The sequence below is a fragment of the Ursus maritimus genome, unplaced genomic scaffold (assembly GCF_017311325.1).
Source record: "Ursus maritimus isolate PB19 unplaced genomic scaffold, ASM1731132v1 scaffold_11, whole genome shotgun sequence".
NCBI lineage: Eukaryota > Metazoa > Chordata > Mammalia > Carnivora > Ursidae > Ursus > Ursus maritimus.
This window is the reverse complement of record NW_024423453.1, coordinates 33,704,833-33,849,011: the sequence shown is the minus strand read 5'-3', so window position 1 is coordinate 33,849,011 and position 144,179 is coordinate 33,704,833. Positions and strand designations below refer to the sequence as shown.

The window sequence follows — 144,179 nt, the reverse complement described above, 5'->3', positions numbered from 1 at the left end:
ACAACATCCTATGGCCAAAAGAGCTTGCATTTTGCATGTTGGGGACCCGAAAGGAGACTTTTAGTACAAGATAAGATTAGAGAGATTTGTAGGAACCAACTAATGACAAAGGATTTGGATATTAGAATATGTGTGACAGGAAACCATCAGATGCTATGAAGCAGGGAAGTGTTATGATCTGATCAATGTTTTCAAAAGATCATACTGGCTAATGTATGGAGAACTAATTAGACAGGGAGAAACAGGCACATCTCCAAAGAGGCTACTTTGGGAATTCATGCAAGAGTTGGTGATGTTTTAGACTAGGATCATAGTAGCCAAAAAAAATTCAGGGTGGTAAAAAGGACATACTGAAGACATATTTTGGAGGGAGAACTGATAAGAGTTGCTGAATAGATTGTATGGGAGTATAAAAAAACATGTTAAGTTTGGTAAACCTATAGACTCTGTATCAGTTATTTTTATTGTGTAAAAAGTCACTCTAAAAAACACTGGCCTAAAACAACAGCAATGTATCATTTCTCACAATTCCGAGGGCTGGCTGGCTGGCTGGCTCTCCTGCTAGTCTCACTTGACCTAATCATGTGGCTGCACTCAGCTGGATAATTTTATGGTCTAGGAGTTCTGAGATGACTGAAGATTTCATGCATATATCTCAAAGTTGGTACTTGCTGCTGCCTGGGAAACCTGTTGTCCTCCTGGTTGCTCATCCTCCAGTAGGCTAGACTGGCTTCCTTACATGGCAATCTCTCAGGCTAGCGTTCTAAGAAAATAAAAGTGGAGGCTGAAGGGCCTCTTGAGACTGATGCCTGGGCCTTACACTTTTACCAAATTTTGTTGGTCAAAGCAAGTCAGAGCCCAGCCCAGATTCAAAGGATGGAGAAGCAGACTCCAGGTCTTATTGGGAAGAGCACCACAGTCATGAGGCAAAGAATCATGGGAGAAATTGTTGCTGCCATCTTTAGGGGCAATCTTCCAGAAACATCTTAGTGGAAATATCATGTAGACAATTAGATATGAGTCTGAAACTAAAAGGAGAGTCTCAGTTTGCCTATATGACTTTATTGCTAAGTAGTTATCCAAGAATTGAGTACAAACTCAGTTATTGGTCTTTTTATGTTAAATGTTACTATTTGCAGACTATTTGTTCTTCCTAACATGACTAATTTTTCTGCATTTCATAGGAAAGTGAGATGATATAAATACTCTATTATCTATTATTTTATTACAAATTATCCCCAAACTTAACTGTTTAGAAAAACAAACATTTATTACCTCATAGTTTTAAAGAGTCAATAATTTGGGGAGTTCCTTCTCATGATCGCTCTGAGGCTGCAGTCGAATTGTTGCCCAGGCCCGCAGTCTCTTGAAGGCTTGACTGAGGCTAGAGGTCCCACTTAAAAATACCTTATTCACACGGCAAGTGGTAGGAATTCTTACTTCTTTTCCAAATGGACCTCTCCAGAGGGCCCCTTGTGTGATTTTACAACACGTTAACTACTTTCCGAGAGCAAGTGATTCAAGAGAGAAGGTAAGGAGGAGGCGGTAGTGCTTTTTATGACCAAGTCCAAAGTGACACACTGTCAATTCCACCATATTGTGTGTTAGAAGCAGTCAAAGTCCAGCCCACATCGAAGGAATAGCAAATTAAGGTTTACCTCTTAAAGAGAGGAATCAAAAAACTTTTGGGAATTTTTAAATCCACCAAAAGTATAGATGGAGGTGTACAGATTTGGTTGGGAGAAAGTAAAGAAGTTCCTTTCTGATCGCTTATTTGCAGGACTTCTTAGTGCAATGCAAGAGAAAATCCAAATTAGCTAGAAAATTTCTCTTATACTTTAACCTCCTTCTGAGATGTCACTTGCCATGGAGGACAAACGTTTATGTTTTGCAGCTCAGAATATTATGCTGGTAGAAGTAGAAAGGACTGAGAGGCAAGAGCAGCGGGTGATATAAAGAATTAGTAGGAGGAGTTTTAACCCCATCTCTCTACTATCTCTGAAAGTTCCTACAAGCCACTCCAAAAGAAACACACCCAATAAAAATATTGTTCCTGCCTTGCAAATGTTACTTCAGGACACATTCTCTAGGTCCCCTCCTTATTCCATTTTCTTTCTTCTTCCTTTCTTTCTCTTTCTTTCTTTCTTTCTTTCTTAAGATTTTATTTATTTATTTGATAGAGAGAGTGAGAGAGAGAGAGAGAGCAGGAGCAGAGGTGGGGGTGGGGAGGGACAAGGGGAGAAGCAGACCCCTCCCCGCTCAGCGGAGAGCCCAATGCTGGACCCTTATTCCCCTTTTTCTTAGTAGATTTCTACTTCTTTGTTTTTTGTTTTTTGTGTTTTTTTTAGTTTTTTATTTTATTTTATTTATTTGACAGAGAGAGAGACAGCGAGAGAGGGAACACAAGCAGGGGGAGTGGGAGAGAGAGAAGCAGGTCTCCAGGTGAACAAGGAGCCCGATGCAGAGCTCGATCCCAGGACCCTGGGATCATGACCTGAGCGGAAGGCAAACGCTTAACTACTGAGCCACCCAGGCGACCTAGCTTTCTACTTCTAAGCTTCTTCAGTGTGACTTTCTGGAGTTGCCTGTGAGTTAGGAGGAAAGGGCATGTGCTCCATGCTCTTCTGGGCTCCAGCAGGGAAAGGGGCTTTGGCTCTCAGGAGGGCCTGACACCAAGTCACAGGTAGTGATTAGCCTCAGTAGAGACACCTTCTTGTAGATATCCGAAATAATATGAGAGAGAGCCAATAAACCCAACCTTCTGATTGCCCTCTAAGTTATCAAGAACACCCTAAATATTTAACATTGCTCTACAATGACACCCAGCTTTTGGCTGGGTGCTGAAGATACAAAACTTCTGCCCTCAAAGAGCTTATAGCACAATATGGTGTAAATGCATGAAATGGTATAAGCACTACCATATGGTAATGACCACTACGGTGTAAGAAAGTAGGGCGGGCGCCCAAAATATTTCTTAGAGGAGATTTATATTTGGGTTACTTTTGAACAATAAGAGAGAAGGGCCTTCAGGCAGGAAGAACAGCAGAATGAAACATGAAAGGAATTGACAGAGCTTCAAAGGGTATATCGGCATCGGAAACCTTGGAATCAGATAGTACTGGCTTCCAAAACCTGCTACTTTCAAGATTCAGCTGAGGGGAAGGAGAGGAAGGAGGGATGCTCAATAGATGGTTACTTATTTAGGGAAGGATTACTCTCACTTATTCTAATGGTTCCTTTTGGGGCAAGTCCTTAGAGATCAAAGGAGTACTTCTACAAGTGGTTGTCGTTGAGATGAATATTCAGGACTTTTTTTTCTTTTAAAGAGAAGAAAGGGAATGGCTAATATGTGAAACCCTTTTCTTGAACCCTTAGATACTTTTACATTTTAGGACTTCCGTACCAGATTTAGGTAAACTAAATATATTCACTGAATTTCCTCTTATTCCAAATAAGGAGCAACACTGACACTTAAGTAAAACGGATTTAGGAACAAATTTACTACTATTTCCAACAATAATACTATTTATTAATTATAGTAGATGTACTGTGAACAAACCCTCGAGAACATAATGCATTAAAAAAATAAGGGGGAAAGACTTTAAAGTATCCAGAGAATGTTCCCAATTGTATTTCTCTGGTTATTTTCCAAGCCATCATCATTACCATCAAAAAATTGAACTGTCAAAGAATTTAAACCTTCTTAAACATTTTTTCTTTTAATGAAAGAGTGTGATAGATTTACTGCAATAACTTCATTCAAAAAATCAAATTATTTTTACTACTGAATTGGAATGCTTTGTTATTATTAGAATAATTTATTTAAAATATCTTTAAGCTAAAGAAGAAAAATTGAAGTAGGTCTTCTATTTTTCCCATAATCATCTTTCTTCTGCTTGGTGTTATATTTTATGTTTTTCTTTACACACAGGCATGTCTCTTAGATCAGGGGTGAGTAAACTGTGGCTTGTGGGCCAATTCCAACCCATTGCCTGTTTTGTGGCCCATGAACTGAGAATGGTTTTTCTATTTTTAAAAAGATTGAAAAAAGGAAAAAAGAATAATATTTTATGACACATGAAAATTATATGAAATTCAAATTTCAGAGTCCACAAATAAGTCATGAGCACAGGTGTATTCCCTTATTTACATTTTGTCTAGGACTGTTTTCATGCTGCAAGAGCAGTCACAAAAGAGCCGTCAGGGTCCACAAAGCCAGATATTTGCCATTTGGCCCTTTGCCGAAAGCTTGCTGACACTGACCGTGTATAATAGGTCGAAATGCATCCCACAATATTGCGTTGTTTATCCCTTACACTTTATATTTTTAGCTACTTAAGTGTTCAAAGTGTTACCCTTCTTCTGAGTTTCCAGAGAAGGGAGAACTAGACATAAAATTTTTGGATCAAGATTTTGAACTTATGTTTTACTATCTGATGGCACATTTTCCACTGGGGTTGAATAAAAAAAAATTTTGATCTGAGCCTATGGAGAGTTTTTGATGATTTTAACACAAGTGTTGAAAGTGTGTGCCTACATAGGATTTGCCATGAGGCCACTCCTAAGCCCACTTGAATATAAATATAGAGGGTTACAGTGTTTTGCACACTTCTGTTGTCTGAAATCTTATAGGGTAGTAGATGAAGTATAATATGAATTGTTTTGGCATCACCGGCTTCACTGAAAGCCTCCATGCATCTACACGTCTGTGTTAGCAACAAGAAGGGATAATTGTTCTGCTCTGCTATTGCTGTTTATGAATCAGAAGAACAAAAAGGCAACAGAATAAACAAAATGTCATGTTCATACAAATCCTGATTAGGGTAAAATCATCTGGCTGGCATTGCTTGTGCACAACATCATCAACGGGGCTGCCAGCTAGTGAGGGGAGCTGCGCAGTTCCCCTGTCTCGGCTCTTCAAAGCTTGGAACAGCTTGTTTGAGAGTTTCATAAAAGCTAGATCTACCCCAAATAGTCAAGATCTAGTCTCTGAATCTTTACCAATATTAATCAACTTGTCTTTAAGAATTCCTGAAGTCCTAGGATATTTCCAAACAACTGCAGCATCATGATAGGGTGCTTGCAAAAAGGTACCCGATTAATAGCCTAGAGCAGGGGTTCTCAACCACAGCGCTATTGACATTTGGGGCCAGATAATTTTGTTTGTGACTCTTGTGCACTGTAAGATGTTTAGCAGCATCCCTGGCCTCTTCCCACTAGATGCCAGTAGCACTCTCCCAGTTGAGACAACATAAACTGTCTCCGGACATTGCCAAAGACAACCTGGGGGGCGGGGGGGCAAAATCATCCCAGAGTAACAACCAGTGTTTCAGAAGATGGTTCCACAGTGTAATCCAAGGAGCTCTGAAGAGCATCCGGCCCTGAGAACAGAACTACAGGCAGACCTCAGACATACTGTAGGTTTGGTTCCAGACCACCACAATAAAATGAAGATTGCAAAAAAAAGTGAGTCAAATGAATTTTTTGGTTTCCCAGTGCATACAAAAGTTAAATTTACACTCTACTATAGTCTATTAAGGGTGGAATAGCAGTACATCTAAAAAGAAAAAGAAGGTGCAAACCTTAATTTAAAAATATTGCTAAAAACTGTTAACTATCATCTGAGCTTTTAGTGAGTCATAATCTTCTTGCTGGTGGAAGGTCTTGCCTCGATGCTCACAGCTGCTGACTGATCAGGGTGGAGGCTGCTGAAGGTCAAGGTAGCTGTGGTGACTTCTTAAAACAGTCAACAATGAAATTTGCTGCATTGATTAACTCTTCTTTTCCATGAATGTTTTCACTGCAGCATGTGATACTGTTGGATTGCGTCTTACCCACAGTAGAACTTCCTTCAATCCTCTCAAACCCTGTTGCTGCTGTATCAGCTAAGTTTATGGAATATTCTAAATCCTCTGTTGTCATCTCAACAATCTTCACATCATCTTCACCAGGAGTAGAGTCCACCTCAAGAAATCACTTTCTTTGCTCATCCATCAGAAGTAACTCTTCATTCATTCAAGTTTTATCATGAGATTGCAGCAAGTCAGTCACAGCTTCAAGCTCCACTCCTTATTCTAGTTCTCTTGCTATTCCCACCATATCCTTGATTACTTCCTCCTCTGAAGTCTGGAACTTCTCAAAATCATGCATGAGGTTGGAATAAAATTCTTCCAAACTGCTGTTAAAATTGATATTTTGATCTCTTCCCATGAATCACAAATGTTCTTAATGGCATCTAGAATTGTGAATCCTTTCCAGAAGGGTTTCAATTTACTTTGCCCAGATCCATCAGAAAAATCACTATGTATGGCAGCTATAGTCTTATGAAATGTATTTTTTAAATAATAAGACTTGAAAGTCAAAGTGACTCTTTGATCCATGAGCTGCAGAATGGATGCTGTGTCAGCAGGCATGAAAATAACATTCCTCTTGTTGCCCATCTCTATCAGGGCTCTTGAGTGACCAGACACATTGTCAATGAGCAGTCATATTTTGGAAGGAATCCTTTTTCTGGCCAGTAGGTCTCAACAGTGGGCTTATAATATTCAGTAAACCATGTAAACAGATGCACTGTCATCCTGGCTTTGTTGTTCCATTGACAGAACACAGGCAGAGTAGAGTTAGCATAATGTTTAAGGGTCCTAGGATTTTCAGCATGGTAGGTGAGCACCAGCTTCACTCAAAAGTCACTAACTACATTAGCCCCTAAGAAGAAAGTCAGCCTGTCTTTGAACTTTGAAGCTTCAAAACCAAGCCTTGACTTCTCCTTTCTAGCTGGAAAGTCCTAGATGGCATCTTCTTCCAATTTAAGGTTATATTGTCTACACTGAAAATCTGTTCAGTGTAGCCACCTTCATGAATGATCTGAGCTGGACCTTCTGGATCACTTGCTGTAGCTTCTCCATCTGCACTTACTGCTTCACCTTGCACTTGGATGTTTTGGAAATGGGTTCTCTCCTTAAACCTCATGAACCAACCTCTGCTAGCTCCAGACTCTTCTTCTGCAGCTTCCTCACCTCTCTCGGCCCTCACAGAATTGAGGAGTGTTAGGGCCTTGGTATGGATTAGGCTTTGGCTTAAGGGAATGTTGTGGCTGATTTGATCTTCTATCCAGACCACTCAAGCTTCCTCCATACCAGCAATTTCACTGTTTCACTTTCTTAGCATTCACATTCACTAGAGTAGCACTTTTTATTTCCTTCAAGAACTTTTCCTTCACACTTTCAATTTGGCTGTTTGGCACAATAGGCCTAACTTTTGGCTTATCTTAACTTTTGATGTGCCTTCCTCACTAAGCTTAATCATTTCTAGTTTTTGATCTGAAGTGAGGGATGTGCAACTAGTCCTCTCACTTAAACACTTAGAGGCCATCATAAGGTTATTAACTGGCCTAACTTCAAGACTGTCATGTCTCAGGGAATAGGAAGGCCTGAGGAGAAGGAAAAAGATGGAGGAATGGCTGTTCACTGGAGCAGTCAGAACACACACAACATTTATTGATTAAGATCACTGTCTTATAGAAGTGTGGGTCATGGCACCCCAAAACAATTATAACAGCAACAATAAATTGATCACAGATGATCCTAACAAACATAATAATAATGAAAATGTTTGAAATATTTTGAAAATTACTGAAATGTGACCCAGAGACATGAAGTAAGCAGATGTCATTGGAAAAATGGCACTGATAGCCTCACTTAATACAAGGTCGCCAGAAACCTTCAATTTGTAAAATATACAATATATGCAAAGCATAATAAAATGAGGTATGCCAGTAGCTCAAAAAGACTCAGAATCTGCATTTAAGTACATAAAATAATTATCTAAAAAGTGAAATATCTAATTATGTATCCAAATTTCCAAAATAAATGGTCCCTGTTTGCTTATAATGAACAGGAAAACAGAATATTTGGTGGATCTTTCACCTGTTCTGTCTCACATGCTCTGTGGATGCAAGGGCTGCACCTTCAAACCAGTGTCCTTGTCTCCATCATTCTCCATCCATTCATTCATCCAACAGATGTTTATTGAATACCTCCGGAGGGCTCAGACAAGCTCATTGGTAGGCCCAGAGCTCACAACATTAACTTTTGATTACACAGCCCCAGTCTCTGGCTAGAAACCATTCATGGCTTCCCTCAGCCTAGAAAATAAGGTAAAAATTCAAATTAAAACAAGGCATTCATAGTGTTCTCTGTCACTTACTTCCCAACACCTATTCCAACTCTATCCATCTAAGTTAGCATGTCTCAATTCTGGCTGCACATTAGAATAACTTAGGGAGATTTTCTTAAATACCAAGGCTGAAGCCAGACCAAACCTCTGTTGTTGAGCATCAGCTTTTTAGGAGAGTTCTCTAGGAGGGTCCAACATGTAAACAGGATTGAGACCTTGTGATCTACGCCACATACAGTGAACTCATTTCCCCTTGCCAATAATTGTTTAGAAATGGGCATATGGCAGGGCATCCTAATGAGATATGAGGAGAAGTCTATGTATGTGGGAACATGATTCTAGGAAAATGTCCCTCACTCAAAATACTGGTCATGGAGGAAATGATCTTTTTGGCTCCTGGATGCTGTTAGATCTGGATATCTTACCCAGAACTGCTATAGGCCTCTTATTTCAAACCTGAGGATGAAGTCAACACATGGAAGAAGAAAGAGACAAGAGATTTCCTACACAAAGGCTTAGTAAATATACCCAGAGCCTGATTCTTCAGAATTCCTTGATTTATTAGATAATAAACAGTCTTTAAAAAAATCCAATTTCAGTTCTCTGTCACTTGCAACCAAAGCATCCTAACTTATATAGCATTCCAGGATCTGCTCAATCCTCCCTGTCCCATCATCTAAAACCAGTCATTTTGTCCACATAGGCCCTACTGATGTTATCTATAGTCACTCCTAACTATATGCCATCCCTGATGATATCTCCATAATTTTACTAATACTCTCTCTCTCAGTGGAAGAACATTTTTTTTCCACTTCTGGTATTGTACTATAATCCTACCTATTAGTGTAGACTAAGCTTTTATATTAAATAGACTCAAAATATATAATTGCTAAAACTCCTTAGAGGTTTACTTCTTATAAACTTAATAGTCCAAAGATGTAATAAATCAAGAAATCAGCTTTCTTCTACATTGAGAATCCACCATTCTTAGAGTCTTGACATTTTCACTTGTTTGCAGCCTACAGAAAGATAAAGAGAGAGCTCATAGACGGAAAACACCCACTTCTGAAAAGCTGTGGCTCAGAAACAGCACATATTACTTATGCTCATATTACACTGAGAAAAATTGATCTTTTGGCTATATGTAACAGTGAAGGAAAGTGGGAATATGGCCTTGCTATGTGCCAAGGAAGAAAGGAAACAGGGTTTTTGTGAACAGCTAGTAGTCTCAGCCACAAAAACCCATGTCAAATCTCAACTTTCCCATCACCCAGCCAGACAGAATCTCTATCTATGGTCCTGTGCAGACTGGGAGGTAGTATTTAGCTGTGCTGGAATCATGAATGATCTTTCCACCCAGTTGGCATTTTTCTCCAACCAGATGGTAAGTTCTTTGAGAATAGCAGTTATTTTTACATTCTTGCCTGTCTACAGCATCTAGCTTGGAAACTTTATTCCGGAACAACAATCTTCAAACTTAAGGTGCGTCAGAAGCCCCTGTGTGGTTGTTACAGCACAGGTTGCTAAGCCCCACCCTTAGAGTTTCTGTTCCAATTGGTCAAGGATGGGGCCTACAAATCTGCATTTCTAACAAGTTCCTGGGTACGTCTGGTGATGTTGAAAAACTCTTGACCTAGGCTATACTTGTTATTGTTTTACAATTAACAAACAGTAAGGGACACACTTCTGAATTTGTAGGATAGGATGAAGGCCCAAAAGTTAGACTTAATGCCACCTTTTAAAGAGTACCAACTCCTGGGGCGCCCGGGTGGCACAGCGGTTAAGCGTCTGCCTTCAGCTCAGGGCGTGATCCCGGCGATCTGGGACCGAGCCCCACATCAGGCTCTTCCACTATGAGCCTGCTTCTTCCTCTCCCACTCCCCCTGCTTGTGTTCCCTCTCTCGCTGGCTGTCTCTATCTCTGTCGAATAAATAAATAAAATCTTAAAAAAAAAAAAAAGAGTACCAACTCCTCTCTCTCCTGTGTGTCCCTCTTGTTTGCACTTGTCTCTGAACCATCTTTTTGGAGCAGAGAAACCTGAGTAGATAACTCTTTGCCTTGTTTCTTTATTTAAAAAAAGCATAGATGGCTTTAAAAAAAAAAAAACAGAAGAAATTTTAAAGTCCATTTTGAAAAGTGACTTCAGTTGTTAATTTAATTTTAAAAATCCTCAAATTTGTCTTAGGGAAAGGAAGAGAAAATACTAGCAAATTTATGATAAAAAGAATTCTTTGAATCACTGTTATTTGTCATAATAACTGTAAGAGTCCCAATAAGGAAAACAATATGTCTTTTGAAGTGACAGAGAAATTTGGCTATATTTTAAAAATTAATTTTTTAAGTATAAATTCATTACAGTTTTATTCCATGCAACAATTAATTCCCTTTTGAAAACTAATTGTACCACTGGATGCATAATTTTCTCTTAAAAATAATAAAGGCATTTTTATTTTGACAAAAAATTTTTAAGATTCTAACAAATTAACTGTCGTACTTAGATTTTCTGGAAACCACTGAGTAAAATAACAGAAGATTTATGGGTCAAATGAGTTGCTATGTCACAAGAAATTGTGATAGAATATTGTTCATTTGAGTCACTTAAAATTGAACCGAACTCTGGAAGAAAAGAGTACAATATAGCATCAGTGGGAAAAAGGAGACATTCTGATCTGACATGTCCTTCTAGAATTAGGGTAACACTTTACCCTAAGCCGGGTTTACCAAGACTCAACCTATATTTGCTTATGGCATTTAGAAGATTATGGAAAGCCTAAAATGAATGGAGCTCCAAAGAAGTGACCATATTGGAAGATAGAAAATATAGCTCTTTTCCCTAATAGTGAAAACTACTTATGAAGCTTTAGTATTAGGTGCAGAAAACCCACAATTGCTGAGCATTGGAGACAAGTTCAAAGCAGCTTCCATGTTAGAGTAAATTAATTAAGGCAGCCATTATAACATAGTATAATTAGAAGTGCTAACTTACTTTTTTTTCTTTTTTTTAATCTGTGTATCTAAGAAGCTCTATTTAGGTTATACTGGTGTTCCCTATGCGGGGTGGAAATGGAGATCATGACCTGAGCTGAAGGCAGATGCTTAACCATCTGAACCACCCAGGTGCCCCATTGATGTGTTAGATTTTTAAGTCAACATTATTATTTCTCTCATATTATTAAAAGTTTCAGGCACCTCTTAATCAAACAATGTATGGGAGACCAGACTGCATTAAGGTCAGCATGGTCTCAGTACTAGTATTTTCTAGCTGTGTGATTTATCCCAACCCGTTTCCCTGTCTATAAAATAGGGACAAGAATAACTACTTGTTCAGTTGTTGTAGTGATTGAATTAGATGGTGTATGCAAGTATGCGGCATGGTGCTTGACATGTGCTCAATAACTCTAATAGTTCCCATGCTTCAGAATCTTTTTTTTTTTTAATTAAAGTATGGTCGACACATAATGTTACATTAGTTTCAGGTGTACAGCATAGTGACTCAATAACTTTCTACATTATGCTCCGTTCTTCACAAGTGTAGCCACCATCTGCCACCATGCTATGCTGTTACAATATCATTGGCCATAGTCCCCATGCTGTATCTTTCATTCCCCTGTGGAATCTTTTAAACCTAAATAAGACAAAAAATATTTTATCAGTTTCTTTGTCCTAATGATTCATTTATTCAATAGATATTTATTAAGCCCCTGGTACATGATAGATACTCTACTTGGCACCAACCTTAAGAAAACAAAACCATCCTGGCCTCAAATGCACAGATTTCAGAATAAGATGAACAGTGAGGAAACAGAATATCAAATAAGGAAACAATCACATGTAAAATTTCAAATGCGATTTCCATTACCTATCCTGTACCTTTGAGTGGAGGATTTGACTGAGTCTTGGAGAATGAGGCAGATTTCCCAGTTCCTGGGAAAACTTCTGTGTTGAAAAGATCACTGTGACTGAAGTTTCAGAACACAATGGAGGGGTGTCATCAGAGTGGCTGTGTGTGAGTCGTCCATTTAATAGTGTGTTGCATTTCCTTAAGAAAGAGATGATTCTGCTTTTTCCTCCAGAAAATAAGGTGATCACACCACCAAACTTACAGCCTGCTCGTGAGACAGCAGCTTGCTTGGGGTTCATTGGACAAAAGAAGCAGATTTGTGTCTTTGATATTTGTTAGGTAGACGCTCAAATAGATCTTTTCCTGCACATTCACGTTTAAAGCAAATTTTCCACTTAGGACACCATTACTTTATCATCATGCACTATTTATTCAAAGGTAAAAGTTGGAACAGAAGAGGAAAAAATTTAGGCATAGAAGTTTAAAAGCAATATTTTTTTTTAGTCAATAAATATATTGCCCTGCTGTATGCAGAATATATGAACATTGCATGGGCTAGCTTTTCAGAGAATCTTCATGTCTCAGACTTGCCTTCTGAACAAGTTCTCATGAAATCGTTTTGAATGTAGATTCTCCTTAACAACTCTCTCCAGTAAACTCTCAATGATTTCATCATTTTGACAATGGTTTACTAGAACTCCATATTCAGAAACAGGGAACAGGGGATTGTGGTCTTCAACCTCATTTGCACTTCAGCTCTTAACATTTAAACATGAATGAAGACCCTTTGTGGCCAGTGTTGAGACTGTGGAGTGTGGGGATCTTAGGCAGGCCCAGGAGCTGGGGAAGAGGGCAGGGCAGAGCGTGTGGCAGTGCCCAACAGGGACGCACATGGCAGTGTGACATCCACTTACATGCATTCTGCTAATCATCTCCTTTGCACACCACCCATCAGCAAAATATTCAAAAAAGAAATGGACCCCAAAGTCATTGATGTTTTATCAAATACTTCCGAAAAGAAAGTGCGTACCATGGTGCCATGTGTCTCTTCCCGCTCTGCCTGGTGTCAGACCCTGATAGTCAAGGAAGATTCTGAGAAACGATTCTTTTCCTGTACTTCCTGGTCTTGCTCAGTTACAGTAAGATTCTGGATATCATGTGACTTGAAAGTCTTGCAAATTATGCTTCTTATTTTAAAGACCTTTATAGCTTATAGTTTTTTAAACATCAGAGTGAAGCAGACCTGGGTTTGAACTCTCCACTCACTAACTGATCCTGGGCAAGATACATAACCTTCAAATCTTCTACCTGTCTCTCAAGCAGGTAAAAGTGAAGAAAAACAGCTATTTCATGGTGTAGTTGAAAGAATTAAATAAGATAATGTTAGGAAGATTCTTTGCCATAAGGTGCACTAGAAGTGAACAATAATAAAAATAATAAATTGGACCTTAATAATTCAAGTGTTAGATAACAGATTTTTATCACTAAAAATTGCCACAGCGTAACTTCTGAACCAGAATGTAGCCACTAATTGACTTCATTCAAGGAGACAGACTACAAACTACACTTCTTTGTTCACTGTTGAATCCCGAGTGACTATTGCCATGTTCAGAATATATTATATGCTTAATAAATTATTGTTGAAGAATTAACAAATTAATTTCCCAAGCTGGAAGAAACCTTCTTGTTTTATAACTAAGCAACGTTAGTCCATGTAACACACTACTGATCAATAAGCAGAGCAAGCGAATTAATTAGAAAGATATTCTAGTAGTCAGAGGCTATAACGTTTCCTCAAAGGACATGTCATAATATTTAGTTGTATGGATATTTAGTTTGGACATGGATAGATGGGATGATAGATAATTTATAGCTATAAACCACTGTTCTAACGTGTATCATCTATCTGTTAGCTTAAATATGAATACGAGTCCTCTGATTTCTTTCTACATCCAAGTCAACTGTTTAGTGATATTACACTCATAAGAGAAACAAAAAAGTCTGCTTCTCATATTTGGATCATTGGACTTACCTACAGCACCCGATTGTGTTTGTGATATATTGCCCTTTAGGCCTCTGCTGCATGCAGAGCTCTCTGGACAGTGATTAGAATGTGTCTGGTGACAGAAGTTATCACAAGCTCTTTGGTAGACTCCACTTTGTACCCTCATCTCACTTCAAGATGGAGGGCTCCAATTAACTTCAAAGACCATTCCATGTGTAGAAAAACTCTGATGAAGTGGAACAAAATCTCAGTGTATGTTTGAAGTTTGTAGGAATATTAATGAGAAGAGGTCATGATTATTACTAAGTTAAAAAGGGGGGGGAAGAAATTAGTGTCTTGTTGTAGTCACATATTTTTTTTCATTATCTGTCACAGACAAATTCACCCAAGATATACAAGGACAAATAAACACAACTCAGTAAGTATCTTTTAGATTTATTTATGGTGAAAAATACCACATGTTTGATAACCATTCTTTAATTAGGGCAATAAGTTTGTAACTTTCCCTTTGTTTCACATTTAAAGCACATTTGTTTTCCATTATGAAATAGTTTGTAAAAAGCACTGAACCAGAAATTTAACTGTAAACAAAATATGCTTTCACCTTAGTCCAGCACTGTTTGCTAAAGCATGTTTCACAGGAAATTGTACCTATTATTTCCAAAGAGTATAAAGGAGTGCCACCTCCCCTCTAATGTCACCTAAGCCTTCTGGGGAGGAAGTATAGAGAGTAATATAAGATCTACAAGAACCTGTGATAAACTGGGAACACAGGCATCACCAAACAGATCCTTGAAGTAACAAATAATGGTAAGGAGAACATATATATTGGACACACTTCTTGACCTCATATGTTGGTGCACTGTTTGGAAAAACTAATAGCACAAAATATAGCCCAATCATTTTTTAGCAAAAAGAGGGTGGATATGAATAATGGTGTGGGAAAATCAGTTTCTTATTTCAAAATGGGTTTTTACCTCAGGGCTCTGAGGTGGTTCAGAGAAGACAGATCAGTGTGCTCAACATGAGCCTTTGGAGCAAGCCCACGGGGCACAGCGACGATGGTGCACCGAAACGCACTTGGAACTGGGATGAAAGGAGGAAGACCTGAGGTCCACTCTCGGCTCTACTGCTTCCTACTCAGTGCTCCTGGACAGGTTATTCAACCCCTCTGAGTATTACACAGTTTGGTTTAAGAGACAGAATATAAATGAAAGTGCATTGGAAACAATATGAATATTATGCCTAACCAAGAAACTTTGTCCTTTAAGAGCAAATCGTAAGTTTTCTCATAGATGTGTAATTTTATCCTAGATAGTTAAATCTTATCCTTTAAAGAATTAGAAAGATAATCTAGGGCATAACTTGAACTTTTGTTAGCATGGTTGTTAGCAAAAGTGTTTAATTTGAAATTTTGTGAGATATACCTATGTTTTTTGGAATTAAATTTGTCAGGAAGAAAGCACACAATTGAAACTTATATTACCATGATAACAGACATTTAGAATAAAAATGGAACTTACGTGATAAAGAAGGAAAAAATGAGAACTAAAAAGAAACCTAAACATTGGTTATGTGCAAGGCAATGGAGTAAAAGAGATTCAGGTTCAAATCATTTTCTGTCATTTTTATCTTTATAAATTTAGACAAGTCTATATAAGCCTAGCCTTAGTATCTACCTTTGCGAGAATTCAATCAGATTTACATAAGTGCTTAGTACAGTAGCTATTACACAGTAAACATTCAATACATAATATTGCTATTATTATCATCCTTCTCACTGTTAGTCTGTGCAGTTTTAAACAATAAATGCTCAATGAGTATTGGCTGTCCATGATGATTACCAAAAGTAATATAATAGAATCTACATAAAAATAGAATTGAGTAATGGTTTTACCAAAATGGCAAGCTGACCTAGCAGAAAGGAAAGAATTAAAAGATAAGATAATAGGGGTCTGTTGAGTAGAAGGCAGAAAAGAAAACATTAGGAAAAAACTGAAAGTAGATTGGGTACCAATCAGCTAAGATGAAGTAAGAACTTTCAAAAATGTCTGTAGTTAAACCTTTCAAAATTTTGTTCTATTTATTCTTCATGAAAATAGGAGCTAAAATTCCCAATACCATTTATATCAAAAATCTTTAAATTTAGAATTTTTACTCTATAAAATGTTTTTATTCATTATCTCTTGGAAATAAATGATTAATTCATGTTCATTAATGCGATATTATATAATATTTATATATACATAAATATAAAGCAATTTTTATATGCCATTTATTATAATATCCTGATTTCCTCCAAGTTATATTATACTTCAATCAATTTACATTCATATGTTAGAAGTGTGCATGGAACTAAATTATTGTTTGTTAAATTTTTTGCCACAAAAATATAAAGGCTTTTGTTTTTGTTTTTTTGGATGACCTCTAAGTCTCTGACTTAGGTACAATTTAAAGAGTTCAGAGGTGGTCTTTTGGTTTCAAGATGATAAAAAGAACACAGTGCCATCTCCCTCCTTATACAAAACTCAAGATACGATAGAAAACATTTCTCAAGTGACTACATAGTCACCCTAAAGAAAAAGGATAAATCTTAAAGAACTGGGAACATTGAGGAGACCACAGGCCAAGTCTCTACTACAGAATGGTAACATCAAGGGAAATTTGTCCTGAACGTGGCAGAAGAAGAGAGAAAAAGAGGCTGAGGAGCAATTAGAAAAGGATGAGTTGGAGAACCACAGTGGTATCAGCCAAGCCATTTTGCTCCTATATGTACTGACATCCCTGCAGCTGAGAAGCTGCAACAGGAATAATTGTCTTGCATGGTCAAAGTGCATAAGGCAAGTTGCAGAGCCATGGCCTGGCGGTTGATAACACTACAAAAGAACCGTTGCAGTTCAGCAGGAAAAACACCTGCAAAGGCTCTTCATTATGCAGCGTATCTCTCATCAGTTCCTCTCTTGCAACAAAAAATGTCAAATAACCAAAGCTCTGGCAGACAGTTTCTTTTACCACTCCCCCCAGACAGGCTGGTTAAGGAGAGGGAGCTGACTGTGTAGCAGAAAATTTCAGTCACAAAGTTGAGGAGTTAAGAATAAACATATACTTTTCACTTATTTTAGGGAGAAAGCCATTTTTAATGTATATGTGGTTTACTATTTATGATCAATACTATAAAAGAAAGAAACAAACAGGAGAATTGGCACCTCAATTAATAAAGAATCCAAAATTGGACTTCAAATAAATATAAGTCATAGCTTTGGGTAGGAAAAGGAAGATATTATCTTGATCTGAGAAGGAAGAATGAACACTTACAAAAGTGAAAATGTAATTGTTAAATTTGTCATTTAAAAACATGATAGACCAGAATAGCATCATGGATATATCTGAATAGCAAATTGTCAACTAGAATATCAAGCTGAAGAAGAAAAATAAATCAAGAAGCAATGATAATCAAATAAATTACTTGAACTAAGTGTTGTCTAAATAAGAATTGATAGCATAAAAAAGGGAAACCAAAGAGGTTTGAAGAAGGGAGTAGAAAATAAAGGGAAAAAATAAACATTCTAGGAATGTTTAAATAGATTTATTGTCTCATGGTCCTGGAGGCTAGAAGTCCATAATCAAAGCACCTGCAGGGCCATGCTTCCCTTGAAATCTGCAGGGGAGAATCTTTTCTTGCCTCTTCCTAACTTCTGATGGTTTGCCAACAATCATGGGCATTCTTTGACTTGCAACGGCAGCACTTTAATTTTTGCCTGTTGTCACAAAGAGCCTCATGTGTCTGTTTCCTTTTCTTAAAGGACATCAGTTACAGCGTGGATTAAGGGATCTCTCTACTCCAGTGTGATCTCATCTTAAGTGTTTACACTTGCAATGACCCTATTTCCAAATAAGGTTATATTCTAAAGTATTGTAGTTAGGAGTTCAACATCTTTTGGGGGGACACAATTTAATCCATAACATATACCATGTTCATGGAATGGAAGAGTCAATATTATTAAGATCAATTTTCCCTAAATTGATCTATAGATCTAATGCAATCCCAATCAAAATAATTTTTAAAGAAAGTGACAATTTGAATCTATTGTATAAATGCAAAGGAACTAGAATTTACAATCAATAGTGAAAAAGAATAGTCAGAGGACCTATTCTACATGGTTTCTAGACCTAGGATAAAGCTGCAGTAATCAAGACAGTGTGATATTGGTGAAAAGACAGATAAGAAGACTAATAGAACAGAATACAGAACACAGAAATGTATCCAAAAAATACTGGGTGAAATTATTTTTCACAAGGCTACCAAAGCAATTCAACGAAAAAGGTAAATTTCAACAATGGTACTGGAACTCCTGAATATTTACATGGAAAAGTAACTTTATCCTTTCCTCATACCATACACAGAATTAATTCAAAAGGAATCACAAACTTATATGTAAGAGCTAGAACTGTAATGGCCTTGGGAATCAGTGAAAATTTCTTAAAAGGAATACAGAAAGCACTAAATATACAAGATAAAATTGTTAAATTTTAGTTCATCAAAATTTAAAACTTTTGGTTATTAAAAGAAACCACAAAAACCACTGCATGGGAGAAAATATTTACAACACATGTCTGACAGAAGACTTGTATCCCGAATATATAAAGAATTAAACTCAACAACAAAAAGACAAAACAAAACAAAACACTTTTTTTTTTAAATGGGAAAAAATAAAGTCTTTTATTTATTTATTTATTAAATTTATTTTTTATTTGAGTATAGTTGATACACAATATTACATTACTTTCAGGTATATAGCATAGTAGTTCTACAAGTTTAAACATTATGCTATGCTTACCACGGGTGCAGCTACCATCTGTCACCATACAACACTATTACAATGTCATTGACCTTATCCTAAGCATAAGTGCTGTGTCTTTTATTCCCATGACTTATTCATTCCATAATTGGAAGCCTGTATATCTGCCATCTCCCTTCACCCATAATAAAGTCTTTTTTTAAAACTAAAAAAAGGGCAAAAGGAGAGACAAAAAAAGATACATAAATACCTAATAAGTGTATGAAAATGGGATCAACATCATTACTTGTCAGAAAACTAAATTCAAACGACGAGATAACATTTTACACCGAGTAACAGCGAGTTGAGAAAGACTGGCAATACTAAATTTTCCTGAATATGCAGACCATCTGGAACTATTATATATTGCTGGTTTGGGGATAAAATGTTAAAACTGCTTTGTAAAACTGCCAGTTTCTTGAGCAGTGAAACACATCTATCCTATGACCCAGCATTCTACTTCCAGTTTTTATCAAGAAAAATGAAGGGGCACCGGGGTGGCTCAATCAGTTAAGTGTCTGCCTTCAGCTCGGGTCATGATCTCAGGGTCCTGGGATGGAGTTCTGCATCAGGCTCCCTGCTCAGTGGGGAGTCTTCTTCTCCCTCTCCTTCTGCCTGTGCTTCCAGCTTGTGCTCTCATTCTTTCTCAAATAAATAAATAAGTAAAATCTTAAAAGAAAGAAAGAAAAATCAAAACATATGTCCATAGAAACCCTTCTAAATAAATTTTCACACCTGCTTTATTCATAACTGAAAAACTGTATGCCCAGGTGTCTCTCAACAGGAGAATTAATAAACTGTGGAATGTTCATATTATGGAATATTACTTAGCAACAAAAGGAATGAACTACTTAGTATTCAATAAATCTTAAATCTCAAAACACAAAATACTGAGTAAAAGAAGCCAGGCACAAAAAATATTATGTGGTGTATGATTCTGTTTATATGAAGTTCTAAAATAGGTAATAGAGAACAATTGATGATGATAAAAACCAGAACCATGGTTGCTTCTGCAAGGGAGATTGACCTAGAGGGGCACAATGGAGCTTTCTGAAATGATAAGAACCATTCTATATCTTGATAGGATATAGGTTACCTTTGTACATGTCAAATTTGATCCAACTCTTAAGTTCTGTACACTTCACTGTAGGTAAATTATACCTTAGTTTAAAAAAATAAAGTAGGGCTGGAAAAAATAACATAAAATGATTTTGCTATTGAGAAAGATCTCGGTGACCTTAGGCAGAATCATTTCTGGAACACATTAGCAAACCATTCTTTACTAGACTGTAGGCTTAAGTGAAAGTTGAGACTACAAAGAGCTCTGAGATAACAAGATGGATATTGTTCAAATGCTGATAAGCAGGAGAGAAGATAAGGAGATTCTTTGGCATGAGATCTTGCCAAATTTGTCAAACAGCAGCATGGTATGGAATTGGAAGAGGCTGACATTCCCTCCAAAATTAACTGCCAGACAAACTGTTTTATTCTGGAGGAGAATTTACTGGCAGCAGAAGCTTCATGTTGGTCACCATCACCATCATAGCATTTCTTATCATCTCAGGGTCAATCTTACGTGTCTTGAGTACATCTGGTTTTTTCAAAGCCCAGAGTCCAGGGACAACAGGATTTCTCTGGACAAGTGAGATCATAACTCCAACGGAGGACTTCAGGGACAACCCACACTCACAGCAATCCTATAGTATGGTCTGGCACTCTTGGTAGGCAGGTAAAGTAAGCACTTAGGTACTTCAAGTCTTGGTTCATTCATCTTGTTTGTTCACTTATTCAACAAGCTTTCATGTGCCAGGCACTCTGTCTGGATACAGCAATATATGAGTATCTAGGAACACGTCATTCAGAAGAAGCTAGAGCAGGGTAGCTGGTTTGCAAGCTGTGAGCAAAGGACTGGTGATCTCTGTAGGCCTAGAGAAGAATAAAGGTTGGGTCTGAAGGGAATGAGATGGAATACATACATTTAAAAGAATTCCAGGAGTTGAAGAAAGAAGTAGCTTTCCCTTCTATTTATTTTCCTTTCTTGTCTCCATCAGTTCCTAATTTCTATCGCTAGTCCAAGTCAGCATTATCCACCACTGCCCATTCCACTGACAACCAATGTTACGTTGTAATAAGACTCAGCTTTGGGGCTCTGATGGGAACAGTGGGGTGAAGAGTCAGGTTAGATATTCTGATAGGGAAGAGGACTGCTACAGGGTAAAAGTCATACACTGAGAAATTGAGAAAGGGTAGGAGAGGAAATTATGATAAAACAGGTAGTAGCTTGAGATTTTTCCTTTCCACCCCTTCTCTTTTTCTACAGTTATTTCCCATATGATTCTATTACTTCTCCAAAGCTTTCTAGAGTGAGGCACAACAGGAGCAAGAACTGGACAAAAAGGAGCAGGAGTCTGAGTCTGGGGCAGAAACCTGAGAGTAACATTAGTGGGGCCAACCCTGGTCATGGGTCTATATCAGGGGCAGGGCTGGCGATCACAAAGGTTGGTGGCAGGATTGATAAGCCAAGAGAAAGACATGAGGCAAAAGAATAGCAGATCGAAAAGAGGTGTCCCAGAAGCCACCACTGGGATACCATTGGAAAAGTGAGCCCTTAGCTGGGGTATGGACATGACAGTACATACATGTGTATGTCATGGATGGACATGGCGATGCTGACATAATGTTCATCAGATGTGGTTTTCTCGTACAGGCAGGCAGCAGTAAAGGTTTTGATTATTTTTCCTTTTTCTTTTTACACACAATAGAACAGCTCTCAGAGACTGATTGGCATTAGGTCACAAGCTTGGATGTGGCTTGATATCTTTTAAAATCGATCTATTTTGGGGGGCTTAAGACTAAGCCAATTTTAATGGTTGAGGTTTCATATTCAATAGTTTTACCTAAAACTATGTGCAAATAATTTTTAATTTAATGAAAATATAGTTTCTAAGTGCTTTCTAAACTTATGCAAGCTCACACACTCTCTCTCTCCCTCTCCTTCTGTCTCTGCTTCTCCTCATGACTCCTTCTTTCTTTACCATCTGTAAACAATAATAATTATATGTATGTGTGTTAATGGACAGCAAAGAGAAGGATCAATATTTTTTTAACTCTATAGGAAAAATCTTACAATTAGTTATCTTTTCATAATTTTGTTCTTAATTTACATTGTGTACAAAACTGTGGTATCATGATCAGGATTGGTACTTTCCACCACATTGTGAGTTTCCTGGGGGCAGGAACCCAGCCTTTAACCCTAACTCATCCCCCTATGCCCAGCACCTCACTCATTCTTGAGTGGTATTCCTGAAATGGACAATGCGAGATTTGCAAGGAAAGATATATTCAAAAGAATAAAAGAATGATATCTGTAGCCACTAGGGAAATGATGCAAATTAAAATGGTGATGAGATACCACTAATATACCCCTAGCTATATTATTAGATAGGTTAGATACCTCTTAGAGGTGCTAACAGGAAGAATACTGATGGTACCTAGAGCTAACAAGGGGAGTATGGAACTCTCAGACAATGCTGGTGGGACTGCACAGTGTACAGCCATTTTGGAAAACAATTTGGCGGTTTCCCATAAATTTTAACATACACTTCCCATATCATCCTGCAATACAACTCCTATATATTTACTTAAAAAAATGAAAATTTGTATTCAAACAAAAACCTGTGGATGGATATTTATGCAGCTCTATTCATAATTCATAGTTAAAATGTGGAAATGACTCAAATGTCCTTCACAAATGGTATGTCCACACAATGGAATATTATTTAACAGTGAAAAAGCGAGTCAGTGGTACATGCAAAAACTTGAATGAATCTCAAGGCATTTTCTGTATGAAAGAACCAGTCTCAAAAGAGTACATACTACATCATTCCATTTGTGTGATATTCTCAAAAGGACAAAATTATATGACAGAGAATATATCCATGACAGCCAGGGGTTGGGTGAGGAGGAGGGTGTGACTACAAAGACATAGCATGAGGAGGATTTGGGGGTAATGGAACTGGTCTGGGTCCTGTTGTGTTGATGGTTACACAATCCATACATGTGTTAAAATTCATAGAACTTTAAACCAAAAATAAAGGTCAATTTTACTGTATGTTCATGTAAAAAATAATGTTGAAAAAACAAAAATAATAAATCTAAAACACTAAAGACATGTAAAGTGTTTGTAACTAAAACTGGAAATATAAGCTAAATAGCCCCAACCAGACTTCAACCCCTGAGAGACTGCTCTGTACAGGAAGGTGACAAATCATCTGCTCACAGCAAACCTAGAAATGTGCCCTGACGTGTAGTTTGAAAGTTTCCACTGCATCTGTATGTTAGTCCCTGTGAAGAGACAGCTGGGGAATGAGCACCAATTCTTATATACTTGTAATGCTCCTCATAAAGCCTCATCAAAGAAAGCACTGACATTACCCGACTGGCAACACCCACATTTTATTTTCACTGTAGGTGGCCATCTTGTGCAGGTCATATTGCTCACAGGATCTTGTCTGCTTTCTTCCTATGGATCTGGAGTCTAGACTGCAATGTCTGTGTGAATTAATGTGTTTATTTTGGGGAGCTGTGTGTGCCTGAGCCTGTGAGGTATCTGTGGTGTGTATGCATGCTCCAAATGACTAGATACATTCATCATTCTGCACCTATAACTGCTTTGGGATATTTTTAAGGAGCCAAGACCTGAAGTGTCAAGGCTGACGCTGTACCCCTCTGCTGTAGGAAGTCACTATGCCTCCTCATCCATACCCTGAGGCTAAACTGCTGTAGTCCAATTTCAGAAACTCAGGATGTTCTTCTGGGGACACCGTGTCTCTGGAAGTGCTAGATAAAGGGAGAGGAATGAGTCATCAGACAACAATATCCTTGTGGGAGAGGTGTGGATGTGCCCTTAAGAAGAGTCCAGGGACTTCTGGGGGAAGTCTGAAGGACTGGCACTGGGAACCAGGGTCTGTCTACAAGGGCACATTTGAGAGAGGGTTAATTTTGATCTGCATTCTCTTCTCTTGGAAAAGAGCTACCAGTCAGCTTATGAACTAGGTAGCTTTGTGTTTACAACCCGTGTATTTGTTTCCCTTCAGCCCTTCATTGAAGTCTGAGATCCCCTTCCACATTAGCATTGTGTGGCAAGTGAAAACACACGAGAGTGGGCAGGAAGAGAATACGTGTGAGGCTGCACACATTCCCTTGCACCAACGCTATGAAGAGAGGGGGTGCAGCATGGCAGGTGGCCCGTGATCGTGAGGTAAGTGGTGGCCCTCAGCAGAGCCAGAAGCATAGACAGCTGTCACTGGCTGACTCCAGGAGTGGACTTGAGACAGGACTCTTTGGTTTTCTAAAATTGCAGAGCCGCATTTCTCAAGGGGCCGTCTACAGACCTGGGCACTTAAATTTTAAGTGTAGTTTCCTAGGTCCCACTTCAGACAAGCTGTATCAGAATATCTGGGGGACGAATCATGGAACTTTACATCAAAAACTAGGGATGTACTGTATGGTGACTAACATAATATAATAAAAAAATATTATTATTTAAAAAAAAAAGAATATCTGGGGGACGAGCAGGAACATCTCCATTTTAAAAGATAGCTCTCAGGCAATTCTTCCGCCACATAAATTCTGAGATTTTTATCCTCAAGGTGAAAGTGAGTGGGTAGGCCAACCCTTGGCCACCTCTTCCCCCTTTTCCACTTCCTATTCTTTCTCTTCTACCTCTTCCCCTTTCTTCTCTTCCCCGCCTCCCTTTTTCTTCCCCGCCTTCCTTTTTCTCTCCGTCCTCATTCTTAGCATGATTATTATTACTATCATTGTCTTTACCAGAGGAATGCTAGCATGGGGATTTTTCTACAACAGGCTAATTTACTTCTGAGCCAAAGATTCAAAAAAACTATGAAAAGTGGTATTACCTAAGTCCCTCCCTTTACCCTAATTAGGGATGAAAAGTTGCTGTATCACACGCTCCCAAAAGAGAATCCCATTTCTATAATTAGGGACGTTGGCTCCAGCGAGCTGTCATCGTGGAAGAATCATTTTATATGAAGTCTTATAGAAAATTTCTTGCCTGGTGAAGTTCTGCATTCGTTATGTGAACTCGGTAAATATATCTGTCAGCAAAAAGAGCGGTAAGAATGCTGTTGACATGTACTTTTATGTGTAGTCATTTTCAAAAATTAAGTTTTGTGCCCTAAGTATATTGTCATAATACATGAATATTTCACGATCTGGAATATTTCCCAAATATTTTGGATTGGTGATACCACTTTTTTCTTTTTTTTCAACATTGTAAGACCCATCTTCATTCTTCTCTGAGTGACTCAGGTTATAAACGTCAACAGAATTCAGGGTAGTTTTACTACATTCTTAAGTTTAATGTTTTATACTTTTTAATGGTTAAAATGTACCCTTGGTCTTGATAGAGAAGAAGTAATAAAAATATGGAACAGTTGAACTCAGGGAGGAAAAGTGCGTCTCTTCTAAATGTGCAGGAGTTCCCTAAGTCAAGTTCAAAATTGCTCATTATTAGATGCTTCATCTGTAAGAACATGATTCATCCATTGTGTTCAGTTCTCTTAGAAACCTCGTGCATTAGAGAAAGCTTTTCAAAATCACTTTGGGAGAAATTTCTTTTGCTTTAAAATAATATCTTTATAGGTTTAAAACCTATTGGGTTAGAGAATATTAGTTTAGAGACATTTGTTTTATTTTAAAATTATATCTGGACATCTTGTAATTTTGACATATTTATTTACCGCCTCCTGTGGGCTCCACAAAAAATATTCAGTGAATGGATGATATTTTTTAGACAATTAAAAACACCTGCATATATTGAATGCCAGGCACTTGACATAAAATAACTCTTTATCATTACATCCTAACATTCTATTTATTCCCAGATGGAAATACTGACAGTCAAAGAAGTTAAAAAACTTGCCCAAGCTCCCATACCCAGGGTGGGAAGCAACTGGGTGTCAGACTCATGTCTGCACGACCCCAAAGCCTTAACCCAAGTTTGTCCAACTGCAAAGCCTGTGCATTTTAAGGCTTGTCTGATTTTGTGATTACTCCCAGACCTTGTACGCTATGATTTTACTAAGCCCAGGGCATATTTTGAATTTGTGTTTTTTTCCTAATAAATTCTTGACATCAGCTTGTTGTCTTTGACTTGCCTCTTTCTCTGAAATACCAAGTAATGAGGAATGATCAGTTAATTAAAAGTTCCAGACTCATTAATCCACTTTTTAAGCATACTAAATAATAAAATAATTCCCATGGGTTGGGGATAGGGAGTGGGGAAAAGCAGAAACAAATAAAATTTGTTTAAACACCGCTTGCTTTTATTTCTACCCAGCGATGTTGGATTTTAAACCATGGTATAGCTCTTTTGTCAATTTAGGCGTTTCTTGGTTAGTTGGTTTTTTTTCTTCAAAATTTTTATTCTATTGTTTTTTGTTTTGTTTTGTTTTATGTTTTTTTGTTTTATAAAACATAGGATTGATTAGTTCTTCTAGAGGTAGGCTTTTGCCATAAGACTATGTGAAAATAATTTACTTATTGTTATTTTTTAAATTGGTTTATGTCTGTTCAGGCCTTTAGATGGTAAGGTTTAGGAGATCTAAAAAAGTTACTTATTTTTGCACGAAGGATGAATTCTTGCAATAGGAAAAAGAATGTATTCCATTAAGATAAGGAATATAGGAAAGATAGAGGCTCTGGGGAAAGCTCAGACTGAATCAGTAAGGGGCTCCAAGATGGTAAACAGCTTCAAAATGGTGTCAGCAAACCAGGTTGTTCCTGGCTGAGGCCATTTAGCATTTCTTTTTAACTAGAAAAGTCTAGTAATCCCAGACAATATGTCTCAATAGATCTATGAATGTCACCAGTTTCATAATTTTTTTTTAAAAAAAACAATGTGTTCTGGTGTTCATTTCTTTTTTTACTATCTGTGTTTATGTCTCATTAGGCCATACAGGAAATCCGTTTCTTGTTTATGTTGCTGTGCCTTGGGAAAAGACAAAGAGAGAACATTTTTTTCTAAAGCTATTTCACATTTTTCAGCCTCTTATTATAACTCCCCCAAAATTATCTTTGGGAAGATTTTTTAAAAGTCCTGTCACTTCAAAAGAGCAGTCATTGACTCAATTTGAATCTCTTGTTAAGAATTGAATGGAAGGAACCAGACCCATATTGGAGAGTTTCACTTAATTTTGTAATAATATTGGAAAATATTTTCCTTCTACACTTTATTCAGGAGAAAACCTACAGCTGGATCTCAGCAGAAACAAAGTAAAAGCAAGAACAAATAACTTTTGTGATTAATTAGATGCTTATTAAGCCTCTTTCATCTAAGACATTGCCTTTCTCTTTCTGTTGTGCAGACTTCTCTTTTTTCTCGTTCCTTGAAAACTACCACTTCCTGTCTCCTCCTTAATTTGCCTCTACTTTGCTGACGTCATGTTAGCCTTTCACCAAACATAATACACAGCCATAATCGGCACATGTATGCGTGTTTTTATGTTTCTGCATTTGCGCCTTTTTTCAATTTTTCTTTGTTTACTTTTGCATTTGACCCCCTTTAATGTATTTTAAACTTGGTGAAGAGAGAAACTTTGTCTTTTCTTGACCTTAAAAACTTGTCTATATATGGTAGTTTCTTCATCCATTACCGATTGATTAAAAAAGAAAAAACATACTCCATATTCCTCAATTAACAGAAGTCTAGCAAGGAAAAGAACACCCACTTTATCACAAAAGACTTTATAGTCGCCTTTAATCATTTGATTGAATTCTTATTTTTTCTCATGTTCAGTAAGTGTTAGGATAGTCTTCCAAGCGAGAAGTTATATTTAACTATTAATGGCCCATGTCATTTAGAGCAAATATAAAATTAAAATATAGAATTACATTAGAAATCTAACTTCACACACACACACACACAAACACAATGTGTAGTCAGTCATGGGAGCTTCTGTAATATAAATCCTGCTAAAGCTTAGCTAGTTTGTTCATTTCAAGATGGATAATGTGTTAGCAATATAATAGAGGGATTTTGTGCCACGTAAACCAAGAATTCAGAATGCAAACCATTGCACCCACAAGACAGGTTTGTTTTATCTGAGCTTGGAAAAAAAGGACCTATGAAAACAAACCAATTTGCTTCCAATCCAAATTATCAACTGGAGATATTCTTCAACAAATACCAGAAACAGATGTGAATGCCTTTTCTCCATGACTGCAAGCCAGTAAATGATTTCTTGCCATTTTATCCCTTTATGATAAAACCTCAACCTCCCATCCACACCAGGAGAGAGGAAAACCCCAGAAGAAACATAATACTATTTGGTTCAATTTTTTTTTTCATCTTCCCTGTAGATACTGGATGTGTTACTAGGTCTCCCCACTGTGGATTCTATACTGACGATGTTTTTAGGGTGTTTCCTCATTAGAACATATTTACTTCAATCTGCAAAAGGAGCTTGCTTTCTGAGGTTTGGGGAGATGACATTAAGTATCTTTGCACTTTTAAAAGGGAGTGGGCGCCTGTAGATTTGATGTTTCAAAATGACTGAATTTTCTTTTGAGAATGATTTATTGTTCTGGAATTTGTATTTTCGAAGAGAAGCTAGTGTACTAGCTTTTGAACCTTTGGAAGCATGAGTTCAAATTTGGCCCATAGTAAACAACGAGCAATGACGTTTGGCCTGGTCTCAAACTATTCTCCGGTGTCTACATCATCATACCCCACGCACAACTCAACACCGTTAACACAACTGAAACCATCTGCTGGACAAAGATCCCAGATTTGGGAAGAAAGGGTAGCCAAATACTCTTAATACCTCACTATTAGAAAACCAAAACTTACCACTGATGTTCAAAAGCAAAGTCAGGAAACTATCTGAGATTCACATAGAGTATAGGACCCTGGTCAAGGGGTTCTAGAATTCTTTACAGAAATAGGATTTTTTTATGGTACTACTCACTTATGCTTACAACTATTTACCCACTTGGGTGGGCCCTCTCTGAAGCTAAATTTATGGAGCCGTATCTCCTCAAAAGGCACATAGGTGGTAGGTTTCAAATTGGTGCAAAATGTCTTAGGTCCTTATGAACGTGAACACAACCACAGATGTTCTGGAATGTGGAAAAGAGTTGTGTTTGAAAACACCAGAGGATACAGTTCAAAACTACATGAAATCATTTTCAACAACTTTCTTGTCTTGTTTTTAGAACCCATTTCCCCCCCACATCCCCCATCCTTAAAAAAAAAAAAAGAAAAAGATGAAAATCTTTGGGCACTTAATTTAAATATCAAACCTAAAGTCATTTCCTGAGAGAGTGTATTTTTGAAATTTGACATTTGCCTTAAGGGTGCAGTCCATTATCTTATGGCAGCCTATGAGGGCACCTGAACTCTCAGCTAAGCTGCTCATAATTATGCCCATTTTACAGGCTATTTCACTTTATACTGTCTTGAAATTGTATAACAGAGATATATTCTAGTTTCTGTGAAAGAAAACAATGGTCATCTTTCCTAAGAAAACGTTCTTACATGAATGCATTAGAACAATTGTACACGGATATGTGTTTAGGACCAAGGGTAAAGCAGAAAAGAGGAGAGTTCAAATTGTCAAGCAGTTTCACCTGAAGGAATATATCCAAAATCCATTTGTGTTGGGACATCAAAGTGGTGGGCTGTCATGTTTGAGGAACAAGTGGTGAGCAGAGGTCAGAGGTCGTATCGCCGGAAATGGTGGGAAGATGACTCATACCACACCTGTGTGCCAAGTTCCTCCTTGTTGGGGGAACTGCAGAGTCCGACAACCATACCTTCTTTTTCACAAACACAATTCAGTCAGGAATCTGATCGGGAGCACGGGGCAAAAGTCATGCTGTATCAGCACCTGTCCCTTGGTGCAAACAAAGTAGAGAGAAGCAGAGATATGGAGCAACTGCAGCAATTTCATCCATCAAAAGGCCTCCTGACAAATTCCCACAGCTCCCGGGAAAGCCCATGGATGACACTGAGACAGACCCCAAATTGACTATTGCTGAGTCTTGGGATGCCAGAGGAAGGGCAAAGCAGGCAGGTGATCACAGACTAAAATCAAATAGTGGGCACATCCCAGCATCCTGGCAAAACTCTAATCATAAAATCCAAGGAATTTTAGAGCCAAGGGAATAGAAATTACCTGTCTCGTCATCTTACTTTTTACTCAAGGACACACAGTGGAGAAGGGACAGAGCCAGATGTTGAATCTGGTCCCCAACTCCCAGTTCAGTGCTATTTGCCCTGTGTTACTGTGTTTATGTGACTTAGTGGATACTGAATGGGTCAAGCCAATAGCAGGCCTGGTGAAGCCAATGGCTAGTTCAGGGTTGGCCCGACATGGCTCTGTGCCCTGAGGTTTCAAGTAAACGAAGGGCCCACGGCCCTAAATGTCCCATCTGCTTATTTCGGTTTCCTTTGTGTGGTATTGGAATGTGCCTGATTTCCATAGCTTTAGGGAACTGATAAAAACTGTAGTTAAAAAAAGAAAAATATATAATGAATGCTGAGTAAAGAAAAAGCCATTTTACAAAAATGGCTTCTCAGAAATTAGTTTGCCGATTATGAGTTTTCTAAATAATCTTTAAACACTTTAAGTTGGGCCCGAGTCAGCTTCAGACAGTTTTCAGCTCCTTGTTATAAAGTAATGATGTCATGTAATAACATTTCTCGGAGTACTCTCTAATAGTTCCTATTTATTCCACACTGGTGGTCAGGGCAACAACCAGGAGAGGTGTACCCCCCAAGATGCAAGAAAAGTGGAAAGAAGTCTTACATTTATCTGTTTCCTTGATTAGATAAGTCACAGAATAACTGGAGGGATTTAAAAAATTTTCCCTAGTCTATAATGATATTTTCACTAGAATGAGGCAAAAGTAAGAAATGTAAGAAAATGAGTTTTTGCAAAAAGCTCAATTTTCCCTGATTGTCAGCATCTTAACTCCCAGACAGCAAAATCTCATTTCATCTAAGAAATGTAGAAAGTAGTAGACAGTAGACTTATTTTTAATATTAAATGATACTTGGCAAAATTAAATACTAATATTTCCATTTATTAGTAATTCCACTTACCTGATCTTCAATATGTGCAATAATAATAATTTCCCTGTCAATCTCATAGAGGTGTTGTGAGGTTCAATTAAAAGAATGAATATGAGAATAATGTAAATGAATTTAAGTTTTTAATATATAGTTGTCAATTATGGCAACCAATTAACTGTGTGCTATTAGGGGAAGGGGGGACAATGGAAATGTTCTAGTTGAGATTAATAGAAATCTATTCTAGGCAGTAGAATAGATTTAACTCCATGGGTAAGATAAATGCTGTTGGAATTTTTAATGGGGGGACGCATTTCAGTTAAAGTTCATCTGGAAAAGCTTCATGGAGGCTATGCAATCTGGGAATGTTTTGGCTTTGTCTCTAGAGGGAGGAAGGGTGTGCTTCTTCATTAAACAGAAACTCAAGTGTAACGACAAAGAGATAGAAAGAAGCAAACTTACCCGGAAGGATGGTGAGGTACTGCCCAGCTGAAGGAGGAAATTCCATATCGGGAGAAGCGGGAGATAAATTTCTGTACATTAGGTGAAACCCGTTGATGATGGGCAGTGAAAGCCAAACTCGGGCATTGGCATTCTCCCTGAAAAACATAAGTCATTGACAATTGCTCTGTCGGAGGGGAAAGGAATGGCATGTGGAAGTAATGCTTATACATATGATCATCACATAACGCGTAGGGGAGGTCTCGGACAATGTGAGTGTAAGTGAAGAAACTGTGGAGGTCTGGGGGGTCTCACCTTTAGGAGACTGGATGAGACACGCATACAGCCAAAGCGTGAGAGGGCAGATCTAAGAATTAACGGACTCAGGGGTATAAAGGGAGGAGAGAATTTCAAAAAGAGCTTAGAACCATAGTTTAATGTGTGAGGATTTCTTAAAAGGTCACTAGAACACCTATAGCCTTTTCAATATACAAATTCTCTGTCACATACAAGTCAAACTAACCAGCTCTTGATATTCAACAACTTCTGTGTATTTTGGCAATAAACATATTCTCCAAAATACCATGTATTTACTCATGGTAAATGAGTAACTGAACTAACACAAAAACATTGCTAGTATCTTTCTTCCCAGAACAGCATTTAGAAAAGGTACATAAATGAAAGACTAAATTATAATTATTCCAAGTCTTTTCAACTTATTTAATCCTTTTTCTTTCAAGTAACGAGAAATAGCAGGTGCACCACAGAAACACTAAGTTGGGAAGCCGAAGACCTGAGTTCCTGCCCTCGTTCTGCCACTAATTAGCTGAGAGGGAAAATCATTTAATCTTTCCATGTTAGCTTCCTCCTTTTTAAAATTATGAGGTTAAAATATGTTAATCTCTAAGGTTTGTTTTTAAATTATGGGGTTAAAAAAGTTAACCTTCAAGATTTTTTTTTTTAGCCTTACCATTTCTCAGTCCTGTAACACTGTATGAGTTTTTGTCTGCCTGGTCGAGGCAGTCAAAGATAAATGTATTTTGGGAAAAAAGAAATGAAGCTGTCTATAAAACTTTGAAAAACAGGGACTTTTTTTTTTCCAGTTTTGTATAAAGCTATTTTTACAGATTGGTTTCAACATTATTCAGATGAAACCCATGGCATTCACTCTTCTAAATAAAATAAGGTGCTAAATCTCATTTGAATCTGTGGAGACAGATGATAAAGGGAATAAAGAATATTAAAAATAAAATAAAGTACAACTTGTAAAGCCTAACTGTTGTGAAAGCTATCGAGTTTCTTGCTGCCACAAATTCTGTTTGCAGAATATCTTTCCATTAGTGATATATACGTATAAGCATGTGTGTACGCACATATATACACACAGATGTGCAGAAACTGAACAGAATAAAAGTGTCTGTGTGTGTGAGAGAAAGAGAGAGAGACAGAGAAAGAGAGAGAGAGAGAGAGAAAAAGAAAGAGAAAGAGAAAGACAGTGATGTGGGTGTATCACAGAAAATAAAGTCAAGCAAGTTACCCTTCATCCCTGGGGATATGAAACCTATCAAACTTCTGGGTAAAGAAAGAATTAGGTTCACTAAAGGTTTCGTTCTACTCAGAAAAATAAAGTCAGTTGTTTGCATATTGAAGGTATTCGAGTTTGGGAGTCCCATTTCAAATTGATGGTTTACCTTGTTTTTAAAGAGAACTTAATATATTTCCCAAATTTACACTCTTAGTGATGTATTGAATGTTTCTTAGCCTGTGGGAAATTGTTCTAGGAGTAAGAACTAATCAAAAGATCAGAGAATATAGTTGATAATAAACTAAATTAGAAGACTTATTTCTGTTGTTATTTGATTGTGGTGGTTATTCAAAGAAAGAAGAGCACCTTGAAATGCTTAACCTCGAGCCACAGTTCGTGGGAGCTAAGCGGTAAATATCTAAATAAATTTACCACATTATTTCATGACATCAGATGCAGTTCTGGGCTGTGCAATTTAAACTGATGGAGGTGACTTCGATTGGATTCAGAGGAAATGGCTGCAGGTGCCTGTGAGAAATATAGAAAAACAGATTTTTTTTTTAGCCAAAGCCTTGCAGTCTTCAGCTCTGACACGGTGAGCGCCACAGGTCGTAGATGTCCCAGGATACTGATGACCCCTCTGCTCCCGGCTGTGGGGTGGGCCTGGGGCCTTCAGTAGGCAGGATGCAGCCGCAAACAAACCTATCCACCCATCCCAGTGTGTGCTACAAATATTATCATTTTCTATGTGTTCTATCCACACATAGGACTGGGAGGTATGGGTTTAGCCTCTACTTGAGAAATACACAGGACACCCTATAGGCCCATATTCAGAAGATAAGCACAAAATATCAGTCAAATAAACATTTGTTCTACCTCTTTCTTAACACCTAAACATCCTGAACATCTACTGACATCTAGTCAATGTACATTTGGATTAGCTCCAAGGTCCCTACAGACCCTAAGTGTCACCTAGGCATGGGACCAGCTGCTTTCATCACGTCACAGTACAGAAACAATAAACCTCTCTCCCGAATGCCTTTTGCAAATCTACGCAAAGACATCACATTAAGCAGGGTCTTGTAGAATCGAGCATAAGGTCTCCTACGAAATAGGAGTTGTTGAGATGTGCACGAAATCTTGCCTCACGTGCCGCACGTGCTCCACGAAAGCCATGACTCAGAATCCATCCACACTTGCACTTTAAGAAGGCCGCACGCCTCGTCGGCTAATAACTGGAACTCTGATAGGGACTTGCTGGAGTAGCAACTAGAAGGGTGAAGATCTGAGTGCTTTTCTTGTCGCGAGCTAGTATCCTGAGCATGTAGAACACTTATTAATAATGATTACATTACAAGAGCACATTTTCCATTTCTACATCAGAAAGATTTATGAAGCTGTGTGGTCATGCCTCGTAGCTGATGTTTCCAATACAGAATAATCTAATTTCCTAGTGCAAATCACACTGATGTGACCTAGAGACGTTTCTGTTGTGTCACAAGAGCATTTAATTTGAACTGAAATTAGCCAGAATTACACCATGTTCCTGGCAAACAGTCTGATCCAAAAATATCACCATAGTAACATGTGTATTCTATCAACAAGTCCCCTTTCATAATGTTTAAGGTCTCGTTCTATCAATAATTCTGAAATGCATGAAAAAAGTCATCTTGGAACACCAACCTGTTGCTAGAAGGTATTTGTAACTCAATTTAAATGACATATAGGGTTTTAAAAAAATATATTTCCCTTTACTTAAAGAAACATTTACGTGCTCATTAGGCCAGATCAACTTTGCAGATGTAGTGAGAGCTTCCAGAGATGTTTTATACGACCAAGTGCTGAAATTCATTTTCTTTTTACTGTTTCTTTCATCACCTTCTAAGAAATTATATGTTCATTCCAAGGAGTTAGGTCTCAACTGACCATGGAAAGGTAATTTTTAAAAGTTTGCTTCTTTAAGCTAAGAGAAATCATAGAGGAAACACTGGAAGTTCATATTCTCAAAGAGACTTAATTCTCACTTCAGCAATTGAAAGAGAAATCCCTTTTGATTATGTATCTATGAAACCGTTAGAATTGGCCTTCCTAGGTTTACAGCAGTTCATTTCCACCCTTCATCGGCTAGGTTTGTTAAATTTTTATAGAAGTAACAATTTGTACAGGGACACATTTGGAAAATGGTAATTAAATTTATTACAGTGTCCCAGGTTGATGTGTGGGTGGTTTTAGAGGGACACAAGGGGTGAAGAGACAAGGGAGCAGATAGAAAAAGAGAGAGGGAAAAACATTTCAACGTCATTGATTGCTACCAATGGGCATTGTATAATAACAATTGAATTTTAAAGAAAAGAAAGGTCGATTTTCCTGAAAAAAAGGAGTAAGAGTTATATAATGCCGAACACCAGTGTTTGTGCATAAAAGATAAGTAATGATGCTATAGGATGGGAGAGCATTTCAAAAAAAGTTTCAAAAATGATTTCAAGAGGCTGGGAAAGGAACGGTTGCAAACAACCTTGGTAAAAGTTTGAAAGGCTCTCATCTGCCGTAGTGGCCTATCGTGTGCAGATCATGTGCGAACACTTCGGTTTTTCTGTGTATAATAAGCTTCAGCTTGATACCATTAAGAATGAAAAAAGGATTGTTCTGTATAAAAAGATTGCATTTGATTAATCATGCTCAGGGTGCAGCATAGGACCAATGAACTTTCCCAGGATGTTGGCTTGATCTTTATGTCTTGTCACTGTCAGGAGATTAATGATCTAGAAAGCAAAGCATTACATGTAAAGTCATTTATTTTTCAGTTTGACTTGAACTCCTTGACTGTATTGCAACTCTGTGTTGGCATTTTCACTTATAACAACATACTTTGTGAGCTCAATGGCCTCATTTGAAATAACTTTTTGTTTGTTTCTCCCTGTGTTTGTTATCTTTCTGGTTGCTTGTATCTCATTCCATTAAGTTTATAGCAATGAGGACAGTGACCCATATTTTATTTCCTTTAGTAGAATTCTTCTTTATTCTATGATAAACAGTCATTCATAACTTGTGGGAAATTTTGACATAGAGAGACAGGACCATTTTCTGTTTAAACTATGACAACAGAAAGACTTTCTTGGGTATAATATTTTATTAATAACTATGCTGTGCTAAGTATTAGGCACGTCAGTGGATAGACATGTGTGAGCAAAATAGACATGGTCCCTGCCCACCAAGACAGATGCCAGATAAACGCACAACAACACTTCTAATGATAAATATCAGTAAGTGTCATAAACAGGGGGTGGGGAGCAAGGATAAAAGGATGGGACGTAAGTGGGGAGCTGGGAAAGATTCCCCTAACACTTAATCTGATCATTGAAGATTAGTCAAAGGTAGTCAAAGAAAGACAGTGAGTACAATGGTAGCTGGTGAAGAGAGTGTGTGCAGAGGGGGAAATGGGGATCTGTACCGTAAAGACTTAGAGGAGAGCAGTGAGAGATGAGATCAAACGGACAGGCAGGAGGCAGAACCAGTAGGGCCCTGCAGGCATTGATAAGAGGTTTGAATTTTATTCTAAGAGGGCATGGCTTATTGGAGAATAGTGAGAGTGACATCATGTGATATAGTTTCAAAAAACTCATACTGGCTACCCTGAAAAATCGATTAGAAAGAAGCATGAGTAAAGACAAGAAACCCAGAGAGAAGACTTCAGTCCAAGCAGGATATTATGGTGGCCTTGTTTGGAGACACAGCAGTGAAGATAGGGTGAAGTAAACATACTTGAAATATATTTTGAGGTAAATCAACAGGACTTGATGAGACAATGAATCTTGAAAGAAAGAAGATCAAAGATTATCTGAGATTGCTTGTAGTGGGAGGCAACCTCCATGATGGCAGTAATGTTCCCTACTTCCTGGTACCCACACTCTTGTGTGATTCCTCCCACATTGTAAGGGTCGGTCTGTGTGATCAGTAGAATAAGGCAGAAGTGATGGCATGTGGCTTCCAAGGCAAGGTCATAAAAGACATTGGATATTCTGCTTTCTCTCAGATCACCTGATCTAGTGGGAGCAACCCCATGAAGAGGTCCATGTGGCAGGAAACTGAGGCTTCCTGCCAACAGCCATCAAGGGATTAAGGCTTCTCGCTAAAATCCATGTGAGGGGAACGGCTCAGGAGGGAGTCTTCCAGGTCTAGTAGAATCGTCAAATGACCGTAGCCCCAGCCAACATCTTAACTGCAGTTCCATGACAGACCCAGAGCCAGAACCACCCATCTGAGCTGCTTCTATACTCCTTACCAACAGAAACCACGAGGTAACAAATTGGTTTTCTAAACCACTAAATGTTGTGGTAATTGATTACACAGAAAAAGATGAATAATACATTTGTTTAAGTAATGGGTGCTCCTATTTACTAAGCTGCTAAAGATTAGGGAAGGAATAGATTTGCAGGGAAGAATGAAGAGTTAGTTTTACACATGTAGAACTGTGTATGCCTTGAAATAGTCTATAGTTAATGCTATGTAGAGAACAGAAAAATGAATATGGAATTCAGCAATGTGATCTGAGAGAATGACATAAATTTGGGAATAATAAGCTTATAGATGATAATTATAACCATAAGAATAGATGTGATCACCTAGGAAGAGTAAGACTTATTAAGAGAGAAGAGGATCCAGGAACCCCAATATTCAGATGTCTGTATATTTGCAACTCTTTTGTACCACTGTCATCCATTTGACCTCCCTCTTATTCTGGCCACTGTCATGGTGGACTGGTTCCATGTGCTCTTCCATAATCTTTTCATGGGTCCAAACAGACAAGGCCTCTCATGAGCACACTGGAGCTTCTCTGCTGTGTTGCTGAAGGAGTGTCTCAGGAATCCTTCAGTACTTACGCATGTGTATTCTGGAAGTCAAAGCAGTTATTGCCCATGGGATCGCCAATGGGAGATCAAGAGATGATAGACAAATGCTTCTCCTTCTCGTCCCCAGGTAGACAGTTCTGAGATGCATTTCATAAGGCTCCTCAAAAGTCCTTATAGGATTTCACACTAATTTCCCAAAGTCGTGGCCAACTCACCTTCGCATTGGTTTTCCTTATCTGTTGTCCTCTCCTGTCTCTCAATCTTGTTTCCTGGGATCACTGCCCAAATGTTCTGCCTGCAAGCTTTTTTCTCCTTTCTGGGAGACCCAGTCTGGTCTGGGAGAAAAGGACCAAGTGAGCCATTTCAGTAGATGTTAAAGAAGAAGTCCAAATGGCAGAGGAAAAGCAGAAGATGAGTGGCATGGACACCAAGAGAAAACGAGGGGTCCGCTGTATTGAATGGTACTTGGAGGACTAGTCAAATGAAGAGAATTGCACACCACTCTAATTTCATCAGATTTTCACATCTTCTGACCTTTGTGGCAGTCTCATGAGGTAGGCAAGATGCATGTTATTTTTCTCAAGGTCAGAGTGAGATGAAAAGCTCAGTGATATATCCAAGCTCCTGTGTTAAAGGCCCACATGTTCTGACTCTAGGACGTTTACTTCACAAACCATTGCTTATACCATGGTTGCTGGAAACCAACTTCACTGAGTATTGAGTAAACTCCATCATTTATAAGAATTTAATTGCAGACACATGTTGGCAATCTATAAATAGTTCAAATTCTAGAAGTTCTCTGAGAAATTTTATATCGTAGAAAATTGGAGACTGTTTTAAAGGACTTAATTCTGACAAAATAATCATAAGGTGTTATAAACTGCAACTATTTTACAGCTATTAAAAAGTCACCTATAAAAATTGTAGGAAAGCAAAAGGAAACACTTTTCAGATTCTTACTGAAGACTGAGGCACATCGACCTGAGATTTACTTCAATACTCCATTATTTGAGAAAATCTTTAAGTTAAGTAAATGAGTGGGATAATTTGAAAATATGGATTATGGTTGCTCACATAATTGTTGGGATTTGAAGATGCACAGTAAAGGACACCCCTTTTCCCTGTCTGAGTTCTGATCAATTGCCTGAATTCTGAATATTTGAAAGAATAGTCAGAGATGAAAACACCGACTTTATGTAATAGCTAGATTAGAGGACATGGCTTAGATATGCAGCCCTGGGTGTTTTTTGCTATTCAAAACTCCCACCACCTTGAATGTTGGTCTTGTGAAAATATGTTAACACAATATCCAGATTTGCTACATTGGATTGTTTAGGTAGGGAAGAAAAGAGGAAATCCCATGTATGTATAGGCTTTTAGTAGATTTCCCTTCCCCATGAAGAAATGTTGGCTAATATATGTCATACACGAATCAGAGGGAAGAATGGCCAAGGAAGAATAGTGTGTACGGGGTGTGGCTAGGAACTAGGCATTTTGCCCTATTGAATAGCATTCCCTCCAGATTAACCTAATGACATTTAAGTATCCCAGGCTGGTCCTGGTCCCCTAGAGCTCCATCCTGCCATGACATGATTGGGTTAAAAGGGAACATGGGGCAGGATAGAGATAAGGTGGCATGAAGCATACCATCTGGCCTCTAAAGGAAGTACAATTTGGATGCACACAATTACAGATGTAGAAACACATACAAGATGATCCAGGAGCCTCCTGGGAGCACATATTTCATCTCCTACCAACTGGCTAACCAGCAAGCCGAGTGTCCCAGGCTTTGCTTCCTTCATGTCAATAAACGTTGCCTGAACGTACTTACATCCAATCCTTTTTGATACCACAAAACACATCAGCTTTAAAAAAAAAAAAAAACTGTGTTTGTAAAACTCATCTTTCAGGCAATCATTTCTGATATTCCAAAATAGGCACTGATTGAATCCCTGCTTAACTTTTGATTTTCAGTACAAGAACTTTTGTTTTTTAAAAAGAAGTTAGGTCTTTCACCTGATTGTGGGATCTACACAGTGTTCCTTGCAACAGATGCAATGTAAAATTACATTAAAGGGGGTTGGAGATAAATACAAATACCTGGGAAGTATTAGAACACATAGTTGAAATAAAAAAAAAATCATGGGAAAAAAAATCCAGTCTTCACTTTTTATAATTACCAGTAAAGCCCATGATGATTGAAGATAGTGTTGTTTTATCCATGCAATAAAGCACAAGCAAGCAAAATATTTCTTCCTATAGAATTTACAGGGTTGTCCCTTAAATATCATGAGCAAAATTCCAATGTAATAGTGATTGTCATCTTTGAGGCTAACTATATTCAAGCTCCCCCGAATAACAGTTAGTATATGCATCATAGTTTTACCTTTCCTTTCTCTGGCTACATTCCAAGGCAACCGATGTAGACTGTGAAGATGACTTCAGTTAAAAGACTAGAAGGAAATACACACTTGGGTGCCTAAAGGCGATTGAAGAAAAATGTCAGGATAAATCTCTAAACCAGTAAAAATTGTGGTTATTGTTGAGAATCTGTTTCTGAGACTTTTTCCTGCCTTTTGAATTTCAGTACTCTGAAATATAACCCATTTATCTCAAGTCTGCCATTGCTCATCGATGAAAGAAAGGATTTCATAAATCTGTGTTAATGTTATTGAAACAAAAAACTTTCCATACACGTAAACACCCAAAGAGTTGTTTTTTAACTAGTGGTGGCTGAGGTGTGCTGCTCTCACTGCCCCTTTATATCCATTTTTATCCCCCCCCCCTTTTTTTCATCAGGGTTACACCCTGATAGCTGTTTTCTTGTGAGAATCTGACAGAGCAAAGCTATACCTATTGGCGGTCTTAAAATTGCTAGATAGTCTAATTAATAATTAGGAGTCAACAATCATGAGCAAGAATGTTTTATTTACACCAGTTTGAAGAATACTTTGTGTATAAACTAAGCAATTCTTTCTGAATGCTTTACTGACAACTTGCATATGATTTCAATGCAGGGTCCTGCAGTGTTTAGTGACAGGACCAGCTGAAGACCTAGCCCTGTCCTTCATGGTTGGCATACCCTTGGATCAAGACATGATGTATGTAACAGTGTTCTGCATTGTGTGGGCTTGCAATACCTGCTTTCCAAAACCGACTTATCCTTTATTTTCTCAGCATGCATGTACAAGATTCCAATCTGAGCCCTAGTAATAAGGTATAATATTTTATACCTTGCTCTGGTTTGCAAGTCAATCAAGAACTCTATTCATTCTTACTAGGTACCCTACATTTGGCTTAGTTCTGAAGGAGATTGGAAAACCCTTCCAAACATAACCCCTGACTTTAAAAAAAATCTACAATACAGTTTGGGGCAAAGACCCTTATATGTAAATAGAATCGCTATATTTTGCATATATTTTATTGATATTAGTACTAATTGCTTAAAATTATTGAGCAGTTTTTATGGACTCTGTGTTAAGTGCTCTATATCTTCATACTGACCTCTGAGATAGGTTTCAAGATTATCCCCATTTTACAGGTGAGCAACCAAGACCTTAAGAACAAAACTGCTTGAAGTCATTCCACTAATAAACACAAAGCAAAGGCCAGAACTAAGCATTTCTGACTCCTCTGTCCATACCCAGACACTGTCAGGAACAAGACAGAAGGTGCTGAAAGAAAGATTTCAAGTCCAATACTCAAGGTCAAAACCCATCACTCAGCTAGAAGAGGCAAGGCCAGGGCCAGCGAAGTGGGCCACAGTGATGAGCTGTTTTGGTTAAAAAGACTTAACTCTTGAGGAGGCAGTACTGAGCCTGTCAGGGGGTCAGTTGGCCCTTGAATGTGTGGAGAGAAGGGAGAAAGAGGCCAGGGGCGGGGGCAGGGCCTGACACACCAAGCCTGTCTTCTCAGGATTTCCAGGTGTGGCCAGTGCTATCCTGATTGGGTATCTCACGAGAACCTAGTAGGCTGGATGTTCGCTCAACCAATGAAATAGAGAATTGTCATAATCCTAGATGGAAACCATTTAAGATCATGACAATATTTCCCTCAACTCTGCAGGTTTTTCAAGACAGAAGATAGGCTTTTCCAGGCCCTGATAAGTGGGCCATTTTCATAAAATGTTCTGGAGGAAATTGCGATGGAGAATCATAGGGCTGTGAGCCAGTTTCTTCTTTCTTTATCATCACTGACCTGAGTACTTCAAATACTTGCTTATGTTCTCTTACAGTGCATTAGTGGCGCCCCAAAAGGTTTAAATGCCTTTTATGTTGCATAATCTTCTCTTACCTCTAAACTTTCCTTTAGAAAACTATAGCTGGCTTTACAAAGGAACATTCCCATCACTCTGAGGTTTTCGTTTATTATATAATGCAAAATTAGTGAGATCACTTAGACTAATGTATTTAATCCACTAATCCCAATGATGCTCCTTTGAGCATGTTCAGGGTTTGAGAAGATATTTGTTCACTGCAAGGGATTATTCGTTATGTCCTGTGCTTGTTTGTAGACTGTGTTTCAGAGATGCCAAGGCAGGTGGGGTTCGTGGGGTAAGCCTACTACAATGTTAGAGATTCCTGGTAGGAGCTCCAGAGTCAAAGGTGCTTCTCTATGGGTGGCACTGGCGTGGGAGATTTTTCATCAAACATAGCCAGATTTACTGCCAAACTCTGGAAAGCACTAGAGGAGAGAGAGAGAGTCCCAGTCTAAGGAGTCATGGGGTATGCAGGCCATTCCTAGCCTACTGACTCAGTATTTGACTGGGGACAAGTGGCTTAACTGTACTCAGACTCTTCAACCTTAAAGTCAGATGAAAATAGCAATTAATATGTCTTAGTGCCTTAGGCATCCCATCTAATGAGGTAGTTTCTTTCCCACCTAGAGAAGTAAAGTGACTTGTTCGAGGTCAAGAGTTCCTTAATGCCCAGGATTCCTGTCTTGCAGCCCGGTGCCCTCTGTCCTGTACTGTCACCAGCGCACCACAGCCAGCCCCTGTTGAGGGAAATGTTTTGAAGCAGTGGAAGTTTGATTTTGCTGAGTGTCTGACTCAGCATTTTACAGAGTTATAGACCAATGTTTCTTTTCAAGGCAAATGTTAAAAATATATAAATAAGCTGTTTCAGGCTTGCGAGTAAGCTTTGTAAACTTGAATTTCATTCTTTAGAAGTTGGCTTGGGCTGGATTTTATGCAAACTCTTGTTCTAACTCAAAAGAAAAATGGCTTGCAAATGTTATTCTCCTAACACTCGTGCTCCACACTGGCCAGAAGGTCCTGGGATTTCAAAGATCCATTCAGCTCTGAAGCAGAGAACAGTGCCCTACGTATAAAAAACTCACATTAGGTTCTGAAAGACCATTTGTCCATTTATCTATAAATCTCTTTGTAAGTCAAGGTTGTCTTAATAGGTTTAGACATGTAGCTATCAGTGAATTTCCACGAAGTAGGAGTATGAATCTATCTTTTATATCTTTGAAACACTTTTCTCTTCTTTCTTCGTATAGGATCTAGCAGCCATCATTTTCCAAGAGTCTGGTATCATCTACAGTAATAATTTGTGGAGGAGGTTCACTCTCCTCTTGGTAATTTCCACAAGCTGGGGAGCAACTTCTTGGCCACTTTGCTGTCTACACTGGATGCCTTGCATCTGACTTGATATAGAATCCAGTCAGCAGCACTCTCAACACGCTTAGTCTTTCAGTCCTCAAAACAATGGCGGCCACTTCTTCAATTAATATTAGGCTCATGGGCACTTGCCATTGATACCAATCTTTGGCTACAGGCTTTGAATTTTCCATCTTTTTCTCTGTAGTGAATATGATCAGTTGCATCTACTCCCTGCTTCTTCTTTCAGACAGAATCTTAATCGTCCCCCAGTCATCACCTCTATATCTTCCAGGACGCTGATTTTTTGCCTCACCCTTGCCACCCCAGTTTCAAGAATGGGACTGAATAATATATTCAAACTTTCCAACTGATATGACTGATTCAGAACTAGGGGTGGACATAAAGCACAGAAGTATGAGCCAAGTAACTACATGACGGGGTAGCTCAAAACTCAAGTTGAACATCCGCATGGCTACTGGCAACATCTACAATGATCAAAATTAACTTAACATCATCTTTGTCTAGAGAGGCTTTTGATTGAAAGGTCCTGAGAGGAGGCTGCTATATATAGTTTTCAGCCTGTCTGTGAGCTTTCGTGGGGAATTCAAAGGATTTTTTACCCTCAGGTAACTCTCTTTGCTCAAATAGGTTTATATGTCTTATCTGTAGGGTAAAGAAGATGAAAAGTAAACTATTTGATTGTATGTGGTGTGAGGTTAGCAGGAGGGATTGCACTATAGATTCCGATATACCTTAAAGGGTAGGGGTTCCTATTTCTTAAAATTGCTGGAATATTCCCAGATACTGTGTCCATTAGATTGAAGAAGATGTAAAAAAAAAATTAATTGTAGAAAACAAAATAATAATAAGAGAGAAAAATTGTATATATACAGCAAAATTATTAGTAGTAAAATTAACAGAGAAGAGCAATATTATTTTTGTTTATTTGTTTTGTTTTGTTGCATGTTTGCTGGAATAGCATTTAAATGTTAAATACACGGACTAAAAACTAAATATATAGGATAAAATTTGATAATATTAATTGGCTTCCCCCGCCCCCCGCCCCTTCACACACAGTACTTCCCTCAACCCTTTGGTCCTTCATCCCTTCAGGTAGTTAGGTTTATCTGTAGACTCTTTTACCTCAGGGGAGGAATGTGAAAACAAAAGGCAGTGTTCTTTCTGCCTCTTTCTGGTTTTTGAGTTTCAAAACACTCAAGAGCTCAATGAATGGAAAGGACTCATGGTGTGGATAAAATATTTTAGACAAGACCTCATGAGTCAGAGCAAATATTCCTCATCCTTTATTTTCCACCCCACCCTGGGCCTCAGACTAATGACAAACAAAATCCTCAGGTTGAAAAGGGAAATGAACATCAGAGATAAGCTATGAGACAAGTTGGGTGCTTTTAAAATGTAGCTCCAAAATTCTTTGACACTCTCCTCCCATTGAGAAGTAGGGGTCTAGGTCCCCTTGCCTTGAATCTGCATGGGCTTTTGATTTCTACAACCAAGAGAGTATGGCAGAAGTAACTTATGTGACTTCTAACGGTGGGACATAAAAAGTAATGCAGCTTTTACCTTATGAATCATGGCTACCCTGAGGCCACCTCATGCTCTGAGGAAGCCAAGCAACATAGAAAGGCCATAGTAGGAGCTCCAGTCAGCAATCCTACTCTTCAAACTCTCCCCACCCAGGCTCTAGGCAAATGAGTGAATACACCTTCAGATGATTCCAGCCCCCAGCCACTGAATCTCCCCTGCTGAGGACCAGACATGGCAGAGCAGAGCCAGCATACCTGCTGTGCCCTGTCTAAATTCTCAACCCATCGAATTCTATGAGAGAATCAGAAGTTATTGAAGCTGCTAAATTTTAAGTTGATTTATTATGAAGCAATAGTAGCTGGAAGAGAGGAGACTGTTTCTCTATCTCTGAGCAATTTCTCATGAAACATAAAGCTCTCAGATGTATCTGTAGAATCTGGGAGCAAAAAAGACTTGTGTCCATCTCTAGGGTATGGCCCCAGGAAGACAAAAGTCTCCAGTGAAGAAACACTGCCGTATGTCCAGGCACAAAAGGCCAGAGATAGGCTCACAGAGTTGCCCTGGTCTCTGTGGCACAGGTTCCCTAGAGGGATGTCTATATATCCCCAAATAGCATGGAGGTAAGAGAGAGAACTGCTAGACCTTTCAGAGCCTGAGGATGTGCCCCAGAGGGGCCTGGGTTCCTTTGTATTGGGTTAGCCCTGCAAAGCCTATTCACAATTCTGAAGTAAAGAGGTAGCCCTTAAGTGATTGACCAACTTTTTGTCACCCTGTAGGATGGAGGTATAAGACAGAAATTATGTTGAATTATAATAAAATTAAGGAAATACTCTTTCTTCTACTCTCAAGTGTGTGTATTGAGATACATTCTCTCTCCTTGTGTCTGCTGGTATCACCTGATTGTTCCACCAAATTCTACTTCAGGTTCATCTTCCAATGTCACCCATGGCTTGACCACCTATATCATGAGTACCCTGATCAAGTCTATTCAATGATCCAATATTGTCAATTTATTCTGAACTCCTTCATATAAACTTCTATTACCACCTGGCCCACTTACACATGCAGCCTGTTTCATAATACTGTCTACTAAAACCTCAGTACCATGAAACTCTTCTGAACTTCCACACAGGCTATATTCTTTCTGACTTCCATGCTTTTTCCTGTACTATTACTCTCCCTTTCTAGGCTATCCTTTCTCCTTTTCCACAACCAGATCATGTACTCCTGATACTCCTAACAAAATCCTCTCATCTATCAAGACCCAGCACCAAAATTACCTTACTTGAGTAAGCTTTGCCATTACGCCCAAGCTAAGCAGAGTTAGCCATTTCCTTTTTTAGTGCCCCCGTAGCATTTTTTTCATGCTTTGGTTCTAACACTCCTCCTAAGACTATTGTAATTATTTATATCCCTCTCTCGGAATCCTGAGCTTCCTAAGAGCAATGTCTTCATGAAGTGTGGTGTAGTGATTGCTAAGCTACTAGCCCCCAGGGAAACACACCTCTCCATATCCATCATCTTATGCAGTTCTTTCACATTGACTCTAGACTTGGCTATAGGATTTGCTTAGGGCAATGGAACACTGGTAAATGTGATTCATGCAGAGGCTTTAAAGATGCTTAGAAAGTGAAGCTTGCCTTTCCTCTCAAAGATGTCCAGGCTAGCATGCTTGAAACGTGGCTCAACAAACAGCCACCACCAACTGCCAGACTCACGAGAGAGGCCCTTTGGTACTGACCAGCTTCCACCTGACTTGCAAACTGACCATGAACCTGTGAGGGAGCCTAGCAGTACCTTGAGGAGAAGAGATAGGCCATCCCAGCTGACTCTGTTCAAATTGCTAACACACAGAATGCTTTTGTCCTAAGCCACTAAATTTGGAGGGTGTTTGTTATATAACAAATCTCACAGTTGACTAACTGCTCTAATAAACAGTTAGAGCATCTTAGCGGCCTAATGCAATGAAATTTATTTCTTGTTTAATCACATTTCAATGTCAATTGACAGGAATGGGAAAAATCTCTGTACTACACAGCCATACAGGAACCCAGGCTCCTATCTTCCTGTGATTCCTCTCTCTCTATTCCAGGTCCTTTGTGTCCTCTTCATTTACGTGGCAGATGGAAAGAGAGAGGTGAGAATCACACATGTATTTATGGGGAAGGCCTAAAAGAGGCACATGACACTTCTACTTGCATTCTGTTGGCATGAACATGGTAAAGGAGACTGGAAAATGCAGTCTGTGTACCCCAAAAGAAGAGGAGAGCACAAATACAGGTAAGGATTAATAGTACTGCTATAGGCAGAAATGTCTGATTCTACTTTGTGTGTTCCTCAGTGCCTAGCACAACACCTGGTTAATAATAAATGCTTCATAAATACTTATGGAATGAATGAATGAAATATTCAGTGATGCTGTAGTGCCTTATTTAGGATAAGATCTGAGAATTATGCATGAAGGAACATCTGTCTCATCCAGGCTCCTAAATCTTTGAAGCGCTAATTTTATGATCGAGCACTCACCAATTTAAAAACTAAGCCAAGAAATAGATATTGATGTTGTACTGTAGCTGGGTTCCTAATACTGAGATGACGATATAATAGTATTTTCTTGTCCTGGAGTTTGTAAGGATATCAAATCTAAAAGAACACATTGAAAGTATATTTAAAGTTAAGTCTCTGATTCCCCAAGTTTGTGTGTGTGTGTGTGTGTGTGTGTGTGTGTATAACATTAGTGTACTATTCAACCAAGCTACCAGTAACTTAAGCACTTTTAATGAAATATGTTACAAGCAATATGGTTAGAAAATCCATGCAATATAACTTTCACTGCAATGGATGATACCACGTAAGCACAATGAACTGAAAAGCCAAAGGTCTTGAGTTCTAGTCTTCATTCTGTTAATATGTCTTAAGTTCCTTTAGTTTCCTGCCAGCTATAAAATTCTAGAATTCTTTAATTCTTCATTTTACACTATATGTTGGAGGGGTCCTTCATTTATCTCTACCCACAAGTGAAAACAAATATAGACCAAGCTTCTTCAAACTCTAAAGAATAGTCTCTTTCTTGTTTTATTTTACTTGATAAATTAGAATATGAGTAAACAAACTGTTAGGTGTAATCTCTGAACACCAAGCATTCAGGTAAAGAAGATTAAATGGGCTCCAGGCAGTATTTAACAGAGAGTCAGGGCAGCTTCTCAGCCATGACATGAGGGGTAACGGGTAATCTTTCTTTTCTCCTTAATATCATCTTCAATGCTTGTCAATTATGCTTGGTTAATGTGTTTTAAGGCCTGATCTTTCCAAGCATTCTATTTTGAAATACACAAAAGATGATTTGAGTTAACGATTATCATGTTAGTCTGACAGCATTTTTAGATTATCAAGTCCTCTAGTAAAAGCTTTAGGGAAAGAGATAGCAAATAGGAAAGTTTTAGTGAGGAAGAGTGGTAGGGGTCTGCCTGGCAAGTCAGGGCCCTGAAGGGCCACCAGAGAGCAGAAGGAAGATGCTGGGCCCCAGACGATGGCACCAGAAGCCCCATGCTCCTGGCTATGCCATCCCCCGGAGGAAATTAACAATAAGGACCATGGCGTCAAGTAGAAGGACCACACAGATCACAGGTAACCTAACTGGGCAAATGGAAGGCAGAATAGTGCAGTGATGCTCTCGGTTGTGAAGAAGGCGCTGTGGAACAGAAACCAGAAAAGACACAAAGAGTGGAACAAGGATGAGGGTGAGTGGCTAGACTTAGTCCTTGATTCCCTTGTTCATTAGTGCATATCCCCAAATTTTTCTTCAATATTGCCATTCAGCTGTTGTAAGGTACACTCTCTCAGCTTAATTTCGGCCCGTACCTATGACATCAACTTGTCAGTTCAGTAAACTTGTCATTATTCAGTAAGAATAATGTACAGCGTGGATATGCAGTTTGTATAAAGTGTTTACCTTTAATTGGCTACTTTGATGCTGTTAGGGACAGTGATAATCCACTCCTAGAAACATTTGATATTAGGAACTGTTTTGATAATACTGGTATCACTCTGAAATTAGAGTCCATCCCTCATTTCCTCACTACTCAATTCCCTTTCAAAAGAACTCTACAGAACAGATTAACGGTACATTGTTCTTCTCTAATTCTCTGGTTACTCTCACGGAGTCAGGGTAAATTGGAAGAGAAGAAATGCAAACCAGCTTGAGGCAACACTGCCCAATTTGATCAAAATGAAATGCAACCATCGTGGGTTCGAGTTTGGTGGTCCAAAACATTGGAATGTTTCAAAGACATCTAAAATGCAATGCCACTGTTGTTTTATTTGGTTTGGGGTTTGCTATCCCTTTATGTTAAACAGGAGTTTGGAAAAATTGCACAAAAGACTCACTGTCTATTTTCGTGGATGTCTACATACTAAGTAGCCAGTGTTACTGATAAAGGAAAACATCAAATAGACATGGACAAAGTCTCCACTCACCTACCTCCTGAGCTTAGAGGAGGCTGACGGTGAATCGCATCTGATCTCTATTTAGCACACTACCTCACAGTAGCAATTCTGTCTGAGAACCTAGATTCCGACTCTTCGAACTGCACTTCAAACAGACACTCACCTGGATCCCCCTGCAGCCACCCATGTGATACCTGTGTTGAGTGCTTTGTGTATCACGTGGCTCTCTTTGAGGCTGGCCCAAGGGATGAATTGAACACCACCCAGATCTTCTTCAGGAAGGTACAGGTACTAGCCGCTGTCTTTGAACCCTGGAGACATATTATACTCTAAACCGAGTTTGGAGGGGGGGGAGGTTAAGTTCAGAATGCAGAATGGCAAATTATACCTTTGTGATTCACCAAAACATATTCTTCCAATATACTCGTTTAAAATGTTTTATTTTGTTTGTTTAGCCCAGATCGCAAAATACAGTCTTGTCAGTCAAGACCGACTTCAAACTGCCTGCGCCCGTTAGAAACGTTTCATTAATAACATGTGTTTACCATTGAGAGAAGTAGACTTCGTGTGCTAAGATTTTGTTTGTCAGTCATTCATTGGAACCCCACTGTTAATAGCATACAATGGTTTGTGGTTATGCCACAATTTAACCCAGGTTTAAAAATACAAACTAGAGCCCCGGTGGTCTAGAAAGAACAGGGAATGAGTGAAGGTATTGGCTCAACCTGCTTTGTGGGCTGGTGGCTTGGAATGCTTTACAAACTAATCAAATTTATTGACTATGATCCTGAGGAAAAAAATATCACATACTGGGGTGTGCATCCTGGTTTGACGGCAGTTTGGTGAGGCTCTGAATGTCTGAAGGGGGAGACAAGGCAACTATTTGGCATTGCTTTCCCCAAAGACAAATGAGAAACAGAGATCACAAACCAGGAGATTCTTTTTTCAACAGTCTAATAAGAAAAAGAGATTTTCTTTTCGAGTTTTAATTCCACTGTATGTTGAGGATAAGCAAACAGAATTAATATTGCACTAGGCTGAATGGGCAGCGAAAATTCTATTAATTCAGTAGTTTGAACAGCAAGCGCGCTGAACGCAACGCATGAAAAAGAGTCCATTTTGCCTGTAATATCAGTTTACCTTCATAGAGCTGACTAAAAGGTAGCTGGGATTACACACTGCTAAGTACACATGCCCTTAAAGCAGATATAGCACCAGAGAGAGAGAAAATTATATTTTGTGCAGACCCGTGTGCAAAACGTTCATTTAGAATACAATGAAACGTAGCTGTCTCCATCCCGGATAGAAAATGTCTTCGTAGTTCATAAACCACCTCGGTTCCGTGGAAGCGAGCTGAACAATAAGTAGTTGCTCTAAGATGTTTATGAAATCTCATAGTCGTGGAAATAACACCATGATCCTAAACATTTGCGAAATCTTATATGTGCTTAAAACCAATTTTCCAGTTGCTTACAGTGTATGCTTTAAAAAATATTTGTATTTCAACATAAAACAAGATCACATTTAGAGAAAATGGAACCCATAAAAAAGTTGCCTCAGCCTGTCCTTAAGTTATCTCTTTACACATTCCTAGAGGAGAGATTTGATACTTTAAAGCTTTTTAATGGTTTGAGGGGTTTTTTTCCCCCCTTTCTTTTCATCATTTCTTTTTAAGCAGAAGAACATACCTAGACAGAAAAGTTTACTAGTAGAAGAGCCTTCCTTCGAGTTCTGAGTACTTAGAAAATGAGGACTAAGAGACGACCTCTGCTAAACGCACACTTTACGTTTTCAAGAGTTAAAGCTGACATTCACTTAGTCCACAAGGATAAATTGTGCATGTGGTCCCCGCGCGGCAATATGCCAGGGACCATGAAGGACATAAAGATGAATAAAACTGGTTCGACCTCTGAGGAGCTGGTGTTCTGGCAAAGTACGCAAACACCCAGTGGTTCTTAAATCCTTCGGTATCTGAAAGAGCTGCGTTTCGATCTCATTTTTACTCATATATGATTATTGGAGGTATTTCCTGTGACATTTTTGTGTGTGTGTTTGTTTTTACCAGGACTTTGTGTATAACAAAATTTCGCTGTAATTGGTTTGATGGAAATATAAAAAGGGCACAAATAGTGTTTAGGGTAAACGGCCCTTTCTCTGGGGAATGGGGGCAGGCAGCACACGTAGACAGTAAACCTGAGGCTTGCCGACTGATCCTTGATATCCAGACTGAAGGAAACAATTCTAGAAACTATGTCCTCTGCTTAAACTCTGACCAGACTGTAATACGGTCGGCTTTCATTCTCAGTTCTAGCTGGTCCGCTATAAAACAGCATTTTGAGGTTGTAAAATGCTTAATAATATGACAAGAATTTATTTTGTCTTATGAGGAAAATAATCATTCCACCAAATCACTTTACAGCCAGGATTTTTTTAAAAAATATGCCTTATTTACAAGATTTCACATAGTAAATTCCATTTTTCCAGGGAATATGTCCATTAATTTATGTTATTGCATGGAGAGCTATAATTTACCTTGTTTATTTGTTTTTTCCAACATAATCTTATGTTGTATTTGAACCAATTCTAGACATTAAAATAATACTATAATACTATTCCACATACTGATTTTCCTTAACTAAAAATATCGCTGATTACAGAATCCTCCAACTCAGGTCCTAGGAAGAGTCTTAGAGGTAAATTTTGGACTTAAACTGGTACCTTTCACTGCCATCCTCACTGTGCTGTCAAAAATTGAAATTGATTTTCTGATTTATTATTTTCCAAAGACTGACACAGAGTGGTGGCTAGTATCAAGTTGACTGGAAACCGTACAGTACCCTTACTGTTCCAATCATCTTTGCTACGATTTTCATTCTTCGCATCTTCAGATGGGAATCCTTGGATAGTAGTATGATTTCGAAAACCTCCCCTTTATTCTCATGACCACTAGGAATAGCTACTGCTTTTCCAACATAATGATTGGAAAGAGCACGTTGCAAAAAGATATTAAGTGATTTTTGGGAGTCTGATACGCAACCTACACAGCCTTGGGTGTCTGATACACAGTGCTGCGAGTCCAAACCCCAATTCTCTGCATGGGATCAAACAGCCTCTTTTCAAGGCTTAGTATCATTCCCGCTTTATAGTTTTGTCTACTTAAAATTAAGCACTTCTGTTCATCGAAAGATAACATTAAGAGACTAAGAGGGCAACTCACAGAGTGGATAAAGATATTTACAATTTCTCTATCACAGGGACTATTATCTAGAGCAGATAAAGAACTATGAATCAATAAGAATGCAGACAACTTAATAGAGAAATGGACTAAAGGACTTAAAGAGGTGCTGCATAAAAGAGGATATCTAAATGGCCAATAAACATACGGAAAAATGCTCAAGTTCAATAGTTGTCTAGAAAATGCTGATTCAACCACAATATAATGCCATTAAACACCCACCAGACTGGCTAAAATAATAAAGATTTAAAAATTCCAAGTATTGGCAAAGATATGAAGCAACTCGAATCTTTATCCACTGCTGGTAGTAGAGTGAATTGGTGTAACCACTTCATAAACCTGTTTAGCGGTGTCAGTTAATTCTTTTAGGAATATATATATAGGGATACATATTTATAGGAATATATATATATATATTCTTTTAGGAATATATATATAGGGATACATATTTATAGGAATATGTATATATATATATATATATATATATTCCTCAAAAATACATACTTGGATTTACCAAAAGACTAAACTGGAATATTCATAGCAGCACTATTCATAATAATCCCAAATCAAACTGGACACTATCCAGATGTGTACGAGCAGTAGACTACACAAATAAATAGTGGCATCTTTACTCAATGGAATTTTATACAGCTGTGAGAATGAATGGTCTGCAAGTCTATGCAACAATAGGATAAATCTTGCAAAAAAAAAATATTCAGCAAAAGAAGCAGACAAAAAAAGAGGACCTACTGTATGATTCCATTTGTATAAATTACAGAAAGGCAAAACTAAGCTATGCTGTTAGAAGTCAGGATAGTGGTTAATCCTATGACTGGAAAGGAATGTCTGAGGGGTTCCATAGTGTTGGTTCTGTTGGCTTGTTTTTGATTTAGGTTCTGGTTTCAGAAGTCTTTTCAGTTTGTGAAAAATTCATCAAGGATACACTTAAGGTAAACACACATTTTGATATATGTATTTTATATCAATAAGAAGTTTTAAAAATAGCTTTGTCTCTTCAGTTTACATTGTTTAAGAAAAGAGTTGTGATATATATTCTGTACTATCAAAGTAATAATCATGAAAGATGAGCTTGCTAGCTGACAAAATTAAACACACAGACTCCTAGTTCATTTATTCTTTAAACATCTTCCTTCTTTCCCTCCTCCCCTCCTTCCTCCCCTACTTCCTCCCCTCCTTCCTTCCTTCTTTCCTCCCTCCCTCCCTTCCTTCTTTCCTTCCTTCCTTCCTTCCTTCCTTCCTTCCTTCCTTCCTTCCTCTCCTCCTTCCTCCCCTTCTTCCTTCCTTCTTTCCTCCTTTCCTTCCCTCCTCCCTTCCTTCCTTCCTTCTTTTTTAAATTTATTTACTTAGTAAAAGAACTACATTAAACAGATTTTGTCTAATTCTGGGAAGGAGTATTGTGTCAACTTACCCACCTAGATTAGTATAATAATAAGTCATTCATAGACTAGCTGCCCTTTCAAACCAGGGAGGAAGTGACAGTTAATGCTTGTGGTGAGGAATATGACAAAGAAGAAGCAGAGCTGGTACGAATATTTTCTGCCTGTCTTTACAATGTTATAAGGAGACAAGGAGAACATCCTTGTTCCATTAAGAGCCCTTAACACATTAACACAGGGAATCTACCAAATTAATGCTTTCTTTCTCAAAGGACCTACTTAATCTGCACAAAGATGAGTAATAATTCATTTTATTGAAAGGCAAGCCATGAATATTAGAAAATTAATAGACGTCAAGTTTTATAACAGAAGTAACCACAAAACAAATTAAGTAGAGTATCTACTACACTATCTTTATTTAACTGACAACTGGGGGGTATCGCAAACAGCTGAGTCCAGTGGCCTCAACCACTGCCTTCAGGGAAAGGCATTCATACATCCTTAATCCGGGAAAGCATGAGACATAACATCAAGACAAGAGTCGGTTTGACCTGATTAGAGAATTCCAACTACCTATAAAAGTCTTTATCCATAAATTCTTCTCACTTAGCTCTTTTCTGGATAAATAGCAACCTGTCTGTACATCAAAAAATAAAAAAAAAAGAAAAGAAAAAGAAAAAAAAAGAAAAAGAGTTGTATTGATTGCTTTTGCAAGATTACATTGAAAATTAGAGAAATGCAAAGTATCTCTGACATTTCTTCTAGTCCAAAACATCTGCAAAACTATTTCAAAATTTCCACCAAATCCTTGTCACCTAAAATTTTACTGAGCTATTTCTAAATATAGGTAACAGATAATTAAGCTAACTCTGAATTTGCAGTGACTTAATCTAATGGAAGTTTATTTGCAATTATTTGAAATGTCAGTGTTACCCCTAAGGGTAGCAGGTGATTTCCCTCCATATGGTGAGTCAGAGACCCAGATGCCTTCCATCGTTTGGGTCTACCACCCCTGGGATCTTGTCACCATCATCTGCACTGAGTTGGAGGAAAAGAAAAAATGCAGAAGGCATGCTTGCTACTTAAAAAGCCAACTCTGAAACAACTTCTTTTCATATCCCATCATTGGAAACTAATTGTGTGGCTGCCTCAAGATCCAAGGAGCAGGTCTGGGGAAATGTAGCCTTGGCTGAGCAGTCCCCTCTGAGCCATATGTCTCTGTGTGGAAGGAGAAATGTGGGTTCTGCTCAACATGCGGTCATCTGTGCCACAATTGTCTTCACCTCCATTGATAGTAACCTTTACAACTAAACAAGGTGATGAGTAAATTGAGGCTTGACATTTCAGTTAAATATGGAAGGGGAAGTGGATTAGGGAAGAGTAGGAGTTAGAACGGGAGATTTGAGGCTCATCATGATTTTTTCCCTCTCCTTAGGAAATATTCTTAGCAACACACTCATTATTCATTGACCAAACAAGTACATATAGAAGACCTCTTAAATTTTAGACCTAGGCTCCATAGATGTAGCAGTGAACAAAACAAAGTTCCTGACTCCATGAAGCATACATACATTTTAATGTAAGAGTCAAAAAACAAGCAAATATGCAGATAGATACATAATATCACATAGAAACAAGTGCTGTGAAGGAAAGGAGGCAGGAAAAGGTGATTGTAAATAAAAGAAGTCATATATTCAATGGTGAGGTCAAGGAAGATCTCTCTAAGGAGGCGACAGCTGATTCGAGAAGAGAATGAAGTGAAGGAGTGACTCATTAGGATACCTGGGGGAAAAATAAGGTCCTCAGGCAAAAGCAAGCTTTACCTTTCCAAGAAGGGCAGAGTCGCAGATTCCATCTTGACTGCCACACCGGCCAACTCATGCGATTGATGCATGGCTGCTGAGGAAAGAAGCATCGGGGAGTGGAAAGAGATAGCACTTTCCAGAAAAGTCATGGAAAAAGACATGATTCAAAACTGAAGTCTGCCGCTCACAGCTGGTATTAGTTTTAGCAAATCATTAACATATTTGACCTTTGATTTTCTCATTTGCAGAATGAAGAGACCTCTCTCTTTGAATGGTTATGAGGTTTACATGAGGTAATATATATAAATCACTACTGCTACATAGTACATTGCAAACATTCAATAAATATTAATTACTCCTCCTTTATACCAAGTCCTGGGGGTGGTAAATGGGAAATGATCTCTTTCCTTTTTCCATTCCTCCTCAAACTGTGCAATTTTCATGCCTTGCCCATCTCATGAGTTCTGACATCTTTTTCTCATCTCAGAGAACTGGCTTTGCTTCATAATGATGAGGAGGAGCAGGAGAGAGTGACCAGTAATTCTAAAAGGAGGTGGACATTGACAGAGTTACCCACCCATCTGTGGCCCCTTCCTTAATCATCCATGCCATGTCAAACATTCAAGGATTTGGTTGGGAGAAGCCAGGAATTCATGGCTATGCAGCACAGTTTGAAGGTCCAAGTTCTAAGTAGGTCTCTTCCCTATCTTAGTCTGTCTGTGCTTATTATTCATTCATTTAATTTAAGCTCTGGGGCAAGCTGTTGTCTTTTGGAAAAGTGTTGAGGAAAGATGAGATCAGTGGTTTCGTTGGTTTTTTTCTTCTCAGACTCACCTTTATGGATTCTCTATCTGCCTTGTGACTTGACCATGGCCGAGACATTTCTGCATTCCTTGGTGTACCAATTTGGTTTGGTTTAGCACAAATACATATTTAAAAGCCCTACTGTGCTTCCATTGAAACAGGTCTATATTAGCGCACAAACTACAATCTGAATTACTTTGTGTGCATTGCTTTATGTGCCATTTGGAGAATGTGGTCCCCATTCTTTCAGAATGTATTTATCATCCCAGCATATACATGTACTTCTGAATTTCTCCCTTTGACTTAGTTACTTGCCAGTACTATCCTCAAAGCATTCCTCCCTGTCTAGTAAGTTCTCAGCTCCCTGGGCAAAAACTCAATGCTTCCCATCTTCAGAGAAGCACCTAGTCACTCTCAAGAGTGCAATGCACCACAGTAAGTTATTATTAAATATTTACTTATGTGTACTTGTAGTCACCTACACCCTAGAGTCCTGGCTGCAACCCCTTTTTCAGAGTAGTGGTTGCTTTATCATATGAGTAGCACTTTGAGAACTGTGTACAGAGCTCTTTTGACTAGAGTTTATGATCACTCATTTATTTTACTTCCTTGGCGTCAAATCAGGTCTTCCTTTTTCCTTGGACCTACCTGTCCTATCTCCAGGTCTAGTGTATCTCAGACACTGAGACATGTTTTATTAATTACATTTTTTTAAAACACCCACCCAATGAAACACCAAATTGCAATCTCATGATTGTCTCTGTGAGACAAACAATACCCAAGAGTGTCATCATAATTGGGTTATTTGGTTTTGAAAATTGGAAAGAGTGTTAGAACATCTCTGACCTCTGTAATAGCAAGAGCTCATTCTCATAAAAAAAAGTGAAGCTGTTTCCTAGACAACAGGTTATGCTCTCATAGCCTGGAAACTCTGCCCCGCTGCCTTCCTCTCTCTCACCCTGACAGCTCCCTTCAACTTTTGCTGCTTCTTTCAGCATCTTGCTTCAAGTAAATCCTGCAAAGATGCTTTCAGGAACATCTGCACTCTCTCATGCGGGAAGACAAGCAGAGCGGATATCCTGCAGAAGGAAATACCAGTAAACATTAAAACACCAGGAAAGACATTTGTTGGGGTATCTGCAGACACTTTTCAGGTCTAAATAAGTCCACAAATATGTCCTACTTCATGTAGCAAGCTATTGAAACTTTATAAATGCTGCAGAAAACTTCTGTATTGCTTTTTATATCTCCAAATGCCAGCCTCTGATGTGTTCGGGCAGGGCCTAGATTTCATGGTGCAAATAAAAAATAAACATTTGCACCAACTTTTCTTTCCAAAAACACCTTCAGATTCCTCATGAATCTTGGACTGTAGTACAGTTGACTAAGAAAGCACTGTGCCTTGTACTTACAAGGTATTTAATAAATATCTGCTAAAATCAATCAATTTTAGAATTAGAAGTTTCCTTAGAGACTGTCTAGCCTAGTCATAGTACCTTTGATAAAGTGGGCCACCCGGATCTTAATAGTCGTCAACTAAGAAGCCTAGCTATTACATTTGAATTTCTACAAAATACTCCAGGAGATACATGGAGCTGTTAAAAAAGAAATCAAAGTATAATCTCTTGATCCTAAGCTTAACTGATTGAACTAACATTGGAATACTTTGGTATATTTTTTGGTAAATGACTTGAGCTTTATCAGAACATCTTCAAATCAATGTAAAAATAATATTAAAAGTTCAATGTATTTTCTGAGTTTTTGGCATTTGTAAAGAATATAATGAATGAAATATAAAAATTGTGTGAAATATCAAAAATATAAAAAGGACAATAAAACAAACTTGTAGTCCTGAGGCAGAGACATACATAGTTAATATTCTGATACCTTCGCATTGTCTTCTTTCTCTGCATTTTTTTAAATAATTGAGGTCTCTTTATATTCTTTATTTTGCTTGGTTAATATTTTAGCATCAGCCCTGTCCTACTGTGGTAGTCAGCCTCCAGTGTCCCTCAACGATCTCTATCGACTGGTATCCACATTTTTGATTAGCCGCCTCTCATATTGTACTAAGATTGGTCTCTGTGATCAATAGCATATGACGGAAGTGACAGATTAAGTTATAGATGATTCAGTTTTCATATTGGCTGTGATCGAGTGTTCTTTCCCCCTCTCGCTCTCTTTCTCTCCCTCCACCCCAGGGAAGCAGCTGCCATATTGTGAGCAGTCTTATGACAGAGCCCATTGAAGCCTCTAGCCAACAGCCAGAAAGCCTCTAATAGCCATGTGCATGAGCTTGGAAATGGCTTCTCCAGCTCCAGTCAAGCCTTAAGAAGACTACAGGTCTGGCCAGGAGCCCAACTTAAATCTTGAGCCAGAACCAACAGATAAGCCACTCCGGGATTCCCAGTCCTGAGAAACTGGGTGAGATAACACATGTTTGTTGTTTTAAGATAATAATATGTTTTGGTGTAATTTGTTGTATAGCAAGAGAAAACTAATGCATCCACATTTTGAAAGATTCTTCCAGAAAACTATTTTTAGTGGTTGCCTAAGATTCTGTCTCACAGATTTATCATGATTTATTTTAGTTTCCTTTTATTGAGTTTTCAGGTTGATCTCGGTTTTTTTGCACATTTATGATTGCAGTATATATCTTTTTGCACATTGTCTATATCTGTGATTAGTTCCTTAGCACAGACTCTTAGAGGTAAAATTATTAAATAAAAATATTAATACTTTCAAGGCTTTTGATATTTATATATTGTTCTCCAAATTTATTGTACTTGTGAATAGCCCCATCAAGTTTTTTTTAAAGATTTTATTTATTTATGTGACAGAGAGAAACAGCCAGCAAGAGAGAGGGAACACAAGCAGGGGGAGTGGGAGAGGAAGAAGCAGGCTCATAGCGGAGGAGCCTGATGTGGGGCTCGATCCCATAACGCCGGGATCACGCCCTGAGCCGAAGGCAGACGCTTAACCGCTGTGCCACCCAGGCGCCCCTCAATTTAAATTTTGACTCACAAAAGGCAGGTCTGTGACATGATTGAACTGTACCTGTTACAGCACTAAATGTTCTTGATGTACGCTGCTTTCTATTTGATTGCCTTTTATTTTAAGTCCTATTCCAGAGAATTAGATCTTAATATCCATTTGCTTATTGGTTATGTCTGGTGATTCAACCATCCAGTGCAAACACATTAGCTTTCCCTCCATACTTGTTCTCTTTCTGTTTTTTTTTTTTTTTCCTCTCATTCCAGAGAATAGCTCCACCACCCTCACAGTCTACCAATCCAGAAACACAAGAGTCGTCTTAGGACTCTTCCATCTCACCTCTCACATGCACTCTACCTCTTATCTTTAAGGGCTACATTCCTTTCCCCTTTCTAGCTCCACTGCTACTGCCTTAGCACAAATCTTGTTCAGTCTCCCAGACTGTCTCCTTGTCTTGATTTTCCGTCTTTTCTTGCCCATGGCTCTCTGTTGCCATAATGGTTCTCTTGGACAAGTGTACTCTTGGAAACACTAATGATAATTTGATTTTATTCGGCTGCAATCGCTTACTTTTATCTTCTACTTCTGTGACCATATTACTGAACACTGTAATGCTAATATTTTTTGAACGAAGACTATTGCTGTTTTCTTGAGAAAACAAACAAACAAACATGTGGACAAATTATACCCACCCATCGTGGCAAGGCATGGCTTTCAGTGACTACGTCAATGAACCATCCAAGAGGATTTGGGTATTGCGGATGCAAATCTTGGCTGCGTCATGAGAAAACTCTGCCCTGAGTGAAAACCATTCCTTCTTCTACCCCTCTCAGGACATTCACTCTAGTTGGGATCTTGTTTGGCCTTAGGAAATCCCCTCACCCCTCCAGGTAGATTTCACAATAGACTCGGCACGGGCTGCAGGACTAGAGGCAAAGTCAGGCAGCTCCAGAGTAGAGTGTAGACAATGAGGAAAGATAACAGAGTGAAGACGATTCATCATTTGCTCCATGACTTTCACCAGTTACCTACTTTGGAGCATTTTGGTATTAGGAGGGAAAAAAATGGTAGTTGTTCCAAATAATAACGTGAATTCTTTGCTAATTATTATAAAATTTTTCTTGGGAAAAAAATGGATGCCCTCTTAAATCTGTCTTTGGATTATCCCATATCAATTCTGGGCCATCAATTTTGTCAGCTGAAGTAACCAAAAAGAACTAAATGTAGATCAAGTATGAGTTTGAATGTATTTTAGATATTTACAGGAATATAGCATTTTTAACGTAGCTGCTCTAGCTGACTAGTATATAATAAAATAAAAAATATTTTTAAGTGATGTCTTATTTTAGCCAAAGCTAAAAATTAACTATATGTTTTAGGTTCTCTGGGCACAAACACGATTTCCACAGTTCAAGGGATAGATCTTCTAGATTGAGGCTGTTTCTACTTAGTCTAATGGCACTAATATTTGAAGAGACATTGAAAGAACATATTAGAATATGATTCCCATTTTGTTTGGTTCTTGTTATCTAAGCAGTCATTTTTCACTCTCAGTTAAAATTAGCACAGAACATTCTTCAGGACAGCCCCTGCATTCCTAACATATTTCCACAAAGGGCCCTTGTTTGGAGGCCCCTATCCTCATGATGGAGTATTTTTGTGAGTATTTTATTAATAATATTATTCACGGTCATAGCTACATATTATTTGCTGGACACGGTGCTAAAATTTTTACATACACTTTCTCATTTAATCTGCAAGCCAATACTGCAATATACCATTATTATCTCCATCTTCTGGATGAAGAAATTGAAGTCTGTAGTTTGAGCCAGTTGACCAAAGTCACAAAGTAAGGGGCAGGAACAGGCTAGTTTAACACCAGAGCAAGTTCTCTCAGCCTTGATGCTGTTTCTTCTCTGTGACTCATTGCCTAGTAATTCCATATCAGATTGACTTATGACCTTGATTTTTCTAAGATATCTTCTGAGACTTTGACCAAGTCACTGTACATTAACACCCTGATTTATGAAGAAACATCCCCACAGAGAATTAACCTGGATTTAACGAATTCCAATTGTCTCCTGCTCAGAGGAGAGAAGCCTGTCTATAGTCTGTGCTCTAGTGACTTACACACTCAGTTTCTATTTTTAACGTCTCCTCAGGGGTGATAATATTTCTCTGAGGGCACTAAATTCTCAGGGTCTAACCCTCAAATGGCATGAGCTTTTGCCGGGATGGACTTAGGACTTCGTCTGCACAATTTAAATTTTTCCTATACACAGGTGGGAACTTCCAGAATAACCTCCTACTCCTCAAAAGTATATTTTCAGCCTTTTCCAGACCTATTCGGTGAGATGTATTTACTTGTAGGTGTCAAATGGATGTTTCTTTCAAAATAAACTGGATTTTAGAATGGTTTTCCGATCTTTAAAGTCATTAGGAGCACAGGCCACGTTCAATCATCCACAGGGTAGATTGTCCCCCTGCTCCTGTTTCCCTTCTTTCCTTTCTTTCTTTTGCCCTCCCCACCCCCACCCTATGTATTTTCTTTTTTCCCTTTGGAGCATTTGGGTGTTCAGAAGGAAGATGATAGTTATTCCAAATACTGGAGTTCGTTCTTTGTTGCATCATTTATGATTTTTATTGGGAGTAAATGTAAACTCCCTAAGATTTGGTTTTGGATTATCTGTTAGAATTCCGATGTCAGTTCCAGGCCATATAGTTACTGTCTGAAGTTGTCCAAAAGTACCAAGTGCCTATCAAATACAGCTTAAAAAATAACATTAATCATGATTGACATTTGATTGGCATTTTGTAGGTGACAAAGCTCTTTTACAAATATGAAGTTATTCAATCCTACAACTTTCTGCGGAAAGAAACAAATTTTTATTAAACATTTACTACAAGCTAGACATTATGTTAACGCTTTACATTTAGATTCTCCTTGTCTTCACAGCAGTCTTCCAAGAGATGTATTATTTCCAGTTTACACATGACAAATTGGTATTGAAACAAGTTAAATAACTTGTCTAGCGTCACAGAGCTTTAGGATTCAAGCTGAGAGTACCGAGACCCAAACTCCGGTTCCTGGCCCTCTGCTGTTTCCGACATCCTGGCCTACTAAGGTGGTTTCCAGTGTCATCCCAAAGAACATAGTCAAAGCCATGGGAGCCTTAGCATCTGCCACGTATCTCATTTTCTAGCAACAGTTTTCATCTAAGAGAATGAGTGGAGAGGCTTACACATTTTTATCTACATCACCATTATATCTATAAATTCTCTTCTTCAAGGTTTCTTCCCTCAACTTCCCAATTATAGACAAGTGAATAAATTCCTTTCTGGTTTTCCTCCAGATGTCCATGGGAAGGTAAAGAGTTGATATAGGAATGAGAGCTCTTGTCTCCAGATAAATGAAGAGCTTATCCACTCCAAAATGTTCCTCTAGCCCATGGGTAACTCAATTATACCAAGTTCTTACGTGTATCACTGTTCAGAATACATGTCCAATAACCATACTGGGTTTGTATTTTGACAGGATCAGACTTACTCAAAAGAGAATTTAGCTCTTCTAGATGGCCCGAAGGATAACTCACACTCTTTGCTACTTGCAGGAACAGCACCAAAATAGTAACATGACCTACCCCCAGGACACTGCTAATGACCTGGGTTAACAGAAGTGTGCTGGTTCTCTTTAATAGAGGAAAGTTCCACTTTGCAGATTTAGGCAAAGGAGAATGACTAGGTGAGTGAGGTATCACAGAAGAGATAAACAGTCCCTGGGTGGGCTAAATTTCAATATCTCTCAAAAGAGAAATTTTCTCTCTTAATACCTTCTAAGACAAATTTTATAAACAATGTATAACTGATTCTACTTTTGTGCCAAATGATAACTTCACACACACACACACACACACACACACATTCATGTATAATCATGTGATTGTATACATGTGCTTCATTATTAAATAAAATTCCCTTTATCATAATAAGAAAAAATAGCCCCATAAATCTGAAGCCTAATAAGAGTAAAGTAAAATTAATGAGTGTTTGATAGATGGGTCTGAATCACTTTATAAATACAAATGCAAACCTGAGCGTCTAGTAGACTTTGGATGACGTAGTCTGTGAAATTCCATAAAGCAGCCAGCTTTCAGATATAAGATCGGCAATATTGGAATTCCTATATAAATATTTCCTTTAAGTTAACAGCTATTTCTTGGTAATGGCTTTTAGGCCAATCATTAACTACTATCTATAGTTTTGCATTTAGCTAAATTTTTCACTCGAATCCTACGACAGGTTTCCAAAAACATGTTTTCCAATGTGTCTCCGACGACACAACAGAAAATGTGACTTTTATTTACAGCTGAATAAATAGTGCAATGATGTGAAGTGTTTTAAGTACAGCGATGTGCTACTTTAAACAAAGTGGTTAAAATATATAACTGACTGTATCTAGTTGTTTTCACTTCTTTTAAGGTTTAGATTTCCCATGCGTGCTTGCCTGATTTAACTTAAAAAAAAAAAAACTTATGGAAAGTGGGAACCTTGGACACTTCAAAGTTAACCAAGATCAAAGGCACATGAAGCCCACTGAATAAGGAGCAAGCCTGGATGCAAAATGTATCACGTTGATATTGGCTTGAATTCTCTTAGTTTATGGTTGTACCAAAGCCTTGACCTTGAATTTGTCAGGTATCTGAACACTGGGTGTTCTTATAGAATAGAATGGTTTGCTTAGTTTCTCTGGGAGGCTGATTCAAACATAGACTCACCAACATGACCAGGTAACCAACTTATCTGTTGGTAAGTGAAACACTGAAAACGTGAGAGGCATCTCAGCTACTGCATTTCTGTCCACTGTTTGTAACTCTGACAAACATGACATCTTCCACACGCCACATCTTGTCTAATTACAGAAACCTCATTTTTAAAAATGAATTAGGGGAGCATGCTAAGAACCTTGAAATTAGTTGCTATATCTTCAGCTGCTTGATGCACCCTTTGGAATGAGACCCTTTTCTTTGAATGTTTGCAAGATTCCAATCTAGCTTTTAAATCTTCACCGGTTCTCCGTAATTTTAGGGTCTGGGGATTTGGGCTTATGTTGAATTCAAAAAATGCAGAATTAGTAACATGCAAAAAGGTAGTGTGGTCTGTAATTCAAAAGATGCAATGGGTGTTCTTGAATGTTCTGCTTCATTGAAGCCCTCATACACCACACATGTTACCAGTAAAGGTACAACGTTTTTTCCTTGAAATGGTCCATGCTGTTTCATTTGAAACGATGTGTGCTGCTGCTGGGTGTTCTGTGGTTCTGTCTCAACAACATTGCTCAGAACTCACATTCAGCAGGTATCAGCCAATAGGCCCTTTGGTATCAGAGGAGGAAATAAATCACATTCTACAGAAACACCCATCTGTTTTGAATAGTCCCATAGATAGATGACTCTCTGTTTCAGGGAATATTTAATGTTAGAAAAAAACTAGTCCAAACAGTTTACTCTCCTTAAGACTAAGCAGCAAGAGGTCTTCCAGTAAATGCTTCAAAAACTGCATAACAGGAGAGGCCAGAAACATCCTTCTGTGACTCAAAATAAAAATGGAAAGGAAAAAAAAAATTACTAATAATCTTTATGACTTTGGTGACCTCTAGTGATCAAAAGGGGGAAGAAACATACCAGGGTTTTTTTTTCTTTATTCTAGAAAAGGAGAGATCTTCCAAAGTCAGAAATCATATATTTGTTTTGTGATTTTTCTAGCCATTCTTTAAATAAATTAACTGTAACTAATTTGTCTTATTAGTAAACAGCAGTGTATTCTCATAGTAGAATATTTCACAAGCAAAAGGAGAAAAAAATCCCATTATTTAAGAGCATACTCTTTTCAGTCCCGTTTCTGTGCATTTACACACAGGTTCCCAGCAACATACAAAAACAGGTAATTCTCCACAAAGGATCACATGGGACATTTACTTTGCGACTTACATTTTTAACAGTATATTGTGAATATCTTTCCATGCCATTAAATACCCTCTTATGACATTTTTTTACTGCCCATTTAATATTTCATAATAATTTATTTAAACATGTCTCTACTATTGGTTATTTAGATTGTTTTCCATTTTTCTCCTTCCTTAAAGCTAATTCTTCGAACTCTACCAGCATTATAGCATCAAAATAAAGTCTCAGAAATGATAATTTCTTGTTCAAAAAATACGCAACACGGCATTGTTTCCAATACATGTTGTCAAATCGTCAGATAATTCTAAGAAATGGTTCCCTAGACAAGAGTCAAGTGTCATCCACAGGGAACATATGGTAAACTGGGAACTCTCTGGAGGCTACGTGCAGACCTACCACACAAGATTCCTTGAAGGACTTGTGGCTGAAGAGGGAACCAAGAGTGACCCAAAATGCTGTATGCAAGCTGCATAATAGCCCTTCGTCGTTAATGCAAGCTTACGCCGCTTGAGAAAAGGACTATGCCAAGAGTTTTCAGGTTCTGAGGAATGTTGCTTTGTAAACACACGCAGACCTATGGTTCCCACAGCAGCAAAACCCTCCAATCTCACATAAGGTATTGATGCACTAGCTATCAACTAAAGGCTATACATGGAAAGCTGTTGCTAAAGGCTTAATTTTTTTTTTGAATGGTTTTTGCATTCACAGGGTAGATACACAGTTCTCCTCTTTTTTCTCTTTAAATGAAAAATAATGCCCAGGTAAAGTTTGCAATCTAAGGGAAAGCAGGAAAAAGAGAAATTCTGGACATCTGTTTTTGCAATTATCCAAGTAAGGGTAGCACATTCTGCAATACGTTCTGAACGTATAAATTAAATTTCCTGGCTATACTGCTTTATGAGTTTACACGGTCAAAGAGATGTGCTGTATCCAGCAACCACTCTACACACGTCCGCTCCCTCCCAGGAGGATGTCTTAGAATCTCGCAGGCCTGTGCCATTTTTAAAAACCATGTTCATATACTCTTTGTTTCTCAAGACCAATTACAGAAAGTGAAAATCAATACAATCTCCTGGGTTGATTAAAACTGAGGAAGGATGGAAGGGATGAATGACACGACCTGAAAAGATGGAGAGGCGCTGCCTCAGAGCAACATCTGTAAAGTGGTGTTGGCGGTAGAAGCCTCCTCTGGTTGAGTTGAAGGCCGGGTGACAAGGTCCAACCACCTAGCCCTGCTTTCACGCCGTGCTCTCCAGGCGCTGCTGGCCTGCCAACAGCTAGGACTCGCCATGCTGGCTTTTTCCCAAGACTGAATGACAGAAGCAGAAACACCACCTCCCCAGGCCTTGGGGCCTCCTGGGCTGTCTCCTCAGTCCTCAACCTTCTCCCCACACGAAGATACAGATGCCACAAAGATGCCAAGGCTTTGATTAGAAGACCCCAGCTGGATCTGGACGTCCTGGTCCCCCGGATGCAGCATTGCCTCAGAGCCCGAATTTCTGTGAGCGCTTCCACTGCAAATCAATGCTGGCAAGTAACGGAAGCCAGAACTTAACATTTAAAATAAATAAATAAATACAAAATAAAAAAACCCATAAATAAAAAGAGTAGCTCAGGGGATCCAGGAGAAAGGTATTAAAGGACAGTTTCTTCTGGGCCTCACTGGGAAGGACCAGCTCAAGCAATGTTCTGTGTTCGACCCCCTCTACTCAAAATACCATGTGGAATATACAGTTACCTCCTCGGCCCCGCTCACCCAAGGCAAAGACGAGCCCAAGTAATTGTTCTTTACTGGATGGTACATATCGTCAAAGCGAGACATTTCTTTTGTACTATCACTATGGAAGCTACTGCCGGAGCCCATTACTGCAACCTGTTTTCTCTCTTATGACAGTATTTTCTCGGGTATTCTTTTAAACTATGTCGGGCATCAGTCACAATGTTGTATTGAAGGCATTAGAAACACTCCCATATGACTCATTTATTAATCATAGCAGCTAATAGAATGTGAGTCTAGTAGCACAGCAATTAAGTATGTATTTGAAAATGACTTCTCCTATCGTTTCTTGTTCCGAGAGAGTTTTTGTCCATAAAGATAGACATCGAAATTTTCCAGTAATTTCTTCTCCTTCCCTCCTATGTCCAGGATCTGAACAGAATGTCTGAATAAAAAGGATGCCGACCTTCTGTACTGTCACATTCTATGAGGGAAACAAACAGCCCTGGCTCTTGGGCTGAACCACATAAATGAGAAACAGATTTGTGCAATATGAGTTTGCTCCAAGCCACAGAAGGCCAGCACCATCGTTTGGCATATTTTTAAGGCTACAGGATAATTGAATCCCTCTACACTAGACAGATAGTAAAAAGAGGGGGGAAACAGCCATCAGGGTTTGTCTGGAAGAGACGGTGCAGGCTCACATCTCACTTACAGGAGTGTCAAGGCGGGACTAGGGGCCTATCTGTGTTGTGCTCACCATCCCACCTGATAAGCCATGCATGCAACGGCCCTGCAGTCCTTGGCAGCCAGGTGATCTGCAGTGACTTGAGGAAGCTCCGTCACCGCAGTCTTCGCTCCTGTCGTGGGCACTGGGGAAGCTGCCTCTCTTGGTCCCCTGCCAGTTTAGCCCAGCCTCGGCTTTGCCTCATTCTGGTAATGATTCCCTAATTAGACACATCAAGGCCTGTCCTCATTAAGATTGTCTTGGTTACAAGTATTCCAAACCCACTTCAAAATAGCGTCCTAGAATGAGAGAATTTATTGCAAGGACGCTGGGCTACCTCACAGACTCCAGGCATCAGTAAGGGGGGAAAGCCCCGCAGTTCCATGGAACTCGGGACGTTTTTGATGTTCACCCGAGAACGCCATCATTAATAGAGCTAAACCTCTTACTTCCACTCTTCTGTGTTTCTCAATAAATTATTCTCCAGAGGGGAAGCAGATGGTTGGATCAGGTGTCCACGTGTGAGCTACTCAGCTATGGTCAAAATCAAAATCAATGGTCACATAATAAAATATATGTTATCTGTGGGCCCACTTCTGAAGGGCAGAAAGGTACCCCAAGAATTCTGGGCAAAAAAAAAAATGTCTTTTATAAGGTTTCAGCTGGATGTTACAGGAACCTGGAACTTATTTGAGACGATATGGCTTAGACCACCTCCATGTCTACAGTTCCCGAGGGGAAAGCTTAGCGACATTCTGGGACCTGTCCACTCAGCCTAGAGACAGTACAAACTCTCCCTTGTCTCCTGTCCAGTAGTAGCAACCTTCTCTCCGTGTATAGGCTGACAACTCTGTGGATAGGCTGACAACTTCTGTCTCCAGTCCAGATTCCTCTTCTGAGTGCCAAATGTGACCATCCATGTCCTACTTGACCTCGCCACTGGGATCTTCTGGAGAAATCCCAAACTCAACATATCCAAATTAAATTCATGATCTTCCTTCACAAAGCTGGTTTGCCTGCAGAATCCCCGATCTCTGCAAGTGGGACCCCAGCCATGCACACTGGAAAGCTTGGAAGCAACATGTGGCCTGCCTCCCATTACCCTTATCCTGTTAAACACAAGACCGTTCAATATTGAGCTCTAAATAGTTGTTGAATCAGCTCAACTAACCCATCAACAGCTGCCTTATTCAAACACCTGCCTTTTCTGTTCATTTCTGCTAAGGTCTTCTTACTCTTCTTGTCAGAAGAGTTACCTCCCCAGCAGCTGTTCTCTATCCTGGGGACAGAATGGCTATGGCTTACCAATTGTCCATGGTATGAAACCCCCAGTCCTAACATGGTTTATGATCTCACTGACCACAGTCTTTAGCCTTGTATCTTGCCATTCTCACCTCTCTCTCTCTATTCCCCAGCCATAATGAGTCAAGTTCACTCCTCTGAACAGTATACACCTGTCTCAGGGCACAGAGAAGTCTCTATTTAAAGGCTCTTTTCCTACCCCTGTGTGCAACTAGGAACAATGTCCTAATTTTAGTGTTTGATCTGTTCCTGTCCTTCCAGACCATGCTAATTGACCTTTCATTGTATGGTCTAGTATAACAGGAGGGAATATAGTTTACAGAATATAAACTTGGGCCCTGGTGACAGATTGTTTGAAATCAAATCCTGACTTTACCACACATTAGGGAATGGTAGTTAATTCATAGAATCATGATGAGGATTAATATATTATCCACAAGACGTAATTAGTACAATGCCTGATCCTTGGTTAGTATTCAATAGCTTTTCATTAATGTCATGGATTTGTTAGACAAAGCCAACAGAGTAACAGTGTACTAGGTATCCTATGGTTTTATAACCTGAAAATAAATGTACTTTTTTGGGTTTGGCTGGCTCTGAGGGCCTACAGAAGCTCACCTATATTTATTACTACAGCAAGCCCCATAGTTTCTGTCCTCTGACCCTGAGAGTGCAGCCCAGAAAGACAAAATACGAGGGATATTGGGATGAATAATCCCAGACTTTTATAAAATGCCACCAGTTTCTTTGGGTTAGTTTTTAAGTTTTTCAAACATTGGAAGTCTAGCACTAAAAATGACTCTTGGCTATTTGCTCATTGACATTTGAAACACATGATCCAACTATGCCTCCAAATTTGGCATATTGGGGGAAAAGGTGAGAACATCATCAGGAACATTCTGCTATTGGCATCATAATGCTCTGCAGATATGAGAGGTAAGAGGGAGTTACACAGTCACATCGAGGGAATCTTTTCTTTCCCTGGGGGAATTTGCCTATCTGCTGATTTCTTCCAAGGGAACATTAGTAGGTTGCAAGCAGAAAGACACTATAGGGGGGAAAACTGTCAAAGCTTTTGGTGGTTAATCAGGAGGAGCCCCAACCACAAAGCCTGCTTCTCCTGTGGGATTCTAGAATGGCCCAGTAGTCTGGGGAGCTAAACTGGAAAACAGAACAAACGCCTGCCAGAGGGCAGAGCCTCCAACAAACCATAATGAATCTCTTCCTCAGGACATCTTCATTGAACCTGTATGGATGGGAAGCTAGAAAGCTAAGGTCAATGTCCTACAGAAAAAGAATATATATATACATATATATATATGCAAAGAGCTAGGAAAATGTAGCCTAAAATTATTATTTTTAAAAGCAAAAGCCGATGGTTGTGCAACAGTGTGAATGCACTTAAGTATGCCATTCAAATGTAAGCTTAAAAATTGTTAAAATGATAAAATTTATGTTACACGTATTTTGCCATAATAAAAATAAGATAAAAGCTGAACTGCTGTCCAGGTTTTAGAGTCAGCAGACAAGAACATTAGAATAACTATGATTAGTTATGTTCAAGAAATCAAAGCAAAAGGTATACAGAATAAATGAAAATAGGTAGAATGTTAACTGTGAATTGGAACCTATAAAAATAATCAAATGTGCATTCTGAATTAAAAATGCAATATCAGAATCAAAGAACTCATGATATAGGTTATTTTTTTAAAAGATTTTATTTATTTATTTATTTTAGAGAGATGGAAAGAAAGCCAAGTGGGGAGAAGAGCAGGGGGGAGAGAGAAAATCCCAAGCAGACTCCCTGCTGGGCATGGAGCTGGTCTTGGGGCTCGATCTCACAACCCCGAGACCATGACCTGAGCCAAAACCATGAGTCAACTGACTCTTTCACTGACTGAGCCACCCAGGCACCTCTCATGATATAGGTTTAACAGCAGACTAGACATAGCAGATGACAGGTTTATTAGAGGTCTTTAGATAACATCCAAACTAAAGCACAGTAAGGAAAAAAAGAATGGAAAAAATATGTAAAATGAGTAATAGTTAAAAAATCGGATGTATACATAACCGAAATCCCAGCGAAGAAAGCGAGAGACAATATTTGAAAATATTTCAAGGGATAATGGCCAAGATGTTCCAAAACTGCTAAAAATATCAATTCACAAATTTAAGAAGCTCAGATTCCCCTTCCCCCAATCACACACAGACATATCATAACCGAAATCCTAAAAATCGAAGACAAAGGGAAAATCTTCAAAGACGACAAAAGCACACGTTACCCTCAATGAAGGAACGATAAGTTGGGAATAGATGATCTTTTCAATAAGGTGTGCGGAGTCAGCTGGGTAAAAGAAAGATCTCTGCAACGTGAGTGAATCTCTTGGGCTTTATGTTAAGCAGGGAAAAATCCAGACATGAAAGAGTTCATAATATGTCATTCGATTTACATGAAATTCAAGAATTGACAAAAGTCATCAATGGTGTTAGAAGTCAGAGTAGTGGTTACCTCAGTGCAGCAGGATAGAGACTGAGAAGGAGAAAGAGAGAAATCACTGGGAATGTTCTATATCCTCATCTGAGAGGTGGTTTCACACACACACACACACACACTCACACACACACTCACACACACACACACAAGTGTATGTATGTACGTGTGTGTATATATAACTGATCCATCAAATCACACACTTAAAATTCGTGTGTGTTACATATCAATAAAAAATAAATAAGAAATTACTATATATTTGTCTTTTATCTTTTGCTGATACACTTCCGCCAGTATTTCTTTATGTAGAGAACGAGGGCCAAATTCACTTACCCAAAGGTAAAGAGCAGAGTGAATTGACATCCTAGACGTTGAAAAGCGTAAACACAATTATGTGTGTGTCCTTAGAATTTCAGTATTGCAAACCATTACAATGCTGTCTCTCAATTCCAGATCATTATTTATGCTGCATTCTCTGCCTAAAATGTGCTTTCTTCCCCTTGACCTGGTTATTCAACCTCTATGTCTATTTGCTTGCTCTGGAAAGTCTTTCCAGGACCCAATGTTTGAGTTAGGAGCTTCCCTTTTAAAAAAAATTTATTATTGAAGTATAATTTACATGCAGTGCTATATTAGTTTCAGGTGTACAACATATTGATTAGACAATTCTATACATTACCCAGTGCTCACCACAGTGAGTGTAGTCATCATCTGTCACCATACATTATTACAATATTGTTTTTAGATCTTATTTATTTGAGAGAGAGAGAAAGAGCGTGTGTGAGCATGATTTGGGGAGGGGCAGAGGGACAAGCTGACTCCCTGCTGAGCGCTCAGCCCCACTCCACTCCTCAACTCTGGGCTTGATCCCACAACCCTGAGATCATGACCTGAGCTGAAATCAAGAGTCAGATGCTTAACTAACTGAGCCACCCAGACGCCCCTGTTATCACAATATTATTGACTCTATTTCCTATGCTGTACTTTTCATCTCTGTGACCTACTTTTTCTATAACTGGATGTTTGCCCATCGTAATGCCTTCATTTTGAGTTTGGAGCCTCTTTTTGTGCTCCCATAGTGCCCTTAGCTCACAACTACATATCTCTGGCACTCCAGAATGCAAGTGCCTTCTTACCTGCTTGTCCCCCAGGTAAGCTGCAAGTTCCTGAAGGGGACCCTGAGTTACTGAAGGTCGGCTCTCTGGCACTTGATACAGTGCCTGGTAGGCGCTCGCTAATCCTTTGTTCAATGATTGAATGGATGCAGAACAAACGACTTGTTAAGCTTCCATGGAAAGATCATGCCTGACACCAGATTCCAGGAGGAGAGCACAGTGGAATTCGAGCCAACCTGGAGCATTCACTGCCTACTCATGTTGGGATGAGAATTTCCGACTTTTACTCAGCACGCCTTCAACACACAGCACATCACCGTATGGTTGTAAAGAAAGGAAATGGGGACCTGGGCTAAATCTCAGTCCTAAAAGGCCTTCAACAGGTCTCCTAACTATCTAAATTGGATTTACAAACTCAAATGCAGAGCGGAGCTGCACAGAGAGTATAAATGGATGTGGTGGATTCTATCATTGCTCTCAATTATCCACTGCCCTTCCTGAGAGTGAGTTCTATACCCTCGCCATTGCCGTATGACTTGCAGGACTTCCCTTTGGAGGAAGTATACATCCTTGCCCTGCTGATGTCAGCTTGGCCTGTGATGTGCTTTGGCCAATAAACTGTGAGCAAAAATGGCATGTCCCGTGTCTGAGCAGAAGCGTTAAAAGCCACTGCCCTGTTTGGCCATTTTCCTTTTCCCTCCGCAACAAGAGCAGCAGATTCCAAATAGGGGCTGCTCCTTCAGTCTGGATCCTGGAAGCCCTAGCCTTTCCACAGACAAAATGTAACGGGAGCAGGAAACGAACCAATGCTGCTGACGACACTGAGGCTTTGAGGTTCCTCCCGATTGTGACGTAGTCTAAGCTGGCTGCATCCGTTGAAGGACTTGGCTAACCCCAGAAAGGCTACCTGACCCAGGGGAGAGCCGATCCTCCCTCAGCTCCAGGGGATCCTGGCTATGTGGCAATGCAAAGCTCACTCCTGACAAGTCTTCCTGACGTTTAAGAGGGGCCAGACTTTCATTAAACCCCCTCCTAATAAATGCCTAACATGTACAATGCATACCTTTTCATTAAAACATTAAAAAATAAGTAAATCTTTTTCTGATTTTTAATTAAAATACACCTCCTTCTAAACATTGGCAACTAAATCAATATGCTTAAGAAGACACTTAGAGCCAAATCAAATTAAGGGATACGTTTGCAATCTCTTACCTACCCCTCGATTTTCTCTTGTATAAAATAAGAATGACAATACGGGTATCCCTCGCGTTTTGAAAGTATGGTTGCACCACTTTGCTCTTACGAAGGACCTCCATCCGAACCTGTTTCCAGTAACCAAAAGAAATCAGAAAAGGATTTTCGCTTTTAGGAAAAGAAGATGAGAAGTGAAAATAGCCTTCAGTGTGTTTGGCAGCTGACACTTGCGGAGGCAGCGCAAACCGGAGCCCCCAGAGTGACCCCACCAAGCTCCTTGCCCGGAACTACGTCCAGCAGCATCTCAGCGTCAATCGGCCACAGCCTTGAGCTGTGTCTGTGCGCACCTGTGCTTTATCTCCGTTTACTTTGTTCATCCACTAGCAAGATGTGTCCTAAGGCATTAGAAAAGCCGAAAAGAGGTTTTTTTGGGGGGGGGGGGCGGGAGGAGGATTCTGGAAACGCTCAGATATCTTTCTATATAAATTAATGGTAATTGCGTCTTTGCTTTATGCCATGTGGCTTATGAAAAGTTTCACGAGAAGGCTCTACTTTTGGATGGCAGGGGAAACCTGTATCTGTTCTGCCTCTCTGACAGGGTTACTTTGAGCATCAGGTTTGCCAAATTTGTGTTTATTTTAATTTTGAAATGCTAAGATAACAAAAAAAGGTCAAGGAAAGAATTTAAACCGTTCTGGCAAATCAGGCTCTGGCTTCCTAGGGCGACAAACTAATAAGAAGCCACTGTATCAACTTTCCCACATCTCCCCTCCTCTTCGGTTCTCCGCGCGAAGCACCCGCAGTGGACTTCTCCACAGGCAGATCAGACTAGCATGCAACCATCTTGAGGCATAGTCTGATCTTGAAACAGTTGGGACATTAGTAATTGACCAAAAAGGGATACTTCCCCTGGTGAAACAAGTTCCAGCTAGGTTGGTAGATGCGGACTGACTTTCCTCCTTTGCCACATTGTAACTCATCCTTCTTCTGGACTAGTGACAGTCAAGAAGAAAATAGCCCGAAGACATACAGTACCAAGAAATTGAGATAAGGTTTCTATGTTTGATGAGATGTCTCCAAAGTACTTGTTTTACTTTAGGCATAAACTCAAAATTCTCAAAAGGTATATAGATTTGACACATTTACGTGTCGTATCTCACAGGTAGGGTTTTATGGTGATCTGGAATATGTGTTTCAGTAAGAATATAAAGAAGATTGGGGAAAGGCGTGGAAGGAAGAAGCATAATCTGATGCATATTTTTTTTCCTTTGCCTTTTCAGGTCTCGCATCTCTCCTTCCATTATGCAGACGTGCCACTAGAGGTCACTGCGCAGTTCTGCTTCCGCGCACCCTGTGTGTGATGCCGGGCTCACCTCCAGTTTCTACACTGAGAACCCTACCGGTTTTGCCTTTAACCTACAGGTTTTGTCTTTAATCGGGCCAGGTAGGGTCAACATGTGTGCCTGCAGGAAGCTACGAAGCCATACTTGACCCAAGGTCAATTCTCACTCCCCACATCTGTAGTAAGAGCTAACTAGTCCTTCCCGGTGACCAAGAGCAAAGCATCCATTTCTCTCTGGTGGCCTGATGCTCATGTGGGTGGCTCCTTATGTGGTGTGGTGGCCAGCCCTGATGACAGTTGACTGACTGCCCCTCAGCCTCTGGAGGGTATTCTGCCAGATGCAGGAGGTAGGACAAGGGAGACAAGACTTACCAATACAACGAAATAATCATGCGGGAACATAAATGAACTAGCTTAAGTGTTAGAGGAGTTCCAAGAGTGGTTAATGAAGTGATTCACCAGGAAAGCAGGAGGTCGTTAAGAAAAGTATTCTCAGGGGCCAATCAGTCCAGGTTGAAGAAGGTATGGATTTTAGGCTGATTTTCCTTTTCTCCTTCCGCCTTAGTGAGAGACTTCCATTCTGGGGGTAACCTGAAGCTACGATGTGACATAGGAGATGGGTAGATAGATAACTAGGCCCACCTCTGCTCCCCAGCATTGCCTAAGAGAAATTGCTTTCGTCCGCAGTGTGATATTCATTTTGTCATTCATTGCTTTGACAAATATTTATTGTCAACTGTGCCCCAAGCACTCAGTGGTAAGTAAGATAGCCACAGGCTGGGCATGGACACTTAGAATTTGTGGTGCAGTGGGGACACAAAGATGACTGCAGTGCAATATGGTAAGCCCTGTGATAAGACAAGAACAGAGTACAATATGAGTACAGAACAGGGACCCCTGATGCGGTCCTAGGAAGTCAGGGAAGGCTTCTGGGAGGAAGTACTCTTCAATTGAGATCCTAAGCAGAATAGAAGTAGATCATGTAAGAAGAAAGTAAGTGTGTTCCAGGCAGAGGTAACAAGCACAGAAGAAAAAAAAGAATCAAACAGGATTTTATTTTTGTATATAACAGCTTGGGATCTTGCCACTTTCCATTTTTATCCCGAGTCTCCATATCAACTGTTTTTGAAAACATGAGTTTATTTTATTATTTGAAAACATGATTTTAATAGCTGCTTAGTACTCCATTGTGAGGATAGTGACTAATTTATCTTCCTATTTTCAAAGGGAAATAGCATGCTTAAGACTCATGCTAATTGTTCTCACCCTAAAAATATGAAATCATGTGAAATAATCTTTATTGCTCATATTACTATCCAAAATAAATCTCCTTTATTCGCTGTTAAGAACAATTTCTGCAACCCAACCTGATATCCAGCCATAGCAAATACTAAATTTAAGCAAGCTATTGGTTTCCTAAATATTGGTTTCATTTAACTCTTTGTAAATTTTGCTATAATTGCTTTGCATGCATTGGCAGGACCTTCAGAGGGGGCTCCAGGATTCTGGGGCTTTAAACATTCTGGCACTGTCCCTCAGTCCTAGTCCCCCTTCAGCCCTGCATCCCAGTGCCCACTCTGTCCCTTAGAGCCCCCTGTCTGGGATGTTAGTTGACATTTATCTCATCTTTTCCCCAGTAAAAGATTTCTTTTTTTTTTTTTTTCCCTCTGTGGCTCCATTTCCTGAGGCTCCAAACCATTAGTTTCATAAATAGTTTTTTAAACCACATTTGGGGTAAAAATATACATATCATTTTTTGACAATGTGCTGACTTAGCAAGTCAATTTTCTGGGGCAAGCAGGAAAAATATTCACGGCTCTAACAGGAAGATTTAGGTAGAGTACCCAGTTGCCTTCTTTTGAGCAGTTTCAGATCTAATTCATATTGTTTTGTTTTGTTTTCTGCCTCCCTTTAAAATGGACCTTCCTCAGAGAGCCGTACCCCTCACTTTAACCTGCTTGACAATGAGGTTTTGGGGTCATTCACTTTTGTTTTTTGGTGTTTGCATGGTTGTCCTGGCACGCACTTGCCCTTGCCTAAGTGAGGCATATTTTGGAAACAAACAACACCCTAACTCCAGCCATGCGGGCACTCACTGTTGCATTGAAATGCTGGTTTGAATTGAAATTTTCCTGTGTCTCATGTATTCTCAGATCACTGTGTGACTTGTCATGAGTGTGAGAGTCCTTTCAAACCTCAGAGCACTCAACAGCAACGTTAAGTCCTCCAATGCATTCAGTTCAGAGGTAAGAAGTCACTTTCACCCTGGCCCGCAAGGATCTCTACATGAAACATGAGAAGGTCTCTAGCTCCCTAACAGCTACCCCAGCCTGGCTCAGGGCCCCCATCTCAGGCCTTCAGGGCCCACTTGGGCAGCTCCGGAAGACCAGTGCCTTACAATGCCCACTTAATTTATGCCAAGTAAATTTAACATATAGCAGCCCGTTCCCTGCAGTGAAGATTTTACTTAATGCTTTCCTAATGCCAGTTAAGCAGCTATCCACGTATCTTTACTGACAGATGTTTGCCAAATTTGCATAATTTAAAATGCCTCCCAGGCCTATCAACTGCTGCCTCAAGAAAGTGTGTCTGAAAGATAACAGCACCCGGCGGGGGGCCACGGACCGCCACACCAGTCCGTCTTTGGTGGTTTCCCGGCACTGACTTTTGAGTCACGATCTCAGGATGTACAAAAAAATAGTAATTATATTACTACTCTCAGGTAAGTGGATTTTTTTTAGCATGATGCTGTTATATTGGATATTAAATGATAGATTAAAATATAAACTGCCCGCTCTGGGATCTATCTTACTTAAATGAATAAATGAATGAATAGTATCTCAGATCCCAGTCTGGTGGGTGGATTTGTACTGGAACCGAGCTGGTAAGGTGGAAGGAATTGGCTTACGGTGCTCAGGTGCTCGGTAGTTGTGGCTGGATCACAATATCCCAGTCTGAGAAGCATGCTTCAGTTCTAAGCCTAGCTACAGTGAAAAGAATTGTTAAGAAATAGCTCTGTGTGAATAAATTTGTTGCCTTCTTTGTGTTTAATTTCTAAATCAAAGAGTCACTAGTGAAGGTGAATATCCGGACCTCAGTTTTCAAAAAATTTTTCTGAAAAATTCTAATTTCCTCCTTCTCCTGCCAAAAGAGTACAAGCTACACGCGTGAACTCTGAATTCATGGGGGAGCAGCTGCCCACTCTGTGTCTGTTACTGAGGTACGAGGGAGGAAAAGGAAAAAGCAGCTCTTATTGGCTTAGGTATTATGTGGTTTGGGAAGAAATCAAAATGTCAAAATCAATTCATTAAGATAAAGAAATAACATGGTATCATTTATTTGTGTTTATTTTATTTTTTAAAAACATTTATTTATTTGAGAGAGAGAGACAGATAGTGAGAGAGAAAGAGCACAAGCGGTCGGGGCAGAGGGAGAGGGAGAAGCAGACTCCCCACTGAGCAGGGAGCCCGACGTGGGGCTCCATCCCAGGACTCTGGGATCATGACCTGAGCCCAAGGCAGATGCTTACCTAATTAACTGAGCCACCCAACCACCCCTATTTTTATTTTTTAAATTTTTTAATTTTTTTTATGTTGAGAGAGAGAGAGCAGGGAGGGCAGAGGGAGAGGGAGAGAGAATCCCAAGCCTGCTCCATGCTCAGCGCTGAGGCTCAATCTCACGACCCTGAGATCATAGTATGGAGTATTATTAAGTTGGATTAAATTAGCAATATTTTTGGCCTCTTCCTGAGAGTGGTGTGGTTAATGTCTTCTCAAATGCAGTGTTTATGTGTTAGAAATACTAGTGCCCAGCACAGAGATAAGGAGCAAGCAGTTACTTGAAATGTATGTAGCCCCCAGACATTACTCTGACTCAAATTGGAACACAGATTAAGGATCTACTGGGCACTCTGTAGGAGGCAGGGGAGGGATCCAGCATTTTCTAAGATATATTAGGGGATAAAATAGTGTAATGGTTAAGATGCAGGCATGAGAAACAGACAGAACTAGGCTCAAACCTGCTTCCACATCTGAAAGGCTGGGGAACATTAAGGAGAAGGATCCTCTTTGCCTCAGTATCTTCATCTGTAAAATGTGCACAATGTTGGTACTCGCCTCCTAGGAATGAAATAAGGACTAAACAAAGTAATAGTAAATTAATAAATAATTTAGCTATGATAGTAATTATTGATTAGGGAGAAAAACTGTGTATGTGATGATGATTGCTGAGAAGTCGGGGAGTGTGGGATAATTACAGGAAAACAGAAGACTGGGGGCACCTGGGTGGCACAGGCATTAAGCCTCTGCCTTCAGCTCAGGGCGTGATCCTAGTGCTTTGGGATCGAGCCCCACATCAGGCTCCTCCGCTAGGAGCCTGCTTCTTCCTCTCCCACTCCCCCTGCTTGTGGTCCCTCTCTCGCTGGCTGTCTCTCTCTGTCAAATAAATAAATAAAATCTTAAAAAAATACACACACACACACACACACAAAACAGAAGACTAACAAAATTGCTCTAATTTTTTTCAAGTAGCAAAGTATAAAGACAGCTTGAAGAAGGGAAAACAAGCAGAGGGGATGTGGTATAATATTTAAACATATTCCAGTACTTGTAGAGCTATTACGCAGAAGAGAGAAGAGGTATTCTTTGTGGTGTTCAGAGGGGGAAGGGGGCCTACTTAGTCCAACTAAATGCATTACCTCTTTTTTTTTTTTTTTTTTTTTTTTTGCGGTGTGGGTGGGATGGGATATTTGAAAACGGTTCCTGGGAAAGAAATAAATTCTTCATATCTACACCTGCTCAAGTGATAGTGTACTAAGGCCTTCGATGAAAACTTCACGAGAGATCACCAAGGCTACAAGACTCCAAAGGTCCCCTCTGCCCTCAATGCCAATGCTGCTACCATCTTTGCCTTTTCTGAAACCCTCTGAAGAAATTCTCTGGATGTGCCTACTTTATAGAATAATGGAAAGGTGTTTGAGCAAGATCCTGCCCCCCCCCCCAACTCATCAGTTGAAGTGGAGAATCCGGAAAGTGTGAGGCTGGTTAAACATCTTTGGCTAAGGAGAAAAAAAGAGAAGATTATTTTTCTTTCCCTAGGAATCTTAAGGCTAAAACCAATATTTCTAATGCTAAATTTATCAGATGTCATCCTCCAAATGGAGAGTAAGTTCTCTTGAAATTATTTGATTCCCAGTCCCTGAATTCATGTGCTCCTTCAGCCCTTAAGTGCCAGGTGCTGGACACCGAGGCTCCAGCAGTAAGATCAGGGAGCTCCTGGGGCGCAGACGGTGGGAGGGAACACCAACACCAAACCGAATAAGTGACCTAACGCAAGAACAGGGAATTAACACAAAGAAAACTAAACCGGGAAAGGTGATAAGCATAATGCAGCAGGCTGCTTTACAAAAGGGTAGCAGGAAATGATTCTCTGAGTAAGTGACTTTTATGCTGAGAAATGAACCACGAAAAAAAGCCAGCTTGAGAAATCTGGGGACAAGGCACTGAAGGTAGAGGGAAGAGCAAGGCCAGAAGCTCTGACATAGGAGACGACTTAGTATGTTCAAAGCTTGTCTCTGAAAATCAGATTCTGACGCTAAGAAGGAGTTTGAGAATAGAGTCCTGCAACACTCTGAGCAGCAAATGGTGTCATAAGCCAGGACCCTCTAAAAGTTTCCTGATTTTACTTTAGAATGTATGCAGAATTTGTGTTCTAGGCCATAGTATACTGATTGAATTGGAAGATCCCAAGGCACAGATATTATGGCTGTTTTATTCATTAGTGTATCTCCAGAATCGAGCACAGCTCTTGACATGTGGTAGGGTATTGGCTGAATCAACAGGGAAGCAAGTAGAGGGAGGGAGGAAGAGGGGAAGAGAGGGAGGGAGGAGAAGAAAGGAAGGGATGTTCCTTTTCGTTTGTTTAGACAAAATGAGAGCTCTGTGTAGATACACCCTGATACCCTGAGCATCTTACTACACAGGTCTACAGGGACATCAGTTTGAAAACACATGCTTAGAATGACTGAGTGAAGAAACAAGGCATCTCCTTCTTCCTCGGTGATCCCAGAGAGTCTTTCTGCCCATGGAGAAGTTCTAGGAACGCGTTCTGAGCTGGGTTTCAGGGACCACTTTGATTTCTTCGAAGTCAAACCTGTGTCTTTACTTAAGCAGCCCACACATCGCAGGCACAAAGGAAGCACTCCATCAATAGTAGTTGCAGAAATGACAACTGACCAGAATGTGGCTGCAGACTAGTTTAACTGTGGAGAACCAATCCAGTCTCAGTTTCCTGTGCCTATAGAACAAAACACAGAATAGAGAGCACCCCAACCCCCTTCCATCTCTAAACTACAGTGACTTCTCAAAGCTCGGCCTCAGATAACCTGGGTCCAACTCTTGGTTTTGGCTTATTTATTTATCAATAAATAAATCTTTAAAAAAAAAAAACCCTGACGCACACTAATTTTAAATTGGGGAACCAGATTTAATATTCTTTCGATGAATTTTTTTTTACTTTGGTTCTAGAAGATTATTGAATATACCCATGAACTAATTTAGGAGGCACATTTTAAGTGATCACCCCAACTTGTCTTTATAGGTTATGTTTTTACTCAAGAGGACCCTGTTACAACAACTCATGGGTCACCAAGTAAGTTACCGACAAAAGCAGATGGGTAATAGATTTCCAGCCATTATCATCATTTCTGCATATTTAGTAAGTACCTAACTGTGTGGTCTTCTGTGATACATGGCCTAGGTGGAAACTAAAGCAAAAGTCCTGAGAAGAAACATCCCAGGGTCTTCTCTGAGTGTTGGGATTGTAGGTGACTTCTTTTGTGTTTGCTTTTTGATGCTTTTTAAATTTTCTCCAAAAAGAATCAATAAAATGTAATTAGGAAAAAATTTAAAAAACTTTCATAGCAAATTGAACAAATCTCTGCTTTCTAAGAGAAGCAATGCTGACAAATATTAACAAGAAAACTAAGAGCCTGGTAGATGCATTTCATTGTGGTTATTATGTCTGGTGAAAGAGATTTCAGGGATCTGGTAGAGAAAAAAGCGAGAGTTTTGGTGAACCGATGAGATTAACCATCATTAATGATTTTCCCATGTTCCATTTTCTATAGGGCTTGTTTCTGTTATGATACACAACTCATACACATGTGTCAGGGTGCCCAGCCCCCAGCTGCCAGCTGCCACATTCCAGCAGCTAAGAGTATCAGAAAAGTGGCAGCATCTAGCACCTTAGGATGCTTTATTCACTAAGAGATTGTATCACATCACGGGACTCAGGGAGTGTTCTGGCCCATGCCTGTCTCAGAAAAGTAAACGACTCTAAAAACATCGCAAGCCCCAAATCATAAAACATTGTACATCCTTCTTTCAGTCCTCACTTGCAAATAAACAAGTGTCTTCAGAGGAGAGCTGGTGGCCAAGGTCAAGCTCACCTCTCTGCACCTCCCCTCCCCCTCCAGAGCCTGCAGCCCTGGTAGGCTCTGACGCCCTCCCTAGATGTTTTCCATTTGTCCAGCTCTTCTGCTTATCACGGACAGGAGGCTTGGTCTGCAACACGCTAATTTCCCTTAACTGGAAGCCAGAAGTTTTTGTTTATTCCTCCAGATGAGTTTCAGAATCATTTGGGAAACGTATTCCTTATGCAACATGAAAGTATTCCCCTGGTATTTGGTTAGAATAAAATGAATGATGGAATTAAATGAATAAATTAGCTCATAGCAAATAAAAAAAACTTGTAATAGTAAATCTCGAAATTGGGACTATATCACATATTTCTACTGAGTCCTATCTTACATCCTCTGAAGAGTTGAAAAAAATTCTGAAAGAAACTTTAGACAAGCGGGGCACCTGGGTGTCTCAGTTGGTTTAGCATCTGCCTTTGGCTCAGGTCATGATCCCAGAGTCCTGGGATACAGCCCGGGGTTGGGCTCTCTGCTCTGTGAGGAGTCTGCTACCCCCTCTCCGTCTCCCTCTGTGCTCTCTCTCTCTCTTCCTCTCTCTCTCAAATAAATAAATAAAATGTCAAAAAAAAAAAAAGAAACTTTAGATAAATTTATGGGTTTCCTTTCTGAAGAGGTATTTTATATGTTCTGTTATTGTCTTAATTAAAACATGCTTTGGGCCACCTGGGCGGCTCAGTCGGTTAAGCATCTGCCTTGCCCTCAGGTCGTGATCCCAGGCTCCCTGCATCAGGCTCCCTGCTCAGCCAGGAGTCTGTTTGTCCCTCTGCCCTTCCCCCTCCCCCCCAGGCTCTTTCTCACACTGTCTCCCTCAAACAAATGAAAAGTAAAATCTTAAAAAAAAGCTTCATTATGCTTTCAAATTGTTTATTGATAGCCTAAGAAGAATTTATTATTTCGTATATGTTCATTTTGTAAGTGACTTCACTAACCTTTTTTTTTTTTGGTTAAGATAGTTGATTCTCTTCAATTTTCAAAATTAGATGATTGTATTCCCTATAAAAATGAAATTTTGTTTCTTCACTTGAAATAAATATTTATAGCTGCTCCTTTGCTATTGTACTGCACTTGTGAGAACTTCTAAATGTTATATATGTTCATGTTCTGTAATGGTCATGATAGGAGTCATCCTAGTCTTGAGACTGTCTGTAATATGAATGTCACACCATTTATCGTGAAGTCTGTTGCTTTCAGTAAATTATCCTTATCATGTTATAAAATTTCTCCTTAACCTTAAGTGAAGAGATTTAATCAAGAAAAGATCTAAAATTCTATCAAATACATTTTCTGCATCATAGTTGAGACTTTGAAAGTTGACGCCCATAGCTTAACAGTATAATAATAAATTTCCTGACAGTTACCATGAGAGAGAAAATACCTATTATACCAAGTATAACAGGAATATTTTTTAAACATTTCTTTGCTTTCCTTTAAGAATGTCTGTTCATCTTATTAGTTTCTGTTTTTTCACTGTGTTTTTATTCTTCAATATGTTGAAGCGATGAATTATATCAATGGATATTATCATAGTGCCCTACGCTTCCCATCCTGCTATCAGTTCCTTGGCTCTTGGAAAGTTTTCTTTTACTATTGTGCTGCATTTAATATTTGTTTAGGATCATTCTACCTATATTTGTTATACATAATTTTCTTCTGCAATTCATTTGTGTGCACACATGCAGTTGCTATCAAAAAGGAAAATGAATTTTTGTGCCTTTTATTCAAAAATAATTTATTAATCACTACGCCAGCTTCAAGCATGCAAGATATTTTGAGGAAGAGTCATCTCTTCCAATTATAGTAGAAGGATTTTTTTTGCAAAAATAGGCAAAAAAATACTTTCTTCATGTATACATGAATATGGTACATTTTACTATCCCGTTTCTTTTCTCTAAATTTGTATTTTGCAAGATTCCAAACACATGGGGAAAAAATCAAAGAAGACTAGCAGAAATATTCATGAATTATCTTTCTGGTTTCGATAATTGTGACTAATTGGCCATATTTGCTTTATCTGTCTATAAGTGTATAAATATATATAAACTTTTGTTGTATCATTTGAACTTGTTGCAGACATTATGACACTTCACCATAATCATTTTCATATTCATCTCCTAAGAAAAAGGACATTATCCTAAATAATCACATTATTTCATATTTTAGAATATTAGTAGTAATACCATAATATAATCTTTCTATTCACATTTCCTCAATTGTCCATGAATGTCTTTTATAGCTGTTTTTATTTAAAATCAAAATTTAACCTACATTCATTCATTGTATTTGGTTGCTGCATCTATTTTAATTTAGAATAATTACCCAATTTTTTTTGTGGCATCGATTGTTTTGAAGGCTCCAAAAGAGCTGTCTTGTTTGATTTGCCTTGTTATTTCCTCATTGAGTGTATTTTCTGAGAGAAATTTTTGACAGTGTTCTTTTTTTTTTTAATGGCTATTTATTTCTCAGGGTTTTTTTCATTAGATATATATTTTTTTCCAAGACACTTATTTATTTTGCTTTATTTTTTATTTTTATTTAAATTCAATGAACATATAATGTATTATTGGTTTCAGAGACAGAGTTCCGTGGTTCATCCATCTTATATAACACCCAGTGCAATGTCCATCACCCAGTTACCACATCCCGCCACCCTTCTCCCCTCCAGCAACCTCAGTTTGTTCCTGTGGTTAAGAGTCCCTTACGGTTTGTCTCCCTCTCTGATTTCGTCTTGTTTTATTTTTTTTCTCTCTTCTGCTATGATCCTTTGTATTGTTTCTTAAATTCCACATATCAGCGAGCTCATATGATAATTGTCTTTCTCTGACTGGCTTATTTTGCTTAGCATAACACCCTGTAGTTCCATCCACGTCTTTGCAGATGGCAAGATTTCATTTTTCTGATGCCTGAATAGTATTCCATTGTGTGCATGTGTGTGTGTGTATGTGTGTGTGTGTGTATATATATATATATATATATATAAGAGTGGCTGCACCAGCTTGCATTCCTACTAACAGTGTAAGAGGGTTCCCCTTTTCTCCGCATCCTCGCTAACATCTGTCTTTTCCTGAGTGGTTAATTTTAGCCATTCTGACCGGCGTGAGGTGGTATCTCATTGTGGTTTTGATTTGTATTTCCCAGATGCCAAGTGACGTTGAACACTTTTTCAGGTATCTGTTGGCCATTTGGATGTCTTCTTTGGAGAAATGTCTGTTCATGTCTTCTGCCCATTTCTTAACTGGATTATTTGTTCTTTGGGTGTTGAATTTGATGGGTACTTTTTATTTTAATTAAGGTTTTCCAATTAAAAATGTTATCTGTGAATTTTATGCATCCTTTCTCAGCCCTAATAATTACATATTTGTGTTCTATGTTCTCAACTTGTCTTGATTAAAACCTGTAATGGTTTATTTTCTTAATTCATCAAAAATTATTTTGACATAGTAATCAATTTCGGTATTTTACACTTAGTCATTTTTGCTCTTATCCTTATTTACTTCTTCTGTAATTTCTGTAAGCTTTATTTTGCTATTCTTTTGCTCATTTTATTTATTATTTTTTGTTGTTTAACAATGGTCAGTTGAGATGATGAGTTTTGAAAGTTTACTTTTGGCCATTAATACTAAACTTCGATAAGAGGTGTTCTTGTTGTCAATTTCAAAATAGTCAATAATTCCTGCATTGATACTTTACTTTGTTCCAGTTGGTTACTTCCTTAAATTTTATTTTTTCCTTCACTTTCTTCCACATATAAATTTCTCATTTTCTTGTGTTGTAGTCCGACACTCTGCGCTATATAATTTCTCCTTTGGGATTTTGGTTGAGTTCCTTTGTAACCCAAATTATTATATGTAAGCACTCAAAAAAGAAGATGTCATCTTTATTTTCAGTGTACAAAGTTCTATAAATAGTTATTTAACCAACTTGAGTACATCCATCTCTAGATTGGTATTGTATAAGTTGGGATCGGTATACAGTTAGATTCCAAAGAATAATACCAGTATTCATATAGCATTTACTTAATGCCAAGCTCTACTCTAAGACAGGTACATATATTTAATAATTTTTTTATTGCGGAGACATACATGTAACAAATTTCACAATTTTAATGATTTTGATATATGCAACTTGGTGGTATTTAGTATATTCACAATGTTGTACACCCATAGCTACTATCTAGTTTCAGAATATTTTCATAACCCTAAAAGGAAATACCAGATACATTAAACTCTCATTCTCTCTCCCACCAACCTTGGCAACCATTAATTTGCTTTCTGTCTCTGTCAGTTTACCTGTTTTGAATTTTTCATACGAATGGAATTATACAATACATGCCCTTTTATGTATGGCTTCATTCACGTAGCATAATGTTTTCAAGTTTCATCCATGTTGTAGCAGTGTTAGTACTTTGTTCTTTTTTATGAATGAGTAATATTCCATTGCATGGATATAACACATTTTATTTATTATTCATCAGTTCATGGATGTTGGGTCATTTCTACTTGCTTGGCTTTTGTAAATAGTGTTGTTACAAAGATTTTTGTACAAGTTTTTTTTTCCCCTGGGGATCATATGGTATTTTATATATAACTATTAAGGAAATGCCATACTATTTCCACAGAAGCTGCACTATTCTATGGTCCCTCAGGAGTCTGAGAGCTCCAGTCTCTCCACATCTGCAGCCACACTTGTTACTTTCTAGTAGGTGTGAAGTCGTATCTCATTGTGGTTTAGATCTGCATTTCCTTAGTGATTGATGGTATTAAGCATCTTTTCACGTGCTTGATGGCCATTTGTATATCTTCTTGGAGAAATGTCTACTCGAGATCGTTGCCCATCTTCACATTGGGTTGTTTGTGTTTTTGTTACATTATAACAGTTCTTTACATAATGTGGATACTAGACCCTTAGTAGACAGATGATTTGCAAATATTTTTTCCCACCCTGTGGATCATCTTTTTACTCTCTTGAGAGCATCCTTTGATACACAAAAGTTTTTGATTTTGATGAAGTCCAATTTATCTATTTTTTAAGAATTTTTTTGCATGCATTTATTAAAAATTTTGTACTTTGGGCATCATATCTTAAAAAAGAAAACCACTGACTGCAATCCAAGGCCATAAAAGTTTACTCCCATGTTTCCATCTAAGGGTTTTATAATTTAAACTCTTATATTTATGTCCTTGGTCCATTTTTTTATTTTATTTATTTAGATGGTATGAGATAAGAATCCAACTTCATTCTTTTGCATTAGGATACTAATTGAACCAGCACAATTTGTGGAAGAGTCTATTCTTTCATCATTTAATGGTCTTGGCACCATTGTTGAAAATCAACTGATAAATGTATGGGGTTACTTCTAGACTCTCAATTCTATTCCATTGATTCTTTGAGCAGCAGCACACTGTTTTGATTACTGTCTCCTTGGAGTGAGTTTTGAAATTTTGAAGTGTAAGTCCTCCACCTCTGTTCCTTTTCAAGATTAGTTTGGTATTTGTGGTTCCTAAGCCATTCCCTATTTAAGACCAGCTTTTCTATTTGTGCAACATTTAGACATACTTTAACTCAATTACCTCAATCAGTGATTTGTGAGATAGAGACAATTATTATCCCCATTTCACAAAAGATGAAACAAAGACACAGAGAGATTAGCTAAACTACCCATGGTCTCAGCTAGTAGTTGGGGAATTTAGTTTGAATGCATGCAGGCTGGCTCTAGAATCTGTGCACTTATTCAATACATTAAATTGCCTAAAGAGTCTCTTACACAGCGATGTTCCAGGCTTGGCCTTTCCTTACCCTTGCAACATTGTCACTCAGTGCTCTGCTTGTGCTTTCGCTAAAGTGGAGACAGTAATGAAGGCTGACGATCTGTCTTCTCCTTCTGGTGCATTTCATGAGCCTGAATTGTGTGACTATGATGTCAGCCTTTTGTTCTTTTTAATCTGGGCTAGATGAGCTTTTTATCTCGGGATCTCCCTTTGATGATTACCACTTATTTCTCAGTCATGGTTATATTTAAAAATCAAATGAAATGAAATAATCCCAGAGAATAAAACCGGAGTATAGTACATGGGTTGAAGGCAACTGGCAAGATGAATTGTGGCAGTGAAATTGCATCCCGTTAGGAGAAACACTGCACAGATATGCCCGTTGGTGCCCTCCCTGAACTACTCTGTCAGGTAGAGATCTCAAGAGCATCTTGTCAGGCAGTTCGGCAATGTCACTTCCAAATGAGTGTATGGAATGTAGGAATCATGATAAAGTTTATTCTTATTGATTTATTACTCCAAAAAAGTAAACATCGATCACTTGTGAGTGCACGCCAGATGCTTCTCAGGTCCTGTCAGTGTTTATTTTTTTGCATCGATCTATCACATTTGCAGAAAACTGTTAAAAGTGTGCCACTACTATTATAATTTGGTCAATTTCTTCTTTTGCTTGGTATTCCTTGGTGCTGTGTTTTGGGGATATGATGGTCCATATATCCGCAAGAATCATTGTACAATATGTCCTTTACCAGTGTAAATTAACCCTTCATGTCTTTTTAAATGTCTTTGCCATTGATTCTACTTTGTCTAATCTTAAATTTTTGATTCCTGTTATTATTTATCTTTATTTGCCTAATATACCTTTGTACTTCTTTTCACACATTTTGCCTTTTTTTGTTTTATTTGTGTTCCTTGTGATCTAGCATACATTCATTGGGGTCCTTTTTTCCTGTCTGTTTTGACTCAATCTAAGGGTCTTTGTATTTTAATGTGGAAATTTCATTTATATACATTTATGGATTCACAACTGACATACAGTATCTTTTGTTATCTTTATTCCATACTTTCTTTTTTAATGATTTATTTCTGGTGTTCTGACATATATGCTATGGTCTGTTGGCCTTTCACCTCTTATGTGTTTTGAAGGTAGATAACCTATTTGTAATTATCCTGTTGGCTAACTTTATGTTTTTAAAGAATTCTCTCTCAGAACCCCCTAGTCATTTTAATGGCACAGTACACATAGAAACTCCAACTGCTTTGATGGACCCTATGAAAACTGGATAGGATTGTTCTAGGGTGGAGCCAACTAGCCAACAGCTCCTAGGTGCCTTGAATGGATCTCAGTTGTGTCATGGGCTATGGATTCCCTCAGCCCCTCTGGAGGCCAGGTATTCAGATAGAGTATAGTAAGGTATATCCGCCTCCAGACGCATTCAAATGTGATCGAGACGTAGTGAATGTATGCTGCAACTCACTCTACACAAACACATAAACATATATGATACAAAATTCCACAAACTAATAACTGTCCTTACTATGTGACGCACTCTCTTCGATTTTATACAATTTAATATTTTAATGCCTGAACGACACAGTGAGTTGATTTCAAGGCCAATTACTGTAGGAATTCAGTATCTTGATTCCATGTTGGAATCATCTAAGGGGCTCTCCCTAAAAAATAGTGATGATTGAGTTCCATAGCCAGAGCTTCTAAATACACTCATGTAGGCTCCAGCACACTAAAGCCTGTGAGCCAAATCCAGCCTCCCATCTGGGTTTGTACAACCCTCAAGGTAACAATGGTTCTTCGGGCAATGAAGCATGAGAGACTATGGACTCTGAAAAACAAACTGAGGGCTTCAGAGGGGAAGGAGGTGGGGGAATGGGATAGGCTGGTGATGAGTAGTAAGGAGGACACATATTGCATGGTGCACTGGGTGTTATACGCAAGTAATGAATCATCGAACTTTATATCAAAAACCAGGGATGTACTGTATGGTGAATAACATAATATAATAAAAATATTATTATGAAGAAAAAAAATAAAAAGAATAGTAATATTTCATGACATGTGACTATTACATAAAATTAAAATGTTAGTGTCCATAAATAATTATTGGAACAAAGCCACCCTTATTGACTTATGCTTTGGCTTCCGTATTGACTAAGGCTGGTTTTGCACCGCAACAGCAGAGCTATAACAGAAACCAACCAAGTCTAATAGACTTGTTCTTTGACCCTTTACGGAAAGCCTGCCAACTCCTTCACAAGGGATCTCATTCTGCGATTTGAAAACTCAGTTTTAGACTGAGGATTTCCCAGCTAAGCTCTTGTGGAGATCCTTGGAGCTGCTCCCAGCTGGCCACGGACACAGGGTGTGAGGCCCCAGGCCTACGACCCACGTTTCCATCCAAGCCACTCCACTATGTTCATATTCCAGTCTGTTCACACAAGGAGGAACTTACCTTTGGAAAACGCATAAAGTTAAATCAAATGTGGGGGAGAGGGGCTTTTCTAAGACAAAACCACAAGAAATGGTATCATTTAATATGACAAATGGTGAATGTTGTTATTTCTCAAGCAACTCAGGCTAATTCCAATTGATTTCGGAATTTATTCACTCTCTAGATAACAGTGATATAAGAACCTTAGAAAACATAAGAATAGGTCACAAAACCCTGGAAAATGAGGTTTCTACATGTGAATTTAGTCTGGAGCAATGGCTGTCACTGCTGGCAACACCCTGGAATCTCATGCCTGTGACCCCCAGATGATTCTAGCATGCTGATCTACTTTCTATTGTTGCTGTTTGTGGTTGTTCAACCGGTGGCAGAACGTATCGGTGGTGTGAGAACTTTGGGATAAAATTGTCACTTCTAATGAGAACTTTTCTCATCCACCGTAACTTCTCTAAGCTCAAACCTAATGCGTGCAGGGAGTTCCGCTACCAAAGTGCCGATGCCTTAACTGAAGCTGGTGCACCTGCAGTATGGGAACTGCTCTGGGTCTGGGGATTTGGAGTAGGCAGTAGCAACTGGATTAGAAGATGCTTGGCTCAAAAAAGTGAAATTTCAGCTAACAGGTTGTTACTAAGCAGAAACGTCTGTCTTTCCATGATGTGGCTCCATCTATTCTATACACCCTACACTTCCACGGTAGAGGTACGCCCCTCCCATCTTAGGTTCTGCACAAGGTGATTTAGTACTGTTGTACTTCTTCTGAAGTTAGCCCTCATTTGCCATAAGTGAAGGCTTGCTTGGGAGTTGCTGCATTATTTGCTGAGAATTTGCTCGCTGGAAGCAACTTATTTGCTGCTCTCATCCTTTTTATTCTGCATGGATCACGGTAGACCTTCCCAGATGATTCTGTGGTCAAATAGATCTGAATTCAATACCCAGTTCTACCATTTATCAGCTGAACATCTTAGGCAAGTTAGGCACTATTTCTGATCTTTGTTTTTCTCTACAAGTAAGGATTAATAAAAAATAATACGCTCTCGGGTAATTGTTTTGAAGATGGCAAGATAAGATACCTGGAATGTAATGAAGATGAGATGTGTTAAATATGAGTATTATTATCTCAGTCATATAAATGTCCGTGATTTGGGACTAGTGAAGTTCCTTGGAGGATAATCTGTTCCATTACTCTCATACTAGAAGCAAGAAACTGAGGCCCAGATAAGTTCAGTGACATACTCAGATCCTCGACCAGTTAGTGGCAAAGGCAGGACTGAAAGTCTGACCTCCTTTCTCGCTGGGATAGTGGAGATAAATATCCCTTGCTTTCTTTCTGTCTGGCCTGAAGAAAGTACAATGGCTGAGAGTATAGGCTGATTTTTCTTTCTATCCCTGCTGCCTTGACAATGATTTTGGATGATGAGTACGGACAGCAGCTGGGCAGTCCAGAAGGCTATCGTGTTAGGTTCCTTGAAGGAAGCTGTTGTCATCCTAGTCCAGAGTGAAGACTCAATGATGAGTTGTTATTCCTTCACGTGAAGGAGGGCAGAAGTGTGACCAGCAGGGTGCTGAGAGCTGCCAGAGCATGTCACTCCGTCGACGAGCAGGAACTGGGTCATTGCATTGGACACCTTGCCCACGAAATGCACCAGTCAAGGGGCTGCTCCTTCCTTTAAGAGATCTTGACCAGAGAGTTCAAAAAGAATATTGAGGGTTATTCAAATCACTAGGCTCTAATGTCATCACAACGACTACTTTATTCTTTATACTTTATTCTAAATCATAATTGGCTATTTTAACTTCCTAAATCCCTTCCAAAAAAGAAAAACAAATGACAAAAGACAGGATGGACAAGGGACTGTATTATTACAAACTCAGCCCAGGTTGAGTTTCTCAATCCTGTGGTTTCAAGAGCAAAACTGAATATTTCTTTTAAAATATTGCTTCACAGCAAGAGTGTTCTCCAAACATTTTTTGGGGACAGGCAACATTCCCATTTATACATTCATTCTGTATAAAATAAGAGGGTCTGGCAGAAAAGACATTGAGCCAGAAGTCAGGAGATGTAAGTTTTTGTCCCTGTTTCACCACAAATGAGCTGTGTAAAACTTCCACAGATGAATTTATCAGTCAATTTTCATGGTCCTCCCAATGCCAAAAACAAACAAAACTATAGCACTTAGAAAATTTAGTTTTCTGACTTGGAAGCTACTTAAGGCATTTCATATCCAGGGTGTGTCCTTGTAAGAGTTTGCTCTTGTGAGATAAGACTTCTATCAGCGGCAAGTCAGGAGGGAACCAAACCCAAGCCAGCAGCTGCCAGAGCCGGCGTTATCACATCGTGACAGGAGTTCAGCATCTGGAAGGTTGGGCATTCAGCAAGACTGTACAGGGTATTTCTCCAACATTGCACTTTGTTGTTACCCTTTCTTAGGACATTTCATATTAGAAATGTCAAGTGTTTGGGAAAGCCATGTGATTTGGTGGGTAGAGCATAGAGGGGGATGTGAGGAGACTGGACCTCTACTCCCCATTGTATCCCTGACGTGTCCTGGGCCCACAAGTTGCCCCACCCTTTTGGTGCACTGGGAACAGTGACAGGGGCCTTCTCAAGCTCCCTCCTTCAACACACGGACTTCTCAGGCTGGTAGAGTTTTAGTGAGAAACTGTGAGGTCAGAGCAGTGAGGATAAGGGACAAAAGAGGTGAATGTTCTAGAACGATTCAGATGATATGTAAGTGTGAGACGCTACAATCATGAAAATTAGAAATCTTTAATAGTCTCGATGGTATATATGAATTCATTCATTACACCCTTCCCGAACCTAAAATTACGTGATTCCGTTTCAGTCCCTGTAATGTACTTTTTAGGAAATACACAGCAAATGCCATTTCAGTGTCTGGAGACTGGAACAAAATTTTAAACAAGGAGTTTGAGGCCTTGCTGCAGCTACGCTTGTATTTTATTTTGCACTAATTTGCCACTTGAACTTTAAACTCTTGTCAGTCTGAGAAGTTGGCCGGCCTTGGCCTGTTGGCTGCCTCCTGGTCTTCAGACGAACGCAGGTTGCAATTATCCTGTCTTCGCATTTTGGCTCACGTTATTTCTTGACCTTAATTCCCCCCTTCCACATTTCTTTTTTTTTTAATGACTTTTTATTATATTATGTTAGTCACCATACAGTACATCCCTGGTTTCTGACCCCCTTCCACGTTTCTACCTAAAATTCTTCCCATCCTTCGAGGTTTAGACAGTGAGTCATTGTAAGCAGACATGGGGTAAGGACTTCAGAGTACGTATTTCAGAGCAACTGAGGACATGTGCAGTGTTGGTAGCTGGATGCTGACACACCTTCCATAATACCTCAAGCTATACATGTTTCTCTCTGAGAAGCGGAATTGTTCAGGTTCGGTCTGGACGTGTTCTTCCTAAAAGAAGTGAACGGATTTTTTAAATGACCCTTATATCGAATTACTAGAACGGAAAACAGTTTCTCTTTGTGGCTATAGCACGAGGATCCTGACGGCTAAGAGATATAATGTAATGAGTGCAATAAATTGGTGTGAAAAAATAAAAATGAAGAATATATGACTAGTTTAAAACCCCTAGCTCCTAGGATCTCAGAATTGCAAGGAATTTGTCTTTTTTTGTGTGTTCAGTGCACCCCAATGTTCACCAGCTAATATGCTAAAACATCCAAGAAATCTTGCTGACAAGATTTCAACCAGGCACAGGTCTGGAAATGGAAATATTACTGGAAGTCAGCAGAATTAGGTCGTGGCTCTGTTCTTTACCAGCTGTGTTAAACTGAGCTTATCAGTTAATTTTTATGATATCACCTTTCTTATCTGTAAAGTAAGCAAGTTGGATTAGATATTCCAAGAGCCCCTGTAACATAAAATATAAAAGTACATCCTGAATTAAAGAGGACCGGATTTAAATTGAGCTTTAATTTGCGAATGATGCAATTGCATTTGTTGAACGATTTAAGTACAGAAATCCAGGGGCTCAGAGCATGAAAAAAAAAAAACGGAGAGAGACATTTCTCATCACCCTGTCCCTAAGAGGTGTAGGTAAACCACACCTGCTCTTTAATGGTCACAGATCTGTCTGGATGCCTTCTACCTACTCAACCCAACTGAAGATTCCATTGTAAACAGTCGCTTAAAATCCTCTTATTCACAGACATTTTGCAGCTTGTGTACCTGCAGATGTCCGCAGATGTCCGGTAGCTGCTTAGGGCCCAAGGAATGTGGGAGAGCCACACAGACTTGAGGGCTATTGCTGCCAAGTGTAAGCATCAAAACACTTCTGCTGGCTGTTAGGGGTGCGTATTGTGGGATTTTGGGTTCCTTACCGTGAATTTTGAAAGTAGCTTAAGCATGTGAGAATGTACAAAGAGATACTTCTTTTGTTTCTCCTAGGTGACGTTTCTCAACCAGGGGCGGGTATAGTTAATTTGAAGTGATGGATGAAATTCTTCAGATTGCCCCATGTGTTTCTATTTTAGAATCACCAGCAAGTTCTTTAAAATTTAACTAAGTGCTAGAAAATAGAAAAAGTTACGTGAGTGAGCAGAACTATTAATCCTTGAAGCTGACATTTTTTGTGAACTATGTATTTCAGGGAGAGATTCTGAGCCGTCCTCATACTGCTAAGCAAGCAAGGGCATTAATTTGTGTTCTAGGCCATAGTATTCTGATTGAATTGGAAGATCCCAAGGCACAGTTATTATGGCTGTTTTATTCATTAGTGTATCTCCAGAATCGAGCACAGCTCTTGACATGTGGTAGGGTATTGGCTGAATCAACGGGAAGCAAGTAAAGGGAGGGAGGAAGAGGGGAAAAGAGGGAGGGAGGAGAAGAAAGGAAGGGATGTTCCTTTTCGTTTGTTTAGACAAAATGAGAGCTCTGTGTAGATACACCCTGATACCCTGAGCATCTTACTACACAGGTCTACAGGGACATCAGTTTGAAAACACATGCTTAGAATGACTGAGTGAAGAAACAAGGCATCTCCTTCTTCCTCGGTGATCCCAGAGAGTCTTTCTGCCCATGGAGAAGTTCTAGGAACGCGTTCTGAGCTGGGTTTCAGGGACCACTTTGATTTCTTCGAAGTCAAACCTGTGTCTTTACTTAAGCAGCCCACACATCGCAGGCACAAAGGAAGCACTCCATCAATAGTAGTTGCAGAAATGACAACTGACCAGAATGTGGCTGCAGACTAGTTTAACTGTGGAGAACCAATCCAGTCTCAGTTCCCTGTGCCTATAGAACAAAACACAGAATAGAGAGCACCCCAACCTCCTTCCATCTCTAAACTACAGTGACTTCTCAAAGCTGGGCCTCAGATAACCTGTTCTGTGGTTCCCAAACCTGGGAATCTCATTACCTGGTGTGAAATTGGGTTTTTAGAAAGAAATGGACACCCCACTATGAACACCTGGGAAAGGATCCCTAAGAGAGGGGAAAGAAGAGATGGTATGTCAAAATTGACACACGCTCGGGGTGCTCTGGTGGTTAAGGGTCCAACTCTTGGTTTTGGCTTATTTAATAATCAATCAATAAATTTTCTAAAAAACCCTGACACACACTAATTTTAAATTGGGAAGCCAGATTTAACATTCTTCCGATGAATTTTTTTTACTTTGGTTCTAGAGGATTATTGAATACACCCATGAACCATTTTAGGAGGCACATTTTAAGTGATTGCCCCAACTTGTCTTTTAGGTTATGCTTCTACTCAAGAGGACCCAGCTACAACAGCTCCTAAGTCACCAAGTAAGTTACCGACAAAAGCAGATGGTAATAGATTTCAAGCCATTATAATCATTTCTGCATATTTAGTAAGTCCCTATATGTGTGGTCATGTGATACATGGCCTAGATGGAAATTAAAGCAAAAGTCCTGAGAAGAAACATCCCAGGGTCTTCTCTGAGTGTTGGGATTGTAGGTGACTTTTTTGTTTTGTTCTGTTTTTCGATACTTTTTAAATTTTCTGCAAAGAGAATCAATAAAATGTAATTAGGAAAAGTTAAAAAAAATTTAAAGCAAACTGAACAAATCTCTGCTTTCTAAGAGGGCTCTCTCATGAAGCAATGCTGAAAAATATTAACAAGAAAACCAAGAGCCTGGTAGATGCATTTCATTGTGGTTATTACTACTCAAATATACTTGATTACAACATCTGGTGAAAGTGATTTCGGGGATCTGGCAGAAAAAAAAGTGAGAGTTTTGGTGAACCGATGAGATTAACCATCATTAATGATTTTCCCATGTTCCATTTTCTATAGGGCTTGTTTCTGTTATGATACACAACTCATACACATGTGTCAGGGTGCCCAGCCCCCAGCTGCCAGCTGCCACATTCCAGCAGCTAAGAGTATCAGAAAAGTGGCAGCATCTAGCACCTTAGGATGCTTTATTCACTAAGAGATTGTATCACATCACGGGACTCAGGGAGTGTTCTGGCCCATGCCTGTCTCAGAAAAGTAAACGACTCTAAAAACATCGCAAGCCCCAAATCATAAAACATTGTACATCCTTCTTTCAGTCCTCACTTGCAAATAAACAAGTGTCTTCAGAGGAGAGCTGGCTGCCAAGGGCAAGCTCACCTCTCTGCACCTCCCCTCCCCCTCCAGAGCCTGCAGCCCTGGTAGGCTCTGACGCCCTCCCTAGATGTTTTCCATTTGTCCAGCTCTTCTGCTTATCACGGACAGGAGGCTTGGTCTGCAACACGCTAATTTCCCTTAACTGGAAGCCAGAAGTTTTTGTTTATTCCTCCAGATGAGTTTCAGAATCATTTGGGAAACGTATTCCTTATGCAACATGAAAGTATTCCCCTGGTATTTGGTTAGAATAAAATGAATGATGGAATTAAATGAATAAATTAGCTCATAGCAAATAAAAAAAACTTGTAATAGTAAATCTCGAAATTGGGACTATATCACATATTTCTACTGAGTCCTATCTTACATCCTCTGAAGAGTTGAAAAAAATTCTGAAAGAAACTTTAGACAAGCGGGGCACCTGGGTGTCTCAGTTGGTTTAGCATCTGCCTTTGGCTCAGGTCATGATCCCAGAGTCCTGGGATACAGCCCGGGGTTGGGCTCTCTGCTCTGTGAGGAGTCTGCTACCCCCTCTCCGTCTCCCTCTGTGCTCTCTCTCTTTCTTCCTCTCTCTCTCAAATAAATAAATAAAATGTCAAAAAAAAAAAAAGAAACTTTAGATAAATTTATGGGTTTCCTTTCTGAAGAGGTATTTTATATGTTCTGTTATTGTCTTAATTAAAACATGCTTTGGGCCACCTGGGCGGCTCAGTCGGTTAAGCATCTGCCTTGCCCTCAGGTCGTGATCCCAGGCTCCAAGGACAGAGAGAGCCCTGCATCAGGCTCCCTGCTCAGCCAGGAGTCTGTTTGTCCCTCTGCCCTTCCCCCTCCCCCCCAGGCTCTTTCTCACACTGTCTCCCTCAAACAAATGAAAAGTAAAATCTTAAAAAAAAGCTTCATTATGCTTTCAAATTGTTTATTGATAGCCTAAGAAGAATTTATTATTTCGTATATGTTCATTTTGTAAGTGACTTCACTAACCTTTTTTTTTTTTGGTTAAGATAGTTGATTCTCTTCAATTTTCAAAATTAGATGATTGTATTCCCTATAAAAATGAAATTTTGTTTCTTCACTTGAAATAAATATTTATAGCTGCTCCTTTGCTATTGTACTGCACTTGTGAGAACTTCTAAATGTTATATATGTTCATGTTCTGTAATGGTCATGATAGGAGTCATACTAGTCTTGAGACTGTCTATAATATGAATGTCACACCATTAATTATGATGGCTGTTACTTTCAGTAAATTATCCTTATCATGTTATAAAATTTCTCCCTAACCTTAAATGAAGAGATTTAATCAAGAAAAGATCTAAAATTCTATCAAATACATTTTCTGCATCATAGTTGAGACTTTGAAAGTTGACGCCCATAGCTTAACAGTATAATAATAAATTTCCTGACAGTTACCATGAGAGAGAAAATACCTATTATACCAAGTATAACAGGAATATTTTTTGAACGTTTCTTTGCTTTCCTTTAAGAATGCCTGTTCATCTTATTAGTTTCTGTGTTTTCACTGTGTTTTTATTCTTCAATATGTTGAAGTGATGAATTATATCAATGGATATTATCATAGTGCCCTACGCTTCCCATCCTGCTATCAGTTCCTTGGCTCTTGGAAAGTTTTCTTTTACTATTGTGCTGCATTTAATATTTGTTTAGGATCATTCTACCTATATTTGTTATACATAATTTTTTCTATAATTCATTTGTGTGCACACATGCAGTTGCTATCAAAAAGGTAAATGAATTTTTGTGCCTTTTATTCAAAAATAATTTATTAATCACTATGCCAGTTTCAAGCATGCAAGATATTTTGAAGAAGAGTCATCTCTTCCAATTATAGTAGAAGGATTTTTTTTACAAAAATAAGCAAAAAAATACTTTCTTCATGTATACATGAATATGGTACATTTTACTATCCCATTTCTTTTCCCTAAATTTGTATTTTGAAAGATTCCAAACACATGGGGAAAAAATCAAAGAAGACTAGCAGAAATATTCATGAATTATCTTTCTGGTTTTGATAATTGTGACTAATTGGCCATATTTGCTTTATCTGTCTGTAAGTGTATAAATATATATAAACTTTTGTTGTATCATTTGAACTTGTTGTAGACATTATGACACTTCACCATAATCATTTTCATATTCATCTCCTAATAAAAAGGACATTATCCTAAATAATCACATTATTTCATATTTTAGAATATTAATAGTAATACCACAATATAATCTTTCTATTCACGTTTCCCCAATTGTCCATGAATGGCTTTTATAGCTGCTTTAAAATCAAATTTTAACCTACATTCATTCATTGTTATTTGATTCCCGCATCTATTTTAATTTAGAATAATTACCCAATTTTTTTTTCATGGCATCGGTTGTTTTGAAGGCTCCAAAAGAATTGTCTTATTTGATTTGTCCTGTTATTTCCTCACTGACTGTATTTTTTGAGGGAAATTTTTGAGAGTTTTCTTTTTTTTATGGCTATTGATTTCTCAGGCTTTTTTTCATTAGATGTTTAATCATAAATATTTTTCAAAGACACTATTATTTTATTTTATTTTTAATTTTTATTTAAATTCAATGAACATATAATGTACTATTAGTTTCAGAGACAGAGGTCTGTGATTCATCAATTTTATATAATACCCAGTGCAATGTCCATCACCCAGTTACCCCATCCCGCCACCCTTCTCCCCTCCAGCAACCCTGTTTGTTTCTTGAGGTGAAGAGTCCCTTATGGTTTGTCTCCCTCTCTGATTTCATCTTGTTTTATTTTTTTTCTCTCTTCCGCTATGATCCTTTGTACTGTTTCTTAAATTCCACATATTAGCGAGATCATATGATAATTGTCTTTCTCTGACTGGCTTATTTTGCTTAGCATAACACCCTGTAGTTCCATCCACGTCTTTGCAGATGGCAAGATTTCATTTTTCTGATGCCTGAATAGTATTCCATTGTGTGCATGTGTGTGTGTGTGTGTGTGTGTGTGTGTGTGTGTGTATATATACCACATCTTCTTTGTCCATTCATCTGTCAAAGGATATCTGAGCTCTTTCCATACTTTGGCTATTGTGGACATTGCTGCTATAAACATTGGGGTGCAGGTGCCCCTTAGGATCACTACATTTGTATCTTTGTAAATACCCAGTAGTGCAATTACTGGGTCATAGGGTAGCTCAATTTTCAAACTGTTGAGGAACCTCCGCACTGTTTTCCAGAGTGGCTGCACCAGCTTGCATTCCTACTAACAGTGTAAGAGGGTTCCCCTTTGCTCCGCATCCTCGCTAACATCTGTCTTTTCCTGAGTGGTTAATTTTAGCCATTCTGACCGGCGTGAGGTGGTATCTCATTGTGGTTTTGATTTGTATTTCCCTGATGCCAAGTGACGTTGAACACTTTTTCAGGTATCTTTTGGCCGTTTGGATGTCTTCTTTGGAGAAATGTCTGTTCATGTCTTCTGCCCATTTCTTGACTGGATTATTTGTTCTTTGGGTGTTGAATTTGATGGGTACTTTTTATTTTAATTGAGGTTTTCCAATTAAAAATGTTATCTGTGAATTTTATGCATCCTTTCTCATTCCTAATAATTACATATTTGTGTTCTATGTTCTCAACTTGTCTTGATTAAAACCTGTAATGGTTTATTTTCTTAATTCATCAAAAATTATTTTGACATAGTAATCAATTTTGGTATTTTACACTGAGTCATTTTTGCTCTTATCCTTATTTACTTCTTCTGTAATTTCTGTAAGCTTTATTTTGCTATTCTTTTGCTCATTTTATTTATTATTTTTTGTTGTTTAACAATGGTCAGTTGAGATGATGAGTTTTGAAAGTTTACTTTTGGCCATTAATACTAAACTTCGATAAGAGGTGTTCTTGTTGTCAATTTCAAAATAGTCAATAATTCCTGCATTAATACTTTACTTTGTTCCAGGTGGTTACTTCCTTAGATTTTATTTTTTCCTTCACTTTCTTCCCCATATAAATTTCTCATTTTCTTGTGTTGTAGTCCGACACTATGTCCTATATAATTTCTACTTTGGGATTTTGGTTGAGTTTCTTTGTAACGCAAATTATTATATGTAAGCAATCAAAAAAGAAGATGTCATCTTTATTTTCAGTGTACAAAGTTCTATAAATAGTTATTTAATCAACTTGAGTACATCCATCTCTAGATTGGTATTGTATAAGTTGGGTTCTGTATACAGTTAGATTCCAAAGAATAATACCAGTATTCATATAGCATTTACTTAATGCCAAGCTCTACTCTAAGACAGGTACATACATTTAATATTTTTTTTATTGCGGAGACATACATGTAACAAATTTCACAATTTTAACAATTTTGATATATGCAACTCGGTGGTATTTAGTATATTCACAATGTTGTACACCCATAGCTACTATCTAGTTTCAGAACATTTTCATAACCCTAAAAGGAAACAACAGATACATCAAACTCTTGTTTCCCCTCCCAACAACCTTGGCAACCATTAATTTGCTTTCTGTCTCTGTCAGTTTTTCTATTCTGAATATTTCATATGAATGTAATTATACAATACATGACCTTTTACGTCTGGCTTCGTTCACTTAGCATAATGTTTTCAAGTTTCATCCATGTTGTAGCAAGCATTAGTACTTTGTTCTTTTTTATGAATGAATAATATTCCATTGCATAGATATGCCACATTTTATTTATTCATTCATCAGTTGATGGATGTTGGGTCATTTCTTCTTGCTTGGCTTTTGTAAATAGTGTTATTGTAAAGATTTTTTACAAGTTTTTTTTTTAACACCTGTTTTCAATTCTCTTTTGAGTTTACCTAGAAGCAGAAATTTGGGGTCACATGGTATTTATATAACTTATTGAGGAGATGCCATACTTTTTCCATAGAAGCTGCACTATTCTACGGTGCCTCAGGAGTCTGAGAGCTCCAGTCTCTCCACATCTGCAGCCACACTTGTTATTTTCTAGTAGGTGTGAAGTCATATCTCATTATGGTTTAGATCTGCATTTCCTTAGTGATTGATGGTATTAAGCATCTTTTCACGTGCTTGATGGCCATTTGTATATCTTCTTGGATAAATGTCCACTCGAGATCGTTGCCCATCTTCACATTGGGTTGTTTGTGTTTTTGTTACATTATAACAGTTCTTTACATATTCTGGATACTAGACCCTTAGTAGACAGATGATTTGCAAATATTTTTTCCCACCCTGTGGATCATCTTTTTACTCTCTTGAGAGCATCCTTTGATACACAAAAGTTTTTGATTTTGATGAAGTCCAATTTATCTATTTTTTAAAAATTTTGTTGCGTGTACTTTGGGCATCATATCTTAAAAAAGAAAACCACTGACTGCAATCCAGGCCATAAAGGTTTACTCCCATGTTTACATCTAAGGGTTTTATAGTTTTAACTCTTATATTTATGTCCTTGGTCCATTTTTTGATTTGATTTATTTAGATGGTATGAGATAAGAATCCAACTTCATTCTTTTGCATTAGGATACTAATTGAACCAGCGCAATTTGTGGAAGAGTCTATTCTTTCATCATTTAATGGTCTTGGCACCCTTGTTGAAAACCAATTGATAAATATACGGGGTTACCTCAATTCTATTCCATTGATTCTTTGAGCAGCAGCACACTGTTTTGATTACTGTCTCCTTGGAGTGAGTTTTGAAATTTTGAAGTGTAAGTCCTCCACCTCTGTTCCTTTTCAAGATTAGTTTGGTATTTGTGGTTCCTAAGCCATTCCCTATTTAAGACCAGCTTTTCTATTTGTGCAACATTTAGACATATTTTAACTCATTTACCTCAATCAATAATTTATGAGATAGAGACAATTGTTATCCCCATTTCACAAAAGATGAAACAAAGACACAGAGAGATTAGCCAAGCTACCCACGGTCTCAGCTAGTAGTTGGGGAATTTAGTTTGAATGCATGCAGGCTGGCTCTAGAATCTGTGCACTTATTCAATACATTAAATTGCCTAAAGAGTCTCTTACACAGCGATGTTCCAGGCTTGGCCTTTCCTTACCCTTGCAACATTGTCACTCAGTGCTCTGCTTGTGCTTTCGCTGAAGTGGAGACGGTAATGAAGGCTGACGATCTGTCTTCTCCTTCTGGTGCATTTCATGAGCCTGAATTGTGTGACTATGATGTCAGCCTTTTGTTCTTTTTAATCTGGGCTAGATGAGCTTTTTATCTCGGGATCTCCCTTTGATGATTACCACTTATTTCTCAGTCATGGTTATTTTTAAAAATCAAATGAAATGAAATAATCCCAGAGAATAAAACTGGAGTATAGTACATGGGTTGAAGGCAACTGGCAAGATGAATTGTGGCAGTGAAATTGCATCTCGTTAGGAGAAACACTGCACAAATATGCCTGTTGGTGCCCTCCCTGACCTACTCTGTCAGGTAGAGATCTCAAGAGCATCTTGTCAGGCAATTCGGCAATGTCACTTCCAAATGAGTGTATGGATTTCACAAATCGTGATAAAGTTTATACTCATTGATTTATTACTCCAAAAAAGTAAACATCGATCACTTGGGGTTGCACGTCAGATGCTTCTCAGGTCCTGTCAGTGTTTATGTTTTGCATCGATCTATCACATTTGTAGAAAACTGTTAAAAGTGTGCCACTACTATTATAATTCGGTCAATTTCTTCTTTTGCTTGGTATTCCTTGGTGCTGTGTTTTGGGGATATGATGGTCCATATATCCTGAAGAATCATTGTACAATATGTCCTTTAACAGTGTAAATTAACCCTTCATGTCTTTTTAAATGTCTTTGCCTTTGATTCAACTTTGTTTAATCTTAAATTTTTTATTCCTGTTATTATTTATCTTTATTTGCCTAATATACCTTTGCACTTCTTTACACACATTTTGCCTTTTTTTGTTTTATTTGTGTTCTTGTGATCTAGCATACATTCATTGGGGTCCTTTTTTCCTGTCTGTTTTGACTCAATCTAAGGGTCTTTGTATTTTAATGTGGAAATTTCATTTATATACATTTATGGATTCACAACTGACATACAGTATCTTTTGTTATCTTTATTCCATACTTTCTTTTTTAATGATTTATTTCTGGTGTTCTGACATATATGCTATGGTCTGTTGGCCTTTCACCTCTTATGTGTTTTGAAGGTAGATAACCTATTTGTAATTATCCTGTTGGCTAACTTTATGTTTTTAAAGAATTCTCTCTCAGAACCCCCTAGTCATTTTAATGGCACAGTACACATAGAAACTCCAACTGCTTTGATGGACCCTATGAAAACTGGATAGGATTGTTCTAGGGTGGAGCCAACTAGCCAACAGCTCCTAGGTGCCTTGAATGGATCTCAGTTGTGTCATGGGCTATGGATTCCCTCAGCCCCTCTGGAGGCGAGGTATTCAGATAGGGTATAGTAAGGTATATCCGCCTCCAGACGCATTCAAATGTGATCGAGACGTAGTGAATGTACGCTGCAACTCACTCTACACAAACACATAAACATATATGATACAAAATTCCACAAACTAATAACTGTCCTTACTATGTGACGCACTCTCTTCGATTTATACAATTTAATATTTTAATGCCTGAACGACACAGTGAGTTGATTTCAAGGCCAATTACTGTAGGAATTCAGTATCTTGATTCCATGTTGGAATCATCTAAGGGGCTCTCCCTAAAAAATAGTGATGATTGAGTTCCATAGCCAGAGCTTCTAAATACACTCACATAGGCACCAGCACACTACAGCTTGTGAGCCAAATCTAGCCTCCCACCTGCATTTGTACAACCCTCAAGTTAACAATGGTTCTTACTTTTTAAGTGTTTTTAAAAGAATCAAAAGAATAGTAATATTTCGTGACATGTGAATATTACATAAAATTAATATGTTAGTGTCCATAAATAATTATTGGAACAAAGCCACTCTTATTGACTTATGCTTTGGCTTCCGTATTGACTAAGGCTGGTTTTGCACCATAACAGCAGAGCTATAACAGAAACCAACCAAGTCTAATAGACTTGTTCTTTGACCCTTTACAGAAAGTCAGCCAACTCCTTCACAAGGGATCTCATTCTGCAATTTGAAAACTCAGTTTTAGACTGAGGATTTCCCAGCTAAGCTCTTATGGAGATCCTTGGAGCTGCTCCCAGCTGGCCACGGACACAGGGTGTGAGGCCCCAGGCCTACGACCCACGTTTCCATCCGAGCCACTCCACTATGTTCATATTCCAGTCTGTTCACACAAGGAGGAACTTACCTTTGGAAAACGCATAAAGTTAAATCAAATGTGGGGGAGAGGGGCTTTTCTAAGACAAAACCACAAGAAATGGTATCATTTAATATGACAAATGGTGAATGTTGTTATTTCTCAAGCAACTCAGGCTAATTCCAATTGATTTCGGAATTTATTCACTCTCTAGATAACAGTGATATAAGAACCTTAGAAAACATAAGAATAGGTCACAAAACCCTGGAAAATGAGGTTTCTACATGTGAATTTAGTCTGGAGCAATGGCTGTCACTGCTGGCAACACCCTGGAATCTCATGCCTGTGACCCCCAGATGATTCTAACATGCGGCCAGGATTGAGAATGCTGATCTACTTTCTGTTGTTGCTGTTTGTGGTTGTTCAACCGGTGGCAGAACGTATCGGTGGTGTGAGAACTTTGGGATAAAATTGTCACTTCTAATGAGAACTTTTCTCATCCACCGTAACTTCTCTAAGCTCAAACCTAATGCGTGCAGGGAGTTCCGCTACCAAAGTGCCGATGCCTTAACTGAAGCTGGTGCACCTGCAGTATGGGAACTGCTCTGGGTCTGGGGATTTGGAGTAGGCAGTAGCAACTGGATTAGAAGATGCTTGGCTCAAAAAAGTGAAATTTCAGCTAACAGGTTGTTACTAAGCAGAAACGTCTGTCTTTCCATGATGTGGCTCCATCTATTCTATACACCCTACACTTCCACGGTAGAGGTACGCCCCTCCCATCTTAGGTTCTGCACAAGGTGATTTAGTACTGTTGTACTTCTTCTGAAGTTAGCCCTCATTTGCCATAAGTGAAGGCTTGCTTGGGAGTTGCTGCATTATTTGCTGAGAATTTGCTCGCTGGAAGCAACTTATTTGCTGCTCTCATCCTTTTTATTCTGCATGGATCACGGTAGACCTTCCCAGACGATTCTGTGGTCAAATGGATTTGAATTGAAAACCAAGCTCTGCCTTTTATCAGCTGAGCATCTTAGGCAAGTTAGGCAATGTTTCTGATCTCTGTTTTTCTCTAAAAATAAGGATTAATATATAATAATATGCCCCCAGGTAATTGTTTTGAAGATGGCAAGAGAAGATACCCAGAATGTAGTGAAGACGTGATGTGTTAAATACGAATATTATTATCTCAGCCATATAAATGTCCATATTTTGGACTAGTGAAGTTCCTTGGAGGGTAATCTGTTCCATTACTCTCATACTAGAAGCAAGAAACTGAGGCCCAGATAAGTTCAGTGACATACTCAGATCCTCGACCAGTTAGTGGCAAAGGCAGGACTGAAAGTCTGACCTCCTTTCTCCCTGGGATAGTGGAGATAAATATCCCTTGCTTTCTTTCTGTCTGGCTGATGAAGGTACAATGGCTGAGAGTATAGGCTGATTTTTCTCTCTATCCCTGCTGCCTCGACGATGATTTCGGACAATGGGTATGGCCAGCAGCTGGGCAGTCCAGAAGGCTATCGTGTTCGAGGTTCCTTGAGGGAAGCTGTTGTCATCCTAGTCCAGAGTGAAGACTCAATGACGAGTTGTTATTCCTTCACGTGAAGGAGGGCAGAAGTGTGACCAGCAGGCTGTTGGGAGCTGCCAGAGCATGTCACGCCGTCGACGAGCAGGAACTGGGTCATTGCATTGGACACCTTGCCCACGAAATGCACCAGTCAAGGGGCTGCTCCTTCCTTTAAGAGATCTTGACCAGAGAGTTCAAAAAGAATATTGAGGGTTATTCAAATCACTAGGCTCTAATGTCATCCCAACGACTACTTTACTCTTTAGGAACCTCAATTTTCCTAAATTGTAATTGGCTATTTTAGCTTCCTAAAACCCTTCGAAAAAAGAAAAACAAATGACAACAGAGAGGATGGACATCTGACTATATTATTACAAACTCAGCCCAGGTTGAGTTTCTCAATCCTGTGGTTTCAAGAGCAAAACTGAATATTTCTTTTAAAATATTGCTTCACAGCAAGAGTGTTCTCTAAACAGTTTTTTGAGACAGGCAATATTTCCATTTATACATTCATTCTGTATAAAATAAGAGGGTCTGGCAGAAAAGACATTGAGCCAGAAGTCAGGAGATGTAAGTTTTTGTCCCTGTTTCACCACAAATGAGCTGTGTAAAACTTCCACAGATGAATTTATCAGTCAATTTTCATGGTCCTCCCAATGCCAAAAACAAACAAAACTATAGCACTTAGAAAATTTAGTTTTCTGACTTGGAAGCTACTTAAGGCATTTCATATCCAGGGTGTGTCCTTGTAAGAGTTTGCTCTTGTGAGATAAGACTTCTATCAGCGGCAAGTCAGGAGGGAACCAAACCCAAGCCAGCAGCTGCCAGAGCCGGCGTTATCACGTCGTGACAGGAGTTCAGCATCTGGAAGGTTGGGCATTCAGCAAGACTGTACAGGGTATTTCTCCAACATTGCACTTTGTTGTTACCCTTTCTTAGGACATTTCATGTTAGAAATGTCAACTGTTTGGGAAAGCCATGTGATTTGGTGGGTAGAGCATAGAGGGGGATGTGAGGAGACTGGACCTCTACTCCCCATTGTATCCCTGACGTGTCCTGGGCCCACAAGTTGCCCCACCCTTTTGGTGCACTGGGAACAGTGACAGGGGCCTTCTCAAGCTCCCTCCTTCAACACACGGACTTCTCAGGCTGGTAGAGTTTTAGTGAGAAACTGTGAGGTCAGAGCAGTGAGGATAAGGGACAAAAGAGGTGAATGTTCTAGAACGATTCAGATGATATGTAAGTGTGAGACGCTACAATCATGAAAATTAGAAATCTTTAATAGTCTCGATGGTATATATGAATTCATTCATTACACCCTTCCCGAACCTAAAATTACGTGATTCCGTTTCAGTCCCTGTAATGTACTTTTTAGGAAATACACAGCAAATGCCATTTCAGTGTCTGGAGACTGGAACAAAATTTTAAACAAGGAGTTTGAGGCCTTGCTGCAGCTACGCTTGTATTTTATTTTGCACTAATTTGCCACTTGAACTTTAAACTCTTGTCAGTCTGAGAAGTTGGCCGGCCTTGGCCTGTTGGCTGCCTCCTGGTCTTCAGACGAACGCAGGTTGCAATTATCCTGTCTTCGCATTTTGGCTCACGTTATTTCTTGACCTTAATTCCCCCCTTCCACGTTTCTACCTAAAATTCTTCCCATCCTTCGAGGTTTAGACAGTGAGTCATTGTAAGCAGACATGGGGTAAGGACTTCAGAGTACGTATTTCAGAGCAACTGAGGACCTGTGCAGTGTTGGTAGCTGGATGCTGACACACCTTCCATAATACCTCAAGCTATACATGTTTCTCTCTGAGAAGCGGAATTGTTCAGGTTCGGTCTGGACGTGTTCTGCCTAAAAGAAGTGAACGGATTTTTTAAATGACCCTTATATCGATATTACTAGAACAGAAAACAGTCTCTCTTTGTGGCTATAGCACGAGGATCCTGACGGCTAAGAGATATAATGTAATGAGTGCAATAAATTGGTGTGAAAAAATAATAATGAAGAATATATGACTAGCTTAAAACCCTTAGCTCCTAGGATCTCAGAATTGCAAGGAATTTGTCTTTTTTTGTGTGTTCAGTGCACCCCAATGTTCACCAACTAATATGCTAAAACATCCAAGAAATGTTGCTGACAAGATTTCAACCAGGCACAGGTCTGGAAATGGAAATATTACTGGAAGTCAGCAGAATTAGGTCGTGGCTCTGTTCCTTACCAGCTGTGTTAAACTGAGCTTATCAGTTAATTTTTATGATATCACCTTTCTTATCTGTAAAGTAAGCAAGTTGGATTAGATATTCCAAGAGCCCCTGTAACATAAAGTATAAAAGTACATCCTGAATTAAAGAGGACCGGATTTAAATTGAGCTTTAATTTGCGAATGATGCAATTGCATTTGTTGAAGCTGATTTAGCTACAGAAATCCAGGGGCCCAGAGCATGAGAAAAAAACGAGAGAGACATTTCTCATCACCCTGTCCCTAAGAGGTGTAGGTAAACCACGTCTGCTGTTTAATGGTCACAGATCTGTCTGGATGCCTTCTACCTGCTCAACCCAAGTGAAGATTCCATTGTAAACAGTAGCTTAAAATCCTCTTATTCACAGACATTTTGCAGCTTGTGCACCTGCAGATGTCCGCAGATGTCCGGTAGCTGCTTAGGGCCCAAGGAATGTGGGAGAGCCACACAGACTTGAGGGCTATTGCTGCCAAGTGTAAGCATCAAAACACTTCTGCTGGCTGTTAGGGGTGCGTATTGTGGGATTTTGGGTTCCTTACCGTGAATTTTGAAAGTAGCTTAAGCATGTGAGAATGTACAAAGAGATACTTTTTTTGTTTCTCCTAGGTGACGTTTCTCAACCAGGGGCGGGTATAGTTAATTTGAAGTGATGGATGAAATTCTTCAGATTGCCCCATGTGTTTCTATTTTAGAATCACCAGCAAGTTCTTTAAAATTTAACTAAGTGCTAGAAAATAGAAAAGTTACGTGAGTGAGCAGAACTATTAATCCTTGAAGCTGACATTTTTTGTGAACTATGTATTTCAGGGAGAGATTCTGAGCCGTCCTCATACTGCTAAGCAAGCAAGGGCATTAACTACTATTGAAATACAAGATTTTTTCCCCCTAAAATAGAAAGAAAACTACTAAAAAGATCATTTTATGGATAGTTCCAGATATTTGATTGTTGAGGAAAAAATGTATAAAAATATTTTTATCAAGTTGCTCTATTTATTTACTCTGTTTATTTACTTACTGCACTGTTGGCTTTAGGTGACTGTAATATTTGCATCAAAGCAACTAAATCTGGAGAACTAAAGCAGGTATTTCTAGGAACGTAAATGGAAAATTTCAGCCTCAAATCAACTTGGCCACCAATCAGTTTTTGTGTGGGTGCAGGTAGAACGTAATTTCGATGTTGGGACTTGAATCAAGTATATGTAATTTTGGGAAATTACCTCAAGGACTTTGTTTCTCTAAACAATGTGTTGCTTTCAATGTGAGATATTCCTGAGTTCTGACTACAGTTTAGAGCCTTGGGCTTCAGCCTCTACTTCTTCCAGACAAAATTTGCACTAAATGCTCCTTTCCTCTGAGTAATAGCTGTTGGAGAAGAAGGACATCTATTTGCTAGAGGCTGAAAATGGTTTTGATAGAGTTCAAAACTTATTTAAATGAGGTCTGTCTCCTTAAGCATCTTCTCATTTCGATACCAAAGAAAAAAAGTTATATGTACTTTGCTCCCTCCTTCCGCCGCTGTCTTGCTCTCTTCACGTCTTGCACTGCAGTCCCGTAGATGCTTGCAGATCCCTCAATGATGTCTCAAATTCCAGGGCATGGCTGGCAGTGCTGACTCGGTACCAAAATGTCCACACAGTCGAAATCCTAGGGTCCTTGCAAGATGCGTTCCAAGAACACCTCCACAAGGTCTTTCGACCTCCTCCTGCTCGCCCTAGAATTGACTGCAGCCTATTTTGTGCCCTACTTCTCCAGCACCCAAAACACATTCTGAGACTTAGATCAAATTGTTGTGTCTCTTTACTAAGTTGGAATTTCCTTGCTGGGAAGACCATGAGTTAGTTAGTTAGTTATTGTGTTCTCTGTATGTGCACAAAGTGAGCACGCTAAAACACTTTCATGAACTAACGAATCAATGAATGAACACCCAAGGTTCCCAGTAACCACTGAGGCCCTCAGAAGACATACCTGGATTCCAAACAGTCAATCATAAGATTTCATTGAGCCTTTACCACACCATGCCAAGTCCTGGGGACTTGGTAGAGTTTGTGGTCCCAGTAGGGGGGATAAGAAAGGACCTCCAAAAGGAAATGGTATTGAACTGAGACCTGAAAAGCAGACAGCTAGGCAAGATGGCGTGGGAGGGCATACTTCAATCAAAGGGAAGAGGAGGTACAAAGGTGTGGGCGTGGTTAGGAGTATGGTGCATTTGAGGAACCAGGAAGTATTTGTCATGGCTGGAGCCTGGGGAGAGAAGGTTAAGGGACAAGCAATGAGATGGGGAGGCAGGTGGGGGACTGGGTCACACAGGGTCTTACAGGTGTTCACAAAGGGGGGGGGCACCAGCCCATACTGAGCACCTCCCTAACTGACCCTGCAAATCCCTACTCAGACGGTCTCTGATGTCCTGTGGAAGAGTTAGGAAGCCTGAAGGAGGGCATATTTGTGTTCACAGCCAAAAGTCAATGGCTTTGGTTAAATTTTTAACATTTTAACTCTTTTAACACTTAAAAACTTTGGTGTGGATTGTTTTGTTTTTCAGATTTAGATTATTTTGGTCTTCAAAGTATGGACATGTTGTTGAAATGTTGTGAATATTTTGTCGATTTTCCGTGAATACGTGTTTTTCAACTATGCTTGTCCTCACCCTGTGGAAGCCACTTTGCCATATGGCTTGTTTAATTCATTGTTATGTTCATTTTAGATGCAATCTGGAAACTCACCCAGTTGTTTCTCTATAAGAAATTGGCTAAAAATTTATAACTGTTAGTATTTCACTGAATACCTATTATGTACAAAACACTGTTGTAAAGCTGAGGGGGTTCAAAATGAGTTAGCCCTGGGAACTAGCAACCATGGAAACAAGTTTTATGTCTCAAAGGAATCCATTTGGTGTCCTAAAGTGATTATAAATGTATGCCCTACCTGTAAATAATAATACTGAACTGAAAGGTCTAAAGGAGATGCAACATTAACAAAGAGATACAGATAATTTTTGTTCATTAGTTATCCTTTTTTATATTTTTTACATACTTCCATTGATTCTTAATAAAAATAGTCCTCTCCCTAATTTTGATTTCAATATATGCTGAAACTTAAAATTCCTATCATCACGTTATTGTTTAAAATGTTTCTTCTTATATTATCTTTTTTTTTTTAAGATTTTATATATTTATTTGACAGAGAGAGATACAGCGAGAGAGGGAACACCAGCAGGGGAAGTGGGAGAGGGAGAAGCAGGCTTCCCATTGATCAGGGAGCCCATTGTGGGCTCATCCCAGGACACTGGGATCATGACCTGAGCAGAAGGCAGAGGCTTAATGACTGAACCACCCAGGTGCCCCCTTCTTATATTATCTTTTAAATCAATACACCTGAGTGTTGAAGATGAACTTAGAGATAGATGTTATTTATCATGCTCTTTAGTTCACTTGTGTAGCCATTGTTTAAAAACACGTGAGGATCAGGTGGTAGGACCAAGTCGAAGAACAAGATGAGAATTTATAGGAGGGGAGAAAACATTGCAGACAGTTTGGGGACAATAATTCCTGCCTGCACAATTTGGGGGTAAGGATTCGTTGGCAGCTGGTTAAAAGAGGCAGTTCTTGGTACTCGGTCTTTGAGAAGACCAACCAGAAATGTCAAAGACATTTTTCAGTTCTTCGTGGATTCTCCAGGAAACCTCGAGCAGTTAGCTGAGAAGCCAAGGTGACAGTCTCTCTGGGGAATGTCTGCAAGTGCTCGCCCACCCCCTCTTCGTCATACCTGGGCACCATTCCCCTCACCAGGAGGTCTCAAAGGAATGCGCAGAGATACACCCACAGAGTTTAGTACACTGATGGTTATCTAAGAATGATTCGTAACTCTCAGAAGTATAAAAATAACATAAATGCTCAAATCAGAGACTGATGACTAAACTATGGTACACTGATATGCTGGAATACTACACAGCCATTAAGAGTCTTGTCACAGAAGAATATTCAACAACATAGGATACCTGTCCGTAGTACATATATCTTAAACACTATGTACGTATTTATACATACTTAAACACAATGATCCTGTATTTAGGTGCAATAGCTAAAAGTTCAGATGATTATACACCAAAATGTTTATTTTATTTTTTTATTTTTTTTTAAAGATTTTATTTATTTATTTGACAGAGATAGAGACAGCCAGCGAGAGAGAGAACACAAGCAGGGGGAGTGGGAGAGGAAGAAGCAGGCTCACAGCAGAGGAGCCTGACGTGGGGCTCGATCCCATAACGCCGGGATCACGCCCTGAGCTGAAGGCAGATGCTTAACCGCTGTGCCACCCAGGCACCCCCAAAATGTTTATTTAAAAAAATTTTTTTAAACATTTTATTTATTTATTTGAAAGAGAGATAGCGAGAGAGAGAGAGCATGAGCAGAGGGGTGGGGCAGAGAGAGGGAGAAGCAGACTTCCTGCTGAGCAGGGAGCCCAACACTGGGATCATGACCTGAGCCGAAGGCAGGTGCTTAACCGACTGAGCCACCCAGGTGTCCTTAGATTACTTTTGTAATTAAAACAATCCCATTTAATTTATAAAAGGCTTATAAAATAATTCATAAATTTTATATTTATACAATTTAAAAATCTAATTGTTTAATTATAAAAAATCAATGTATAATGTATTTAATGGGATTTTAAAAGGATTTATGAGAATACATAGCTTGTATTCATGTTTGTGTGCAGATATGTTTTTATTCTAAAGAATAACCATGGCCTAGAATTCATTGCAGTCCTTGGTTATCTGGATCCTCAGCCAGTTGTCTTAGACTAGAGCCAGCATTTCCTATAATTCTATTACAATTCTGACATGCTACTTTTGAAAGAGAAAAAAGAAGTATGGGTGGGGAAACTTAGAATTGACTCACCCTCACATTGCATCAAAAACTGGGGATGTACCATATGGTGACTAATATAACAAAATAAAAATTATTAAAAAAAAAAAAAGAATTGACTCACCCTCTAACAAGCGAGAAGAAAATTGAATGTAGTCCTGTCTTGGTTTTAATTTTTACCGGGGAGGTAGAATTGTACCAAGGAGGTGGGGATAGGAAGGCATGGGGCACAACTGTCATCCTGTGTCGTCCCTTTCTTTAACACCGACAATTTCCCAAAGTTACGGAAGATGCCATGCCAAAGCAGCTTCCGGTCTCTCCTCCCTTTGTAAGAATGGTGACGACAATAACCAACCTGTATGTGGTGCTCGTTATGTGCCAAGTACTCTACTAACGTGTGTGTGTTCACGAGCACACATGCAAGAGACTACTGTAGTCCTTACAATGACATTTTGAGGCAGATTTTATCATTTTACACAGGAAATGAAGATACACTTTCCTCCTCTGTAAGGCCCTACTATGTAGAAATTCTGGAGTCGCCACTGGGAGGGACATGGGATAAATTTGCTTTTTATGGTATGCTCTAGAGTCCACTCGGTGACCTCACTGCTGATCTTTTTCTCAACTTCTGTTTTCTACAGGTTTGGTTTCCACAGAGCAGTCATCATTTGTCATTCCTGGTACAGGACAAGACCCTTTAGTTACTCTACGCCAACATCTCCCAGACGGGGCACAAAGTTTACTCATTTTTAAAATTTTTTGTAATTCAAATATAATTAACAGACAGTATGGTATTAGTTTGAGGTGTACAATGGAATGCTCACAAGAAATGTACCCTTAATCCCCTTCACCTATTTCACTATTGGTGGAAATGCAAGCTGGTGAGCCACTGTGAAAAACAGTATGGAGTTTCCTCCCAAAATTAAAAACAGAAATGCCATATGACCCAGTAATTCCACTACTGAATATTTACCCAGAGAAAATGAAAACACTAATTTGAAAATATATATGCATCCCTATGTTTACTGCAGCATTATTTACATTGCCGAGATATGGAAACAGCCCAAGGGTCCGTCCGTAGATGAATGCATAAGGAAGATGTGGTACATCTACGCAATGGAATGTTCCTCAGCCATAAAAAGGAATGAAATCTTGTCATTTGCAACAACATGGATAGATCTACAGGGTATAATACTAAGTGAAATAAGTCAGAGAAAAACAAATGCCATATGATTTCACTCATATGTGGAATATAAGAAACAAACAAAGAAAAAAGAGAGAAACAGAAAAACAGGGTTTGTTCATATTTTAAAATAGTTGCTTTGGAGTGCGTTGTTATGATGCAACTCTATTTAATTGGACCTGTCACTGTGGCGAAACTGTGACCAACACTGAGAAACAGCGTTAAGCAGACACGATCCCTACTCCAGAGGAATTCTCACTTCTGGACTATCTCGCAGAAATAATACGATGGGCTAAAGAAATTAAAACAATCTAGCAGGGTGCATAAATGCTGACTGTGACTATTTCATGATATTTCCAGAAAGAAGGGATCTCATTGTGCAGTGCTGAGGCGGCCCCGGAGTCAAACCATGCGGGGGTCAGCTGTCCCACCTGCTGACCCTGAGTGAGGTTTGAAGGGGTTTCTGTTCCCTTCATTTTTCAAATGGGCCCATAATTTTCATCTTACAGTATTTCTCTAGAGATCAAATAAGAAGGTGTATACAAAATTGCTTCACCCCAAGCCTGACGTACCGTAACTGCCTAGTAAATGAGAAGAGTACTGAGAGAAGGGCGGTCGGGCCGCATTTACTGTCCCTGGCTACTTCTCTCAGAAAAAGAAGATGACTTCACTAGAGCTGGTTGAAAGTAGAAAGGGAAAGTATCTCTCATAGGTGAAGTTTAGGCAGGATACTCCAGATTTTTTTTTAAAAAGGCTCAGAAAATATCTCTAGAGTGGCTGCAGGGTCATTAGCTGCTAGAAACATGGAGAAAATGCACTGGGATCAACAGAAGCAGCAGATTTTAAGAATAGAGACCAGGGAAGGAAAATTAGGCTAAGGGCTAGGAACTAATTATTAGGATCAAGGTGACTTCAGTGTGAAGCCAACATGATGGTGTCCAACTGGAAAGCATTTAAAGGGCAAATATAGACACACGGTGCTACATGCCCTGAATGCTAGAAATAATGGTGGGGCATTGTAAGTGTTTTCCCACATTACCTAATTTTATCCTCGCAGGAAGCCAAAGACCTAGGTATTATAATCTTCATTTGCCTAAGAAATTACTAAAACACAGAGCAATTAAGGAACTTGTCCAAGGCCACATAACTAGTAAGATTCTTGTGACTGAAGCCCCACCTGTTTTGCTCCAGAGCTCATACACTAACCACGACTACCAACTGCCACGAGGAAAGAGAGGACAAGCCCCAGTTAGCCTTTAAACATAACCTCCAAAGAATGACCCGATATAACCAAGTTCCTGACTATCTGGTATGATACGTTATTTATAATCACTAAATTCAAGAAAACTGTAAGGCTGTAGTAGTCTTACTACTTCTTGACATAAAATGGCGACTTCAGAGAAAGAAACATAATCAGGTTAATGCTAGTGGTGCCTTTAGGTGCATTGAGACAACAATACTAGACACTTCTGCAGATAGGGAATCCAGTGCAACTGTACACAAAAGCTCAGATGAGACACAATAAAGGTTTGGATTCAGATGGTGACTGTGGTCTAAATCTGCAAAATTGATACTAGACATGACCTCTCGGGGTTTGGACTGAAGTTCATGTGGGTTGATGGCTCATTGGGTCTTCTTTCTTCTCCCCATTTTTACATACATTTTTAAATGTACTGCTTTTTGTAGAACTCAGTAAGTGGTTCTTCCAGAACTTTCTCAAACCCTTTCCTTCATTTAAGGAGATGGTTTGCTAATGTCTGACCCATGACTACCTGTTGGGTTGTTGAAAGTAGATAGTGGAATTACTAATGTTAAAATTGACACATTACCCCAGAAATTTAACTAGCTATTTAAAATTGAACAGTAGCTCCCCAAACACAATTAATAAAAAGAAACCCACTAAACAATGTCATTCCAATATGGAGCTTTAAAGATACACCCTATGTATTTTAACTTTATTTTGAAATTTTGTGTTTTTAGGAGCAAGGCAACAAATTGACCACATTTTCTCTGAACCAGGTATGTTAATATTTGACAGAGAATAACAATAATTTCAACTTAAATGACACATTGCTAGTTAAATGCCTAAGAAAATAAGAACCATCAATTTTTAACTTTTTAATTTTTTTTAAAAGATTTTATTTATTTGTTTGAGGAAGAGGTAGAGTGGGGAGGAGCAGAGGGGGAGGAAGAGGAAGAATGAAAGAATCCCAAGCAGAGTCCGTGTTAGCCACGGAGCTAGGGGCTCCATCTGACCACCGCAAGATCATGACTTGAACCAAAACCAAGAGTCGGAGGCCTAACTGACTGAGCCACCCAGGTGCCCCAAGAAGCATCAGTTTTTAAAATAGAAAAGGGTATATTATTAACTTTCAGGATACAAAATTGTAAAGACAAGCAAAATATGCTCTTTTTAAAATTAAAATCTGCATTTCTTATTTTCTTAAATATTTCGGAACTAGCAGTGCATAATTTGATCATTTTTCTTGTAATTTAGATTTTTTAGCTTTCTAACCAACCGTGGGTACTTGAGAAAAGTCTCGTAGGAGCTTAAGAAACAATTGAACTTCCCCGTTTCCTGCTTGTAAAGAAAGCAAGGAGCTGAAAATCATCTGATTCCTTGGCACATATCAGGAATAAATAGAGACCATTTATATCTCAACCCTGATTCATCTGGGGCCCTGTGCTACCAGTTTGGGGTTATCCTCTCAACCCTCTCTGACTGGGGGACTGTCACCTCCACTTCTTAGGTGCTGCTGTGGATCTGGCGTTGGTTGATTTACGTGCCCATTTACTATTCGGCCTTTCTAAGCCTCGCTTTGCACTTGGCCTGCATCCGTACTTCACACAAGAAAAATGGATTGTAGAACTGAATCACTAGCTCTTGAGTTAAAGCTACATGGACGGGAAGGCTCGGCAATACCAGAGGCAGAAAAACTACTTTTACTTTTTTTAAAAATCAATAATATGTCTTTTAAATATAAATAAGCCAAATAAATATGCCATGTTACTTGTACGTCTTGCCTTCAGTTCTATTGACCTCATTTGAAAGCACAACAAATATGCATGAATAGGCAAGACTACCTCTAACTTAAATTGTTTCATTCTCAACATGTAAAAGATTTGAGAAATATTTTTAGTATACTCCCAATGTAGTATATTTTGACTATCACATTAGAACTATACTGATTAGTATACACATTTTATATCATATTAGTGTATATTATATTAAGTTTATTTCCTCCAAAACTGCTGATTCAATGATCTGCCCAATACCCTTTTGTACATCAAGACATTATTTTCTCTCATAACTTTGACACTATGAAAAGAGTTTGTGGTTTTTTTCCATATTGAGATAGAATGTCCACAATGGCTCTTCTCCATAATTATGCCTATGAGGTCCTGTGAAGAAAAATGGGAGTGAATTGGGGGGCGCCTGGGTGGCGCAGTCGTTAAGTGTCTGTCTTCAGCTCAGGGCGTGATCCCAGCGTTCTGGGATCGAGCCCCACATCAGGCTCCTCCACTAGGAGCCTGCTTCTTCCTCTCCCACTCCCCCTGCTTGTGTTCCCTCTCTCGCTGGCTGTCTCTGTCAAATAAATAAATAAAATCTTAAAAAAAAAAAAGAAAGAAAAATGGGAGTGAATTGGAACTCTGGAGCCTTGGTTCTCATTAGATGTGTGACCTTGGACAAAGATGTTAGTGCTCAAAGTTCCAGTCTCCCACATGGTTACTGTGAAAAACCTAATTTTCGAAAATATAGTATACGTAAAAGTATATTAATGTATTTTCTATAAAAAAGCAAAGTGATATTACCCCTGATTTTACCTGTTTTATTTTTCAGTTGATATGTGGTAGTTTATCTCATACTTTTGTAATTTTCTGTTCTCTTTTTCTCCCATAGAGATAATAGGGATCATTTATGCAGTAATGCTCGGTGTCATTGTAACTATCCTCTCATTTGCCCTCTGTATTGGCCAACTGACAAAGGTGAGAATTCAGTTTTTAATTTTGCTGTAACTGCTGGTGTGAACAACTCTATTCTTCTGAGTTCAATTAAACTCAAAGAGAAACAAAACTGCATAAAACTCCATCTTTTTCAGTCAGACACATAAAAGTCACTGGGTTATTCTAGTAGAATTTTTTTTTTTTTTTGCATTTGCCCTATAAAGGAACCCAAAATATAAAACTCTCCCCCATTTTCCAATGAAAAATTTTCCAAAGTTTTGTCTCACTTGATTTAATATATTTTGATGGATATAGATGAAATAATCAAATTCCTAATTATAGTGTGTACTTTAACTTATGTGTGCAAAATATTTAAAATAACATGATATATTTACATATGTTTAAAACCTTTGCTGTTTTAGAGTCTCATATTTCCTGGTACAAATTTTTCAAACTGCACTCATGTGTTTTCCAGCGTGACTCATTTTTTTCATCACTAAAGCTTACTTTAAATCCATGTGACACAGCATTCCTAAGCACATAACATTTACTATAACTTTCTATCTAAGATGTTTAAGACACAACATTTGTGTGTGTGTTTCTGATGCTATAATTAGAATTGTAGTCCTAGATCATTAAGTATCTGGTCACCAAAGAATGGTACAGTTAGGTTCTCGTCCTTCTCTGTTCTTGATCTCTCTTTGTGATCTCCACATCATAACCACTATATATATTCTTTTAAAAAGGCTTATTTAGAGAGGTAACAACTTTGTAGTGACAGGGGTATAATGACAACTTCTACTAGGTGACTTCTATAATGGTCCAAACCTATGATTGATTATCATCACTCCATGTGAATATATCTTATCTAAAGAGTACTTTTTAATAAAAGTCATTGAGAGTGCTTGTTGTGGTTTGAGGGATGTTGTAAAGACTTGAATATAAGATGAGTCCTCTGGTCTGCTGTTTAAATACTGGGGGGAAATCACCTCCTTTTGATTGGGCATATATGGCAAATGAGTTGTCTTCTCTCTTGGCTGATGGTCTAAAATCTAGAAAAGTCAATAAAATACTTAGTTGGCAAAATTCAGAGAAAATCTTCTATTTGTATATAGAAAAACTGGATCATGATCAATGTGCTAAGAGACCTTACCCCTTTTTCAAAAAGTTCCATTTTGGCTTTTCATTACAGGAGGGAAATATGAAAGTCAATGTTTGGGGATAATAATTCACCTATGGAAATATCAAATATTATTTTGAAAGACAAACACAAGTTGAAATCAAAGTTTGTAAATATCTACAAAATTGTGAATTTTTCTAAAAGTAACCTCTACAAAGCACATTTTAATCAAAAGAAAACGTTAGCCAAAAACCAAAAAAAAAAAAAAAAAGATCTTTGAACTTGAGGCATTTTTCTTTATAAGGTCTTATGTTTCGAAAATTGTGGCATTAATATTTGGTTTTTATTCATAGAAAAGTTCACTTCCTGTCCCATCTTCACCCCCAGAAGATGCAGACTCTGAAGTTCTGTAGAAACAAGAAATCCAGGTTAGTGCTAATATTCTTAATGCCTTTTGCCTTTTTGGGAGGGAAATAAATTAATTATTTCTTTCTGAGTTGGGGGGTATGCCCAATTAGGATTCATTTATATTTTATTTCATCAGTGCTACCTCTGTAAGATTTTTTTAATGTGGACATTTGTCTTTAGCATAGTGAAATTATCCCTTAGGCAACAAGTGTCTTTTTAAAAAAGAAAAGGTAAAATAAATACTATAAGTAAACACAAAAGTTAAGTTCTTTTGTACACTTCCTATTTTCCAAACTACAAAGTTGTATATAGGAGACCCTACAATGGGTATGGTTTAAGAGCCCCTGATCTACAGCCAGACCTGGATTTGAATCATACTCCAACACTTAGTAGCTGTGTAACCGTGAGCAAGCTACTACTATGGAGATAATGATAGTTAATGTGGTGATAATTTAATATGGACATAATGATAACGGTGACCTCATAGAGTTCCATGAGGATTAAATGAGCTACAACAAGTAAAGCATTTAGAACAGTTCTTGGTCCTAGTAAGTGCTCGTGCCTGTTCGATCTAATAAGTAATGCAGGCTCCGTGCCCAAATGATCTCCTCTGCACAACTGGCCAGTCACTTGGCCCCCTCTTTTCATTTCCATCTGCAGGTGCTAGGTAGGTACACAACATGTGGAAAACTGCAGGTCAATTTTGTTCACACAGAACAGTAGTAGCCTACACAGTGATTTTTAAAAAGAGCTTTCATCGCCAACTTAAAAAAATAGGAGATTTTTACATTTAAAAACACCCAAATATTAGACCTCCCTTACAGAAAAAAATGTGAACTCTCACAGCGCTGGAGCCTCTGTACCAGCATGAGAGCAATTCCTAAGAGCAGAGTAGTGGTTGCTGCCTCACCTATCGGTTTAAATACCAAACCAATTTCATTTATTTCATTCATCATGGCCTCTTGTATCATCTCCATAATTAAGCATATAGTCCCTATGAGATGTCACCTGAAGCCAAAGCCCAGGTGATGTCTATTTTGGGAGATGTCCATCAAGAACAGGCTGTGGAATGTGCTTTAAGGCTCAAACAAAAAGGACCTGACTGCCCCTTCAAAATCCACTAGGGTTTTTCCATAATTACAAAAAATCATGAGAGGGGTGCCTGGGTAGCTCAATCAGTTGAGCATTTGACTCTTGGTTTGGGCTCAGGTCATGATCTCAGGGTGTGAGATCTAGCCTGGCCTGGGCTCTGCACTCAGCGGGAGCTCTGCTTGAGATTCTCTCTCTCTCCTTCTGCCCTCCCCTTGCTTGCTTGCTCTTTCTCTCTCTCTCAAATAAAGAAATAAAGTCTTTAAAAAATCATGACGGAATGGAAGACCTATAAATTTTTGGATTCTAGTTTAACCTGGAACTAAGCACCTTTCTTCAAAGGACTTGCTGGGTTTCTTAGACTTTGGAGTGAGGAAAGAAAGTTTTAAAGATTCACTCCAGCTACATAACCTATAGGCAGGACTTGCCTCACCAAGTTGTCTTGCAGATTATTCTTAAAGCTTAACCATGATTGTTACATGATTACTTAGTCCCAGGAAGGTCATGCTCTGTAGAGTAAACGGCATATGCAAAGTTCTCAGTGAAAAGGATTAGTAAAACCCAGTCTGCTGATACTTAACAAAGTTTGGAGTCATGTGCCAAATCCACTTCATTTACTCAGGCTACCTTGTTATAGGACTTGTGGGTGGAACTAATATCTGCATTTTTTTATCTACATTATGCATTACTTCAAAAAAATGTTTTGATGCTGTTTTTAAAGTGGAATGCTTACCACCCAAAGCCATGAACATTACCCAGGGCAAGACAAGGCAGTTTGGGGCAGAAGGACAACATGACAAAAGGCAGGGGGGAAGACAGAGCATGCTGTACCCAGGGAATGACGTGCATTTCTGTACAGCAAGATGAATACTTCGGTTCCCAGTTCATGCCTCAAATATATGGAAAGACAAGGGAAGGTCAGATAAATCAAATTTCAGGCTTCTTTCATTTCCCCATATTTGTGCTAATGAAGTTATTGAATGTGTCTTAGGAAGTTAGTGAAATGGGGTATAAAACTGATCCCATCTCACAGGAAATATCGGGAAATATATAAAAGTATTTAAAAATGCTCTTGTCCTATTTTTGTAGCATACTGCTGTAAAGCAATGTATAACCCAAAGACAGTAAGAGACAGAGGGACTGTGCCATCTCAGCGAGAACTGGAAATGTTAGGGTGTAAAGTACTAATTACTTTAACCCCCTTGAACTTGCACATAGTTTATGCCTGATGGGAAGTGAGAATAGGTGGATCTGAGTCAGCTGTCCATGGTGGCGACCGTGGGTGACTCCAACAGTTCATTTCTCACAGGAGAATGTTTGGGATGCACAGTTTCTGTGATACGCAAATGGAAGAAAACTGTGGAAAGCACTCCATTTTCACAAGAGCAAAGGCTCTTCTCATCCCTTTAAGGCACTCTCCAGGAGTAACATAAACCCAACTTTCTAGCCAAGAAAGGTTGAGGGTCAGATTTGATGAAAGAGACCAACCCAGCGCCCTTTTCCCACGTGCTAGTGTCAGAGAGGAATTTAGCAGTGAGCTGCTGAACAGACTGCTCCTTGCTAATGTCCAAGGAACAAAGTTATTCCCAAGACAGATCACAGACGAGGGAGGTTCAGAGACAGTTAATGTAATTCAACTCACTTCTCAGTTGCTGCCTTCCCACTATAGTCAGCCCCTATACAAGCCCTGTGCTAGCTTCTCATCTCTGTAGAGATTACGAGCAGAGTAATTATGGTTGTGCCTTATCTAAGGCTTTTAGAACAGATTTTCTAAGAAATTCTTTACATATTATTCTCTAATAGTGCTAATCTGAAAGAAAATTCCTTTCATTTCCTAATAATTATATTCAAAGACAACTCTGAGAATGTAGAATTCTAAAGTGTATTCTATGCATTAATTCCCCATTGTGCTTAAATAGAACTATGTCTCATACTACTGCTTTTTTTTCCTCCCTCTATAATCCTTCCACAGAAAAGTCAGTCATGAGAATCGGCTCGTCAAGCCAAATTTTGGAAGAAGTCAAAGACACAAGACTTCAGTCAAATGAAAAACGAACATGTCAGTTACATACTCCAGTATATGGCGTGCCTTCCTACGCTGTACAACTTCAGGCTGAAAATTTCATCGTGATGAGTCCAGTGACTCAATGATGGAAAATGTCTCTACTCATTAACATTTCAAAATGAAGAATAATTCTTTCCTTTCATGCTTGCTTTTGTGTGTTAGCATTATTTTTATAATTACTTGATTTAGAATTCTGATCCCCAGACTTCACTTGGCTTCATCTGCAGTTCTTTACAACTTATTCTATTTTATTGTAGTTCGGTGATTGTGCTGTCAAGGGAGAGGCTTGTAACGTCTAGATGGTATCTAAGCTCTCATTCCAAACTTCTGAGACTTGTCTTGCTTTCAATATATTAAGGGGACCTGAGATCCTAATACTTTCTTCCACTGCAAGCTAAGGTATTACACTGACAATGATGATATTTTAGTCACACTGATAAAGCTTGTGCTTGGAGATGCCTTATGTACACATATGCATAAACACATACATTATACATAGTGTGGGTAGAGATACATAAAATGACAGTCACATTCATCCTCTCATGCATAAATCAACACAAAAAGGTTTTCCCACTTTAAGAAGCGAGATGTTACACTCTGTAAATGACCTATTTAAAAGACATTGACAGTCGAGTGTTAACTCTTTCAGGGCACTGACTGATGCATTGTGTTCCACAGGCAGTTATTTCTGTAAGAGGTCATGGTGTCCTGACAAAGAAAAGAATTAATGACTTTTCCTTGCAAACTTAGTAATTCTCTAAATGCAGTATAATGAAACTTAATAACTCTATACATGCAATAAGATGTGCAAACTTGACAAGCAGGTGAATATTTAAATAGGTTGTTCTGTATTCTCAATTATCCAATCCATCCAGTTCTACTTCCCCTTTAATAAAGCTTTGAAAATTATCCTAAATAATCCAAAAGAAATTTCTAGAGACTTCATGAGACGAAGGCTTTGTAACCATACAGCTATCACTCATTTATAGTAAAACTTAAAAAGCAATATAAAAACAGAGAAGTACCCTCCTACGATAGTCTATTGCCAAAGTACTAAAAATCCATGTGGCTTTTCATTGTGTGCTAATTAAGTAAATGATATTATGTAGATATTTGGGCCCTGCAACTTAAGTTTTTTTAAATAAATCACAAAATCTAAATCTTAACCTACTTGTTTGTTCTGAGAGTGTTCTTGTGTTAAATTGACTATTTAACTGAAAATAAGAAAAGCACATTTCTGTTGCTACATTTTTTTAAAGTAGTTTAACAGTATTATTGGGTTAATCTAATCAAGTGAATTACTCAAGCATCAATGCAATTTTAAAGGTACTTTTTTTGATAAAAATAAAGTGTTGAACCAAGAGAGAACAGGACAGGAGGCTTGTCTCTAAAGTAATTTACAAGTCAAAGACAATAGACTAGCTTGGCTGTCCCCTCTCAACAAGGGCAAGAGAATTCAGAGAATAATTAAAGTATAAATTACTTTAACCTCCTGGAACTTTTCCAGTTCGTTTCTCTGTACTTCTATCTGCGGACTTGTCACATTTGAACTTAATGTTTGTAGGAAGAAATTACCTTCATGGTCTTTATAGTTTTATCATTAAATCAGCCTATAGTAAAGAAATCTTACCTTGGAGGCCAACATGAATGATTCATGTTGAATTTCTTGAAGTTGAGACCAGTCAGGGGTGGGAGTGACGCTGATTAGAAAATTTGATCCTTCAGGACTGGGTGTTTGCTTGTGTAGGGTTGAGCAGAGGGTCTACGTGAGGGGAAATGAATGGAGAAAGGTGAGGAACTTGTGAAGGGAAAGCATGGGGAGCCAAGGAATGACTTGGTGGAAGGGGTATTTTAGTACATTAATATGCAGTAATGGATCAAGAGCCCTCGGGTTGATTCTAAGTATTTGTCTTATCAAATGCAGCACATTTCTCATAAGAAACTCCTAAGAGCCAAATGTCATCCAAGCAAAGATCAATACAAAATTCTCCCCAGTATCACGCACACGCCTGTCCCTGCGTCCATGGGTATCTAGGTAATGAGTATCTTATGCCCTCAGCTCTGTTCAGCTGGAATGTGTGCGCTGGCAACTCACCGATAACCCACTTTCAGCTCCTAGATGGAAACATGCAGTCAGACTCCTCACAGCATTTGTGCATCTTGTGCTGCCTTTGCTATGATCTGATTCTATCCCCTGCTTAACCGTGAGTCCTTGGGAGCAGGGACTTTAACTCATCTTTGTGGCTCCTGTGAGGCTTCACAAAATGTGCTCTTTTCTTAATATGTAAAATGATGTTATTCATAGCGCTCTAAAGGCTTCGTCTGGCATGGGTTGGAAAGAGAATCCATTTTGGATCCAGAGTTCGAACCCTTGCTTGTTTATTCACATCACTTCAGTTTCCTTATCTGCCATGTGAGGATAAGACTAACTGCCTTGCAAAAATGCCTTGACAGTGGTGTGAAAAGAGGAAAGTAGGGCGTGCCCAGCACCCAGAAGGTGCTCGATAGATGGCAGCTCTGATTAACATCACCTGTGACGAACTCTTCCTTACCTGCTACCAACAAAGCATCATAGAGTTCTATAGCCAATCCACCTGAAATGCTTTCCGGAAATATTTAGCCTTTGAAGACTGTTCCCACATTTCTTTTCGCCATCTCATTTTTTGTTGTGCAAAATAGGAAAGACAGTATTTCTTACCTTTTTTCTCTGGAATATGACAATATGTGTTTTCACTGATTAGATGTACAAATAAAAATCAGTTGCCTTTTAAGATTTCAGTTATCGTTAGTAGCTTTAAAATGTTACTTGAGATTAAATTGAAAAAGTAGGTTTGTTTTGAAGACAATAGGTTTAGAAAAATTGGATCCCAGTGATAAAAGGAAGTACTCTACTAATTTTCATCATTTTTAAAACATCCAACCCACTCACTCACTCACTGTAGGGTTTTGTAATTGGAAAAAAAGCCTTCCCCTCTGGTACATCCGACTTGCTTTCTTTCCTTTCTTAGAGAATTAGTTGGAAAGCATATGGAGAGTCAGAGTGTTATGAAAAACATTCTTGCCATTTGTGCTTAACAGCTAATAATGGAACCAACCTACCAATTAAATATTGTGTAACGCTCAAGTGTCAGTTACAGTGTATATAATTTACCAGCAAAAAATTTCCTCGAAGTAAGAAGTCACTATTTTTTAGATCCTAAACAACTATTAAACTGACGGAGGCATAGCCATTCTTTTTGGAATTACTGATCCTACTGACTTTTAAACCCAGAAAGTTTTGATCATGTTAACCCATTCTCTTCACGTGAGAGAAGAAGAGATACTTACGATGTACTATATGCTGGCTAACTGAACATAATAATAATAATAATAATAATAAAGACACATTCTCTTCAAAAAGAGAATTCTCTTTTCTAATTCCGGGTGTTTCTGGATTCATAAACCTTCCTAAACTCTCTCTTCTCCTTAAGTGGCCTGGTTGTGATTATAACAATGATTTGTTTCATTTTGCTACCTACATAAATGTGAACATTGGCAGTATATGTCTTAGATTTTAAGGTCTTAGCAGAAACAAGCTTGATATTTTTTCTTTTTTATTACCATAACACCATACTACAATTATGCATCCAATAAATATTTCACCATTTAAATTTCTTTTAAACACAAACTTCATGGATAATGATATGTTAGCATTTGTTGAGCATTTACCATGTGCCAGACATTGTTTTCAATGCTTAGTGTGATCTTCACAAAACCCTTAAGTTTATTCTTGAAAAAGTAGAAAACAATATGTTTACTCCTAACTAAAAAAACAAAACAAAAAAAGTGCATAAGTTAGTAAGTTCAGAAAATTATGTGCAACAATATTCAATAGTTTCTTTTTTCTTGCTGTTAAGAGGCACTAATTTAAAATGAAGTGTTACCAACATTGCAGGATCCTGTTGAGTATCTTGAAGCTAGAGCTCTCTGTTAAAACTGAGCACCAGCAACATCTTGGTATCGCGCCATTGTCCTTATCTCATGAAACACGTTTGTGGGTGTGCTCGAAATGTGCTGTGACTTGGCAAAAATCGTCCATGAATGTTGAAGGATAAATGTTTCAAAGAAAGTGCAAAACAGAAAAATTCATCAATAAAATCGCTTGGTCTGAATGCTTTAAAAGGAATGGAATCCTATTTTTTTTAATGTGCCGCAGTCTTAGAAACTATTTTTTCATAGTAAGACATAAATCAGTTTGGTGCAGTGTTAGGAGTAGGTATGTATATGATCTTCCCTGAGCTCAACAAATTCTACATCATTTAAATCCTTGTTTGAAAGAATCAGGCTACTTCTTCCTCTTAGAAACCCAAGGAAGCAATAGCAGAGTGTCAGCCCAACAACAGAAGCCAGAAAAGCATGCATCTGTCTCTCCCACACACTAAGTCTGCTAGAGGACCATGTTTATTCCCAGATATCTGATAGCCACACCATTCAGCAGTGCCCATGGTTCCCACCGGAGCTTATAAAGAAAACCCAAAAGGAAAGCGAAAGAAGACGTTCTCTCTTTCCCCTGGACCATTGGAGCGAAAGGTATAGGAGTCATGTTGCCCACTTGCCCTGACATGTGACAGTTCTTTTTCACTTCTAAAGCTAAATACAATCCTCTATGTAATGATAACCATGTCATAATTTGTTTAAAATCTTTAATGATTTGTTTTGATCTCCTCACCTCAGGGTTGTTACAAAGCTTCCAATATATGGGAGTCCAAGTTCCCAGCATTCTCCCTTTATTCTTGTTTAATACAGCTATATAGCATGACCTCTCCTATCGTGATTTACTCTTCTCTTACTTCCGGTGCGAAACGTGAGAGTCTCAAAGGCAACAGAGAGGATCTTCAAGTCATAGTTCCTCCACTGTGCTCAGAGTAGAGCCCACCACAATGATACATGATTAAATATATGTGTAGTAACTCTTCTTGAAATCAAAACTAGGATGGACCAAAGGGGTGCCTGGGTGTCTTAGTTGGTTAAGCATCTGACTCTAGATTTCGGCTCAGGTCATGATCTCAGGGTCGTGAGACTGAGCCCTGTGTCAGCACCGTGCTGAGTGTGGAGCTTGCTTAAGATTCTCTCTCTCTCCCTCTGTCCCTCCCCTGTGCACGTATGTGCTCTCTGTCTCTCACCCTCTTAAAAAGAAAAAAAAACTTGAAAAAAAACTAGGATAGACCAAGAATTCATTTACCCCCTTTTTTGTCAAGTATTCTGTAGACATACTTGGAAATGAGAATAGTACTGTGTTTCCTGGTAGTATGAAAAAGTTTCTTGAAGTGACCCATACTGATTTTTGGATTTTATAGGAATGGCTTTTCCCACAGTTCTTCTACTAGGATTGGAAAATGGACTTGAATCCTAACTCTTTCATTTGGTTGCTGACCACTTGGATAGCCCTCTTCCTATGAGAGATACTTCTCTGTATCCTCAGGACCAGATGTGACCATGATTCTAAACCTAATCAGGTTGTTCGCTGCCCTCCATTTAAGCCCGAGAATTGTCACTGCCTGAAATTACTGCTACATTATCTCACCCACTAGATTGCATGTGGCTTTAACTAGAGCGTTTAAGACCCAAAACATAATGATGCTGACACATAAGAAGTTTATTTTTTTGTTCAGGTAATGGTACAAAAATATTCCAGGTCAGTGGAGAATCGAGATTATCCTTCACATAGTCATTCATGGATCTAAGCTTTTGGCATCTTTGTCATTGTCAAAACATGGTTTCCAAAGTTTCCCTGAATGTCACCATTCTGGAAGAGGGAAATAATAAGCAGGAGCACACATGGGAGGTTTAATCCATCCCTCCCATGAATCAAGAACCAAAAGGAAGAGTGTGGGGAATGGCCACTTCTCGACTCACGTTCTGTTAACTAGTATTCAGTCACACCACCACCCCTACCTTCAAGGGAGTCTGGGAAAAGTCAAGTCCTGTGCCCAGGAATAAAGGTAGAATAGATTTTATTGGACAGCTGGCAGTCTCTGCTGCAACCCATGCCTCTGGTCACGACGTACTCACGTATGCCCTTATTCCCACATGTGTATCACGCTCTCTCCTCCCCTCTGTTACAGCATGTAGCTCAAAGCCCAGGACCTCTTGGTGATGTCCGGTTTTCTCATCAGGTTGAAATGCAGTTCCTCATCATCAGACAGTCAATAAAAAGGCAAGTTTTCTGCCCACTGCTATCCCCAGTACACCATGGTGAGCTAGGATATCTGCAACAAACATTACCATCCAAAAAAGAGATGAATTGAAACACACATCAGGCACTGATCCACGGCACTGAGAGAATCTGAGGGCCAAACACTGTGAAGACTCCTGGATATGGAAGTGTCTGTTGTTCTCTGTGGCAATGTACTTTGCACTTGGCTTTGCACATCGTAAGTTCCTCCTGATCCTTAAACTTCATGGCCATATTTGAAGTGAGTGTTGAGCCTGCTTATGAGCTATACAAATTTGGTTACACATTTTCTAATGGCACTAGAGTTGTTTTATAGAGAAATAGGCAAAAGCTTTTTCAAGCCAGGCTCACACTTACTTTGGCAACACAAATCCCCCTTAGAAAATTAAGTGACTTCTGGGGGCACCTGGGTGGCACAGTGGTTAAATATCTGCCTTCGGCTCAGGGCGTGATCCCGGCGTTATGGGAATGAGCCCCACATCAGGCTCCTCCGCTGTGAGCCTGCTTCTTCCTCTCCCACTCCCCCTGCTTGTGTTCCCTCTCTCGCTGGCTGTCTCTATCTCTGTCAAATAAATAAATAAAATCTTAAAAAAAAAAATTAAGTGGCTTCTGGTCAATTTGCTTTCAGTCAGCTCCATTTGCCTGTAACTACATCCAGAGTTATTTCCAAGACAAAATTTTAAATCTTTTCATTTCTTTGTGTACTTGCATTAATCCTTGCCTCTAACTTAATGACAGCTTCTTTGAGGCATCTTAAATAATGGGCTATAATGAAAAGCAATATTCTTGATGTGGTCTCAGCCCTAGGGCTGAGTTCTTTTGGTTAATGAGAAACATTGATGTCTTTTTCTGTCTTATCTCTTCTGTTTTAGGCCCAGAAGCATTTGCTTTCCCCAATACTCTGAGATTCTTAATTTCTTCTTGAAAATCATCCAATTATTTCCTAAACTCATTTTTTGTTATAATATTGTTAAAAGCTGTAACAATGAACAAACACTAAAACTTGGGCTCTTTCCGACCATTCTCCTAAACTGTAGTTGCAGATGGCACATAGTATCCCTTCCAAGTTACTGTAGACAGCACTCACCAAATAACTTACATCAACATAGCACGAATAATCCTCTTTCCTGAAGTAATATCTCATTCTTTGTTTCCTGATACCCAGATACTAACCCAATATTTCAGGGTTTTGCTGTGGTAGCATCCTTATTTATGTATTAGACAAGCTAAATGCTATAATAAGTAGGAGCAAAATTTTAGGGCTCAGCACAATTAAAGTTGGTAATTTTGCTCATATACCTGTCCAGTGTGAATCTGGGAGGGGATGGGAAGTGATTTCTGCTCCATATAGTCATTCAGGGTTCTAGGCTTACAGTTCCTCTTGGTCTGCAGTCATCTTCCCTATCACCTACCAGGGGCAAAGAATGGAGGGTCGCTCACGTGAGGTTTTCTGGGCCAGACTGACAAGTGGGATAAATGGTAACCTTCACTCGTGTGCCATTGGCCAGAGTTAGTTGCATGACCACAATTAAAGGTCATGGAAGCTAAGACTTGTTGTTTCAGCCACTATCTTCAGTAATATGTTATACAAGGGCAGTGGTACTTGGCATCCTTCTTCCTCTTTTTCTAAAGGGAACATGTCTGAACTGTTGTGTCTGTTAAGAATAATGTTGCCTGTAAGTTTTTCATCCATAACCATTATAGTTTAAGAAAGCTCTTTCCTAGTTGCTAGGGGATATTTTTTTCATCATAAGCAGTTATTGAATCCTGTCAAGTGCTTTTTCTTTCCTGCAGCTGTGGAGAATTTGTAAATTTAAATCTTTCTTACTCTTGTAATTATTACTTGAGTACAACCGCACCTGATTTCAAGCCCAGGTTTTTCCAGTACAAAAGGATTTTGCAACGACTCATTAGAAGTTTCTGTGCAACATGGAAATGAAATTATGCATAGAAATGATTGTGATAAAGGAGAAATCATGATGCACCTCACCAGTGAAGCACCACAAATGTTCCAGGAATTGAGATGAAGGAGAAAGGTCACATTCAGCGGCAAGTTTCCAGAAAGACTGAAGGGGTTGGAGATGGGAAGTAAATGCCCTGAGTCAGAAAAATACGAAGCCTTAAAGTAGGAGTCAAGTTGGGGAGAGCAGGCTGAGGGTGGGGCACAACATACACCCGAGGAACCCTAACGCCAATCGCACCTCTCTAGGTCATGTCGAAATAGACTTTTCATTCAAGATGGTACAGCGAACATGTACGTGTATATTTCCTCTTTTCTAAGCCTCCATCTAATAATAGTAAAGGGTAAGAAACAAAACTGAACGGGCAGAAGAAAGAATAACAACAGATGAATATTTCAGTAAAGATCTGGAAAACGGAAAACAAATGAAAGAGGTAACTGATGAATTGGAAAGGAAGAGGAAATGTGATTTGTGCAATAGGATTTCCTCTCGAAACACCTGAATAAGCTACCTAGAGAATAACAAGACTGCCTGTGTGAGTGTTTATTTCTAGGGTCTGAAATGAGTCGTGGGGAGAGGCTGGGACAAAGAATTGTTGCTGAAGAGCATAATGGTTAAAAATACTGTTCTTACAGCCAGGACATGTAGGTTCAAATCCAAGCTCTACCATGTACTAGTTGTGAGGCCTTGCCTATGCTGTTTAATCTCTCTGTGCCTCGATTACTCTTATTTGCAAAATAGGGTTGATAATCACAGTAGTATCTTCTCAAAGGGTGGTGGTGAGGAATGACCGAGTTTATATATACAACATTTAGAATAGTGCCCAGTGCAATGCTAGTGATCAATTAATGTCAGCTATCGTGATTTTTATTATAAGTTCATGAAAAAACATTTGTTAAAAATGTTCATGTATTACCTTGATAATTTGTTCTTCTCAGTCCATTTTTAAGATTTTAAACCCAGTAGGCTAAGTGTGAAGGAATGAAGGTGTGAACAAAGCCAAGAGCAGAGAACGTGCAGAAGGCAGAGGGAGACTTCAGCCTGCATTCTCACTGCATGGCGGTCTAGACACAAATGAAATAACACGTGACGGATGGCAAAGGAATGTGGCAGAAAAATGGGATTTAGTCAAGTACCACAGGTGCCTGGCTGCTGAAACGACACTGTAGTTAAAAACAAAGCAAAAGAACAATTTATTATTCTGTGAGCTCCTTGAGGGCAGGGACAGAGTGTACTTCAAATCTTTGTCTGTAAGGCAGGGTTTTTGAAAGGCTTCTATTGGTATGAAGTGATCTCAATTATAATTCACCTGCCTGGAGTTTAGTTCTCTCAACAGTAAAGACGATGACAGGCATAGGGTAGGAACACACAGAGGAGGGCCTGACTTCCAAATGACCCCTGGAGAGTTCCTGTCATCTCAAGGATGGCGCAGATCCTGAGTCAGAAATCTCTCAGGGGCTACATGACACCCTCATGCCTATGACACAAAGTTAGAACCCAAGGGTCTCGTGTCACAACGTGTAGTCCTCCCCCTCCCCGTCCCTCACACCAGACATGCCATGACAGCCTTGCCCCAGGGGTGAGGGTAAGGGATGTCTGAGGTTCCGTTTCTCCAATCCTAAAAGACAGGGAATGGCAGGGCCCTGGCCATGTGTCACAGGCCTTCCCTTGAAGGACAGTAAGGAGACTGTCACAAAGCTGTGGGGCTCAGTATCAGCATTTGAATCAATGTGTCCTGTGAACTCCCAAAGTGACTGCTTAGAATGTCTGTTCTGGAGCATTTTGGAAATCTCAGGACATGACTTAACAGTCACATTATGCTGACACCTGTTAGATTTAATGACAAGGAATGGGGTTTGTTGCATGTTTGAAAGATTACAGATGGGTCCTGAAGTAAGAGCTCATTGTGTGTGTGTGTGTGTGTGTGTGTGTGTGTGTGTGTGTGTGTGTGTTTAGGGACCTGTATTTATAGTGAATTTTAGTTTTTCTCTTTTTTACATTTGCCTAACTTCCAAATTTTTTATAATAAGCCTGTATTACATCTTCAAAGGAAAAGTAAGTAAAAATCATTAACTTTTTCATTTTTTTAAATTTAAATTCAATTAGCCAATTTAATTTTTGATGTAATGTTCTCAGTCCTGCAGTGGGTATCCAAAAAGTTCTTTAGCATAGATGGGTTTGGAAATAGAATTTGAGATGATCAACAGGTGCTGAGTGGTTTCTATTTTTTTGAGGTTGGCCTTGAAATTATCTGCCCCCTAGAGTCATCCTTTTTTTTTAATTACAGTATATTGTTATAATTTTTCTATTTTTTTATAATGTTTTTTTATTATATTATGTTAGTCACCATACAGTACATCCCTGGTTTCTGATGCAAAGTTTGATGATTCATTAGTTGCGTATAACACCCAGTGCACCATGCAATACGTGCCCTCCTTACTACCCATCACCAGTCTATCCCATTCCCCCACCCCCCTCCCCTCTGAAGCCCTCAGTTTGTTAGAATTGATCTTATGCTCAGGCCAGTCATTTCGCAATGCAGAACATACAATTTCTCAAACTTCCCTCTTTCCAAGTTTTATGACTAGAGTTCAACCTGAGTTCACATTATCAGTTGATGAACATCACTCAGTGAAGCTTATTAACTGGGATTGTTGTCTCAGTTTGGGTCTCTTCCAGATGGTTTTGCTAAATGCTGTCACTGCATCATATATTAGGAGAACACATTATTTCAGCCTCTACTTAAGTCACTCATAGGATGTCCTTGACCCTTCTCCTGGCTCTTCTCTCATGTGGGTAGTGTTATTTGTAATAAGATGTGCTCTGAGGAAAGCTAATAAAGTAATTTTCAGACCATCTATCAACTGAAGTTGAGTAATTATTTCCAATATTGCCAACCATGTGAAAATAATTTCCATTCTCAGATGAAAGATAATATTAAATCAAAAGCAATCAGTTTAATGTAAGTCTTACTTAACCTAAATCAATTAAATTCTTTCTAGGCCTACTAAAGTACAAAAGTGCTGAACATATTAATTTTCTCAGATCAAAGTACCTCCATCCCTGAGTATTTTGAAATGAAGAAAAGGGAGCACTGCAAAGTGACCAACATCGTTTATTCTTACTACAAAGAATAGATGAGATCGTTGGGAACACAGTGAGAGCCCACATGTTATTTCCCTACCTCTTCTATTTCCTACTCTCCCTCTACCACAAAGCAATCAGAGGAATTTTTCTAAAAACTTAAGACATAAATTAAAATATAAATATCTATTTCCTGATCTAAAAATCTCCAATGGGCTTCCCATTGCACCAGAGCAAAATCCCCACTCTTCAGCACGCTCTTCTGGATCTCACCTGTCCTTATGCCGACCTTCTTCCCCCCACCCCCAACACCTTCTCCAAATCTCTCCTTATTCATAGGCTTCAGCCACTGACCTTTTCTCTTGAAACTCCAACACCCTATGCTTCTTTCTTTCTTGTTCTCATTTATTCTCATATCTTTGCTTGGTTACCTTCTTCATATCATTCCTGTCTCACACCTTCCAAGAAGATTATTGATGATTTTACCTTTTGTCTGCTTTGTTTATTACTATATCCCCAAAGCTGGGAATAGTGAATGGACTGAAAAACAATACAATATTGTTGAATGAAATAGATCTCCCCTGCCTACCCAAGGCAAAGCTTTGGCAGCCTACCTCTCTCCTTCCCCCATTAAATTCTATCTCATTTTTTCCCTTTATTTTCTTCATAGCATCCAGTTTCTAGGACTGTCCTCTTTCTTTGCATACCTGGTTATTGGCAATTCCCAATTCATAGGGTAAAAAAAAATTCAATCTTTTATTCACTTATGCTATATGGAATATACAGTTCCTAGTACTTCTAGACATCTGAGAGAGATAAACTTTCTAGTCTCTTTCGTTATTAATACTATTTCAATTTCAATATGCTAATCTCCATCCAACTCAAAGCTCTGTGGCTATCCTGTCCCTTCTAGTTTTAGCTTCCTGAGGGTTAGAAGTGGAGAATGAAAAGCGGGGAAGGGACATCATTGTACTTAACTGTTCCAGGTTCTGTTCTCTGCTTGATGGTTGCAGCTGCTGACCCGGCTTCCACAAACACCATCAATGGGCTCTGGGAGTCAGAGTCCAATGCTGGATCCCTCAAAGGTATGGCTGAATCTCAGAAGACCTAGACACCAGCTGCCTCTTCCATTCTTGCTCAAGTCCCATCTGCAAATTCCTATCCCAAGGCTCTTCCTCCTAATGTCCTCTTGCTTAGGGGGCCATCTTTTTGTGTGAGATACTAGCAAGATAATTCTTTGGCCACTTTCCACTTGATCCATTGGATACTCTGGCATCTGTACACACCAAATGGATAGAGTTCAGCTTCTCAATCACTGCCCTTCTCTAAGCCCTGTTGTCCCATTCCAATAGTCTTTCCTCTACTCATGTAGAAATAGGGACATGTTAGCAAAATGCTGCCCAAAGAGCCTTCCAACAACAAGCAAAATGCCAGTCCCTCCCATCTTCTTGCAGGCATCCCCAGTATTTATAAGCTTTTCTTTCAGAGCTTCCCTTTCCCTTCCCCACTTACAATCTGGGAACAGAGAGCACCCTTCTTTCTTCCTCCATACATTCCCTACCAGGTCACTGACAAGGAACCCCCAGTGAGTTTTTTCCCTCCACATTGCTCACCTTGTATGGACCTGGCCTGTAGAAAGTCTGGCTCTGTAAAGTGTAAGAAACCCTTGTGAGGTGGTTGGGCCCCGGCAGTGAGCAGCAGCTCAGTGGTTCTTAAAATGAGGTGGTACTCAGTCTTTCTTGGTTTGTCATGGATGCCGATTATGAGAGAATAGGAATATCTCACAAGATCTTATAACACTGGCTTACTACTTTATCATAAACCACCCATAGCCCCACAGACATCAGGCTATAAGTTTCCTGAGAGCAATGACTGCATAGGTCTCTATGTGCCTAGACTAGTAAGTAGAAGAGGGACATCATTCAATAAATAGGTGGTGGAATGACTGACAGGAAAGTTTCAAACACTCTCTTAGGACCTATAAAATTTGCTAGAGCAATTAGCAGATCCCATCTCCTAAGAATATTTAACATACTCAATGTTGTTTTTTCAAAACAACTAACTTGTTCAAAACTCATTCTATCTTCTGACCAGTACACTTCTATTCAAATTTACGGCCACTCTGGTAAGAGATGCCAGCTTACTCCTTGAGCCAAGTTTTACCAGGTCTCTTTTATGCTCAGAGCCCATCTTTCGCAATGAAAACCTCTCACACAACTGATTTGTCATAGAAATGTGTGTTTTCTGCATAGATGGCTGATCTTTCTAGACCCTTGTGGATTTAATCCATCCTACAACTTAAAAAGTGAGCAAAGCGTGGTTTTCCTTCCAGAGTCACTTACCTCACCGATTGTGACCAGCTTTGTTGTGAACACAGCATTCTGCCCCAATTCAAAGAAAGCTTCATTTTGACTTTGCTTTAGTTATCTATCTTATTCCGTCTATTCGTATGTTGGTTTCATCATGGTTTAGTTTAATCATGTGTTTTTTGCACCTTCCCTTCCTGTGCTTAACCCCACCAGGCCACTCCCTATCTTGTGTTTAAATAGCCTGTTTCAGTTGTCTTCCCAAGTCAGCAGCCTTGAAATCAGGGACTGATTCACCCATCACCATTGTACCCATAGCACCCCATGTAGTAAGGGCCATACATTGAGCACTTACAGATACTCAGTAACTGAACGAATAAGTGGATTGGTTTATTAATACTCTAGTAAAATTTTATGAAAGACATTCATATCAGCTTCTAAAAGTAAAGCTTGCAATTACATGTTGAATAATGATACTGCTTTTGTTATTATTATTACTGTCTATAATAGAATGTGAGTAGAAAAGCAATAGATGAGCATAGAAATTGCATTGAGAAAAATCTAAAACTGAAGGTCAAAATTATTTTCCCTAGGAATCCTCTTCCCCCAGATGTCTAGTTGGTTTTTCTTTCATGTCCTTCAAATGTACTCTCAAAAAAGTTTTAGGAGAGCTTCTCTGATCATCTTTTATAAAATAAGCAATCCCTTCCTTCTCACCCCTGACCGTGCACACCTTGTAATGAACACAGTGCTGCTGGCTGAGAACTGCTATTGGCCCTCTCTGGGAATTGCCCAGGGCAGAAGAAAGCCACCTCACAAGACCACACCCCCTTCCCAGGGGACAGCTTGCAACCACTCTCTGGTCATTACAGGAGCATAAAGACCCGGCACTCCTTTGCCACAATTCAACACTACTCTAGAGGCCCGAATGGCTTCCCAGAGGGTTGGCAGAGGCCTAGTTGTATCTACTTTATAGCCCAACTTCTCCCTCCACCCAATTCTGCTTCATATCCTTCTCTGACAAGTGTTTGATCCTTTCAGTAAACTTTCTGCATTTAATCTCCATCCCAGGTTCTGTTTCCTGGACACCTGACCTGTAGCATTCCTCCCTTATTCTGCTTTATTGTTCTTCATAGCCCTTCTTACACTTACTACTCTATCATAGAGCCATTACTCACCTAGTAGATATTCGTTTTCTACAGTGTTATGGACCACACCTCGCCCCTCATTAGATTGTAAGCTCCATTTCAGCAGGTACTTTGTTTTATTCACTGCTCTGGCCACAAGACTTGAAACACCACAAGCAATAGATTTCAGTGGTAAATACTGAATGAATGAAAGTTGGAATTTGTAAAACTATATCCTAGTTACACTGCCATTGTTCAGAGTTTTCCTAAACCTCCAATTTCACTGTCTGCCAGAAATCTAATGTACCTCCACTGGTATTCATTAATTAAGATCAGAGCAGAAATTAAGAATGCGCAAAAGGTACACCCTAGCATAATTAGGACTCCAGCATCAAGAGTTAGCATTTCCAGGACAATGACTTCTGTTACATTTCTATAATTTGTGTAACATTGGTTATAATACTCATCTTCAGAATACTGATAGCCAGCATTTGCATAGAGTGCTATGGGTCACAAAGCACTGCGCATGTTATTTCATTTGGTTTGATACTGACAAAAATCATGCAAAGGACATAGAATTGTGATGCCAGTTTTACTGATGAGAAGACTCAGTCTCTGAAAGCGTGAATGACTTTTTCAATGACACAGCTGGTACCTGAGTCAGATCTGGGTCCACTGACTCCAAATCCACTGTCCTATCCCTCAGGACACCACCCAAATAACTTCCCAGAGAGTCACTCTACAAAACTAAATTTGTGTTGTAATGCTGTCAGAATAGCAAAATATGAACACCTCAGCCACTCATTTTTTAAAAGATTTATTTATTTATTTGAGAGAGAAAGAGAGAGAGAGTGTGTGCACAAGGAGGGGGTGGAGGGAGAGGGAGAGAGAGAATCTCAAGTGGACTCTGCGCTGAGCATGGAGCCCGACGCAGGGCTCGATCTCACAACCCATGACCTGAGCTAAAACCAAGAGTTGGACACTTGACCAACTGAGCCACCCAGAGACCCCCTTTAAAAGACATCCTGCATGCAGCTTATTTAAATTTATTCTTGATAGTGGGGTGCCTGGGTGGCTCAGTCATTAAGCGTCTGCCTTTGGCTTAGGGCGTAATCCCATGGTCCTGGGATCGAGCCCCACATCCGGCTCCCTGCTCTGATGGGAGCCTGCTTCTCCCTCTCCCACTCCCCTTCCTTGTGTTCCTCTCTCGCTGGCTGTCTCTCTCTCTGTCAAATAAATGAATGGGATATTTTAAAAAAAAATTATTCTTGGTAGTATATTTACTTCAGCAACATTTTGTGGAAATTCTGAGTGATTTATTTGTTTCATTTTTTTACATCTGTATTTGTGAATTAATGCCATAGATCTTCTGGACAAAAGACACATCCTATTTGTTACTTCTTATATCACTAAACATTCATTTACAATTCTTTGCCTTTCTATGGAAGAAGATATGTATAGTTGACCCCTGAACAGCACAGGTATAAACTGTGTGGATCCACTTATACTCGGACTTTTTTCACGGTGTAAGACTGTAAATGTATTTTTTTTCTTCCTATGATTTTAATAACATTTTATTTTCTCTAGCTTACTTTATGTACAAATACAACATATAATACACATAATGGACAAAATATGTGTTAATTGACTATTTATGTTATCAGTAAAGCCTCCAGTCAACGGTAAGCTATTAGTAGTTAAGTTTTTGGAAAATCAAAAGTCATATGTGGATTTTCAACTGCATGGTGGGTCAGCACCCCAATCCTTATGTTGCTGAAGGGTCAACTGTACTTTACCCATCCGTAAAATTGACTTGCTTTTGATTGATAGTGACTTTTATTCTCTTTTACATATTTCAAAGATAGAAATATAGATAAATTCATATAGGGGTGCCTGGCTGGCTCAGTTGGTGCCGTGTGTGACTCTTGATCTTGGGGTTTTAAGTTTGAGCCCCTTGTTGTGTATAGAAATTACTTTAAAAAAACAAAATCTTTAAAAAAATTCAGATAAGCAAAAACAAAGAAAATTACATATAGCATTTCCACAAAGAGATCACATTATCATATTAATATTTTTGTGTATAGCCTTTTAATACTATACATATGACACTATATTATGACATATATAATATTTATTATTTTATTAATTTATTTTTCTTAAATTTTTTCTGATGATACAGAAATGTTGTCTTCTCATTTGAACATCTAGAAATCAATTAGGATTTAAAAAGCATTTTAAGTTTGTAGATAAGTTCTTACCAACACTAAAATATACAATTAATATGATTATCTACAGCAAATAAGTAAATAATGACCTGAAACTTACACACTAAAAATAAAAGGAAAACATCTATGTAGAAAATCCCAAAGAATGGACTAAAATACTCCTGGAACTAATAAGCAATTATATTAAGGATGCAGGGTGCAAGTTTAATATACAAAAGTCGATTGCTTTACTCTATACCAGCAATGAACAAGTGGAACTTTAAATTAAAAACACAATACCATTTACATTAGCACCTAAGAAAATTAAAAACTTAGGTGTATATCTAACAAAATATGTATAAGATCCATAGAAAGAAAACTATAAAACTCTGATGAATGAAATTTAGGAACTAAATAAATGGAGAGATATTCCACATTAATGGATAGGAAGACAATATATTTTCAAGATGTCAGTTCTTTCCAACTTTATCTGAAGATTCAATGTAATCCCAATAAAGTTTCTAGCAAGTTATTTTATGACTATTGACAAGCTGATTCTAAAGTTTATAAGGAGAGGCGAAAGACCCAGAATAGACAACACAATATTGAAGGAGAAGAACAGGGTGGAAGACTGACAGTACCAGATTTCATGATTTATTATAAAGTTATAGTAGACAATACAGAGTAGTTTTGGTGAAAGAATAGACACATAGATCAATGGTACAGAATAGAGAGCCTAGAAATAGACTAGACCCACATAAATATAGTCAATTGATCTTTGGCAAAAGAGCAAATGATGGGAAAAAAACAGTCTTTTCAACAAATAGTACTCAAACAACTGGACATAGACATGAAAAACAAAAATGAATCTAAATATAGAACTTACACTTTTCACAAAAAATAACTCAAAATAAAGCATATATATATATAATATTATATATATATTTAATATATATTATATGTATATATATAATGGAATCTGTGAAATTCCTAGAAAACTTAAATGAATTTGGATATGGTAATGGCTTTGTAAATACAACACCATAGGTTTAATCCATGAAAAAAATAATTGATAAGCTGGACTTCACTAGAATTAAAAATTTCTGCTCTGTAGAAGCTTTTTGGGGGCACCACCAGGAGCTGCTGCCATCACTGCCATGGTGTCAGTAATTAACACTGTGCACACCTCCCATGAGGACATGATTCACGATGCTCAGATGGACTACTATGGCACCCGCCTGGCAACCTGCTCATCAGGCAGGTCCGTTAAAATCTTCAGTGTACCCCATGGAGGGCACATCCTCATCACCAGCCTCAGGGGTCATAAGGGTGCTGTGTGGCAAGTAGCCTGACCCACTCCGTGTATAGCAACATCTTGGCATCCTACTCCTATGATCAGAAAGTCATTATCTAGAAAGAGGAAAATGGCACCTCAGGAAAGATGCACAGGCACACAGGCCACAACTTCTTAGTGAACTCTATTGCTGGGCTCCCCATGACTACAGTCTAATCCTGGCCTGTGGGACCTCGAATGGGGCCATCTCCCTGCTGACGTACAGTGGAGAAGTCCAGTGGGAAGTGAAGAAGATCAATGATGCTCCCATTATTGGCTGCAATGCTGTCAGTTGGACCCCTCCTATTGTACCTAGAAGGCTCATAGAGCAGCCATTGGGGCAGAAGCCCAACTACATCAAGAGGTTTGCATCAGGTGTCTGTGACAACCTCATCAAGCTGTGGAAGGAGGAGGAGGACAGCCAGTAGGAGGAGGAACAGAAGTTAGAAGTGCACAGTGACTGGGTTTGAGATGTGGCCTGGGCCCTCTCCATTGGCCGCCCACCAGCACCATTGCCAGCTGTTCAATGAGGACAGCTGTGTGTTCATTTGGACCTGTGATGACACCTCAAGCAATACGTGGTCACCCAAACTGCTGCACCAGTTCAATGATATTGTGTGGCATGTGAGCTGGTCCATCAGAGCCAACATCCTGGCTGCCTCAGGTAAGACAATAAGGTGACCTTGTGGAAGGAGTCCATCAACAGGCAGTGGGTGTACATTGGCGATGTCAACAAGGGCCAGGGTTCTGTGTCTACTCCTGTCACACAGGGCCAACAGAACAAATGGTAACAAGACAGGTGAGGCCCAGCTCCCTACCTGCTGACCAAACCCCACCAGAAGACCAACTGACCAAACAGCTGGGAGGAATAGCTCCAACAAGACTACCTTCCCAGGAGTAGCTACAAATGCAACCAGATTGATTATCTGCCGTAACATGATTTGATATGGCTTGTAATTTACCATCCTGCTAAAAGCATTCATATTAGGAGAAAAAAGCTACAAATGATCTTCAAATCTATTATTTTAACTGAGCTACCCTATGATCCAGCAATTGCACTACTGGATATTTACCCCAGAGATACAGACGTAGTGAAGAGAAGGGCCATATGCACCCCAATGTTCATAGTAGCATTGTCCACAACAGCTAAATCATGGAAGGAGCCGAGATGCCCTTCAACAGATGACTGGATTAAGAAGATGTGGTCCATATATACAATGGAATATTACTCAGCTATCAGAAAGAACAATAACATAACATTTGCAGCAACATGGACGGGACTGGAGGAGATAATGCTAAGCGAAATAAGTCAAGCAGAGAAAGAGAATTATCATATGGCTTCACTCATTTATGGAACATAAGAAGTCGGAAGATCGGTAAGAGAAGAAAGGGAAGAAGAAAGGGAGAGTAAACAGAAGGGGGAATGATCCACAAGAGACTATGGACTCTGGGAAACAAACTGAGGGCTTCGGGGTGGGGG

The 144,179-nt window shown here is 38.9% G+C and overlaps 1 protein-coding gene, 1 long non-coding RNA gene and 1 pseudogene across 5 annotated transcripts; 2 read left to right on the top strand and 1 right to left on the bottom strand.

Annotated features, from left to right (window-relative positions):
- The first annotated feature begins 77,964 nt into the window (after nt 1–77,964).
- Nucleotides 77,965–124,612, top strand: LOC103657985 (glycophorin-A). Of its 4 annotated transcripts, XM_008685435.2 has the most exons (8): nt 77,975–78,176; nt 82,052–82,102; nt 96,885–96,935; nt 115,302–115,340; nt 117,824–117,862; nt 119,745–119,830; nt 121,262–121,336; nt 124,378–124,612. In XM_008685435.2, the coding sequence occupies exons 1-7, from the start codon at nt 78,140–78,142 to the stop codon at nt 121,319–121,321; spliced, it is 363 nt and encodes a 120-aa protein (XP_008683657.1). In that variant the 5' UTR covers nt 77,975–78,139; the 3' UTR covers nt 121,322–121,336; nt 124,378–124,612. The 4 variants fall into 4 exon arrangements, with proteins under 4 accessions (XP_040482271.1, XP_040482272.1, XP_008683657.1 ...); XM_040626337.1 differs by lacking the exon at nt 115,302–115,340 and having other exon boundaries at nt 77,965–78,176; XM_040626338.1 differs by lacking the exon at nt 82,052–82,102 and having other exon boundaries at nt 77,973–78,176.
- Nucleotides 119,838–128,625, bottom strand: LOC121101867. The gene is made up of 3 exons (XR_005833897.1): nt 126,101–128,625; nt 120,942–121,021; nt 119,838–120,840 (listed from the first exon to the last, which is right to left on the bottom strand). It is a non-coding gene; the product is annotated as an uncharacterized LOC121101867 (long non-coding RNA).
- A 13,895-nt stretch (nt 128,626–142,520) lies between these two features.
- LOC103657984 lies at nt 142,521–143,541 on the top strand (annotated as a pseudogene).
- Nucleotides 143,542–144,179: the final 638 nt, after the last annotated feature.

Excerpts from the sequence above, each read along its gene's own strand:
- LOC103657985 (XM_008685435.2), top strand. The coding sequence starts at position 78,140 with ATGTACAAAAAAATAGTAATTATATTACTACTCTCAG. Across the intron at positions 96,936-115,301 it reads AACAGCTCCTAAGTCACCAA|GTTTGGTTTCCACAGAGCAG; the intron begins GTAAGTTACCGA and ends TGTTTTCTACAG. Across the intron at positions 115,341-117,823 it reads GTCATCATTTGTCATTCCTG|GAGCAAGGCAACAAATTGAC; the intron begins GTACAGGACAAG and ends TTGTGTTTTTAG.